General features: G+C 39.5%; 1 protein-coding gene across 2 annotated transcripts; it reads right to left on the bottom strand.

Annotated features, from left to right (window-relative positions):
- Nucleotides 1-36,828: 36,828 nt before the first annotated feature.
- On the bottom strand, nucleotides 36,829-120,725 carry GALNT1 (polypeptide N-acetylgalactosaminyltransferase 1). 2 transcript variants are annotated; one of them, XM_030492525.1, is made up of 13 exons: nucleotides 120,088-120,725; nucleotides 95,763-95,928; nucleotides 79,441-79,669; nucleotides 73,515-73,689; nucleotides 59,668-59,834; nucleotides 53,632-53,839; nucleotides 51,893-52,063; nucleotides 50,418-50,535; nucleotides 49,285-49,465; nucleotides 41,620-41,759; nucleotides 40,418-40,516; nucleotides 39,750-39,884; nucleotides 36,829-38,482 (listed from the first exon to the last, which is right to left on the bottom strand). In XM_030492525.1, the coding sequence occupies exons 3-13, from the start codon at nucleotides 79,577-79,579 to the stop codon at nucleotides 38,336-38,338; spliced, it is 1,680 nt and encodes a 559-aa protein (XP_030348385.1). In that variant the 5' UTR covers nucleotides 79,580-79,669; nucleotides 95,763-95,928; nucleotides 120,088-120,725; the 3' UTR covers nucleotides 36,829-38,335. The 2 variants fall into 2 exon arrangements, with proteins under 2 accessions (XP_030348385.1, XP_030348395.1); XM_030492535.1 differs by lacking the exon at nucleotides 95,763-95,928 and having other exon boundaries at nucleotides 120,088-120,704.
- Nucleotides 120,726-144,179: the final 23,454 nt, after the last annotated feature.

Raw genomic sequence — 144,179 nt, 5'->3', positions numbered from 1 at the left:
GCCACGCAGGCGCTTGGGGCATCTGCCAGGGTTGAGTGAGTCTGCAGGTCAAGTTCAGGCTCACTGAATGATTCCTCACATTATACCAGCCACCCTGGGAGTATCCCGGCATCTCCCAGGGCTGAACCGTCAGTGGGGGGGATACAGTGAGTATCCCCCCCAGCTTCCCCAAGTCAGTGGGGGGATACTCACTGTATTTCATCTACAGTTTCAAAGGCTGATAAAGCTGATGTAGTGCTCTCAAAAAACTGAGACCTTTGACCCCCAATTTTGGGCTGCCTGGTCCTGAAGGCTCACCAGTTTTAAGGACACTTGGAAGAACCTGGCTGGAATTTTGCAAGTGATATATGTCCAGGAACAAGGTGAGTTTCACCCGGTTACCTCACAAATGACTTTTTGTCACTTTGCTTTTAATCGGGGTTTAAATACACTGAGCTGGTGCCACTGAACATCAGAAAAAACTGATTTTTTCATCATGACTCTATACAGCAGCCTTCCCATTCCCATCAATAGCAACAAGAATGTATTTAAGAAGCCCATTTCAAAGAAGCATAACTCTCGAGATTCCTCTGACAAGAAAACCACCATGAAAGAAGTGTGTTGTCCATGAAAGACATGAGGAAAAATCTGCAGGAATCCACCTCCTTCCTGCACCTCCAGCCTCTCCAGGAAGAGGGAGGGACAAAGAGCTGGGGATTTTCATAGCTAGATGGAAAGGAATTTGGTGAACCCCTGGGTCATGGCAGGGGGGTTGGAACTAGGTGATCTTAAGGTCCTTTCCAACCCAAACCGTTCTATGACTCTGTGATATTTGCCCAGCCCAGCCTAGTCCTGTGCCAAAAGCAGAGCACCAGCAGTTTTAATACAAAGCACTAGATGGGAGTAAAACATCAAGCAAAGTCTGCTTGAGGAGCAGCAAGAAGGTTTTTCCAGACAGGGCAAGTGAGCAGAAGGTGCTGCTGCAAAGATGTGTGTTATTCTGATGCAGTTCCTGAGTAGTCTAAGTTAACTTAAAATAAATGTGTCTGGAAGTGCTGTAATAACGTTCAGTGTGCAGACAAATAAGCAGAACTTCCTTGATGTTATGCAGAGGGTTGGCCATCTGTCCAATACAGAGTTGCTATAATTGGGAGGAAATAGAGGGACTGCTTCATAGACTAAATACTTTCCTTCCTTAGGTAAGTGCCCAGGTGATCTCGGGTGGTGCTGGTTCTCAAATGTATGTGCTATCTATCATCTAGCTGGCAGCAGAAATTGCTGACCAGAAGTCACGCACCTGGGCCAAGAGGCTACAAACTCAGCAATTTGGAAATTCTGCAGGGTTTGCTTTAAAGGAATAAACAGCATTTACAAAGCAGAGAGATGTTTACACTCTTGTAGAATATTATCAATGCAGCCTCCTCTTCCTCCTCCTCTTAAGCCCATTGCCAGGAGACAGCGGTGCTTTCTCTACCTTTCAGAAAAGACTAAAGGAATTATTTTTTTTAATGAATCCTCTCAATTCGCATTTGTACAGAAGAGGATGAGCTCATCCCCTAGATATGTAAATCGTGTTTGCAACACCCCTCCTCTTTTTCCCCCCTTCCTTCAGGAGGAAGCTGTGTTTCCACACACACAGCCGTTCTGAGGATATGAGAGTGTGTCACATACCATATACATCACTACATTCAAAATCATGCACCTGGGCTGAACACAGCAAGTGCTGGCAGGGTAATGTTATTTCTGCTTTGATTTCCCCTCCCTCTTAAAAAAAAAAACAACCCACAATAAAACTTCAGGGCTGTTGATGTGACTTTAATGTTGATGAGAAACATTCAGGGCACAGACCTTTGACAAAAAAATCCCCCAAATCACAGTAACATTACACCTCTCTGCATGTAGGTGCTCTTAGTCATGCGCTGAAGCCAGTCAGGAATGAAATCCCAGAACTTATGCAGGTCCTGTACAGTTCATGACCCAGGGGGACAAGGCAAAATGTCCTGTGAGTATTTCAGCTTCCTCACCCTTTTTCCTCACCAGTTCAGTGCAGAAGGTGCAAGGTTAAGCAGGACTTCCTATTAACTCCCCAGAGGGACCAACCTCTGATGAAATGCTCCCAGGTCCCACTGGCACAATGTGCAGGGCTGTTTCATCGCTTTGGAAACAGCCAGCCCCACTGTCATTTCCAGAGAGGAAGCACAACAACCTTTCATTAATGACAGACCCAGGCTGGGTTGGGTATAAACGATCTCAGAGGAAAGGGAGAATCATCTCTCTGGCCCATCACTTGTATTTCAGATCCTCATGGGCAAAAAACAAGGCTAGCAATGAGAGGCATCTACAAAAAACAGACAGAAAAGGAGGCTGGGGGCAGAAAAGGAGTGTTGTGACCCCACCATGCACCAAGCCCTGCACAGGCCCAGTCTAGGACCTCTTGGGGACCACTATCAGCCCTTCCTTAGGAAGTCCCCAGCTTCAGGGGCAGTGAAGGGTGGTGCCCATCAGTGACCTAGTGAGGAAAAGGTTTTAGCAGGAATAAACTAAGGCACGACATCAGTGCCCTCATGAGCGGTTTGGAGCCGTTACTCAGTGTGAGCAGGGTGGAAGGAGGAAGCTCTCTGGTGACACCAAAACGCTGCCTATCTTCTGGCATGATGAAACACGTACTGAATGGCACCCTCCAGAAAGGGTACAGCAAAAAAGTTGCCTCCACATGTTCATCTCCAGGTGCCTGTTGGCACCCTGGGGTAATCCGTGCTGTTGGGAGTATAGAGGTCATGGAAGGATTATTCCTCCTTCCCTACCTACTGCCTTCACTGCTCATTGTTCCTCTCTCCTTCAGCACATTCCTATCCCTTCCTCTCCTTCTCTTTGCTGACATTTCTCTTTTTCTCTTGCACCTTGGCTCCTTTCCTATAGTTTATTCCATAAAGCATCAGCCTCAGGTTGGCCTCGTAGTGCCATCATCCCTGGAGAGGGCACCATGCTACTTTCAACCCAGAAGCCCAGCAAATCACTAGATCAACACTTGCCTGCAGCTCCATGCCTGCAGCACTAAAAGTGCTGTCTCCCTTTCCCACTGCTGAATAAAAAGCAAACTCTGTTTCAAGTGAAAGCAGCAGCTGCTGAACCAACAGTTCTTGTAGTAAGTGATAACAAAGACGACCTCCATCACCAGCTGAAGGACAGTTTTGCTGCAAAATTTTCCCTACTTTCGCAAGTAAGCAACAGGCACATCAAGCAGAGAACGGTATGTCATTGATAGGCAACACTAGACTAATGGGTGGGTGTGTGGGAGCAGTAACTCACAGGAGACAGAATTAAAAGCACCATAATTAAATCAGCCTTCTACATCAAAAAGACATACGTCAAACAGGGCCAGTATGGTTTTATTAAATCAGGGCCAGCCTTTCCCAAAGAGATGGGTCAGTAGGTAATTCATTCTACTTGTTTACTCAAAGTTCAATTGTGTTCCACCAGTATTAAATATTTATTTAATTTCTCTGTGCATAAATGATGGGACATACTAGCACTAAACAGTGACACTAAAAGCTACATCCATTAACTGATGCTTTGCAAAGAGAGGGAGAATGCTACCATGTATCTTGCATTATCATATAACATAGGAAGTAGAGAGGAAATGGCCTTTTCAATTCTCCAAAGCATGCAGTTTGACAATTCTCAGCAGCCTTATCTCATGCAGAGATTAGAACTAGGCAAATAAATTAAAGCAGTGTAATCAATGAATGCATTCCTTTTTCCTGTTTGTGAAGAAGGGAAGGGAAGCTGGGATAACATCAGGCAGTCAGGTTAATGAATGCGTTCATGGGCCAGAATTACCAAGAGTATCCGTGCACACACGCATAGGCTGAGCTATTGATTACACATAACCCTATTTGCAAAGAAAACTCCTTTGAATAGTTTGTAGTTTTGATTAGACATTGGACCTGTGAAGCTAACTGTAGGGACTGCAATTAAAAATACCTGTACCAGCCTATCTTACCAAGTTTATCGATTTAACTGCACCAGCACAAAAATCTCTCTGCTGCAGGGTACTGAATGTGTGCTACAGGTTAGCGCTTGTATCATTACATCAGGTCAGCTGAGCACAGACAGCATTGTCCTACCTGCGATCCACCTTCATGACTTGTCTTCATGGACCAATTGAGACCCTAGCTAAAACCATGAGAAGACCAGTCTCAGCTACAAGATTTAAACATTGTGATAAAAAAATCATAAAAACCCCCAAACCAACCAACCAAATAAACAACAACAACAACAACAACAAAAAACCCACAGAAGGGGAAAAAGCTAATAGTTGGAAATAGGTGTACAACCCAGGCAAATATCCTGGCTGAAGAGTTGCTGGCATGTTTGTGAATGAATTATATTTTGCAGCATTTGCACCATTGCTTTGGATTCCTTGATGAACAAGATGAATTGAGGTTAACATAAACTTGGCTTTAGTGCAAAGGTTCTTCAAAAAATAATCATTTCTAGATCAGAGATTCAGAGCTGCGACCCTAAAGTTTTCTGCGCTGCTCCAGGCCCCCTCAGGGGCAGAATTTTCTCCTCAGGAGCTGAGAGAAGCATGCAGAGCTGTCTCAGCTCCCAGGCACCCTGTAACTCCAGGGTCAGACCGCTCCAGCAGTCTGACAGTACCCATCCCAAAAACGCACACTTTAACCCAGATAGCTGGTAGAAATTTTATGCCATAGCTGAACTATCTGATCTGGCTAGTCTGTGTGCCTCCTCCCTGGGGAGCGCAGATTATCTCCTCTCTAATCTCCTCTCCTGTTTCCCTAACCTGCAGACTGCTACCTACAAACACTCACTGTTTGACCTAGCCTTAAGCTGTTAGCTATCTGCCTTAGGGCCCTACCTGTTATTTGCTCGCAAAGCCCTTGGCACATTTTGATATGACATAAATAAAGGGAGAGTCCATTCAATTTGCTTCTGCTTGTCGGCCTCAGCTTCCTCAGGTTACCTCTTTGTTTGGGGATAATGGCTCTTTTCATACCTCAGATAAATACAGTCAATTCTCTTCTAATATTTTCCCCTTGTCTGCATGTTCACTTCATCTGTTTGTCCTGGGACACTTCCAGCTATTCTCAGTGTCTTTCTATAGGTGTTCATAGGCACACTTTTGTGTCCTACAGCAAGGCGTAACTCAGAGCAATGTCCAACTGCACTGGTACTGGAAAGAGGCAGGTTTTCAGATCACCAGAATGAGCAGAGAGCAGGAGGAGACACCATAACACAACAACAGGCCAAATTCTTTCGTTCCTAAGGCCCTAGTACAGAACAGCCAAACTGCAAAAAGATTCCCCCTCCACCAATTGTTTTCAGGATTCCTTCTCCAAGACACCAGCTGAGCGAAGCCAAACAGATGTCAAACAACAGCCTGCCGCACCCACCATCGGCACTTTGCTGCTCCCCATCATCCCTGACCCCAGACCAGCATCCCTGCTCTCTCCAAAACAAGCTTCCCACCCTTCTCTACAGGTGAAACCTGTCACACGAGCCTCCCTCCACCACCACACCAGGTCTTCCAACAGCAATATGAAGTAGCTGAATCAATTACCAGGGCTGTGCAAAGCTTTAGTGCAGAAGCATGAACTCTGCTCTTTGGTTTGTAATAACATATGATATATTGCTAGAGGGAGACATTACAGTAGCACTTAAAACTGACCAGCTTCTGCCCCCAGCAGATACAAGTGCTACAAGAAGAAAGCCATCAGGAACAGTTCAGTCGTGCACCAATGATATTTTTTTCCCCACTTTGCATTGCAGTTAAACCTAACTGAAAACTACTTCATCCTAATACAAGCTTTTCCGAACATTATGGTGACATCAAGGGTTACCTGCTATTGTTTGCCTAGCCCTCAATCGTATTGCCATGCAGCCAGCTAAGAGCAAGTCACACTGAAAAGTAGTATTTGATGGTATAACTTTGAATAGTGTAACAAAAAAAAAACCCCCCTACAGCCCCACAGTGCTTTTCAAGTGAATTTCTCATGTTCTATAAAGTTTCTTGAGAGAAAAAAACGCAGGGATAAAGTAAAAAGGAAATCAGAAGCACACCACAGCATGCAAGCTCCTCCATTCAGTCACTCTGAAGCAGCAAGAACAGCTCATATTTATGTGAGTTGGAAAGTAAAGGCTGCCAAACCCTTTCCTAGGAAATTATTTCAGGGAATGCTACTGAATTCAGAATAGCAGTAGCACTGTTATTTAACTTAAATATGGAGCACATTATTTTAGTTTGATTTTGCCCTTTGCATCTCAGATCAGCCAAAAGGCAGCCATCCCTGTGAGGGAAAGTAGCAGTGCTTAGTGACACACTAGAGACCCCAGGGAAAACTTTGGTTATCCATTCACAGACACAGCTGTGCTCTGAGAAGAGCAACTTTAAAATACCTTTCCTAGAACAGGCAGCCTTTGATTAATAAGATCTCCTCCAAATGAATGTTAACTATTAGACCCATTAATAACAGAGACCAAAGATAAAAGCACAAATACACCCAGGGTCTGCCTTTCCATCTGGAGATAAGAGACGTGCTCCCGCTCAGACTCAAAAGCAACACTCATTCTCTGTAGCAGGTATAAGAATAGACCACAAGTCACCTGCATTGATTTGTGTTTCCCTCTGAATGGGAGAGAGAGCTTGGAGAAACAGGCAGATGCCAAAACCTTCTGCTAAGATGATGCACGAAGCTGGCTGTTAGTGCTGACCTGCCCCATTGCTTTCTTTTTGCAGTACCAGCTTCCCTGAATAAATTATGTCCCTGAGTCTTTTACATCTGATTTTATTCTTCAGCATCCTTTGACTGGGCTTCTCTCTTTGGGAGCAAAGTGCCCACAGCAATGATAGCACAAATCTCCTCCCAGCACCTCTCGACCCTCCCTCTGTGCTCAAGGGGCACACAGTGGGGTGCAGGGACCCCTGCCCAGCACCCCTCTGGCACAGCAGCTGGGAATTATTGCCTGGGTTCAACAAAGCAAAGAGCTCTACCAGCTTTGCTTTGAGGTTATAGAGACTGGCTGCTACGTAGACTAACACCAGCAACTGAGAACAGAGCTTGTGGTCCTATGCTTGCATGAGTATTTTATGGTAACTGTGCCCTGACACAACCTGATCCACCTGGTAGGGGGATGCCTTTAGAGATGTGGTCCGCTGATTAGAAACAGCACCAAAACAAAGAGTTAAAAATAAAAATATAAAAATAAAATAAAATACACATTCAAAGGCAGAATTAGGAGGTATCAGCCAGAAATTTTAAAATCTTACTATAGGACCTCATTCTCTAGAATTAGCAGAAAGACAGTGGATTTACTTTTTTTTCTTCTTTTAAAGCTGGCATCTCCTAGCTCTGTAGTGAAGACGTGAAGGTGAGGGAAAAACAAAAGAAGGCTTAGAGTTTTGTTGTTTAGTTGTGATACTCCAAGAGCAGGATTTTTCTTATGCTTACTATATATGAAGCATTATTTTAAGAAACAAGCTGGGACATTTCCATCAAAATCACTATAGTTTCTGGCTAGAAATCAGCATATCTGTTTCATCAGGCCTTTAAAACATGTTTGCCTGGAATCTTCCCTATAAAATCACCTAAACATGACACATGCATAACTATGTTTAGATCATTACCAAAATAGAATAGCTATTACTATTATATATACAATGTATGACATGCATAATATTATACTACATCAGAAATGTATCTATATATGTATATTTCTGAAAACTCACTGTTTTACTGTCATGTTTTGAGACACCTTTTCCTCCATATAGCCCCAGCAACTAACCCAAGCAAAACCAATCTTACCCTCTTTTTTAAGTTCCTGGTTGCAGCAGATCTGAGATAAGAAGGAGAACAGTGAGGCCACTGAGAAATTCTAATTGAAATCAGAGCACTTGTCTTTCTGGGTGATTTCTCCACAGAGCTGTCACCTTCCTCATGAGAAAGGAGGATTTTTTCACTCAGGTAAACCTCAAAGCAAATCTGGTCCTGGCCTTCCTCCTCTCCCGAAACAATGGGCTCGATGGCCTGCATAGTCCTTATGTTTCTACATGCAGCATATGGTTTCTCTGTGTTTCTAGATGAAGGCTTACACTAAATTAAAGTGATGGGGAACCTGTAGGTTGTCCAAAGGGCAATACTCCTGTGAGTGATGAGGAGAACATCAGGGGGACTAGTGGACCCAAGCTGGTGGTGAACTCTGGCTGTGAAAGGTAATGATGAGGGAGAAAAGACTGAGGAGGTGCTTTCAGGATGACTTATTTCCAGAGAAGGATGGCAGACAGGGAATTTGGAGGGAAAAGTGGGTATTAGTAAACAAGAGCAAAAACAGTGGTCAATAGTCCTGATGCTTTTAAATATAATTCATATTTTAGGAAAAAAACCCCAACATTTGAAATGTAAAATCATTATGGACAGCTGGAGAGATCAGTGATGTGGACAATCAAGTTTGCAGGTCACCAGAAGAAGAAATTCAAGCCTGCTTATGACCCCTGCCAGGACACAGAGGATGTTTCCCCATGCTGGCACAGCTGTTACTTTCCAAGGATGGGACCCAAGTCTCTGCACTCATTTCCTCAGCAGTTATTTTCTTGGAACTCAGTGGAGTATTTCTTCCCTTTTCTTCTCCCTGACAGAAAATCATGTGATGTTATTTAATGTGACAAGCCAGCTTTCCCATCATTTTAATTTCCTTCAAGGAGAAGCACCCCACACAGAAATACACAATGCCACACAACAGTGTGCCAAAGGGTCTAAGCGGGGAGCGGGAAACTCACTCAGAGTGTTTTTAAGAGGGTGACATGTAATGAAGGTTTTTTCATAATTTTCTTTTATTTCCCTCTCTTTGCCAGGCTTTCAGTCAAGTGACATTTTGTTTGATATTCACATCATTTCCCAATTACAGTTCTTCTAAAATTCTTGTGAAGAGCTGAATAATTCCTGCCGTGGCTTTGTTATAGCTCATTTCACTGCATTAGCTTCCACTGCCTCTCCTCTTCAGAGGCTGAACCTGGAGATGTAGTTTGAATCTCCCTCTCTCACTCCACTTTCACCGAAGCAGGTCTCTCATCTAACCTCCATTTTGCAACATGTCTATTACGACCTGCTTTAGTGTAATTCTGCCAACCTACAGTACCTAAAAGAAAGGCTAAAATGTGTCTTAATTATATAATTGTCCCAGCACATCAGCACTACTTACCTGGGCATTTCTGAGCAGGCAGAGCACCTACGAATGAGAAGGATTAGGAGCCATAACATGACTTTGCTATATTCAAGACTCTCCAGCACACTTTCACAGTCGAAGGAGAGCAGTGCATTAAGGGCAGGATATTCAGAAGCAATAAAAAAGGAGCAATCCATCTTTTATGCCTTGGAAAAGATGGATGCTCATCGAACATCTATCCTGCAAATATCTGTACTCACAGGCAACTTCACAGATATAATGCAGCACACTGAACGCCAGTGACAGTCCTCTCTCAGGTTAGACTCTTCACACGGGGAAAATTTCATCCCTCAGGCAGAGCAATATAGAGTTTGTTAGCTCAGAGACCATCCTAAATGGATGGTGCAGTCCTGGCCCTGCAGACCAAATGCTTATCAATCTGGCTTCTCTCCTTTACCTCCACCCCCCCAAATTAAAATAGCTGTGCAAAAGCAGAGTCACCCAGTCCCTGCTGTCAAACAAAAAGCAGTAACATGTGCATCAACAAGAGCAGAAACTGGAGTCCTAGTACAAAGAGTGCAGATAGAAGCTGGTTCCCCAGCCCACCTATGCACCTCGTGCTTGGTCCCCCTTCTTTGTGCAGCTGTATGAACTGATTGTGGATACATTCACCGAGAAGTGGAGAGAAGGGCAGGAGTTCACAGGCCGCTTCACTAAGCCAGGCTACAATGCCTGCACTTGGGTGAAATTGCAGATAGAGCTTTTGCTGCCACCTGGGCCCAGTAGAAAAGGCACCAGACAGGAGAGTCAGGAGCCTTCAGCTGCTGTCTTGGCTGCGCTGTTGATGCTATGCAATGATGAGCGTTGCAATGACCTTGTGCAAACAGGATCCTGCAGCTGCAAGCTGGTCTCAGCAGTGAGGTTGACACCAGTTTTTTCACCCTTCCCTCCCTCACTACAGTCAGGGAATGAATTCCTCCACCCAGAACACGTGTCCCAGCTCACACCTAAGCCCTAACCTTAACCAACACACTTGAGCTGGGAGGTTGAGATGTCCTTCCTTCCCCAGAACAAAAGCTGAACAAAGATTATTCTGAGGTCACCTTTGCAGCGAGCAGCATATTTCTGAGAACATTCCTGACCACAGAGTCCCCACCGTGCTTTGCTTCTGCCACACTGAGCCAAGAAGCGATAGATTTCCTGCTCTTAAAATACATTAACGTAATAAAAGTCAGAATTACACAGCCTGGTATTTGTGATTTACAGCCCTAGGCCAAACACAACAAGTAAGAAATAAGAACATCCTGTGGCAACTCAAACAATCCAAGTCTGTAATGCAGGGGGAGAGGATGGTGGTGTGTGTGAACTTTTTACCTGCAACAGAGAAGAGCTATTGTGTCCATTACAGCCAAACCAAAAGTGACAGAGAAACATCTGCAGTACATTTTTTTCTGGTTTTCAAGCAAATAGATCAACGTTACTAATGACTGGCCTCGGCAGCAGTCCTGTCTAATTACCAGCTGTGCTCGGACATTATCATCTAATATTAATACCACTGAAAACCTTTATTACATTCAGTTTATCATGATGTCATGTCTGGCTTCTTGTCTTTCTTCTCCAAGTCTGCATGGTTAGCCTAGACCAGTACCACTCCCTGCTTCTAGACTGAGCTGGAGTTTTCAGAGCCTCTTTGCTGAGGATGGTTTTAAAAAAGACATCACAGGGCAAGGACACTACAGACATTCAGTCTCTGCTCTACGATTAGCTTTGTTCTGTATCAGTATTTTATCTTTATGCATAAGCACAACCCCAGTGACCAGCTAATGAAGCTGAATTTTAGTTTTAATGTGTTTTGACCTGAAGAAAAGTGCTTTTACTGTCACTGTCTGAAAGACTTAGATGAACAACCAGCAGCACTTCAGTGCTGCGCCTGTAGCACCCAAGAGGAGCGACCCAGGCACAAGACCTTCGACTTTCAAGCCTATATATCAATGATAGTCATGCTTTCCTGTTAGCTTTAACAAACAAAATGGGAGAATTATTTGTATTTTAATTACTGAACTTAATGTTTCTGAAGGGAGACTGAGAAATCCAATTCAGGAGAAAACTTAGGCTAAGCATTATGTGGTACTATGTGTATGAGGTTCTGCAGTACCAAAATACCAGAAAAAGGTGCGAAGTCTACGTCCATGTACTCTCCTGAGGGCAACATAGGCTTTGAAGGTTACATTGAGACCACAGAAAATCAAAGTATTGTACTAATCTTTAGGTTAAACAAGTGGCAGACAATAGGAGCTTGTTTTTTCTTGCTAGCATGCTGCAGCAGCCAGATACCCAGAGGAACACACCTGCAGGAATGAGGAAGGGGATAGAACTTGCCTTTGAGGCTGAGACGTGTTTGGGCTTTACGTTGGTATCAGCTTCTAGGAAATGGGTGCTGTTTCCACAAATATGGATATGAACTAGGCATTTTCCATAAGCCAGTTGTCTTGTTGTCACTACTTAGGAGCTTTCTTTCCCAGTCCTGCCAGACCTCTGGGAAGATGAGTCCCACATCCCTTCAGTCTTGCCACTTCGGCCCCCCTCATCATGCTGGCAGCAGTTGCTGTGGCATCACTTCAGAAACCAGGTGCTTCTACCCCAGGGGTACAAACTGCATGACCCCATTCTGTATAAAAGGTCCTCATCAGTCATGGAAAGTGCTTCCAGGAAGGCTAATGGCAGGAAATGGACCCAGAGACTGATGCTCTGCATATTAAGTATCTCTGATTGCAAGGATCTTTAATTCTGTTCAATTAAATAATATTCAGAGGAAGTACTGGTAGCAAAACTTCTCCACCATCATCCTTAATAGCTGGTAAAACAGTTACTTTGACCCCTTGATGATGTTGCACAACCACAAAAGCAGTGGAAGAGTGGACACAGTCATCAGGCACAGTAAGCTGGAAATGACTGTGCACACAAGCTTGGTGTTTTTTCACGGACATCTGCTTTGAAGTCCTTTGCTCCCATGCACCCCCCAGCTGCTCTCCATTACAGTCATCTGCAAGAAAACCAGCAGTCATATCTAACCAGAACTATAAACCAAAACATGAAGCTGATAGCAGCTGGGAAGTTCAAACCACCAAGTAAGGGTCTGAGTAGGGTAACATTCAAATGGACTTCAAAAAGACAAAGCTGCTGGGTCTCTGGCCAGTGCATCGTAGTTGCCTGGAGCTCCACCATTGCCCTGTGTGTTGAACAGGGCACTTCCAACTCAGGCATTCCCATTTTCTGCCTTGATCCACTCACTTTCTCTTGCTGGTTGATGGTCTTCCATGCTTCTCTGAGAGGATATAAAAATGTTTGTAATGTTATCACCTGTCTAAGCAGCTTCAGGAGTTAAAATTAAATTATTTTGCCCCTTCCAACGAGTTATGGTTTTTCTTTCAGTTTCTGAGTTCAGGAGAGCAACTGTGCTGCATGGTGAGGAAGATAATTTCCTTTCTTGCAGAGCAAGCAAGAGCCCTAAACATCTCTGGAATTGCTTCAGGCCCCATCACTGGTGTTTTACATGAATTTCAGCCTGCCAGATTTTTCTCAGGTGAATATTCTTACTGCTGCTGGCTGCATTTTCTCAGGACTAGCAACCCACACCTTTGTGAGAAGCCTCACAGAACTGCAGCGCTCCCCAGCTGGCTTCTTGCTCCCTTGGGATGCATGTGTAAGAATCATGTCAACAAAGCTGTTCTCAGTCCACCTGTGAAGAGGAATTGTTATTTTCTCATTTGAATTTTGAAGCAATACCAGGTGAGAACAACAAAATATGCCAGATGGGGAGGTCAAGACAGCACAGTCTCATTTACAGGACTCCAAAGCGCATCAGTTTTTTGCCTCCTCTCAGCACACGAGTCCCAGCTGTGTCTCATTTGCTCATGACAGAGGATGCCAGCAATGAGAAGGGGAACATGATGCCAGGTGGGATAGACCAGCTCACCCCTCCTACCCAAGCCAGATCAGTCTGACCAAGGCCAAGGCTGCCCCAGCAGGTCTCAGGTGGTGAAGGAGAGCAGATCCCCTCTCTGAAGCCTGGGGCTCTCACTGACCTCTCTTCCTGGCCCCCCAAACCAGCGGGGTGAAAAAAATAGCTTCTCCCCACCCCCAGCATCGCAGGCATCTTTTTGGCTGCTGTTCACAGTGCCAGTCCCTCATGTTAGGCCACAACATGAAACAGCAAATGAGATCATGAAAAGCAGCAGTGTGCATGCAGCACAGCTAAAGGTCACCGCTGCATGTGAATTCACTTTTAAAAGTAATTAATTGAACAACAGCCTGACATTTACCCTGTAAAGGGATTTTTGAAAGTTTGCTTGCTGAAGCCTGATGTTCACAGGCTGCAGTGTTTACTGCTGGGGAGCAGAGGATCATTGTTATTCTAGAGCAAAGAAAAGAAAATGGATCAAATTCAACTCTGATTAAAGAAAAAAAACCCCAAACAAACCTATAGGCAAACCTTGCACTGGATTCTCTCATTTTTGTTCTTTCTCCCTGCTTTGTTTCATGGGACCAGTGAATATCATTACAGCTGAACAAATATTTCTAATGCAGAAAGTAATTTGCGTTTGCACATAGCATCTTTCCTCAGGGCTGAAGTTTCACACACCTTTTCCTGCCTCAGAAATATTTTTATTAATGTTATTTGCAGCAATGAGGCTCTGAATAATGGTCAGCTAGAGTTTTTTAAGATATAGAGGAAGAAAGAATAAAAGAAAGGAAATGGCGGTGGTCTCCTTACAGCTTCTTCTAACTGGTAACTCAGTTGCAAGTGTCTCGTCCCTCTGTTTCACAGATGGGCTGAGCTGGGTGGCCTGATCAGCATTAGCTCTGAGGTGCCAACAACCTAAACCCAATTCTTTTTACACACTTTGCTCCTGAGTGCCCACGGGTCATCAATTTCATTCTTTTTAAAGGGCTCCTGCATGCCCTTAAGCCCTGCTTAAGCCCTGGAAGGCACAGGCCACAGATCATTATCAATGACATTGAGCACAGTGGTTGCTCACCCAGAAGCCTATACCAAACAATGTTCTTTAAGTAAGTATTTTGTCTCACAAGGAAGCTAAAATGTGAATTTTTCATTGTGGACTTGGACCAGACTATTCAATTTTCAAAGCATCTGAAATGTGAATGGACTGTGTATCAGAGCATCTCACCCTCTACCCAGCTTCATGTCCATCAGAAAAATAATATAAAAATTTAAACAAGTCTTTCCTCCAGTCCCACAGCAATTTAGTTTCTTTAGTAACCTCTAGTGTGGACCCTTGCCTAATGCTGTTTGAAACTCCACATACATCGTCTCTCCTGGGCCCTCCTTATGCACATACTTAGTGACATCCTCATGCTAGTCTGGTAGGGTTTTGCATTAAAAAAGCATGTTGACTGCTTCCCATGGGCTGTGTTCATATCGACCTGCCCAGTGCTACTATCAGCTCTTTCACCTTACTGTTGCTAGGAGTCATATTCACTGCCCTGTGGTTCCCAGTATGCCCTCTAAAGCGTTATTTATAATGGGAGTTTATAATTAAGGATTTCAACTCTCCTTTAAAGAAACAAGCTCTTTATGTGCAATGATACTGATTTTAAGCGCTGGCAACAAAAATCTCAGTCTGGTGTTTGTATGTTCTTCTAGTCACAGCCAAGCCTGCAATTCTCAGCATTACAACTGCAAGCAAAAGCTTAATTCTTCTTTACATATCATGCAATCATCTGCTATTTGTTGAGTAACACACAGCTTAAAGGGAATCTCATACACTAGCACATTGTAGCACCTGGCATTAGAATGCATATGTAGAGACAACACATAATCTCCCAAATCCCAATACAAGCCAATCATTAAACAGTATACATTTTCTAACATATTTGTATAATCAGATTGTGTAGGTTTTATCACATAAATCACAATTACAATCTGCTTTCTGAATACACATCAATATACACAGCATCGCACTGCAGACCGTGCGGAATATAAAGATACCCAAGCCAGACTTTCCAGCTCTGTTATTGCATAGGTACTAGGAAAAGAAAGAAAGCTGGCTACTGTGTCAGGGTGGTCCCTGCAGTCACATGAGACCAAGTGGATAATTTACCTCATTAGTTTACAGCTAGCTCTGAAATTAATGGTGCAGCTCTAACAGGCCAAGCTTAAGAAGCAGGTAGATTTGCAGATTTATTGCAAGTGCATTTAGGTCAATTATTTTAAAAAATGATTTTAATTTCCTAAAAGGTACATTATGTAGCCAGTTAATCTGACGGCTGGCAGGGCAGATGTGGTCTGGGACCTTTTGTACATCTTGGCTTTGGATCCCAGCTCTCCTATCTAATGGCCAGAGTTATTTATGCTTGATGCCTGTGACAAATCTGGGTGCAGTACCCAGCCATCAGGGCTGGGGTCCTTTACAGGCTGCTTATTTCTCAACGGCACCTGATACACAGGCATACGTGGCATGTTTCTCAACGTTCAGTACTAACATTTTGCAATGCCTTTATCTACATACTTCATTGGCAGAGTTTCTCCTGTTTACAAACTCTGATCTTGATGCTGAGCTCTTTTTTGTATGTGTCGATGACAAAGAATTTCAGAAGGAGCTGAACAGAGCTAAGCAGGCAGAAAGATGGCAGGTAAGCTTGGAAATACACCTAGGGAAAAAGAGCCTACCTGTGCCTACATGATGTGAAGCTTGGAAGGTGCAGTTACAACAGAAAAGACATCTTGGAGTGATCAGTGACAGCTCTCGTCAATTTCCAACTCAGCCTACAGGAGCAAAAAGAAAGAAAACACCAGCATATGTTGGGCATCATCGGGAAAGGTAATGAGAACTAGACAGAAAGGAATATTTTTCCACCACATAAGTTGACAACCTACATCCTGAAAATGGTGTGTGGCTTGGGTCACTTCTGCATATCAAGGAGGACATAGGAAAATTGTAAGGGACTGGGACTCTTCAACTTGCAAAGGACAAAGCTGAGGGATATGCAATATCAATATAATAAAATCCCATTACAATGCAATTAAATGCAATATCAATACAATGTGATATCAATATAATGGCACAATATCAAAGCTGTTGAATACCAAACTGTTTTTCGCCAGATACTATACTTCAAGAACTAGAGGATGCTCAAGGAAACTGGCTGGAAACCAGGTAAAAAAAGCTAGAAAAGTAATTCCTTACATAGAAGGTAGTGAACTTCTGGGACTTGCTGCCACAGTAGACTGTGGATGTCAATAGTATCAGCCAGTTAAAAAAGGAATTAAACAAATTTACAGGCAATATATCAGTAATTTCTGACAGGACTAGGCAAAGCTGAATTCTGTATAATATTTCTGACGGTAATTGTGGATGATTGAGAACTACAAAGGGCAAGGACCAACAGAAACAGCAGGGTGTGCATAATCTCCTTAAACAGCCACTCCTGTTACCATTAACATCTATGAGAATTTTGCAATCATCTTCAAATGAGGCCAGTATACCACAGAACCAGCACAAGCTCCCATCTATCATCAATGGAACTTGTTGGTAACCCAGTAGCTAAAGGCTGTGATGGATTAAAATCTGCTTGGTAAGGAGGCTCGCTCTCAGGCTCAGAAACTTCAGAGGTCTTCTACAATTTTGACTGGATAATCCAGTTCCATCCTGGAATCCACATGGTGCAGAGTGGATCTCATCAGATCATAAGCAAAATCTGAATGCAAACATTACTACACATTGCTTACCAGAAATATGTTGTTAACACTCCACAGTGAACTTCATTGTAATTGAATACTGTGGAGCCACACATTTTCTGTCGACATCCTAAAGATACAGTGTCTTGGATTCCAAATTTTAGGACTGACAAAATAGCTCATCATTTGGGAAACAGCCATAAACACACTGGGATGCATTGGGCTGCATCAAGGTTTATCTGAGCTTTTTGTTTTCTTGATTTAGAGGATTGTTTGGGAGTGCACCATAAGGACACTCTCAAGAGCAATGTTCCCATTTATAAGTATCTGCAAAAATTCCCCTAACCTCCCTGCCTTTACATCACATGTTTTTAAACAGCAGGAAAGCCAGACTACAATAAAAAACCTGCATATTCAGCTCTTCCAGCAAAATGCCGAATCACATGATAGCTTATTCATATGGTTTGAGTTGAGCCTGTCACAGAGAATGAGCAAAGCTGAAAGAAGGGGGCATTCATGATGATTTACTAAATCTTTGCTATGCCAGTTTTCATTCGGAAGGGTAATACTAGTCACAGCAAAGAGCCTAAATCATGCCCTGTGTGTCAACTGATAGTGTGTTATCTTTGGCATAAGGGAAACATTGACCCTTGAAACTACTGATGAGACAGAAGTCCCAGGTTACTGATGGGAAAAAAGATGTCTGGCAGCAAGAGGACACTGAGAGACACCTCAGGTAAAACCCCTAAGAACTTCTTGGAAACCCCGTACTTAAAGGGCACAGTACATTAACTCTGCACACTAGGGTGCCTCAGTCTCAGACGCTTAGTATGCAAGTCTGAGTCTTCTCTAATTCAGGTAGGTTAACTGGAAACTGTCGGGTTTGGTTTTGCTATCCCAGAGCCTGTGAGGGTTGGAGGAATTTTCTGGGTCTAATGTATGTGTGCCAGCCTACAATTTGCCACCAACCTATGCTGATAGGAGATCTGAGATGAGGCTTGAAGGAATGCACATGAACATTATATGTCTAGAATCAGAGCTTAAATCTTATGCTTAATCCACTTACAAAGCCTGTTTGTCATTGCAACACAAGTAATCACCCCTGTGACTCTGCTAAATTGACTGGTGTGTCCCAGTTAACATCTTGCTTGACCAATTCTGTTTGAATTCTTACAGATTAACTTTAGTTTTGAGAGTTAGAGATAGCAATAGTTACTTCTCAGTTATCGTAAACACTAATCAAAGGTACTGGGTACATGTAAAATTGTATTGATATTTAGCTCCAGAAGCTGTAACCTTTTACCAAGACACAAAGACACCTTTGACTCCACGTGAACTTGCGACTTCTGGGAAAATAAAACCAAGTTGTTTGCTTCATGCCAACAATTTTTTTTGCATAAATTATTATTAATGATTGGCTACAAACCACCTCACCTCCTTACCACAATGATGCATTTGTGTGGGAGCAATACCATCATTCCTCTTTAAGGTTCAAATTACAAACTCCCCCTTTACTCAGCAGCCAAGATACTTTCTGAGGAATTTCTTAGGAGATGAATGAAGGAACGGGTCAAAACAGGCTGCTGCCCAATGCCATCCTAGATAAACCTTGGTGCACATACTTACTTAGAAACCTAGATAGAAAAGATCAGTTCATACCACTAAGGCTTTTTGATGTGGTTGTGTGTTACGGCATCCTGAACACTCACTCCCTATTTCAAAGCCTCAGAAGCAGCGAGGCTGAGCTGCAGCTTTCTACTCTTTTGATGGAAATTTGGATCCATGGGTTTTGTTGGGGGTGAGAGTGAATTGCTATATTAAAAAAGAGTTACATCTGTGGTACAGACATTTTCCATCCACAAGCCAAGAGTCTTTTCGTCGTTTTACTTCCTTGAACAGATTAGCTCTGATTAACAACTGGTTTTTAGAAGCCTGTGTTGTAACATCAATTCCTCCCAGCTCTTTGGTTATTCTTCTTCACTTCATTTACAAAGATATGACCTCATGTCTGGTGCCAGCTTCTAACCTCTCTTCTCTTCTTGCTCAGAAAAGAGATCCCGTATGCCCTCATGCTCTCAGAGGCACCCGGCTGAAGGTTAGCTCTGGAGCGCATCACATTCTTCCACCATGAATCTTTCTGTCTCTCCATCACACCGCACCAGGGCAGTTGGGTGTTATATATTCTCTTAATGTAATTTTGTCCATATGAACTCTGTGAGCCTCTGTTTTCGATAACTGTATTTCCACAGATACAGCCTACCCCTTCAAAACACTGCTTGCAAGATAAGAGCATGAATGAAGAAACACAGTGGATTAAAGGAAGAGACTCTAAGAGCTGAAGGAAGCTGCACATGCACAAGCCAACACTGCTCCTGACTTCAGGAGCTTTTTTGTTTTGGTTTGGATTTAGTAATAGTTAATCAGTAGAATAGAGACATGAAACGTGCATATGTCACTGCTGCTCTGATTTCCTGTGCTCTGACACAACTCACACCCCTCTGGAGAAATGGGATCCTTCCAAATCTGAACTACTTCAGCTGAAAAAAAGCCAGAATGCAGTAATCCCACCATGTATGACAATGGTCACTTTTATCCATAAATGAGTGCAGTGTTGGCTGGTAGAGATATCCAGGTGATATATGGATATTATATTATATTAGTGTGCTGCACAATAGCGGTTCAGAAGACATGAACTTAAAGTCTGTCCTGTTTAAACAAAACTGCACTCATACTATGGCACTATATCTGCTCCTTATATGTCTGTTGTTTTTTCTGTTCCTACAAGTGCATTTTCCAGTTTGTTAAGCTTTCTTTCCCCTTCCATGCCTCTTGTCCTGTGAAGGACTTGCCCAAATACTTGGCAGGCTACACCAACGTGCATTTCCAGTCAAGTGAAGGAACACTCGGGCAGGGTAAAGAATTTGCAAATTGTAGATTGCCTGAAAGAGGAGGTCAAAATGAAAAACAGGCAAAGAAATGACGTTTTCCCCTATAACTTACTGTTGCCAACACTCAAACAACAAAAATGAGATTCATGGAGGGTTTGGTTTTTTTTGGCGGGGGGGTGAGGGGAGGGAGGAATGAAAGGAAAGAAAATGTGGGGGATGCACATTAACTAAATAGAAATGCACATTGTTGGTCACTTCATACATGCAGTCTGCACAAAGCAGATGATGTGCATTTAGACAACCACCTGCTTCACCTGCTGACATGTATTGGCATGCATATACTCCTACTCATGGACCTTGCCTTGATAGAGCTAATGTAATCCAAACTGGGTGTTAATAATACAACTGCACTTTCAAAAGACTATTGATAACTTTGACAGTTATTCAAAACTGTTGCCATCTCTGGAGACTTTCATTTAATGTGAAACCAGAGCTGATTTCCATTCAGTTCATTCTCTTCGTGTGAGGTCAATATGCCTTATCAAGTTAAAAGAAGCTCTACCTCCAGGATTTGACATCTGATTTCATTAAGACTTCTGAAAGCATTTAATTAAGTATTCCTTCTCTTTCCACATTCCTGTGATCACAAAATATTGAAGACTCCAGGCGATACTCTCATTTTAATTTTGCCCCAGATAGCTTTCAAGAACTGCTCCTTGAGCTGGAAGCCTTTCTGCTGGGCCCTGGCAACAAGACCCTAATAATGGCAATGAGATCTACAACATGTGCGTTTGCCTCTGGCATATAACTGGAGAAGCAATTGCAGCTCCAGAGCTTTAGGGCACAATAAAGAGAAAAAGGCCATTCAGGCCCAGTGTCTTACTCCAGTAGACAGCATGGCTTCTGAGGTTGTGATATTGATGTTATCATTCAGGAAAGGCAGCAAAGGAAAGATTTTATTTCAGTTCAAACCAGTAAACATCTGAACTTAAACACGTAGACAAAGAGAACTAACACTGAGAAACTGATATCCAAACAAACTTGATTTAATGCAGGATTTTGCTTTTCTGATTTTTTTTAAGGACAGTTTATAATTCTGGCTAGGTTAAAACACCATGCCTGACTTGGCATTAGTTCCACAGAAACAGAGAAAACAAAGGCTTACAAGGTCCAAGACAAGCAAAGTGCTAAGCCTGTAGGCCACCCCTCTGCTTCGGTTCAGGGGTTTTTTGCTTGCTGGTGCCTTACAACCCACCTACAAATCAACTGCATGCTAGCAGCTGCAAACGCCAGTGCACGGAGAAGGAGAGCAAGGGCAGAGCGGAGGATATTGGAGCAAGGAGGCTCCTTGGGCTCTTTATTGATAGGGACTAAAAGGAAAGACTGCCAGGAGACCCATATTTACACCGTGGTAAGGCAATTAATTTACTGCAAGATGCACACAACCTAAAATGAAGTTCAGGGAACACCAATAGGACTCCAGTGCTGCAGATAGGGCTGTTCATCTATGAAATCCTCTGTGCCTGCTAGACCCCTGAGGACCTAATCAAGCTCCCTCACCGTTTTCCCCCCCCTTCAGAGTCTCTATGTAAAATACAGGAGCAGGTTTCCTCTCCAGTGATCATAGAATCATAGAATCGTAAGGGTTGGAAAGGACCTTAAGATCATCTAGTTCCAACCCCCCTGCCATGGGCAGGGACACCTTGCCCTAAACCATGTGGCTCAAGGCTCTGTCCAACCTGGCCTTGAACACCGCCAGGGATGGAGCATCCACAACCTCCCTGGGCAACCCATTCCAGTGCTTCACCACCCTTACTGTAAAGAACTTCTTCCTTATATCTAATCTAAACTTCCTCTGTTTAAGTTTGAACCCATTACCCCTTGTCCTACCACTACAGTCCCTAATGAAGAGTCCCTCCCCAGCATCCTTGTAGACCCCCTTCAGATACTGGAAGGCTGCTATGAGGTCACCACTCAGCCTTCTCTTCTCCAGGCTGAACAGCCCCAACTTTCTCAGCCTGTCTTCATATGGGAGGTGCTCCAGCCCTCTTATCATCCTCGTGGCCCTCCTCTGGACTCGCTCCAACAGCTCCATGTCCTTTTTATGTTGAGGACACCAGAACTGTACGCAGTACTCCAAGTGGGGTCTCACAAGAGCAGAGTAGAGGGGCAGGATCACCTCCTTTGACCTGCTGGTCACACTTCTTTTGATGCAGCCCAGGATACGGTTGGCTTTCTGGGCTGCAAGTGCACACTGCCGGCTCATGTTAAGCTTTTCGTCAACCAACACCCCCAAGTCCTTTTCTGCAGGGCTGCTCTGAATCTCTTCTCTGCCCAGCCTGTAGCAGTGCCTGGGGTTGCCCCGACCCAGGTGTAGGACCTTGCACTTGAGCTCACCACTGATACAACGCTCTCTTAATCCAAACTTTGAGAAATGAAGTTCCTGCCTTGTATTCCTCAGATACAATAAATCAAATCCTATTAATCCATCATCATATTGAAAAAATTCAGATCTATTTGAACAGCCAAAAAATACTGCCAGACTTAGCGGATAAATACACTCTAGAGATGAAGGTGTGTGATGGGTGAGTTTCAGCCACTGTCAGGTACACGTTGACTAGCGAAGCAGCCCAGCACCCAAAGCAGAGGGCTCTCTGCTCCCTGGCCTGGCTGCTGTGGTGGTACCCAGCAAGACTCTGCAGCACACAGCTGCTGGTTGCAGCAGGGCTAGTAAGCCACAGAGGACAGATGGCTCTTCAAAACAATGCACATCCCTTTGCCAAGGACATAAAATGTCACTGCTAAAATCTACAGATGAATTAACTACACACAGAACATTGATTAACAGTAAAATAGCCTGTTTGGATACATCTATGAAATGCCTATTTGGATATACTTCATTTTGCAGACCATTTATCTACATCCTTAAAATAACTTTACTTACCAGCATACAATTCTCATCAATAAATATGGACAGTGATTCAATTTTCTAAATGGAAAACATGGTCCATGTGAGCGTAATCCCTTTGTAAAATATCCCCACCAAAAATACCATATAGATACACATTAAAATATTTTCACTATTTTTATATGTGCATATGGGCATATTTAATTTGCACACAGGAGCTTATACTAAAAAAAAGTGTTCTCCAGCCATTTGCTTTGTGGTATAGTTATGGCATTCTCCAGACATAACTACTTGTTAGGCTTTATTGCACACAAAAATGGCTTTGGAACTTGCAAAATAAATGATGTTTCCACCATAGTCATAGAACAAACCAATTCCTGTCAGAAAGTAGCAGCTGAAGCCATGCACATGCAGTGGCCAGAAGGGAAGTGTGAGTCCATAAGCAGGTGGCTTAGGTCCTATAGGTCCAAACTGAGCAAAGAGACCCAGCAGGCAGAAACGCATTTTCTGGCACTTGGGTGCCCTGGGATGTGCTCGCTGGGTACAGAATGCATGTTTTCAAGCATCTTTTGCCCCATGCAGTTCTCAAACATCAGACCCTAAGAAGGACTGATGCGAAGAATAGTTTGGGTTCACACACACCTGGAAGAATGAAAGAGTTGAATGCCATGGTATTGAGTATACGGAGTCTCTCTGGAATAGAAATATTAAAGCAGCATTTCACCCCAAATGAAGTGAGAACTGGCCTAGCAACAGTGAAGATGCCTGCGTTTGGTAAAGTTATGCATATGGTATGTTTAGCAGCTTTCAGATGAGTCAGGCAGAGGAAGGTAATAAGAAACGTACATGATGACATGAGCAGTACACCACAGTTTTGAGTTTGTGACTGATCCAGGGCTGATCTTCACCAGCCTCCCTGACACTGTCAGGTCCTGAAAAGAAACCAGACTTCAGTGGGAACCCAAAGCAGCAGCCCTAGAGAGACTACCAGGGGATCTGTACATATCCCTGCATAACTCAATTCCACTTCTGCAGGTCTCATACAACCTAAAATGAAGCTCAGACTCTGATGCTGCCATTGGGACTGTCTGCCTCTAAAATCCTGTAACAGGAAGTCAGGCTGAGCTTCAAACCAGTCAAGCAAGCTGTGGCCAGCTCCACAGGTCAAGACAATATTACTATACGGAGGAGAGAAAAATAAAGGCATGCCATGGACTGCTTCATTTTTGGCAAACCTGCAGTGGACAGAAATGATCACCTCAAGCACAGCAAGCTAAAGGGAATTGACAATCTGTCCATAGCCTGCTGCAAAGCACTCTGAAAAGCAAATAAGATTATGAAGTGTCAGTTGGACACTTACGCAGTTCCAAGTCAGCTACCAGAAACAACAGTTTTAAACGGAAAAAGAAGTTCCAAGCATTGAAAATCTGCCATGAGTCCAGGGTTTACTGTGAGGAGTCCGCCCTGTAAGCGGAGAAAGGGAACTTGACATGCTTGTGAGTGAACCACCATCAATATTAATGAAGAAGAAAATATTTGTAGCAGTGCTTGGGAAAACAGTACCTTCCTTTACTGGGTAAAGGATGGGAATACTTGCTCATCGCCGCAGCACAGAAGCAAGATGCCAAGTGTTTATATATTTAAACCCTGAGGACCTGCTGAAGACAACTACAAAATTACATCCTACAAAGCTTCACCTCCAAATACTTTCCTCCTACAATGACCACTTGATTTGGTTAAAAATACCATGAAGTATAAACAGTGACAACTGGCATGTCAGGAGAGACCCAGAGCAAATGCAAACCAAGGCAAGCTTCATGTAACAGGAACTGTATTAAATGATGAAGCAGCAACTGATAATGGATGTTAGGCTAAACTATGTTCAGAACAGCTAAATTTAGAGCAGATTTACAACATAACACAAATTTCTGGTAAACGAGATGTTTTCATTTCAAGAAGGGGTTGGCTCTGATGCTGAAATCTGATGCCAGAGATGGGGTTTTATGGATATATGAGGTAGAAAAACCTTCATAAAAAGCTCTCTCATTTTTGAGTCTAGGTCCCACCTCCACTTTGTACAACACAAGCCCACATCTGCTGGGAACATCAGCGACTGCAGCCAGCAGGCATCACACCAGCCTGCCCATCCAGAGGAACGTACCTTGGGACGTAAGAGGTAATGCCACCCCCTGTGTCTGGGCAGAAGGACGCCAAGAGAAGGGGAGGACAGGACTCCTGTCCCCCTGCAAGGCCTCAGGCAATGACCAAAGCAGATTAATCAAGTGCCTCAGATCAGGCGGGTGCTACAATAAGGAGATAAGAATGTTTCAGTTGCAAGCCCAGGCAGCCACACGAAGCAGCTCACAACTTATGTGAACACTGGTAGTAAACCCAGACGCAAGCTCAGGATCTTGTGTTGTACTGCAGCAGCCTCTGACTTTGGGTTTAGCTGGGAAAAGATGGATGTGCTTTGGGGACCACTGTTCTCAGGAGCTTACCTACCCCTCCTTCAAAGCCCTGAGACAAGAATTTTGCTTACAGCTTACCTTTGTGTTGCACAGCATTTTCTTCCTTATAAGAAAACTCAGGATGTAGGGCAAGGAGGGTCAGCTAACACATCATTCCTATTAGAAGGAGACAATAGTGATATACTCCCCCACCAAAGCCCTCATGCAAAACCACCCACAGCCTGATGGAAACATTGCCTGACAGAGCTCAGGGGGCTCACAGGGAGCAAATTGCTGGTATCGGCACAATGCAAATAGGTGAAGGACAAGTTCACCGAAAGTGCTGCTCAAACAGATGAACAATAACGCAAGTTTATTCGGTAGCTGGTGGTCAGGATTTTACTGGGAGGTTAGCTACTCTGCGAGTGGCTCTTGAGACCGAAATACCAAAAATACTCCCATAACCCCTCTCATTTTCATTTTGGTAAGAACTAGATGTATAATATTAAAAGAATAACAGAAACGCATCCAAATAAGAACACAGCCACTGCAGTCCAGATTATTTCCATATGAAGCCTTAATTTCAAACAGATGATCATTATGTGAAGCAAACAAAAGTAAAAAATACTGAGTAACGGACTCTGAAAATGGAATTGTTTTAAACAACCTACTTTAATAACTAGCACACTAAACCCACACATTGGCATTTGAGAAAGCAGAGGCATGAAGACTGAAGACTCATGCTTCTTGACGCAGCATCAAAGGTGCTGGAGGCTTATGGCATGGCCATATGTGCTGCTCCTTCCCCCTTTGAACTCTGGTATCATCCAAACGTAGCTCAGGAACTTTCTGCAACAAAAGCTTGATCTAACTTTAAAGAAAAAAAGTCAAACTCGTGGTCTGAAACAGTTTCCCATCTTAACTCTTTGGCACACTGAGCAGTTGTCAGAGGATGACATTTACAGGCCAGAAAAGCTTCTCTGGTAGAGCCAGGCATCATCAAAGGAGTCCTATTGTATCTTTCTTAGTAGAAATCCATTGCTCTCTTCCAAGGCTGTTCTTTACTCTTAGTTTACAGGTTCAGAGCAGTATTACTATTTCTAAGGTAAAAGCAGTCCATGTTATTTTATTCAAATCCTCTCCTGCCCTCTCTCTCTCTTTTCAGCATTCTCAGCTTATTGAAAATAATCGAAAACTTACTTGCCTTCTTCAGCTGAATGATATGAAAAATCAAGTCAGTTCTAAGTCTCTTCTTGAGACACAGTAAACTGTAAGCACAGAAAGGAAAATTCCCAGGAATTTTCACCATTTCCATCCTGAAAAGCGGGGTGACAATCACATGAGATTCTGCAAATTTCTGATTTAGGTTTAGAACAAACAAGACCTCGGGTTAAAGTGCAATACTTGTACACACCCTGATCTTCAGGCCTGAAGTTCAGCCCTATGTAGCTAAGCCAAAAAGCAAAGGAGCAGATGACTAAATTCCCATGCAAGTTGTAGCTCTTGCATTCCTACTGTTCCCCCCAGTGATGAAGGGGGAAGGAAAAAAGGAAAAAGACAGACTATCCTGGGTACTTTGAATTTACTTACCCAGACAAGCACAGGAGAGACCATTTATCAACAATGCAAATTAATAACTGGAGCCACCTCTTCTCTTTACATGAGGGCACTTGCTGTCTGTCAAAGCAAAATCTGCAAACTAGATAGAAGTCTTTGATAACTGCCTTGAAAACTAGTTAACTCTGTGGATCAAATTGTGGTGCCAACAGCAGGTTGGTTTCACACGGCCAGCTGCAAACAGCTTCAGTGTCATCTAGAAAGCTTTTTGATACAAGCTTGAAAGCTTTGCTTTCTCATTCTTTGTATTCCTCCGCTTTTTGGAAAGGAACTGGAGCCGAGTACCTTTGGTGGGGGTAATTCCATGCCTATCCCTGCATTTTGAGCCAGCTATGACAAAGTTTGACAGGACAGCTGGTAATTACTGCTAACCCTACAAGACACTGAAATTTCAGATCACAGAACTTACAACATTATTAGGCACAGGAAAGAGGTTTTAATGTCTTACATATGATTTTACAGCTGTCTGTGGCCTTGCACAGTTGTGCTCATAGTAACTGGTGCTCCTCCTGGCTTTAACTACAAAAAAGGGGTGCCAAAAATGAGTCTAATAGAAACACTTCAAATGTGTTTAAAACAATTGTAAAATGGTTTTCTTGAAGATTTAATCACCTACTGCTATGCAATTATGATTTTGCTTGCAGTGCTTGGAAGTTTTCTGAAAGGCTTTCATTGCATAGAGGAAAAAGACTGCACATCTTGAGAGAAACTCCCAATACAGTTCACAAGCAAGGAGCTTGCTAAAGAAATAGACCTACTTCTGACTGGCCCACATAAGCTAGCTTTTCATAGGTACTACTAGCTGGGCAAAAACCATGCTGATGGCTAACAGCTATAGTAGAGATCAGTAGCACCCTTCATAGCACCAAACCAAAAGAGCACTTATCTTTTTTTCCCCTTTAAAACATTTGATTTAAAAATCAGAATGCTCAAAGGCACTTTATATGCCATCTGGAACCAAGGTTGGCATCAACCTATTCTGCCTTTGCCACCAGCTTTCAGCTGTCCCTTTGAGAAAGGCTGCATCGCACAGGTATGCCCAGCAGAAGCCATGTACACCAAGAGTCGCCAAGTGACCCAAGGCAAAGTGGGGTCCTTGTGGGACGTGGTGCGGATGGCCGGAGCTGGGCAGCCAGCGGCAGCCACAGCACCCCAGGGCCGGTGTGGAGCTGGTTTAGCTGCGTCTGCCACAGTGATTCAGCCAAAAAGGCAGTGGGATGAAACCATGGATACAGATCTTCCCTCTGAACAGAGCTCCAGCTTTAGGTATATGATACTTTTGCAATAGTGAGGGAAAGCAGAGGAGAGATAACGTCGGAAAGATAGACGCTGTGTAGGGAAGATTTTGAAACTTAATGGTGTCTTTGGTCCCTGGTTTGAGATCAGAAAGGGAAGGGTGGCGGTTGCTCTGATTTGGCGAGTAAAAAGCCACATGAAGCAACTGTAACAGCACAAACAGTGGGAGACAGAGCTGCAAGAATAATTACAATTGGAAAAAGCACAGAGCAATGCAAGAGCAGCAAGACACCACACCTGCTTGCCTCCTGCTCTGCCCAAAATTAAGCCTCTGAGGTAACCACTGAGTTGCATTTTTGGCATTCAAGACAAGGGGGAAGGGGAAAAAACACAAAAAGTGAAAAGAAGTGTTGCAATGCCAAGAAAAGGGGACTAGGCCTAAGAAGGAAAAAGTGAGCTCTTTTAGCTGTCATCATCTTCAAAATACTCTGCCAATTCTTTGCAAAGTAACATGTTGTGTGTTCATCTTTAATGGTAAACATTTCAAAATATTCAGCCATGGAACTGTTGGGTTTTTTCTGTTAAAAAATTGCTTTATGTATAACCTTTTTCTCCCCAAGAGCTAGACACTCATGCTGACAGCTGCAGAATCCTGCCTAGCTAGGCTTTCTCTGCAATTCAGTGGGGACATTTAAAACTAAACACAGTGTCTTAAGATTCTCTGCTTCCCCATACCTGCACCCTCCCTTCCCACAGAAAGGGAACCTATCCATTGTTTTTCCTTTGGCTGTTCAGTAAAGCTTCTTTTCTTTGAAAAATAACACATGAGAAGAAGGGAGAGAAAGAAGAGCACTATCTTTCCAATGAGAAAGATGGCTTTCGTGGGCTATCCCTTTTGCAAATGAAAATTGAACAGGGCATGGAGCAACCACAATGGCCATTCTGACACAACCACCACTGTTGTGCTTCAGAGGAAGTCCCTGTTACAGAAATTCCAGTCCTAGGGATGGTGCTGCTTTGACCCTTAGAAAGGCACTTCCACAGCTTCAGCATACCCACCTCTTCCAGGATACTACTTCCTATGAAGCAGATATGAGTGATGCCATGAGAGTGACAAGTCAAATCTTTAGAGGGATGCTTCTTCAGTTCGCAATGTTTCATTGTTGTTTCCAGTTGTCATCCTGTTTTAACTGACCTGTGACCTGTGCTCTTGTCTTTCAATAACCTGCCTCTGTGCAAGCCCCAACTCTCTGGAGCCCAGATCCTTGGGCTGTGCCCAGCAGCTGCAGCCCAAAGCAGAAGCTCCCTGCTCATCTCTGTGGTGGCAGCATGCAGAACTGGCCTTTCTCACTGAGCTGGTGGTTCGTCAGAGAGGTGACAGGCATGAGTTACCTGCCCGTAAGACGCATGTGAGCTCAGTCATGTTTTAGAGGAAGGATGGTAAAACAATAGGTTTAAGTTTAGCTAAAACTTGTGAAGACATCTCTTTTCCCACCAGTGATCCAGATACAACTTTTGGCTCCCCTAACTTTAAAGAACAATAATTTGTTTTTCTTATGACTCAGCTATATGTATTTACTGTAAATTATTTGAACCAGCAGAATGACTCCTGGGAAAACATAACTTGCCCCTGCACTGACCCTAAGCATTTCCCATTGAGAGTGGTTGCTTAGCACTATCTTGGACTTTAAAAGAAAAAAAAAAAAACCCTGCTTTCACTACGTAGAGAAGCATTAGAACTTAATCCTTGAGAAAATCAGAGAAGCAACATATTTGGTTGTTCATTGAGGTTTTTTACTATCCCCCTAACTGTGAGGAATTATTAAAACATAGTATGGCCACTAGCAGGGCTGGCTTTTTTTGGTACCTTTTTTTTCTGATGTGCCAGCAAGGAACAAATCTGTTCCAAGTCACGTTTACTCCATTACATTTTAATCCAAACGCCATCAGGTAGAAAATGAGGTCCTATTCCTTCTCTCTTTGATTATATACAGCTGTATGAAATCTATTTCTGCTAGTTAACATTCCTAGCCCAGGCACATCCTAAAAAAACCTAAGCCGAACTTTGCAGTCATCAAGCTACATCCACAGGATGTAGGACAATCACTTCATTAGCCTTTTGCAACAGCTTGGTTTTCAATAAACTTCATGCTCTGAACAATTGAGTGAGTCAGAAGGCACACTTCATTGGTTTTAAAAAATCATACACAAGTTTGCATAAAAGTGAGATTACCTCTAACTGGATTTATCCAAGTTGCAGTCTACTTGCATGTTTGCTTCTTGGTTGTCCATATACCATCATTCCTTATTCTAGTATCCATAGTGGGAAAAGTCACTCTTCCACTCTTCATATTTGGGGTACAGACGTGCCTAGCAGCATCTAGCCACTTGACTGGTAGTCACAAACTGTAAGGACTCTTATGGAGAGGGAAAGGAGGGAGGAACATGAGCATGCACGTATGAATTAATTTCAGTTGTGGGGTTTTAACTATTCTATTATCAAAAGATATATAGAGCCATAGTGTTAACATGAAGTGCCCAACACATCGATAACTACCTGTCAGAGGGTTTCTTCTCACAACCAGCAACTTCACAAAAACCTTACTGATGCCACATTGGCCCCAGGTGCCCAAATCATCTACTTGAGAAGTGACAGGAACACTTAATATAACCCCAGCTGTAGTGAAGTACTCTGCAAAGGAAGACACCATATACACGAGGTGACCATTCTCCCAGCTTTGTCAACTAACACTATAGACAACCTTTAGTGGGTTTGTCTAAAGAACCTCATACCATTGACAAAGGCAAAACTGACTGTGGTAATAGGATGAAGCACAGCTTTTGAGGTGAGCAGTTAATGAAAAAGCCAGGTACCTTTGTATCACAATTAAAGTGGACTTTAGATCACTACAGGAAGAAATTTAATCTGAACTACTGTATCTCTAAAAAGCTTGGGTAAAGGCTGGGGTAGGGGAGTTATTGTCCAGAAGTGCTTTTATCTTCTCTGTATTTCTGGCAGAATGTGTCCTTCTTGCAGACACCTTCACAGACAAGTTCCATCATGGAAGAAGTAGGATTCATCTAGCTATAATATGTAAACACAGCAAAGAATAGTAAACAAAAAAAACCCAACCCAAACCCACAAAATGGAACTAAATCCCCTTACAACATGAGGCTGGAACATCACTGATCCCATTGGAGTGAAGCATCAGAGAAACAAAGCACGTCTTAGGGGACTGATCCTGACACATTTGGGAGATCCAGTCTCTGGCAAGCCCTTAGCAAGAAAAAACCCCAGACATTTGTGGTCTGGTTTCTACAAAATCCATGACTCAAAAGAAGATGAAATTCCCTTCGGGAGGTGTTTCAGCATGGTTGTATGGGGCCAAAATGCACTTTTCAAGGCAAGAGTACAACACAGAAAAGTGGAAATGGCACGCGATGCCTCCTCGCAGTCCAGAAACATGAAAAGGAAGGAGAAAACTGAAGTGCACCAGGGACATGACTGAGCAGGCTTGAGATGGCACTGACTACATCATATGTACCAAACATGACAGGCAGGGCTAAGCATGCCTGCAACAGGAAATACAGAAGTCAAACAGCGTATACACTGCTGCTGTGGGGATGAACTTCAGTTGTAATTGGCTGAAGTGGTTTAATGTGTTTTGTCTAAACTACTTCACGTAAATACGCACACATGCACAATCTGTAATTAAATAATTCTTTGCTTTTTCTTTTAGCAATTCACATTCAAGATCACAAAAAACCCCAGGCCAGATCAGAAGAATGATTGGCTTTGACTACAAAGGGTAACTTTGAGAGCTACTACATTCAAGCAAGCCATAAATATGGGTAATACAGAGTTGGTTCCTGTGGTTTTCAGCATCTGGGAATGAGAGTGAGGATTTCGGGGTTTGAGATTTGTTTCTGGTACATTCACCATATTAGTACAGCGACATCTGAATGGAATTACATGTGCAACTTGATCTTACTGCCTCAGGGATACTTTTCTTTTTTCATTTCACACGCGGAGAGGTTCTTTACCCTGGTAGTGGAAATGCCACTTTCCACCCCCAGCACTTCCCTGACTTAAAAGGCTACAGGAGAAATTGACAGCAAAAGGTTCACTGGCATTCAACAAGCCATCACTTACCATATTATGGCAGTCACCTATAGTGACAGCTATTATATCCTGAGATACTAGAATACTTACCATCAGAACTGGTCATTTTTGCTGTGTTCATCTAACCGGCATAAATCTGAAACTACCACCTCGCTAATCTGGTTAGCTACCTGCAAACATTTTCAGACCGAAACGATTCACTAGAGACCCAGGTACCCTGATTAATCAATTCACATACATCAAAACCATGACAGAAAACAGTAGCTAAAAATTCTTCCTGTTTTCACTGAACTTGAAACAAGGTCTCTGCTCTGAAACAACCCAGATCTCTTCGTTATGCAGCCAAGGCAACTACAGGACTTATCCTCTAATTCTTTGGTCTGAGTATTTCCAATGCTGAAGCCGCCGCAGCAATGAAGGCTGGGCTCCTTTCCCACTTCCTGTGGACTGGACACAGATCCAACAGTTTTTCTTGGACCACTTAACAGGATAGGTACCTCCCTTTGCCAAAGTTAAGTTTGTAGGAAAGGCATATTTCTAGAATTTAGAGGAAGCAGAGGCGAATTCTCTTAAAACACTGGTTTAACCTCCCTTCTATTAGCAGTTCACTTTCAGTACATAAACTATTCATGACCATCTGTTTAACAGTCCCAGAAACAGGGAAGTGACACAGCAGACAGAGTATCTGAACAGTAAAGATTTATGATCAACTTTGAAATGCACAGGGAAAGGATGAGAGGCAGCAGACAAGCTGCAGGAAAGGAAATTCCAATTAGGTACTGGGTGGGGGGCAGGGGGAATCGTCACCATGAGGGTGTCAAACACAACAAGATTGGGCAGAAGATTGTATTTTTCGAGGTGCTGAGAACTTGAGTGGACAAGGCCCTGAGCAACCTGATCTAATTTTGAAGTCAGCCCTGCTTTTGCATGGGTTTGGCCAGATGACCTGCAGAGGTCTGTTCCAACCCAGGAGAAAAGCAGAAGTGGGAATGTCAGAAACTTGTGACTGAACCAGTATCATTAAGTACCAAGAAAGAAGTCCAAATTATTTAAGACAGCAAAATAACCAAAGCTAGGTGATTAACGGCATACACTGAAAGCAAAAAAAAAAAAAAATCTATAAATTCAACTATGCAAAATGGAACAAAGCATTACTTCTATAGTCCTGTGTTATAAGCTAATGTTCAGAGCATTAAAATGCCACTGAGGATCACTTCAGGAAAACATTTACTTAATGCACTACTAGAATGCATAATGGATCACACAGAAATAATGCACATCTCTAATGGCAATATATGAACTCATCAGCACCTTAAACACCATAATCCAATCTTTGAAAGAATAAAAAAAACCAAACCAGAAGACTCTGAGAAAGGTGATAAAAATGAGACAGAGCTCCACAAGAGGTGAGACCAAAAAGCTTTTTCAAAGAGTACAAAGCATGAATAATATCAAGGCTATTAGAGAACTCCTACAGACATCCATCTATTGAATGAAAGATGATGCATTTAAAACTGAAGGAAAGAAAATTCTTCGTGTCTTACTAGTTGCTTCAGAGGCAGAGGTGAAGAAACCAGTAATGATGAGTTCAGAAGCAGGTTAAAATCTATGCCCTGAACTGGTGCTATGGCAATTACTTGGTTTATTGTCAGAAGCAGCAGTTTACTTTCATCTTGTTTTGACATGGAGTAGCATCACCTGGCTGAATGGCTCAGCGTGGTAAGGATCAGTTGACACTGCATGAAATGCAAGCTGAATGCTGCAAATTCATTCTCCAAGATCCAAAAAGAAAAGAACTGAACAATATTGTTAGTTTTCATCTCAATGTAGTAATTTCTCGTCTCTAGATAACCTGTTAGCTATGTGCCAATTTTGCTTTCCATGTTTAAAAAGCTTTTATTATGTAAAAAGTGCTATTTTGTTATTCAACATACTGTACACTGTGTGCATCACCTTCGCGTATCATCACAACTATGTTTAGCTAAACAATTCTCAACTAGTAGTGTTTAGAGTAAGACACGAACTTGGGAACTATTTGCTTTAAGGTGATTGTAAGAAATGTTCTCACAGACCTGAGAGCAAACAGTACTCTGACATTGTGCAAGTTTGATAATTTTGACATATTCCTGCCTTACCCTAAATCTCTAGTATTACAATTAAATTCAAAAAAGATGCATGGCTCCTAAAGCTATTAAAATCTATTCTGTACCACTTCAGACTTCCCCCAGTTCTTCATCTGAAAGCATGGAGGAATTGTTAATACAGTGAAGGAAAGCTTTGAGGACCTATTTCTCAGTCAATCTTCTGAAGCATACTTACATCTCCTTACTCACCTTGAAGAGGAAATATGGCAGAACAAATCTGCCAAGATTCTGCTTATCTCAAAAGCACCTACCTGAACAAATAGAGCAACTAAGCAGCATTCTGAAGAGTAAGAATTAGAAAGATTATCTTACTTTTGCTGCTAACTTGTAACATAGAGATCCTCTCTTTTGCTTACTGTACATATCTCAGATTAGGACCATTGCACAAGCACATGAGATGGAGAACAGAACACTCTTTAGAGCATGCATAAGAAATTTATGTTAAACACACTGAGCACAGGGCAGAAGAAGGACAAAAACAGAATTTACCAGTTCTCTTCAAAATATAACTACTGATTTTCCCCCCCCCTACTTATCCTGCGTGTATTTACTATCAAGAGAAGTGGCTTGTGTTTTTTTTCCTCTCCTATATGTGATCTGAACAAAGCAGCTATAAATGCAAAGGCACTGGAGAGCAGAGCTGGATTTCTATTAGAAATTATTCATATGCGTACTAAGAGAGGTATGGTACATAGAAAAAGCACAATATGTTTTTGGGGCTTGTTTTTGTTTTTGTTTTTTATCAGAACAGGTTAAATAAAAATAATTACAGAGGTTCTAAAAATTCCATCTGAAAACTTCAGTATGAGAAGACAGATTATCACAGAATTGTAGAATGGTTAGAGCGGGAAGGGACCTTAAAGATCATCTAGTTCCAAGGGGCATGAACACCTTCCAGTAGACCAGGTTGCTTAAAGCCTGTCCAACCTGGCCTTAAACACTTCCAGGAATGGGGCATATTAGATAGAAAGGAATTAAGTATGCCTGTAACTCTACTGTTCCTATTCAAAGCTGAGACATAGAAATATACCATGCTTGTAAGTGGAGGACCACCCCGGGAGACTATAGCTGAACAGTCACTGAGGAAGCTCCCTTTTCGCAGGGAACTCTGACGACAACCACCACATCTATGGTAAGAGAAGCTAGAAGAGAACTATTTGGGGGAAGCCATTCTGTGGCCATGTCTGAAAGTTAATACATCAGAGTATTTGAAATGCACACCACCAGAGGCACAGGGAATCTTTGCAGAAGTCCTGTGCTGTCCACCAACACGGTACAACTGCTGAGCATGTGCCGTGGTGAGATGAGCAGGCTAAGGACTGACCACTGCTAGACAAACAGCACCAGTCATCCCACCAGGAGCCTGGCTGAGCTAAGGTGTTTAGAGCCAAACACCTAGAGGATGCAGACACTCTCCTGCTGCTGCTTCCCTTCCCCATATTCAGTGGTTAGGGGTCAGTAAGGTATAGGCTGGAAATCAGACTGCTGCTTCAGATTTCTGAAGTTGACAACTTGATGTGTGATGACTTTTCCCGCAGTTTTATGTGACCCACGTATAAAATGACTTGTGGAATTAACAAGGGTAAAGTCATAGTAACTCCAAGGCCTAAATAGGAGGACTAAATCTACAGGTTTAGTCACATTAAAAGCCATGGCACTTAAGTCTGGTTAACAGGATATCACAGCAGTAATCATAACAATTATAAAGTGAAAACGTATTTGTGTGTTCAGTGATGTGCCATATACTTACAAAAACTAAACCACTAAATTAAAAAATCTTGAAAACTTACAGGACTTTTACACTGCACTTCTGATGCTCCTGCTTCTCACTCCACGAAAGGTTACCTACCTCTGATTCAGAGCCTCTTTGCTGGCAATGTTTTTAAAGGGATGTATTCTGAGTTTGGGAAACTGTTTCTGAACTAATATATAAACTCATTTTTACACACCAAAACCTCCCCTGCCCTGAAAAGTGCTAGTTTGCTAAGATAAACTGACATAAATTCCAAAACATGACCCAAAACATCATTCCCTGGTACACAGCAGAAAACTGAAAACAGTATTTTGCTGGCTAATACGCAGTATCAGACAGATGCAAACTCTACTTGAGAAACAGCATAAAAGCAGGAGGCATGACAGAGCATCTAAGGAGCAAGAAAATATATCAATTACAAATGATGACACCATCACCCATCCCATCCTCTTAACTATCAATATACCAAAGGAGTAAGTCTTCTCACATAACCACTATGACTTTTTTTTTTTTAAGCCATCTTGGCACATTTCAGTATCTTTCTGGTAAATGTACCATACCATTACTTCCATAAATCCATGTCGACCTCATAAGATTTGCAGGGCTATCCAAAAACAGGGGTCAGTGAAAGACAGGTAGATACTTAGATGCTTTATCTGACATTAATCCCACAACGTCTCATTATGTTGCTAAAGTATCAACACAATACTGCAATTTGTTAGCATTCTCCCTGCTTTGTATACAAAAACTCTTGCATACTGCTGCAGAAATAAGAGAGATAACACTGACTAATGCAACTTGGAATAGAAAATCTAAAATGGTCGTAACAGCCAAATACAATTCCACACAAATTTTGCATGAGTCTAGGTTTAATTTGCTTTACAGGACAGTTGGCCAAACAATGACATTTATCATAAAAATATCCTCTCCATTAAGCAAATCTCATTTTTCTTTCCAAAAGAAAATTCAATGTATACTCTGAGTGTTCGGTGGCTCATTTTCAAGATCAGCCCACACAGATTTTTCTTAACAAAACAAAACAATTCAGTTAAAAAATGCAGACCAATGTAATGACATAGTCATATTGCTTTTGGCTATGTTAACTTTAAAAACCATGCCAATTGAGCTATTTTTCTTTAGGTTTTATTAGAAAAAAGTAGCAGATCAACATTACAATTCAGAGTCTAATCTAAATATGCACTTGACAATGAAGCACATCTGAAAATGAAGTGAAAAAGGATCCCAGAAAACCTTCAGTTTGGCAATCCCCTGCTAACCAATTCATCTCTCTTTTCTTCTGGCTTTCTGTTGACTGAAATCAAACAAGGAACAAAAGATTTATTGCTATGAAAATAAAACCGTAGCACAGTAGTATGAGTCCTGGGCGCTAAGTGTGTTCCATCAAGTTAACTTAATTTCAAAGTGTACTTAAATCTTTTGTTTGGCCATGAAAGTCCATAAGCTGACTGACCCAAGTATAAACTGAAACGGTAGGTTTAGACAAAAAGAAGTTAGACAGCATGTTAAACCTCCAGTTTTCAGACAGTAATAAAATGATACAATTCCAACAGCCAACATATTAAAATAAAAAAGAAAAATGTTGATCTGACATTCAAGAGCTAAGTTTACTCTTATGCTCCTCTTGTTTGCGCCCAAAAGAATTTTAGACTAGCCAGAAAGAAAAGAAAAAATTGTATTTATGGACTATCACACAATTGAAAAAGAGAAACAATTGCCTTTTGACATGGTTATTTTCCCCCACTGAGGTATAAAATCTACATATAAATTTGATACTTCACTATAACAAATTGTACTTTCCATAGTTCTGATTTAGTTTCCATTAAACCCTGTTTACTTTTTGTTTTTAAACCACAGAATTCTTAATTCATGTTACTGAATCTGGTTTCCAGCTGTCTTTGATTTATTTGTGTATCTATATTTAGTAGTCTGGTTACCACTGCTAACCAGGAAAAAAATATTCTTGGAACTTTCTTCATTACAACAGCACTTTCAGCAGAGGTTACTGATGTGCAAGCAAACTACAACCATATGCAGCTCTTCAGAGAAACTATTTCATTGATTATGTTTCCACTGTCCAAACGTTCTCTAAATTATTTGCTGGAAGAAACTCTTTCGATCTTGTAAACATCAGTGGGTGCAGTTTCACTAGTATGTGTGGAAGTTTCACATCCTTATACAGGAAGGCTGGTTCACAGCTACTTGAGAAGCTGCAGGAGTTCTAACAGCTGACAAACTGCAGATTCTGCCAAGCAGAAGTTTCTTCTGTTGCTACTTAACAGTGTAGTCAAAGTATCAGCCGAGGTAGCCCAGTCAATCTTTGCTTTTCTTTAGAACCTCTCAGAATATTTCTGGAAGGGTGACATTGCGAAGCAGCCACTGCTGGGAGCGGCTGCCGTTGCAGTCTCTGATGCTGGGTACCTGGCTGTCTTCTTCGGTGGCTTTGTCCAGGCACTGGTTACTGTTCACGTGCAACAGGGTTAATTTCTTGAAGACAAAACAAAAAGAAATTAGTTTTACAAAAATCACCAGGCATAAGCTAACCAAAAGTTTCTAGTGGCAATTAAAATTCTTCCACAGGTAAGTAGGAACTAGACAAGACCCCATGGTCACTGACTCCAGATGCAAACCCTCAAAAACACTTAAATACGCTATTTGATGTTGTAGATAATGAAAGCTTTGCTCTATTAAAACCAGAAAAGCCTGAACTTGTAAATTATGTTCTTTATCAAGCAATATCTACCGTTCTTTAAGTAGGATTATTCTGGTAAGATACACAACAGTTATCAGTTATAATAGTAGTTTTGATCAGATTAGAATGAAAACATTGAATATGTATTTGAAAGTATGCTTTATTCTCAGTTAGGGACACAAAACTGACCTTACACTATGCTCTTTCAGTACTATGGGGTTGGTTTTTTTTTTTAATATTTTCTTTTTTAAACAACAAAAAAGCATGTGTACAAATTCACATATATATACATCTTTTCCAATACCTACTAATCTTACTTACACAATCATGTTTCGTAACTGCCTTTTGCAATAACTGATTCTGAATTAACAAGCCTGAGAACTATTTTTTCTAACTGCCAGAGTTCTTGACTGCACTACTCAATAACAAAATTGGTTTTAGGGCTTGCAAATCAAATTAATGATAAATGGATCAACAGTCAATGACTTCTAGATCTGGCAGTTCAGCATAGGAACTTCAAAGTAAATTTGAACATTATGTACAAGAAAGAATGATTAAAATAAAGCTGGTTTAAGCATCTTTACCTTAAACACATCACAATTAGGAATGTAAGATTTTCTTTATAATTTTGGGATAATTTTTTTATATATAAAAAAAATCTGACTTTTTAAATTAGAACAGTTATTTCCTTTCAACCTTGTGCAAGATAAGACACCACGTGCTGAATTTGTCACAAGATTGTTAGCATTATCTGTTACTGGTCCAGTAGATACCTGGAATACTCTTCCAGTGTTGATCTCAACACTACACTAGCATACTATCTTTCTCCAGTTAGAAAATATTCTTCTAAAAGCTCCCCCAAAACCTACCAGCTAATTATATCAATATAGATGCCCACTGAGCAGCTACATGATAAAACAGTAACAGAAGGAACATAATCCTGACTTTGCTTCCTGTTTTGACTGTCAAATAGTGGTCCCATGCTGGAATATGTTGCTTTGTAGGCTCATGTGAAAACCCAGGTTGTCTCATTCTAATGTTACACGTCATTAGAAGACTTACCACTGGATCATATTCCCAAAGCTGATTTCCTTTTAGATGGTGGCACTTGAGCATCGTTACTGGGCCATTAAGTTTGGATACATCTAAACACAAATCATCTGTTCGAATTTCTTTATTGGCAGTATATGAGAAAACCTAGACAGAAAAAGAATGAGAGGAACTGAAAAAAAGAAACAGGAGGATCCCCAGTGTAGATAATCTCTGTATATTGGAAAACAATTCAAGACTTCTTCACAAAAGTACAACAACAGAGAGATGTACTGACACCCAAGAAAAATGTATTAAAACCAGCAATTTGGGTACAGGCATTTTGTTTTAAAGTATTGATAACCAATAGGAGGTCTAACCAGAAGACAATTCCAGAGAACCTACAGGAGGTGAAGTCTAGCTTATAGCAGTCTCCTCTTCCTCTCATTTCTTTTTTGACATGACAGTTGGTCTAAAACCTATTGCAATCAGGCTTCAAAAAAGGACAAATCACCAACAAATCTCTTCATGCTTTTCCTCTTACAGGCATCTTCTTCGATTAGGGTTTCCTAAACTTTACAACTTAAGCATATTCTAAAGATAACTATTGAAAGAATCAAGCAATTGTCCTGATGAGAAGTAGTGTTCCAAATAATTCAATACATTAAGATATTTAAAAAAAGAAATAATATAATTATCACCTGATTGCCACCCATTCCATGGCAGTTAAAGATTCCAACTTTCTCATTTTCTTTTCTTGCCATGTTATCCAGACATTGATTTGTCTCTACATTTCTTATCTAGAAGTGAAAAGAGCACACCACCAAAGGTTGTTACTTTTAGAAGAGAACTAGGTCTGTATCAAAACAGCTCTCTCAGCTATACACCACAGGTTATGTGAATGAAATATAAAATACAGGAACCATGCTACAATGAGAGACCACTGTCCAAAACTCCAAAGCAAATTTTCAAGCTACCAGGTTACAGAACCATGTTTGTTTCTTTGCTTTCTTTTGGGGATCTTTCCATGCTGGGGACTCTTTTTGCTCAAAGACCCAGCTACAACAGAATGGACACAATTAAGTCTCCAGCTCAAAACTTTCAGAAGTTTTAAAGCACTCTCCTAGGCATGGTGGGTTTAATTCCCTTTGAAAGCAAGGGTGACTGGGTTCAATTTCCTCACTTCTTGAGTTACAGCCTTAATCCCTGTATTACTATATAGTAGGTAGGCACGAATACCAAGTCTCCTGACAGTCATGCAGCAACATGAATGTCTGCTCCATTTTTTAAAAGCATTTCTTTTAAAAACAAACATACAAAATCACCCTACAACAGGCTCAATATTTCACTCAATATAACTTGAAGGTGAGAGTAGGTGCCTACTTATTTAGGAGAGCATTATCTGTACTACCTCTACACTTAAGAAACTTTAAAGAAAGAAACAGAGAAATGCCCAGCAAGGCTTACGGATCGCATGAAGTTGCTGGTCACTGATGAGGGTTTTTGGGATAAAACTCAGAGCAGTTTTTAGGCAAAGCCCTGGCTTGACCTGGTCTAGTTTTTTTAAGCAAAACTCTCTTCATACTATGCAGAGAATGTTATACAGAATGTTCTCCATAACAATACATTTCTGAAGGAATATTTCTAAAGCCCTTTTATGTGACACTAAGTACTGTAGTAAAAAAAGGGAAAGCATTCAAATTCCAGGACTGTATACCAAAGTTCAGTTTTCTGCCCCACTGAGAAGCCACATGTGCCATTTTGCAGACCACAGGAGCCCAGGTGCAAGATACTTGAACTTTGCTGGAGATAATTTGTTTGCACTACTCAGTTCAGAATACAAACAACTTACTGTGCCATGTACTTTACCCAGGGTAGATAAATACACAGGATAAAATCTTACCTCTCCAAGAGAAAAGTAATGGCGTGGAATTTGGGAATCAGGATAAACATTCTCCAGGTACCAGGAGAAAGGCTTGCACTGGAGTTTGCGCCTCAGTCCAAGTCGTGATGATATGTCCCCATAATCAACTTTAGTAACGCCTGTAGAAACAAAGAAAGTTTTATTCAATGGCTGCTAACAAACATTCTATAATTCCACTTAATACAAAAATCATGAGTATAATTCACCATTTGCATGAAAGACTTTCTCTTTAGAAAGTCATCCAAACACAAAGGAATGATTTTATTTATTTTAAATATAGCATTATGCTGTTTATATTCTCAGAGAGGACATGTCAGTCACTGCCTGTGACTTCTTTTTCCACATAATTATTCAAAAGATGGAATCACTACATCTGTGCTCACATGACAATTTCTTACCTGTGGTTTCTGGAACAAATTGAATGCAGTTGCTTACTAAGCTATAAGAAGAGAAAGGCTGAAATTGTTATAGTCACTAATGCCATTTTATCCCGTCTGGCAAATAGGGTGCATATCTATGCAGCATAACATAGCAGACTCCCTCTGTGGAGCAAGGAGAATTTCATTTTAATTCTGTAAGCCAGGTACCACCTGCTGGACCCTTCATCTATCTAACTGCACAAAGAGAAAGACAGAACTTCATACAGGGAACTAAGCCTTTAATAATTCAATTTGTTCAATAGAACTGCAGCATTTGCAGGAAGCATGTTCACCATTAGGACTGTTATCTTTTTTTTTTTTTTGGTGGTATTTTGCTTGCCTTTTTTCTGCTTTACTCATTTATCAAAGTGCTCATTCTTCCTGTATCTTCCCACTCCTTTATGGTTATTTTAATTCCTTCTGAAAATTATGTTGTGCAAGTCCATCTGCATACGGGGTGAGGAAGGCATGCATGATCAGTACACACTTTTACCTCACCAGAATTAAGTACTATTGTCATCAATATTCTAATAACATTAATTAATTAAGGGTAAGATATTGTTAGTTTTCAGGCATCATGTTCTTTCTGTATTTTCCACACTATACTCCATACCACACAGGCCAAAATTAATACACTACCAGAAAACCCAAACAAAGGAAAAAGAACAAAACCAAGTCCTAGCAATCTGAAGTCCCCTCACAGACCACAAACACGGCTCAACTGGCCACCACACTATAGACTTCCAGCCGCATACATTTTTCAGGAATCCTTCCACTTAGAGGACTGTGAATTACCTCTACAATTTTTGACCTTTGAAACTGAGTGTGAGCCATTTCTAAGTCGGCACACTGTTATTAAATCGACCTGCCAGCAGATGGTGTATTTCTACTCAATTAGGAGAGAGAATGGAATCATTTCAGCTAAATGTTTGTAAATATCGATAAAAACATTACTATTTTTAATATTCCGGGGGAAAAAAAAAAGTTAGCCAGGCTTTCATTTTTTTTAAGCCCTAAAGCAACAACAACAACAACAACAAAAAACCCTAAAAAAACCCCAACAAAAACAATCCCCAAACACCCCAAACCCTGAAGACTTTTTTAAAAAGATGCCAGATTAAAGGAAAGCTTGTTTTTTAATGAAATTTTTAATAGTGCGAATGAAATCTCTCTTGGAACAGAATCCCAGGAAGTTTCAGTCTGGGCTTTTCAGTCACAAAATAAATCCTCAAGCCAAAAACACAAGACAAACAAACCACCCCCCAAAACACTGCCCTATCTTCACCAAAGCAAATATTTGCTCTACACCAAAAGGAGCACTCTCTCAAAAAGTAATGAAGTAAGAAGAGAAAGGCTGTACCAACCAAACACAGCTAAGTATGGAGTTCTTCATTTTTCAGTGACCAAAAAGCAGCTGATGGATGAAGCAGTTATGCCATCCTCACAACAACTTTACGATATTCAGAACTCATTCATCAGTTTGCTACTGACCTTCAGAAAACAACACTGTTAAGGCTTTGCCACTTCACTGTATAGCAGTAAGAATTAAAGTCACACTCACAAGCAACTAAATGCAAAGTGATACTTCATAGCATACAAGCATACTGTTTCTTAAAGTAGTTTTAAATGTCACTGCCTAGAAAGAAAAGTGCCCGCTGCTTTTCCCTCCATTACAATTAAATAAAAGGTGTGTATTATACTCCATTTAATCATTTTTATACAAAAAGATTTAAAAAAAAGTCCTCTATGAAGTTAGATCTGCACCAAACCATATACGTGCATATAGACTACAGTTAGCATGAAGTTAGCAGATGGACTGAGTAGCAAAACCAGTATAGTTGCTGTAGGGGTGTCCTCTAACGAGGCTGAGTCATTCTATTTCCTAAGTTTCTATGTATATTACCTTATGTGTATTACTCAAAACTAGATTGAGTGTTCCTATACATCTGCACTATACATACAGCAGCAGTTATGGGTAACAGTTCTGTCTGGGGACAAAAACCCCAACCCAAACACAATCAAACTAGGAAAACTGCAAAGTATAAACCATAAAAATAAGTACATGACTAAATCATTATTCCATCCACAAGCCCTTCAAATTTACATACACAGACAGTGACACGTACCTTCCAGTGGTTTTGTATGTTTTTAAAGGCTGAGAGAAAACAAACAATCCAACCAAAACACCCAAAACAAACAAACAAAAAAGTCCCCAACAAACCACAGAACAAGAATGAGATCAAATCTTCCTCCCAAGAGACATTTATGCCAGACTCTACAAGTATGTGCATCATGAGGAGGAACCATGGCCACTGGCTGTTCTTTCAAATACTCGGGTTTGGTTCATTTAAAAAAAAAATAAAAAAATAAAAAAAAAAAATCAGAAATGGTATTTAACAGTACTTGCTACTGTTGTCTTTAACCATACAACGTTGGGTTTTTTCCCCCATCTCCCTCTCCTGCCCCAAACCCTAATTACATTAACAGCCTGGACCTCAATGATTATTCTATTTGTCTCACAATTTGCTATTTGCTGTGGGAAAATTTTATGCCTTTTCTTCCCACACATATGCTTAAAGATGCACTCAGAAATATATACTGATAATGTAAAAAACCCCACATCAAACTACCAAATCACATCATTAGCAGTTCTTTTGTGTAAATGTAAGATCTATCTCAGCACTTGCTTGTGCTGTCACTATTCTTGACGTTTGGTATGCAGTATTAGACTACTCTGACTAGTAATATATAATGGTCTTTCCTTATAACTTTACAAACGACGTACATCTAATGCTGTCTCATGAGTACTCCTTCAGTTTCATTTTCTTTGCCACCTTATATTTAAGCCTCCTACCAGCCATGTTGCAACAGCTCTGCCACCCTCAAAATTTCAAAAGAGCTGAAGATTTTCTTGCCAAGTTTAATATGTGGCAATATATTTATGCTAAACTGATTTGGGGAAAAAAAATAAAAAAGGAAGCATGATGTTTTCATCATGATTATAAATTGCTCAATCATGTTCAAAAACACAGTAGGAAAACTGTTTCACCTAAAGCTAGTCTCCTGTAAAAATCATAGAATCTGTTTTTATTTAGTATTATGAAACTCAATAAGCAATAACTTTAAATCAATTCAAATGCCTACATTTGCATTCCCAATTAACGCTAATAGGGAATACTAGTGGAAAACAAGAACACATCGAATCATTTAGTAAGTATTTTGAACATAGGCTTAGCTACACTGCAAGACGTGGTCTCACTCCCTTCTCTGTCCTTCCTATCAACCATAAATAAAGACATTATCCATTTCCAGTCTGTCTACATTGAATTTTGACTTACCATGCTTGGCTAGAGACAAGTGCATGCAGCATTAGAAGCTAGGCATACTGATCTAGTTTTTGGGATAACACATCTGTGTCTCTGTCTAGATAGCTCTTGCTCAGGTCATTCTGCAATGCTGTTTCCTCAGGCCATCGGCTGTCCACTTAGCCCCAGTGCAATGGAAGATAACTTCTGGTCAACAGTAAAATTAATTTCCCCACAAGCTAAAAAGGCTCTACCCAGGCTCACCAGCTGGGATGTGAGAGGCTGCTGAATGAAAGGATGCATGCTGAACAAGGAGCAGGGGGGTGCACATAGGAGCTGGAACGCAGACTCACACACAGCATGGGGAAGCCACACAGCCTGAAAGTATCCTCACTTCACCTTTGGATTAAGGATACCAGCAAATTCTACAACTGTCAGTTTATCATTAATTAGTAGTCAGAAGGTCAGGGGGAGGTAGCTGTGGTGAGCCAGCCTAATGCTTTGCAGCTGCTGCTGCAGAAAGGTGCAGCTTTCTCCTTCTCAGCCTCAGACTCTTGTGCAGCACACAGGTGCTAAAATAACCAGCAGAGTGCCCAGCTCACAGATCAAGCAATCCTGACAAGTTCAAGTCGAAGCAGTTGACACAGATGAACAATCAACGAGGAAAGGGAGGTGAATCCCTGTCGCCCGCTGTGAAAAGCAAGGCACTCTCCCCTCACAGCAAGCTGTTAGACTGACATCGTCATCTCATGAAGCCTCACCATGGACAATCTAGTCCTAGTATTTCAGACTGGAGAAAGTGGTGAAGGGCCAGCACCAGAAATAATGAAGCGGCAGAGTCCACTGAACAGGACGACTGGAGACAGGAATCAGACTATTCACCTGCGTGTGCTGGATCTGTCTTCTGAAAGCCTAAGAGGAAACGGTCTGGGAAACAGCTCCCTGCTGTAACGCATGACTGTGAGGAAAGCTGTTGCCTAATGAGAAAAGCCTACAGCTAGTGCCATTACTGCCGTGGAGATTAGCTGTTTCGTGCAATGAGATAGACTTCATTTTGGCTGAGCAACAGCTGCTGCAACACTTTCCTGCCCAACCTCCATCTGTAGCTAACCACTTTAAGCAGAGAGATGGCTTCTAAAATGCATGAAAGCTTAAAACAGACAAGTAACAATTTCTACTAGGCTGTACTTACTAAAGAAAAAAGGATTACAGGCTTACTTTTCAAAAGGGCAGCTTTCCATTTAACTACATTACATCAATAGTAAAAAGTCTCTTGAGTTCCTATCATTCAAGCAGTAAGCCGTTTGTTTTTTTCTTTCCCCACACACAAAACACAGATTACATGAAGTTGGAAAGCTACCTGCGAACCTTAAGTTTGCTTTTCTGGACCAATCTCTCTGTGATTCAGTCTTAGGGGAGCAGAGAGAAAGGATATAAAGGAGGAAGAAAACTTCTTGTTAGCTACGCTCAATGATGCCTGTCAGTATATTACCTCCTACAAAATCCAATTTTCTCATCCATGTCAACTAACAAGAAAAAACCTGGGTACACAGAGGATTGGCTGTTTTCCTTGTTCATCTGCACCCATTCTTGCAAAAAAGCATCAGCTTAAAATCCTCACCTTGCTCCTTGCAAGAACTCGTGACACTGTCACAGTAATACTGAAAGTACACATTGTTTTTTTACAGATCGCACACTGTACTCTGCCAGAGGGTCACCACACCATCCTTCTGCAAGAACTAAACATTTACATTTTTATATTAGAAGGATACCTGGAAAAGCAGAGTATGGCTATATGAGCCACTGTAGCAGAGATTCACTGAGTTCCTATTGGCCAGAAAGACTGAAATTTACACTGACCTTATTTTGCTGTCAACAGGTTAAGATCAGGGTCTGCAAGGCTCTGGTAAGATTGGAGATACTAGAATAGCAATAGCAAGGTGTCTGTGAACTTCCCAAAATAGTAGTCCTTTCTAGTTAATACCTACTGGCTCTCATAATTTATGTGGATTTGGGGAGAGGCATAAGCAGCATTGAGTACATTTATCTGTTCATTCTCCAACCAACAGGTATTATATCATCACAAAGAGTGATCCACAGTACTTATCACGCTCTTCACAGCCCAGGTAATAAACCAACTTCAGAATAACCCAACTTATTCAGGTACTATATGATCCTATGCTTGAAACACTTGGAAATTCTAGTATCAAACTTCATTGCAGTGTCAATATGGATATGGGTACACAAATGAGATTGTGCGCCAGCCGGCAGGCACAGATGCTCTGAGAGGAGCTTGGCAAGAACACATCCCTATCCAACACTCATTCAGGCTATTAGCATACAAACTATGCAGACAAGCATCTTTTGAAAGAAAAGAAAATATACAGCGCAGTTATAGATAACTGCTGAAGTTACTTTCGCCATTTCAAAAATCTTACCACATTCTATTTTAAATAAATTCTTTCACTCATTTTCTCCAACAAGAGAACCCATATGTATACCACAATACTGCAAAGCTGCGAAATAAAGTCCTATCAAACTAACAATCCTACAGAATTCAAACAGTGTAACTTCTTCTGTAGCTTACACTTACCACATGAAACGGAAAGACTATACAGATTATATATGAAGTAATAAAGCCTTATCATAGTGTTCAATAATTTGTTTTTAAGAATTATTTTTATAGTTAGGTGTTCCAGCTACTCAGTACATTTTAGAATCTAGCTTGACGTGGATGCCTAAAACCAATCTTATCCAAGAATGACTGCATCTATTTATATACAACTTTCCTGAACATCTGTGTCATGCTTGAATTTATAATGCTTCATTAATAACAACAGAGCAGTAATCATAAGCTGTTAGCTTCTGATTTCACCTACAAGGCTTTGAGTAGTAGCAAGATTGCATTTTCTTTTTTATTAAAAAAACAAACCCAAAACTTACAGTCTTGAGTAATGCATTCTCCTGAGACAAAAAACCCCACCATAAATCCACACAGTCACTTGTTCTCGTAAGTATTCTTACAATCTGCAATCTGAAATTTGACACTGTTCAGACTCATACTGTATTGCATTACAGCTTTTAAATTTCAATACTAATGCAGGTTTAATAGGCTCGTCATAAGGAAATACTAGCTTTAAAGATTTCTTTGGAAAAGCAGATGTGGCATATAGAACTACCACTTGGTATTTAAGGTTAAATGTCTCTAATGTCTCAAGTATTTAGAAAGGATGTCTGATGCCACCCAAAGTTTGTCTCTCTCTGTCTTTTTAAACAACAAAAACATCCTGTAGTAAAAAGTAATAATTCAGTATTCCCCAGGCTTCTTTTCTCTTCCTGATTTTTTTTTCTCCCAGAAAGTTTGAGTTTATAGGAAATTTGGTCGCATATTTTACATCCTGTTATTTAGTTAACACCAATTTTAAGAAACATTATAAATACCACCATAGTCAAGTATATTGACAACTTGCCCCTATACTCTGGATAGTTAAATGCAAACTCCACCAAGCCAGATGATGTTAACTTCTGCTACTCCTGCTACAGCATTTCACTTCTGATCTATTCAACCCGAAATGCCTACAACACAGAGGTCAGAGGTCAAACTCCAGCACATTATGAAACATATTAGGATGGCTAGTTTTTAGCACTATGGTTGAGCTCTTTGATGTTCCACTTAGCTTTAATTCTATTGCATAGGAAGCTCATTCATAAATTATGTGCATGTTAAAAAACAAAGACTACTTCAGGGCATATTTTCTGGCTAACAAAATTATTTTTCAATTAAGACCTTCCTTTTTGTACATCTTACTTGAGTTTTGTCTGACAAACTTCAAAGCAATAACATTTACTCATGTTCCTTCCCAGCAGTAATAACATCTCAACTCTTAATAGGTATTTCTCATAACCAAAGACCTGCTCACCTGGGGAAATGATGTAAAAAAAGTTTTTGAACTCATCCATCCATACTTCTGCAAGCCTCCTGTTATTTTTGTTGATTATCTGCCCTGTACCTCCTGGAAAAGTGTACGGTGTTGCTTTTCTGAACACATGCCCAACGTGTGAACAAGTTACAATTTCCAAAGTGCCACCACACTGCCAGATCTGAAAGTGACAAAACAATTATTGCATAGCTTGAAGTCATTAAAAAAAAAGTTTTAAAACGTTAATCACTTGCTGCTATTCAAGTTGGAGAAACAAAGTTAGTTGAGGTCTAGAACAAATACATACTGCATGGAAGAGAAACGTACGCCTGCTTCCTGCTCAAGAGATAAAGACGCTCATAAGCCTGAGTAAGGTCACATAAGAAAGAGTACGTCAGGCCTCACAGCAATAATGCAACAGCAAGAGACTACTTTAGAGAACCAGGCAAGGTGACAGCGAAGGAAAATGCTCACATGAATCACAGGAAGTAACAGGTGGTTACTGTTTCTGTCCAGAAACATTCATTATAAAATAGAATTTCCATGTAAAAACACATATACTTCCCAAGCAGTTTCTGAAAGTAATTTCAATTTTATTTTGGACCTCTGAACACGACAGATTCAGAAAGCTGAACTACTTCAGAAGTATCCACCTACACACTCTGAACTGATAAGTAAAACAAAAGGAAATAGGAAATTTGGTAGGAACAAAAGTGAGAACAACTCTGGCTAAGTCCACATCCAAATGAACACATGCAATCATTAAGTTAGAAAACAGCAAGGAGAGTTAGTACAGAGGTACACATTTCACTGACATATTAAACCATGCACTGATGGTATCACCCTTAACTTATGCTCCCCAATTAGCTTTTTTAACAACTCCTTTTAACGCACACACACACATTCATTCTTCAGAATGAGCACCCCAATCTTTTGATCACAAAGCTCTGCCAACTATTCACCATGCACTTTTTGCTGACAAATAGAGTCTTTGTGTATCACCACAGGAGGAACTTGACAGGAAGTGAAGTGCTAACTGCAACAGGAGAAGACACTGATGCAGGCAGCAGATAAGGTTTTGCAGAATTCAAGGTGCACTGTCCTGAGTAACAAAACACTGAAGATTCACGTACCCTGAAAGAAATTTCCAAGTTTTCTCCACCCCAAATATCCATTCCAGCATCATATGTTCCAATTTCCTGAAAGTAATCTCTGTCTATTGAAAAAAGACCTCCTGCCATTGTAGGCGTCCTGGGGTGGGGGAAAAGAAGACAAAGAAGTAAGTGTCAGTCGCTAAAAACATAAATACATTTCACACTTAAAATGACAAAATAGCTTGTCATTTCCCAAGTTCCGAACACGTTCCTTCTCACTGGCTTCCACCCAAATTCAGTTACCATGAATGTACTTCCTAGCTCAAAATTTTCCAGAGATGGAACTAGTTAGTGACAGTTCTTCTTATTTTCTCACTTTAAATTGTAGTCCACATAGAAAAACAGCCCATAGAAAGCTGCTGCTATTCCTGAGAAAGACTTCTGCCTTCAATGCTGGTAGCTCACAAAAAAGAAACCAGTTTCTTACAAGAAATCTCTACTTCTGGCAACTGCTCGTGAAAGTTATGGGAGGCCATGAAGTGGCCTGCTTGCTTTCACTATTATTGCTTTGTACAAAAAAATTATACGGTCAGGGTTACATCGAGATTTTCTTTACAAAATCCTTAGTGGTATGAAAAATAAAACTGTGCTGGTTTCCCCTGTGCTGGGTTTCTCCCAGATTTCCTTTATTTTTTTTTTTTTTAAGTCAACAATTACACAATAGGTAAATTATATATTAGGCTAACAATACAACTCTGTAGTTCAAGTATACAAGTTATTTACACTTTCAGCATAAATTATTTTCTACTACTAGTAATTTTCCTGAAACACTTTGGGCTTTTTCCAAAAGACACATAAAATACAAGCTAGGTCACAACCTAACTAAAAATATATGCGGCTTTCTTCCCATAAGAAAGAAATTGGGGTGGGGGGTGTGTCACAATTTGCCATATTGTAAGAAGACCTCTTGATTTCTTAAATGAAAATCAAACAAAACCCAGTAAAGGCCATAGACTCAACTTCATTGTAAGTAAAGTTTGCCCACTTTTCAGAAGTGTCCAGTAAGGCCAGAAAATACAACTTTGCAATTTTTAAAAAGTACATGACACACAAATTCTCTGTCTTTCTTATTACCTTTGTCATAACATCCAAGCATAAATTCACCTCCCACCCATGCACTTTGAAGATGTTAAGTTTATATATGTACGCACACACACAAATACACAAGCATGCCATAAATGGATGCATCTTTTCAAAATATTGTTTACTTTGTTAGAAAAGAAACTTCAATAAAAACCCATGCATCAGTATAACCAAAACTACTTAAAAGATAGTAATTCATTGCTACCAAAAGTTACCACAACCAATCCACGTAAAAGAACTTTTATGCTATTCCTTCGATCAGTCAAAAATGATGCTACAACACAATTCTTTCAGTACTTAAAGATTAACCTAGAAAGACTATGAGCAAACATTAGGAGAACATTGCAACCCATTTAATAATTTCTTGTTACCTAACAGGAAGAGTTCGGTCTCCTTTCCGTCGATCCATCTCTCTCTGAGGAACAGGATACCAACGAAAATTCAACTTCCAGTTGAATCCACCATAGGTCATGTCAGAACCTGCCATATATTCGAAGGTGTCATCGCTAATTACGTCAATGATCGGACACACTACTGTCCTCCTAGAAAAAGGAAAGAACCAAAACCTATTTGCTAAAGTGTCCAAGAAGGTGGGGCTTTTGTTGCTTTGGTTTGTTTGGTTTTTAACAGTTTAAATTTTTATAATGCCATCTCTTAACAACAGTACTCAATAGATTATTGCCATGAAACATACTCTAATTCTGTCTTTCTAATTAGAGTTAATTAATCTAAAGGAAAATGTGCTTTTCTAATAAAATTTTGGCAATACTAGCTCTTTTTTTAAATAGCATTTGCATTATTACCTTAAATAAATATTCATCCCTTTGCAGATGGAAAAATTGATCACAGCTCTCTCAGTGCCACACAGTGATTGTATAGAAAAAGGAGATTTTTGTTTCTAGTTAAGTAGTCAAAGTAACTTGCATGTTTTAAAATTAAAACTTGGTCACTAGCTCTGGGAAAGTATTCTTATGTACTCTCAGGTCCAAGAAACGATAGTCATTGCTAACAAAGGTTAGCAATCTGCATCAAGGTTTACAGAAAGAGGCTTCCTTGTCCACTGTCCTGATGTTACTAAGACACAAACTCACAGAAACTAATTCTAATCGTCTTAAAGACTCTTAAGTAACCACCCTCAAGCAGGCTTCCTCTCATGGAAAGCTCTGTAAAATGATTCAGGGGTTGCAACTAAATTTAAAGGACTTATTTAGTTGAGACATTTGCACAAGTTGTAGCAATTTACATATTGTAGTTTCAAAGAAAATGTATTAATGGTAACTTAAAGGTTAGTATTATGTCTCAGCACAATGCTGGACAAAGATTCTTTACTACTTGCAGTGTTTTCATTGTGTAATGCTGTATTTTGTAATGTTTCATTTTAAAGTGATTTTTATCTACAACCATAAGAACAAAATGGAGATCTGTAACGCCACACTTAATATCTAGTCTATTTAATATGCCGTTTACTAACAGATTAGTGTGCAACTACAGGGTTACTGCTCAGATATATGAATGTTTTATAAAGCAGACCGTTCTTTCACTTTCTTTTTTCCCCCTCGACACAATTTCCATCACACTATCATGGATATAAGATGTGAGTATTGACTTACAATAGAAATCTAAAGCTATGTTACTGCAGTAGATCAGTATGATTCTAGTAAGTAGACACAGACACAGCAGAGATTTCCGCAATACAAATACATTACAAAATAATCAAATAAGAATCTGAAAACAGTAAACTTGACAGTTCTTGCCAACAGTGTTAGTGTTACACGAGATCAGCATTTCTTCCTCAATAATATCTTCCCAAATTCATGAAGAAATGAGCCAGGCTGCAGACAGTAGACCTCAAATGCCACTGCTTTCTCAACTCCATTCATGCTTAGGTCTTCTGCTATGCAACACATTATCCCATGCATTCTAATCTAAGCTTCACTTTAAACCGAACTTTACTTTTTAAAAGTGTTCCGAATTAGCCTTTTATCCTTACACCAGTGAGAATTTACCCAGCTGTTCAGAAAGTAGATATTGCTTGTAGGCTGTATTGTAATCCTTGGAACATTTCTTAATAACCGAGAAAACCAACATGGACCAAGAAGTGGATAATTACCTGTCAGCTTTGATCCTTGCCAGCAGAGGTTCAAGCCAGCCTACTGTACATTCACAATGAGCATCTAAGAAGGTGATGACCTGGCCTTTAGAAGCAGCAGCCCCCTTTAATCTGGCTCTAATCAATCCAGAACGCTGTTCCATTCGAATCACATGAACAGGTACTTTTAATTTTTTCACATAATTCTCCAGTGGTCTTTTCAAGAAGTCTGCAAAGAATGATCAAAACCATGGAAACTGTCAGTCACACAGTTCAGCTTTTATTTTTTTTTTTCCTTCCTTTTTTTTTTTTATTTTAAATAAGAAGAGACTTGAATTAAGAGACATTTCCTTATTTCTTTTCTACCCTTTTCCTACTTTCTTACTTTCTCAGCTAGTATCTTCTGATGCTTATTCTACACTCCACAATATGCCCCTCCACATCTCCATGTGTTTCACTTGCTAGAGCTGGAAGTTCTTCCTCTTCATTTCTTCATTATGGAAAACACAAAAATGAAGGGAGTGTAGGATGTTTACACAGAAATCAGATGGAATAGGCAAGTTTTTATTATAGAGTAGACGTGACTCTTACTTTCAAAGACACATGCATAAGTGCTCTTGGACATAACACTTCTCTACTATGAAAATGCAGAAAATGATCCAACTAGCTGAACATAACAAATTACCTCCCTCCGGAATGTAACATACAGGTAATTTCTTCACAAGCAGTTTAAAACATGATAAAATTAATTTTTCAGTTGTGCTTTCTCTAGATTTTTCTAGCTAATACTTTTTCTATTAAATTATCACTCTAACACCTTAAAACATAAATAAGGACAAAAATCAGCTATACATAAATGACTAACACCAACAAAGCTTAGCTGAAGAACAAATTATTCCAAATAGAACACCCATAACCAACTACCATATGCCTAGAGACTCAAAATTACTTGCATTACAAAGAACTATTAGACTATGATGGATGATGCCAAAGGAAGAATGAAGAATTGAGGGAGAATGTAGCTGACAGTCACAGAAACAAAATTCTGCAATAACTTGCAGATTTCAAGTCTGTAAAAGGCAAAATAGTCTTATAACACATCTACAGAATATATTAGATTATACACTCCAAGCACATGGGAGTTGTACTACAACAGCGCAAAGCCTGTAGCAGGATTTAGCATAAGATAGTAAGAACTCATAAAAGAATAAACCAGGCAGGGGGAGAACAAAGGGCGGGGAGGGGAAGGGGAAGAAGCAGCACCACATGAACTCTTAATGGCTGTTTTGTAAATCTCAAGAAGCAGACCTGACCTGAGGGTGATTACCATTCCTTAGCACTGCTCCAGATGAATGAGTTCTAATTGCCTCCTCATTTCTTCTTCTGTGCATTTTTGGACTGTCACTAAACCCCACAGAAATAAGTTCTGACACATCTTGAAAGCTGAACTGTGTTAAAAGAGCCTAAGTGGTTGATAGATCTCACATATTTGTCTCCAGAGAAACTCAAAGCAAGTAAATTCTTATTTTGCATATTAACAGAGACTCCAATGAATAAATGTTTGTTAGTACAAACCAAGTGTACATGTCTGAACATTTTGTAGGCCTTTTGAGGTTGAGCACAGAGATTATTTGGCTGACTGAGTCTGTAGCAAATATAATCTCATCTCTTTACAGGGTGGCTTTCCAAAGCCACTAATTCAAAGGAACTAGTATTATGGTAATTTTTATAGTTTTAATGTATATGGCTTCCGTGATATATGCAAATTGAATAAAACAGTGAAGCATCCCTCTCTGTGCTAACCATCTCATGAGCAAGTCACACAAATCAGCATGTTTCTCTGCACATTCCAGGTGTAGTACTGACTAGCTTTTAAAGTAGTTTTAACCACTTAAAGCTGAATGAATATGGGCTGGGACATCGGTTCTTGAATGCACAGATAATGGTAAAATTCTGCTGGGAGGAAAAAAGAAAGGGAGATCTCAATAATACAACTGCAACCAGTCAAGAACTAGTATAAAGCAAAAAGTTACATTTTTTTCAGCAAAATAAGCAAAAAGGTAAAGTCTGATACCTCATCCCTACAAAAGTATGGAAAGTAACACAGGCATCAAGATTTCTGGTGTTCCTCTGCTACCAGCAGTTAGGATTAAATGCTCAAATCTAAGCAGCATATTTTTCCTCCAGAGTGCTGTCTCTTAGAGCAACACACATCCCTCAAAAACTGCTACCTTAGTTCAAGTAGCCACAGTCTAGACTGGACTAGTCATACATCTAGGAACTAGTAATAGGTTCTTCTAAGGTGAGACTTGTCTTTTCTTTAAAAGAGAGCATGCAATATGTTTTGGCCTATGAGTAATGTCAGAATCAAGCTGCGGAGATGATTTTCTATACAAACCTATTGGTCATGTGTATACTAAATCCTGTATTAAAAATGTAAATGAAAAGTTTTATGTATTACAGAGTCAGCTGTTTACGAGTGACCAAGGATGACAGCTGAGTAAATTTTTAGCATTGCCTCATACACTTCAAACAGAGTAAGCTTTGATAGCATTTAACAAAAAAACCACCACAAACACAAAAACTCACCCCCCCCAAACAAAAAAAAAAACCAACACCAACCCCCCCACACAAATGTTGCAACTTGGTAGCAATAATAATTCATGTATTTCCAGAGGTAGAACTTTTGTTTCATTTAACTCCTTCTCCTGGATATTCCTTTCAAACTTTTTCTGTATCAAAAGGGGGCATAGTTTTACCTAGGACTATGGACAGTTTAAAGAGCATCCTCTGTGGCAGCAGCAGAACTAAGAAAGCCAAAAAAGCAAATGTGTTCAGTCTAAGTCAAGTAAGTGCTTAAGTTGAAAAATACTTCGCCAATTCTGAGTCACATTTATATGAATATAAATGAAAAATTAAGTTTCAAACAATGCTTTTTTATGAAACTACAATAAAACACAGATTTATCACATAAGCATACAAACACAGTTTTAAGAAGTATGAGTATTTTATAAGACATTATGGGCAGGAATTTAGTTTTGGTTACATTGCCTTGATCTGTATCTATGCAACTAACTTCTGTGAGTGTATTCTACCCTGATGTAATCTGCCTACCATGCTTGGCCATTCAGTGCTGACCTAGTTTTAAAGTACTGACTAATCCTGATTTCTCCTGTTACATTTTTTTTTTTTTAAATAGTTACCAAAGATCAATACTTAAAAACATACAATTCTGATCAGCAACTAGAGAACAAGCTGGGTCTTGTTTCCGCAAAGTTTTTCTTTTCAGTGTAAATAATTGGGTGATATTATGCAAATTCATTCTTCTAAGAGCATGACACTAGCAGGTACAAAGTGCGCTTCAGGCAAACTGAACGCTTACTTTATTCCAATTAATTTGCCTCTGATGCTAGAATTCAAAATACACTATCCAGACTTAACATTTTCTTTTTCTGGAAAAGTCTGCTGGTTTACTTCAACACAAACAGAATGCTGAAGTAGCATATGCTAAACCCTTCAAATTTTGAGGCATCATACCCTTCCGTTTTATTTAATACAAAGGCATGCTTGCTGGAACTGTAAGTTTGTGGAAAACAAAACAAAACAAACCCTTTCAGTAATTGTTGAAAATAACTACCAATAAAAGAAGCCTGAGTGATCTGAAATGAAGATCACAGATTTCAAAACTCTATGTTGGAACAGGTTCAATGACAACACAGAAAAAAGCCTGAAATATTGTATCTTTCAGCCTGGAATTAAGTTCCCCTGCTTTTATTACCCAGCCCAAACCCAGAAAAGTTATCTAGAGAAAGCCACAGGCTTTTTTAACTGGACTATAATTTTATGATTCATAAGGACAACTTAGCTACTGCTATGTTACAATTGATTTTTTCTAAAACAGAAATCGAGAGGCAAAGACATAAATAATATCATGTCTACATTAATATCAGTTTGCTCTATTTATAGGTCATATTGAAAACTGACCTGTCACAATTAATCATTAGTACTGATCCGAATTAGTTCCAATGACTGTTTTGACAAATGAAACAGAGCATACTTGCAAAAACCTTTGTTTTCCTAGCAAAAGTCTGGACACGAAATGTGCTCTCTCTTTTCCATTAAGGAAGCATATACCTGCGCAATAACCTAGTATATGCATTCAGAATCCAAATACCAGCATCTGTTAAGAGGATTGTTCCCTGGGAACAACTCCAAGAGAGGTGAGCAGTTTCACACACATTAGAACCAAAGAAATGTGGATTTTTTACATAAAGGTTGAAAAAGGACAAGAAGTTGAGGGGTGTCATTAAAACTTCCCCTCAAGTGAAAACAATGAAAATTTGATCTTGTGCCTTTCTAAAAGCAAAAGTTAATCACACCTCTTTCATCTAATCTGGAACATGTTTATGTAGTAGCCTTTTGCACAGGCATTCCTCCTCTGCTGCCAGAGCATAATTGCATTTAAGGCCTCTGTCTCTTCTTCCAAATTGCATTGAAATTGGCTGAAGCAGTTAATGTCAGGTAACAAAGAAAAAGCAAGCGAGGGTGTCTGAGAGAGGAAAGGAACACAGACCCATAGGAGAGCAAACACAACCCAAGTGCATGAGCTATGCTTCCTTAGGAAAACAGGTTGGTCAGAGCACCATTAGTTGATACGACCTTTCTTTAGTCCACTCAGCTACTCCCCAGCCAGCTATACTCTACACCTACATATTTTGTAATAGGTAACTTAATATAATAAGGGATCATATACACAAACAACCTGAAGAAACTCATTATACTAACATGTTAGACATGAAGTGCAAAAATCCACTCCTAAAGTTCTTCAACTACAAATATTGTAATGCTTACTAACTACAATAAAACCTCCTGTTAACCATTGCAATCCATGTATCAGAATGCTACTTAGACGATACGGTCTGAAATGTAGTGTGTCTCTTCATATATAGATCTTGTCTGGAGAGATCTTGTTGTTTCAACAACAGTCAGCCATCTTGCGCTGAAGTTGGAATTACCATAAGCAGCAGAACACAGATTTTGCATCACTGCAATCAGAAGCACCAGCCAGATGTGTCCGCATGCTGGGTGTAAAACCCTTCCATGACTAAACCATGGAAATTCCTACTGATACAGATAACAGCCTACAATGGTGGCTGCCAAGACTTTTTTCTAGTGGCCTAGTAGCTATTAATCCTAGTGGAAAACTTTCAATGTAGAAATACAGAAAAAAAAAGAGTGATTCAATATAAAAAGATAGAAATGTTTTAGATGAAAAAGACATAATACCCTCTCATCTCCATTTAAAACACAAGAAAAAAAAAAAAATCCCTCAATTTATATTTTATAACTCATACCACTGACAAAGATTAAGCCAGGAACAAATTGAATATCAACTATTAACCAAAATGAAATATCATGTATTGTCCAGAATATTATTTTTATTTCTACTATAAATTACTATTGTAATTTACAAAAAATATGAAAAAAGTAAAATCTGAATAAAGTTATTTTAAGAAAAAATCAGCTTCAAGTTTCGCCTGTTAATTTCATTATACATGAAAAGTTTCATTCTGCAGCATGGAGTTTTCATTCAGAATGGAAGCTCTTCCAGCATAGAAACTGAATTTCAGCTTCCCATGAACTGAGTAACCAAAATTTATCCCTCTGAAGACCAAGCTTAATGGTGGTAGTGATAGTAAATTTGGATGCTTGTGAGTAAGAGTCACCTTTGCTACTATTCACCAGGTGACTGAAGTATTAAATACCCTCAAGCTTTAGCAATGTGTTAAAATTCTAAATGCAAAATATAAAGCCTGTAACAGGGTAAAGCCTCTAGCAAACACAAACTCTACACTGTCAACAGAAAAGTAAGCAGACAAATTTACACCAGTTTTCAGCAGAGAATGACCCATCTGTATTTCACAATGGGCACTGCTCACTCTACATTCCCCTGCCCCAGCTACTGTATTTTGCCGAGAAGAGCTAAGCCTGTAGAAAGTCAGTCTCAATTTTTGAAGTAAAAAGAGCAGCAAGCTAAGGCATCTGCATCATCATTACCTCTTTCACTGGCATCATCGACGAGGACGATCTCTTCCAGCATGTGTCGTGGTGACCGGTTTATCACACTATGAACAGTTCGCAGAAGTGTGCTCCAAGCCTCATTGTGAAAAACAATGACGACGCTTGTTGTGGGAAGGTTGTCCGCGTACACCTTCGTTTTACACCTACGAACAAGAATAAGACATATATTTGTAAAGGTCAAGCCTTCAGCCAGAACTGCGATTTTGAGGTTTATTTCTGAGTATCAATATTAACATTCATGATACATCAGCTGTATGCAAACTATGACAAAGGAGCAAATGGTGCCCAGATTTGTAGTTTTACCTAAAACACACCGTTATGTACACTTATGTATACATCTATGTATTCCATCATACCACTAAGAAAGGAGAACCTTGATTTAAAAACCAATACTAGAAGAGACATCCGTACTGCTAAGATACAGAGATAACATTATTTGTCTCCAGGACCCCTGTTTTGTGAAGAGTAGCATGTCCAGATAGATTAATCCAAGCGCCTAATTTAGGCTTGCATTCTGCTAGAGGGCAAGGGGGAAATCCTAGTACTGCAATGGGTACAGAGGAAGAATGGAGAGAGAGACACAAGAAATGGCAAACAAACTAGGAAGTAAATTCATTAAGTAGTCTATAATAAACAAAACCAAACAGTAAGAGAAGTAAAGAATCCTGGACACAGCTGATGTTTGGAAAAAGCCAAGACCTGTAATACTAGTGAGTTAAGTGTATTTCATAATTTAATGTGTTTGTATTACACAAAGAGGGTTTTTTTCCTACTCACTGTATACATGTTGGAAGTACTATATAAAGGCTCAACAAGTTAAAAGAGAATTACATTCACATTCCAAAGATAGCACAGAAGACCATAGGTTTAGCTTTCCTAACAGCAGATGTATGATATACACTCCAAGGAACCCCACATGCAGCCAACATTTTACACTCCACAATACTATTTTAAAACAAGTGATATTTTCAGTATCTCCTAAAAAAAAAAAAAAAAAAAAAAAAAAAAAAAAAAAAAAAAAATCAATATGCTGTACATAAAGTACTCTTAACAATTCTGAAAATACAATTCTACTCTAAAAAAATAACCCTGCAAATTGAAGTGTTCTCTGCACAGATCTGTTCCTCCTGCACATTCGAAATCACATGGAGACTTACATAAGATTCAATGGTACTAAATCCTTTAAGAATCAAAGGTAGAGAGATACATGGAGATCGCAAACACAAGGAAAAGACTGAAGAGGAAAAAGAAATACATTCAATGGAGCTTCACCAAAAAAAGTGCTTTTATTAGATCCCAAATTATTGAGTTGATTCACTGTAATGTAACCTGATCTAAATGCTATTAAAATACATTAACAAATATTCATGACTATCACCTTAACAGGAGTGCTGTCTGAGGGTTTAAGAAGTACATAGTATGTATCCTCTACCCTAAACATATAAAACCAATACTGAAGGAACAGCCTGCTAATACAGGATTATGGTGTCAGCAGCTAATCCCATCCCAACTAGGAACGTCAGCCAAAACTGGGCTCCCAATACGAATATTTTATTTGCTGGATAACTTGGTTAGCCAGAGTTCTTTGAAGTAAGAGTAGCTGTCATAGCACAGTCATTTCAGCTCTGAGGTGGAGACAAAAACTCAGTGTGCACAGAGATCCCAGAAAAGATCAGTAAATCCAGATACAACTGAAGAAATATCTGGAAGAGCTTCTGTGGCATCATTTTTCGTTTCTGAGAATCAAAGCAGTAGGATCAGGCACTACCTGTCTTCAATATTATACTTAATTATTATACGGTTATGGCCAAATATAATTATTCGCCACACTGAAGTGAACATCACAAAATCTTTAGGGAATATCATAAAATCTTTAGTGAAAGCAGCCATATATATTATGTTTTCCAATTTAATTCACATGTAAGAAAAATTCCAAAGCATGCCAACCGATGAAGTTATTTCTGTGGTATCACTTGAAAAATAAAATAGCCTTTTAAAAAGATACTATGAATTTCAGATGAAATATTAAATCATAAGCCAAATAATCTTTCCCCCGTATTTGTCACTTGTTCAGCCTATTTTGCTACTTTAAAACCAGATTTTTAATGTTTTATTCCTTCTGCTGCACTGCTCCCTAGACTAGAAAGTAAGTGTCTGATTGTAGACCTTCAGCTACAGTAGTAATACAGATCCACCAATTGCTCCTCTACTTTTTGGCAGAATATTTGTAAAAAAATTGAGAGAAGCCTGTTAGCAGTTCTCTGAAAAGCAATAACAATGTGTCATTCACCAAGAATATCTTGCTGAGGCTGCCACAGGATCTACTATTGTAATATAAAATCTCTCGTCTCCAGCCTTGCCTTTTTTTCCAAGGTCTTACAGAAGATTTTATTTGACTGAGCCCAAATCAATGAACTGGTATAATAAAAGCCAGCCAAGTGATCAGGGACTACCATGTTTATAAACCATTACACTGTCCTCAGTATAAATATATCAAAACATTTAAGACCCATCTTTGAAGGGGAACTTTTTAGTACTAAGAGGCAGGCTTAGAGGAATCTTTTGGGACACCAAAATGGCATTCCCACTGCCCTGTCCTGCAAAAGGTGAACATTCTCCTTTCCATAAGAAGACTTGCCCATCCTCATTCCCAGAGATCAGCCTTTTCTGGGGTAACAATTCCAGAGCAATCCTAGACTGGCTTGTTTACCAACATGTAAAAGGCTGCCATGCGTAACACAAGGGTATTCCATAACAAAACTGGCCTGAAATTTTTGAATGTTGTACTTAAGAAAGGGTTTGGTGTGAAGTTATTCTGGAAAGATTCATTGATGCAGGCAGAACAAAGGAAAGAATAGTATGATACCCAATTTTTCCTATTCCTTTCACCTGCCTTTCTATAAATACCTTTTCGCTATATACTCCGTTTTTAATTTTGAAAACACTGACATACACTCCTTCCCCCCAAGAATATATTGCTGCAGAATATCAGACAAATAAAAAAAGAACAGTTGATGCCTGTAATTAGAGTATTAACGTTCTATGTAAACCTTGTGTTTTATCCTTACTAATACATAAATTAAGAATCCTTTTTGTCTTTCGTTTGAAAACACATCACCCCAGAAAGGGATTACTATAGAATTTAAAATAAAGTATTAGTTTCAACTGTTATGCAACATTAGTAGCAGAATATAACCGTGAGTGGTATGACACATAGTGTATGAATTAAGGACAATTTGAATTTTAATTAACAACTAATATATTATGTTTCCTTTGTTGGATCCTGCCTCAAACAGTTTTAAAATTGAGTGCATAATATTAGGAAGGCATACCATCTCCAGGAATTTAATGAAGACTCCAAACAGCAGCTGAGAATGTCTACTTCACGTGGAATGCATCATCCTTTCCTTAATCTACAGCATTCACCATGCAAACTCTTGGCTAATGTGACTCCATATATTATTTAAATTGTGGAAACTCCCCAGAAATGTCAGACATTTTAAATGCAAGCAGAGACTTACTGCCCTGTTACCTACAGGCACAGGAAACTAATATGCCAGATTGTTAAAATATGATCAAGACAAAAAGCCTAATTAGTCTACATTTCTTCGTGTACACATTCCAATGCTCAAAACAGTAATGTTCTTTTTTTACAGCAAGTCTCCATCTCATGCACTGAAATCCCCACCTTCAGCTGCATTAGCCTGGTATTCTTCCCTAATTTTTGATTTCTTGCCTTCATCTAATTAGGAAATAAAATGGAAAATTAATTAGGAAATGAAGTTATCCAAATCTTTAATGCCCCATCAAAATCAGATTTCAGAAAAAGAAGTTTAGAAGGTAGACTTTTAGAAGTTGCTTTACTAAGGACTCACAGAACTAAACGACATAACTCTGCTCTGACCTCTCTAAAACACTCCTACACATTCTTCACAGAATTTCACCTTTTTGCAGTTGTGCATCATGTATTAAGAATACTTTAGCCTCAGTTCTTTAGAACTAGTTACTCTCAGGTCCATATCTCCTGAGATATGCACAAGGCAGTGTAAGATGTCCAAATCCTTCATAAATTAAATTCAAGTTTAATGGACTAAAAGCAAAGGAAGGAGAACAGATCCTAGCATATATAACATTGCTAAAGAACAGTGACAGCAGAATAAGCATAAGCTGTCCCTAACACTCTGTAGCCTGATTTCAAGGTTTTAAATCCACAAAAGTTTTTAAAATGGAAGTCCAAAATCAACTATGAGTTGTGCTATACTTCTCTGTTATCCTGATTTTTTAATGAAGGTGTTAATGGAATCTTAAATAGAAGCTCTGCACGTTTAGGTAGGGAGATATTCAGAAAAAAAAAAATCTCAAAAGAACTGTATTCAGTGGGTTACACACAGCCACTTGGAAAGTACCTGATGCTACTTCAAATGCACCTGAAAAGCCTCTGAATAAACTGCTTTCCTACTTTCTCTTTCAGCCCAGGGTACAAATAGTCCACAGGAGACATCACAAAAATAACCAGAAGAGACAACAAGTAATGCAATTCTGTCCAAATAAAATTAAGCCATTAATCTCAGAGTTTAATTGCCGCTTCAGCACAATCTTGCACGGAAGGAAGACAATTCTTCATTTTGCACTTCCTGCACCACCACAACCACATAATCTCAACCCCTCTCCACATCTGGCAGAACTAGAAGCCTTTCTCTCCTCTGATGCCAGTGAAGGAATGAGAAAAATGTGCTTCACCACTACAGGGACAGAAGAAATCTACCAGGTGATCTTACGAGATCCTTTATTTGAATTCCTCAGAAGGTGAAATTCTTCTGATACCTATCTGCTCTGCTCAGAGCCTGACTGGAACATCGACAAGGCTTATCCACTCTAGCCATCGGCACCCCAGACACAGAGACGCCAGGAACTCGGGACACCACCCTTCACTATCCTAATGCCACCTCTTCCAGTTTACTGTTGGAACTTTCACAAGCACTCCAAATTCACCTTAAAAAAATGCAACTGTGCAGCCATCTGAATACAGAATAGTACTTGGCATGCTATCAATACTATGAAATTGCATTCATGGATCAATTTACTTAGAAATTATTCCTAAAACCAAAGATTTAATGCTACACCTGTAATAGTCTCAAATCTCAAAGGACAAAATATTTACAATGTTAGCACTGATCTGTCTGCACACCCTTCAAATTCGCACTAAATAAATTCTGAAAGTAACGTAATAAAAATGGGATTTAATATCCCAACAGCTATTAAATAGTTTTGTTTCACAGGCTAAAAGAACCACACACACCTCCCTCCCCCCCCAGAAAAACCTAAACAGGGTAGAGGTCTTGTAGGAAATTAATTATACACTGCCATAATGTTTATGCAGTGTGATGCAGTGAGGAAAACCTCAATCACTGGGGCAAAACATGGGGGGAGAAAAGAAAAAAAAAAAAAGGAGAAGTAATTTTTAGAAAGATTATGTTATAATTATATTCTGCACTAGAAATAAGCACTAAATTTCTAAATCTTACAGGGCAGATCTCTACCTCTTCTGATGCTGCCAACAGGTTATTCTCCACAGAGGAACAACAAGAACAAGTTTATATTGGAACATTATTTTTTTGTTTTTAAACATAGTTTTCAAAACAAAGCCACTTATGCTTACCCTAATCACAAAAAATAATAGACTCAGGCACTACATGAGCCATCATTTGCTATACATGATACCAACTTTATTCCCAGATTCCACCAGCCTTTCATAGGAACAAGGCATGACCAATAATTTACAGGGACTCAAAAACATTCGCAGCAGTAAACCACATATGCAATCCTTGTTTAATAGCCCAGTGCATGCAGCCCTGAGCACTGTGATAGAGGACAGAGATTGAACACAAGCAAAAGTGTCTTCCGTGCGCTAAGCAGCTCAGTTGGGAAATCCCAGTGGAGCTCAGACCCGACCTCATATGTGCAGTATGATAATGCAGTGCTGGTGTATTTTTGAAAGCTGTACTAGTGACAGATTGGGGCAGGGAGGGAAGCATATTTAGCCATTTTACAAATTTAGTACAACCTTTTATCTTGCGTACTACAAACAACAGTTATAAATAAAGGCCGAAGTCATAAATAAACTGCATCCCAGAATGTAACTTTGACAAAGGAATAATCCATGTCTAGCTGAAAATCAGGTTAGAGCCGAAATTTTCAGGAAATACTATGCAGTACAGCCCCTGTAATAAATCTGTTTAATATCACTGATGCAGTACAAACAGCATACTCTTGAGTATTCAAATATATTGGAGTCTCCAGGAAGCAAGCATCAGTATCCTTAGATCTTGAAAATACACATTTATTTTCTACTGAGGTTACCAAAGTTAATGCCAGATCGATAGAGAAGAAAATCAGAAAATCTGAACTCCACTCAGGCTTTAATTACCGATATCTGATGAATAGCGCTGCAGCACCATAAAATGTCAGTAATCCATTGTTTACCTGTCCATTTACTGTAAATTACAGCCTGCAATAAAGTTAATGTAACAAAGCTGGGGCACAGCTATGCCCAACGCAAAAACTCCTCTCTACTTAAGTCATGGATGAAAACAGTTCAGAAATAAGACTCCTTAAGCTGTGGAGACTGACCTATATTTCCTTCAGAGGATAACGCCCTGTAGCAGGGGTGGCAGAGAAAGTGTCAAAACACTACAGCAAGAACACCAGCGCTCAAGTCAAGTGGTGTGTTTCTGGTAAACACTGACTTAAATTTTTCCTGTTTATAAGCAGCAGCCTCATGATATCATTATGAACAAGAGTGACAATAAATCTGCTCCCAACATAAAATTTAAGACTACCCCAAGCTCCCAAATTGAAGACAATCAAGCTGGATAAAGATCTCATTTTCACACAGAAGCAACACAGCTAGAAGGGCTAAAAGTAATGCTTCTGAGAAGGATGGAATCGCTGACTGTCATAACATGCCAAACCACTTCTCACTACACAGACTTTGCATGCAACCACAGTTTTAACTTGTGGCCGCACAAAGAGAAAGCACTGCAGATAAGGTTACAACAAAACTTCATGCTACCCCTGAAGCTGCTTCTTCCAATCAAATCAGAACAATTTGGCTTACAAAGAGGTCTTCATTCCTATAATTCATATCACAACTCCAATTAATCTTTCTGAACAGGTGACTTGAATGCAGGCAAATCCCTTAATCTTACTTAAGCATTTCCATCCAGCCTGCTCAATGTCTGCCTTGAACAGTATTACGTAATTTACCTGACATCAAGAGTATGAAATTTTCCTTTCTTCTGATCTCAAACATTTGGATATAAGAAAGGTCGCATTATCTCATGAGTCAAGTAGAAATCTTCTTTAGACCCTGGAAACAAAATCCAAAATGGTCCTTAAAACCATTGTGGTTACAGAATTCAAGCAGAATTTCACAAAAATAATTAGCTGCAATTACTATTTTCCTTCTCCTGAAAGCGATCACAGGAAAGCATGTCTTGACAGAAGCAAACACAATTCTGTCTTCAAAGACTTAAATTGACCCCTAAGTTCCCTAGCTAAATTATTTTGCATACTTGACCTATCAATTGGAATAAAGTTCAGGATATGGCTGCTCATGCAAAATAGAAGACACTCATAACTAAGAAAGAGATTGCTAAGTGTTTGTGTATACATGCACATACATGTATATATGTATGCATATACAGGTGTGTATATATACATATATATATAAAAGGAAGCAAGCTAAATTTTTATAGTAACATCCCCCCCCCCTCTAAATTTTCCAGGAAAAAGATTTATAGGTAATTTCTTCCAGCTAACTCAAGTCAACATGAACAAGAACATTTCCAAATGCTGATTCTACAGTGGGCCAGTAACAAGCTATAAGCACCACAAAAACCAGATGAAAAAATACTCCTGGTTGAAAGAAATGTAGTCTTTAATACCTCACATGCTTTCAGATTTCCAGCATGACATTGCTGTAACTTACAATACTGGTCATCAGATCAGCAGATTTCCTTTAGAGATGCCAGGTTAATGAACAGCCAGGATTTCTAACTTGTAACAAAACACTGAATAAACTTCTGAAGTCTTCCACCACCTATGTTGACAACTTCACTCTTTTTTGTTACCTCTTACATCAGCATGACCTGACTTACATGGATACCAAAAGTTCACAAAGCATATCACAATTCATGGAGCTATTTAAATCCCCACGACGTTATGGGGAATTCAATACATGCTTTCTGTAAGTGTGTACACTCTGTAAGAGTGTACACATTTTTAATACACACTTTCCTGTAAGAAAGTGTCATGTTGTCCCTCCCCTCCAAGTTCCATCTGATTTGGTGGAACTGTGGGCTGCTGCTAAACACAATAATCCCACTTTCCACTCTTACAGTTTTGTCCCATCCCCTTTTCTGCAGCACATCTGGTAATCATACAGCTGCTGGGTGTGTTGCTTCAGTTTGCTGATTTGACAAAATATACTTCTTTCCCCTTTTTGGTGTGCAATCCTCCATCCCATCAGTGAATGTCAAGCCCAGACAATCATAATAAGATCAGTATCAACAGAAGCAGTGAGAAGACTTCTTTTAGCTGAAGTCCACATTTACACCAGATTATATATGTAAGAGTATGCAAGAGTACCTCCTTTGCTATTCTCCTGGATTAAAATAATTAAAAGCAAAGAAAGCACATCTTCACTAGCCTTACATAGAAGCAAATACTTCATGTCCTGCCATTTAAAACCCCAGAGTCACACATTTGAGTTCCAAGAGCACGCTCTTGCATGTGTGCCTTTACTGTTTTACTATAAATACGTTTACTCAAACTGTTTTCCTCACACAGGGATTATGTAAATTTTATGAATGCATCATACTACAATTCGACTGTAATATCTTAGAGTATACAGTACATCGATTTGTTCTGAGAAGTTAAGAATACCAATTCCGGTGTATTCTTATATGTATATTTCAGGGTTAAAATCAACAATGCGTTTTTAAAGCACATGTATGAGAGCCACATTGCAGTCCCATAACTGAAAAGCATTATATTGTGTCATATAATTATAGTGCCTAAATCTAAATACGGTTCTTTGAAAGCAAAGAGATGACAGAATTAGTCATATGAAGAACCTTCTCAGAAAGGAGACCAGCAAAACTGCAATAAATTCCACAACCTTCATGTAAGTTAGACTTAGAAAAATGGCTTTTAACCCCAGAAAAATATTTGTCTACTTCCTCCTGATTGTGAAAGCAAGCTTGGCAACAGGAACTGAGCACGGTAGTTTGAGTCAGCAAAAAAGCCTTCATCAGTAACTTAAACTGAGCTCATTAACGTACTAGTGAAATATTAAGGTCTCAGATATCTGCATCTTATTTTTCTATTAAGTAGCTGAAGTAACAGTTTGTATGAATTTAGACCCAGTTCACTCAAATATGTAGGGCCATCTGGCTAAAAGCTTTGATTATACCCTATCACTATCTATATACCTCTCAATTCTGGCAAAATTATACCAACTAAGGAACAAAATTGAAAGGAAGATTTTTATGCTCTAGATTTTTAAGTTCTAGAGAACCTGCAGCCTTGGAAAACAGGTTACTAAGGTATCCCCAAAGCTATCCACACTGGTCCTTGCTGCAGGTGTGTTTGGGGAAGCCAATCCCTTTCCAAGAAACCTCAATCTGCAAAATATGACACTCTCCTAGCACTGCAGCATGAGCTCCAGTGAGGACCCAAACTGACATGAAATACATTGTTCTGTCCCAGCTATGACTCTCTTATTTCCAGCCTTGACCACTTGTGCCTGGAAGAGAAGAGCGTTTTAAGATGCTCTTTTCTAATGTAAAAAAGTCAGAATTAGGTTTAAACTCTCACACCAGGGACCCAAATGTCTCCTTAAATGTTTTATATATTCCACAAATTATTAAATGATGAATACAGCCTGGAAAGCTCAGCCTTAGAACACAGTACTCATTCTTCATTTTGCAAAGCAGCTTCCACCTCACCTCAAACAGCATTAGAACAAAACCAAGTCCTATGACACATAAAAAAATCCATGCATTTAACAAACGACTTTCTGGCCTGAATACTGGCCTAAGACACACAGGCACAGCTGAACACCTATTTTAGTCATTGACACCTATTTTGTTCATTGCCTCCCTCATCTCCAGCAAAAATCAAGGCAACACTCTAGTGCTCCCAATCACCCATCTTTTACTCTTTGCTGTCATGTCAAGCCCACAGCTGCATATTTTCCTGGCAACTGTGATTCAACTCCCACTCTGATGACTGATTCACAAACCAGAATAAGACATGCTTACAAGAATTATTCTACTAACAACTTTAAAACCAACCTGTTATCCACAGCTGCTTGCTCCTACGCAAAGGCATCCCTCCAGAGGTTGTGGCCCTGTCAGTTATTAGTTACACTAACATGCCCCAGTCCAGATTCAGAGAAATACCCAAGCTAAAAATATTACTTCTGCTGTAGCTTTTTCTGTTGAGTAAATCATTCAATTGAGATAAAGAGAAGAATAAATAGAATAATATTCCTCCTTACAGACACAAAATGACTAGCGATTCAGGCATATGTCAATGATTTTAAAGGCATCTATGTGCCTCAGTAATTTTGTGCCAAATAATAAAAATAAATATAAACCTGTTAATACCACTAGGGCACGGCTCAGCAGAACGCAGATTTCAGCTTCTGTAGAAGTCTTGTACTGAGAAGTTCCCTGAGCTGGAGAAGTGCCTAGAAGTTATTAAAACAGCTCACATTTTTGCTCTTCTAGTAAGGAAACAAAATTTCTTGGCTAAAACATAAACATGATGCCTGGAGTGGGTCATCTATAGAGATTAACCAATGAGTGAGCACTCGAGGACCAAGCAGGTGCTTGCCTTGGCACAGGTGACAGGGGGGGTTGACAGACCTAGAAATTAATGCAAAGGATAATGTAGACTACTTCAAAATCTGATCTCCAGCTGACAGGGTATGCCATCCCCATTAAATACATATGGCAAATTGGTCCTGGTACACCTAATTCCACCAGCTTTTCAACAATTAACCATCAGACAAAGCTTTTACAGACTTCTGTATTTCAGAAGAACTGACATGCCAGAGAATTATAGGACTTGAAATCTTCCCCCCCACACCACATTAAAGGAAGCAACCCACAAAACCTGTGAAGAAAATAATTACATGGTTGAACAGCTAAGCGTGCCTTTGAACATATCCCGCTTTTTCAAAACCATGACTGAAAGTGCTACTGGCAGCTGTGCTGTAAGCACAGAAATGTGGTAAGGAATGATTAGAAACTACCCATTCTCCTTCTCCACAAACTCCTTCCATATTAGCACGAATATTAGCATAGATAGAACAGGTTATAACAGAAGCAACTCCATTAACACAGCAGAAAGTGTTTCTGACCATGTGAGTATTTTGGTTAATGAGATAAATACTTCCGTAAGTTATACATACAACACTGGAGTATATTTATAGTTTTCACAATTCTGAAAATGGCTACTGCATTCTTGAAAAGTAAAAGGAGCATTAATCCACACATACAGATTAAGATACCCTTACATTTTAAACACAGTACTGTTCTCAAATTTGCCGGGGAAATGTTAACACACTCCCCAACTTCTTCATTAGTGTGACCTTATAGGGTACATACTGAAAAGATGGAAAAAGGAGGATCTTTTTGGAGACCATTTCTCTCTCAAAATCTACTAAAAACGTACACAGCAACTAAACGTTAAAATTCTTGACAGCTATTTAGAAAAACAGGAAATCCAACTCTGCCCTGTGATGTCACCTAAAATTCTAGTCTAAGATTCACATTCATGCACATAGTATAGTGACAGTATTTGTGTCCATACAAATGGAAGAGAAAAAAACCGTAACATTACTAAACTTATCATGCCTCTCTCACTGTGAAACACAGTAACTGCAGAGCATAGCCAAGTGTGCAATACAAAAGATTACAATTTTAAGCCAACACGGAGCTATAGTAATTTCATTTGTCTGCAAAAGCTTGAGTGATGCTTAGGTAATAATTTCTAATAGTTCATAACAATTTCTCTTTCCATTTTTTTATTATTTTGAAGTCTAGACTTCACAAAGCTCATGATTAATTCAGCTTTTTAGATCCACAAATTTACTTTCTTATGTTTGTAGTTACACTATAAAAATGGTGAATATGTACATAAAAGTCTTCCAATATGAATACTGATGAACAGGTGATGCTATTTAGTTTCTTCCATACTTGAGGGTCATAAAAAAAAAAAAAAAATTACTCATGTTTACCTGTCAAATAACCAACCGTTGTAACTATTATTTCCCCAAAGTTTTGTTTATTTCTTCCATTCAGCTCTTCCAGAAAAAACAACAGAAATGACCCCAATTAGCATCCCAGCTTTGACAAAAAATCTTCAATGAAATTTGTAATTTTCTTCACAGCTAAAGCAAGTTGAGAATGCTAACTACAAATTCTTAACCAGTGGAAGTTACCACTTTACCATGAGGCAATTTCTTATCCTATAGAGAGTGTGACAAAGGGCGCAGACACTGCATATGAATCTGCAAGAATGCTAAGAAATTCCATTGGCAAGTTACAACCATGATCAGAACAATAACATGAGAGAGAAAAGGATATAAACACCCCCCTCCCCAGTTACATCTGTTAGTTTAGAAAGAAAAACCTGTAAATTCATGATTTGCATTCTTCCATTATACTGAGAAATAGGCAAGTAGTGACTATAAAATCTGACTAATAATACATCTGAAAATCAACTGAAAAGTTACACTAATTCAAACTTATAAGATCACATTTTGAAAAATATATGGCTCAATTATCAAAAACATCAGCACTACCAGGAACCTGCACACTACATAGAAACACATTCATTACAATAAATGAAGGTACCTACAAAACCAGCTCTTTATCACTCATTAGAAATGAAAAGCGGTCAGAGCTTCATCTTACTCTGCTAATACTATCTTCTGAGATAGGAGATGAAAACAGATTAATCCAGAAGCTAAGTCTTGTGTATACAGAAGCAACAGCAGAGCTATTAAAGAAGTGGAGTTTCCATAACATCCGATTCTTGCAAGAGAATGCAGATAATTGATTGGGAAAATCTTGTTTCATGAGCTTTATTTAACTTGAGAGTCCCTTTCATAAACAAGAGGGACTGGGGATGGAGGGACTCATCAGCTACCCTGCCAGAGTAGCCCCAGGAGAGTAAAGCAATCTTAGTTTTATTTAAAACTAGGCTACAATTTTCTTTCTAATTACTTATGACTCAAATCGCTCTGAAAGGATCAATATTTCAGAGGCAAGATCAAAAACAAACCAGATGGGTATTAGAAAACATTATAATGCAATCTAAATGAGGCTTTGCACATTTCATCAAGTAAGACATTTTTTAAGTATTTCTCTCATCATCAAATCTTTTCTATTTCGTATAATGCAGAATTTTACTCTGCCTCATTCAAGCAGTGCATGAATTTTTCAAGTAAGTAATTTCTTCCTGAAATGCCAAGTCTTAAGTTAACTTTATTTTTCTTCAACCAAACTAATTTCTGTTCCCCGAACAGGCTTCATACTTGTAATCATATTCAAAGTTAAATAACACTGAAGAAGACTGGTTTCTGCTGTTCGATCTTATTTTTGAAGTAAGTACCATATATACAGGAAATCCTCCTACTTTTTACTTCAACAGTAATATCTTACAGAACTGAACTTTTGTTTTGGATCACTCTTTGCACACTCTTCATTTAAGTAGAGTACATTTTTAACACAAGGTAAAGCACTTACCCTTCTAACCTGACATCAGGTAAAGATCTGTTGAGTGCAATCATTTCACTTGCCATTAAATTAAACTGATTTATTTTAAACATTTCTTTCATTTTTTCTTGCTCCTCTTTCGGAATGACCACAGGCTTCCCCATCTCTCCAGGTCCTTCATGTGGTTTTTGTATGGGTTCTGGAACTAAGAATAAACAAGATGTTGGTGACCACTTTCATGCTTGCTTTTGTTTGTTTATAGTTTATTTTACACTGTAGGAGTGTTCCTGTTTAAAACAGAGTTCTAAATCCACAAGGTTTTGGAAGTGAAAACAGATCTTCATACTGGAGTTTAATAGAAGTAGTTAACTGCTACTCTTGGACACAGCAATTCATCTGAAAAAACAGTAAGGGTTTATACCTATCCATCATCCCGTCCTAACTGACTTTACTGTTAAAGTTCTGGAAAAACAGACATTTATATCCCAGATTGCTCTTGTACACAATAAGCTTTCTAGGAAAAGTAAAATTTTCCTTTACAGGGATTTTAATCTTCTGCCAAAAGCAAACAGATATGTAGAGAACGAAAACAAAATTAAAGGAAAAAAGAAAAAAAAAAAAACCCCAAGCCTTCCATACTTGCTGAAACACCAAGACTTAAAATATATACTTACTAATAACTGAAACATTTTTCTAGTTTGCATTTAGGGTTAATCTGTTAGAAACACAATGTGTTCCTTGAGAAACTTTCATTTTCAAGTACCTGATGCAATTGTTTCATTTGCATTAATGCTGTAACATTTAGCAGAGAAAATCCTCCCACCACAGAGATACTTTCTTTTTTACCAAACTCCCCTTGACTGCCAGCAGAACTATACAATTCTAGAAGTTGCCAGCCAGCCACTCATACACTAAAAACTGATAGAATAAATATGTCCAAGCAGATCCTGAGCAGATTGGCTTGGGCGCTTGTTTTAATCATGGGCTACAGTGAGCAAGCAGTTTTGCTTTGCATCTTTGCCTCCTAAAAAAGTACTTTTTTTCTGAACTTGCATCAAAACTTGCTAATTTGCAATTGCATAAGCTTTTAACTAGAATATGTGCCTTTTGGGGATAATTAACATAAAATTATGGTATACAATAAGGCAATTATTTGGGCTTAATTTTATACATTCAGCTTGGGTTTATTACGTGGGCTTATAACTATTTTTATTAAGTGTATAGCAATTACTACATAGGCTCAGTTGGACAGAAAATGATTAAGTGATGAGTGTTCAATGCACCTAAAATGAATAAAGAAAAGCTAACAGAATATAGTTGTATCCACCATGTTTTTCAGCATTCTGAAGAGTGGATGTCTTACCTTACCATATTTGCTATTTAGAAGAAAAGATAATTTCGTGTTTCATTTACACTTCCAGTTGTTTGTTAATTTTGACTAAACCAAATAGCTAAAATATCTGAAATCTTTCGTATTTGCAGATCTTGCTGTTACATGCTAGTTTAGCACACCAGTGAGTTGGATCCAGGTGTACAAATTCATCAGTTGAATTTTTAAATTTCATCAGCAAATACACATACTACTTGATTACACGTTTTACCTAAATAAAGTGCTAACTTCTCCTGCAGAAAAATCCAGCAACAGCTAATTAGACTCACAGATATTTTACGCAACTCAGTAAATGCAAAGCCAGGCAAGCTTGGTGTGCAGGGAGAGATGACTTCCAAGAAAAATTAACCATCTTTTCTCAGGTTTCTGTGTTTATGGCAATCTGTTTTCCCACAAAAGCATGCAGTTTGCACATAAACACCAACCAAAAACATTCTCCCAAAATGACTAATACACATTGTTAAAAATTCAAACCGCAGTGCTCTTTTGTCAGTTAATTCTGAAAAAAATATTTCCTTTAGAGGACTGTAGACATGTACTGATGACATACTTCTAACAAACAGAAATCAAATTTACTGCTACAAGTTTCAGAGCTAAATGAATGACTTAATCATAACCTGATCCAAAGGGAAATCTAGTAATGTTTTTCCAGACATTTCTGATTTGTACCAGTAAATCATTAGTTTCCAAAGAGGCTTGATTTCTCCCAGATCTTTGTTAAAAATCAGTAACTCTTTACGTCGATGGGCTACAAATTTCTTTTTACCAGGCAATATGCTTGATGAAAACCAGATACTTCAAAACCTAAGACCATCTAAGCCAGAAAAATGGATGGATTCTTCTTTGACATGTCTTTAGGGGCCACAACAATGGCAAACTGACCAAAACAAAGTGATTTTTAGAGGAGCCACCATAATTACAAGAAAGCTGTTTGGACAGGTAAAAATTCAGAGAGGTTTTGTCTCTGATGATGCTTACTAATGTTCAGTGATTTTCTTTCCAACTCGTAAGAACCTTAAAACTTACAGCAACAGCCTTCCATCAACAATTACTCTCTGAATTTGACTGATGAGCCATCAGGAATTACAGAAAGGGAATGCCACCTAGAAGATGTGCCAACAGAAAGAACACCTGCAGCCATTGGGGCAAGAGGTGCACACTCTGGATAGCTCAGAATAGGCGACAGACAACCTTAGAGCTGAGCACAGGAGAGAGCTACGCCTGACCTCTGGAGTAGTCATGGTGGGGAGAAGAGCAGCAATATTGGCCAGGACAAGGACAGGTTCCCTCCCAGCTCCCACAGATTGATGTTGGAATCCACACTGCTCTGTGTTCTGATCCCACTTCCCCAGGCTTCTCTGGCCATGGTGGAGGGGCATGAGCAAAGGCTTAAGCCTACAGCCAAATCATCCCACACAACTACAGTCACTAGATTCCAGTTATCCTTCCTCTGGTATCACTCTAGTTCCCCAGTCCGGTACCACCCAGACCTCATGCCCCACTTTTCCTACATAATCTCCATCTCAGTTCTTACTCACAGCCTAGTAAGTACCTCTCCCTTTTCCACATCACCTTTTGTCCCCCATCTCCAGTCTCGCATCATTTCAACTACCAACTCTTAATCTTTATGAGAGCTAACACAAAGACATTTATTCCACTCATCTTACAGTTCCCCAAACTATGTACATAGAGTTTTCTGTAGATTTACATTCTCATTCCTTTACTATTTCTTATTTTGTAACATATAACAGCAGTATACATACAACCCAATATTAAATACATAAGCTGAAGCTCATGATTTAAGATGCTAGTATCTTATGCCATCGATACCAAGGAGAGATTCTTCTCAAAGGCAATTTAGACCACAGCTCTCTTATTCTGGAACAGAAACTTTCTCTGTTTTCTGTATTAAAAAAACCTAAGGAGAGCATCCTTCTAACTTCATTAAAAGTCTGAACTGTCCAAAATTATCCTCAAAATCCTTTGCTCCTGCTGAAATATCTGAAGACTAATTTTTCCAATTAGGCAAGCACAGCCTAAAATAAACTTACAAACTCTTCAGAAAAACTTACTTGTATGTCAAATAGGTTCATTAAATGCTATGGAATTTTTCCATGAATTGCAAAAAAGCTATATGCCAGAATGACATGGACAGGAGACTATTAAATTCAGAACACTTACATAATTTATGCTGAATCAAGAAAACTAAATCAATTATGGAAATGAATAGGGGGGAAAAGTGACATGAAAAAGCAGATTTTGATAAAAGTTTCACAGAAAAAATAGCTGCAATGTTATCTAAGGAGATTCTAGACATTCTGAGTGGGAATAAATGCACTACGGACTCCAAGTCAGTAAGCAACTGGAACAAGTAAGAGTACCCAAATTCAGGTGCACAACTAAGTTGCAAGGAAGCATCACAGTGTCAACTACAACCATGGTTTCTAGCCGATATTTCTGCCCATACCTTACCTCAAGTCAGCTGTTTATAAAAACCAGGAAAAATACACAGAACTATAGACAAAGTTTTGTGTGGCTGGTTGGTTTAGGGTTTTACTGGGGTTTATTTGTTTACAAACCAACTATAAGATATTAAAAAGATATCGAGGATTTCAACACACACGTTAGGGAAAGGCCAGAATAAAAACATTAAGTAAAACTAATGTTGCATAGGGAAAATCTTAATGCTAATCTCTAAAATCTGCAGATTTTCCCCCCACCTGAGGGATCCCTCAATGACTTTGTGTAAAGTCATCTGAACTTTCAACATCATCAATGTATCAAATGAAGTTTGACTTCAGCTGCTGTTTGCCAAAAGCAAAAAAAAAACCAAACAAAAATCCTTTAAAGAAGCCTGGTGTAAGTTATCAGCTTAGCATCGTGTAAAAAATTTGTGGGAATCCAAAAAGTGGATCCATTCCTTAACATCACAATATCAGTCATCATCTTATCCTTGGGAAAATTTCTCAACTTCTAAAAGAGACAAGAAAAAAGAAAGGAAAAAAAAAAAAAAAAAAAAAAAAAAAAGAAAATCCTCATACTTTCTACATAACCCTAATTCATTTTCTCATCAATGGAAAATTCTTTTCCATTTATTGAAAAAGAAACCCAAAAGATGAGATGTAAGTGACTGAAGATTTAAGTCCCTTCTGTGAAACTCAGGTGAACTGGAGCCTCTCCAAAATGTTTGCATCCAGTTGTGGAAACAATAATTCAGAAGTACTAAGCACAGAAATTCTACATTCCTACGTGCTGCTGTTCTCTGAGGAGATTTATCAGTCTGCTTCCATCATGAGGAATACAAAACAAAACTAGCACTTCCTAAACATCTCCCCTGTGTTATTCTGTAACAGAGCAACATTGTTCTTAGAACATTTCTGAAAATTTCCCAGGGACACCAAAATAGACCATACCAGATCTCAACAGGTGAGAAAGGTTTTTTTGTGATGAAAAGCACATTGAGTGTCACTGAAGCATAAGTTTCCTATAGCAGCAGTGAAACATACAGACACAGCCTTTCCAGTGGGAGAGACACCACACTACAAAATTCAGTGCTTCACAAATGAACTGGAGGCAGCAGCTGCCTGCAGTTTTAAATACCTGTGCTGAGATACTGCAGGGATGAGAATTCTCCCTGCACCAATCCTTTCTCCCACAGGATCAACTATGATGACTTTCCTAAAACAAAGTTGGCAACATGAATGGTACTGGCTTCAAAAAAACCCCCAAAACAACTCTACACTCAGCTTATGTAACTGGCAGCCAAAACTGAGATGGCAATAACAAACCTGAAAGTTTATCTGAAGACATTTAGTATTGAATAATACAGCTCTCACTTAAAAGCTACATACATATGCATGCGTGTGTGTATATTTACACACCCTTCATATTTATGACTTCTATATTCAAGCTTATTGTAGTTATTTTCATAAACTTTTTTTCCACACAACATTCACTATCCCTTATTGATATAGTTACTAGTCAAATTTTGGACTTTTTTTTTTTTTTGCTTTGTTTTGGGGGTTTGTTCTTTTGGATTTTTTGTTGGTGCTAGTGGTGGGATTTTTTGGGTTTTGTTGGGGTTTTCTTTGGTTTTTTGTGGTTTTCTGGTTTTGGGTTTTTTTTTTTTTTGTTAGTTTGTTGTTTTATTTGTTTGGGGAGAGGTGTTTCACATTTTTTGTGGGGGCAGGGACAAGTAAGCTTCTTCATTACTTTGGTTTGTTTTACTACCAAGTCCAGTGAAATTAATGGTGGCTTTGCTTCCTCACTGCTTTAGATTATATTAACATAGCTTACATTCCTGAACTGCTTGTTCTGTAGTTTCATTATTTTTCCATATACATTAGTGCTTAAAATTCTTCATCTAAAGCATTTAAGTGTGTAACATACATCTCAGGCAACATGCTTATTCCCTAGTCATCCAAAGAAACATTGAACATTCTGCAACACCTAAATGCTGATGCAATATTATACCTGGGAGGAGGAAGAGAGGGGGTGTCAAACATTTAAAAGCAGCACAATTTTAAATGAGCATAATTCAAAGATTACTCGTGGAAAAAAACTTACCATCTCCAGCAGGCAAGCCTCGTTCTTTTTTCTCATCACATTTGTTGCATTCACTGAAGTACAGCAATAGAAACATATCCAGAAGGACCCAAACCAAAGAGGTGGCAAGGACCACCTTGCAATATGCAAATTTTTTCATGGCACTTTAAGTCAAATACAAAAATAAAAAAGTATAAATAAAAATATCAACAGGTTGCTTTAATCCAGTTTGAGACACCACGTTCTATACCTAGGGAAAAAAAAAGGAAAGAAAAATGTCACAAAAAGTTACCTGAGGACAGCAGCTAAAAGCAGAAATTTTAACTACTTTTTAAAGGTAACAATTACTAAATGCTGTATGTATCAAAATGAATGCTCTATGCACTCTAATGAGATTAAGGGAACAGGGTCAATTAAAGCAGTATTACTGCAGTCATTTCCTGTGTTAACATTCATCACCTGAAACATTAAAATGAGTGACCAAAACAGAGCACTTTGCTGAGCCACTGGAGAAGAGAGCACGCACATCTAATTAAATTAAAAGGAACTCTTTTGGTCCTCTGGAAATCAGAACGAGCTAATTGAATTAAAACCAGGAACACATCAAGAAGCAGTGTATCCATTTGTGCTGTGTGAAACCCATGGTTAATATTCCTCATGCTCCTCCTATGTAGTACATGCTGACTTTCTGGGTCCATCACTAGGAATACTAGTCTGCAAACGTCTGTATTTTACATGAAGTCAAATGTCACATTACCTCTTTGTCACAAAGATAGATCTTTGCTTTCAGCAAATCAAAACCAAACATCCCTTTTGGTCGAGTTAAACAGTAGGCAAAGTGAATAAAGTAATCACAAGACACTGTGATCAGTTACTAGACATTCAAAGCTCAAGGTATCAACTAATAATTTTAATGCTTAAAGTAACTTTAATAGTTTAATCATAAGCCACGATTATATGAAAGTATCACCAAAAAACTATATAATTAAGACTACCTTCCCTTTAGTATTTCTCTGTCATAATTTGATTCCTGCCCTCCTTCCCTCTCTCCCCCACCATCCTGCATAGGATGCCAGATGTTTTGTTTGGGATAATCTCGGTTTGCATCTACATAGTTTTGGTACACAGGGATAACTATACAAAATTAGGAATTGCAAAAGTATCTGTAATTAACAACTTGATGAGAAAATAACAGATGAAATTACCACAACAAACATTAAGTGAGGTATGTCAAGAAAAAATCCTATGGGTTGCCTGGGTTTTTTGGTTGTATGCTGTTTTGCTTTCTTAAAATAGACACAAGGATGGGCCTGAACTCTGGATCTTGGAGTTGCACTATAAAGCTCTATAAAACCATCAGTCTGGTTATCAGCACCAGTGAAAGAAAAATAATTTGTTACAGGCTACTAGAAGAAGAACAGAAACCAAACCATCACTATGCCATTACACATTATCTGCTTTCTTGAGTGCTGTACGAATATCCAGTCTTGTCATTTCAAAAAGGATATAGAAGGATTAGAGTGGCCAAGTGAAAAGGGCAAAAGGATGAAGACAACAAGGAATAGCTTCATTATAAGATGTAAGTGAAAAGAGCAGCATTCTTCCTGGCTGGGAAAGATGTAACCTAAATCAAGTGCCAGGTCTACAGCTGCATGGAGATGGTAAATAGGTGACAACTGTTGCTTGTTACTCCTACTTCTTGTATCGGCAGAAATCAAGTGAATTTAGCAGCAAAGGTTAAAAAAACCAAACCAAAGGAAGGTATTCCCCACAATATGTAGTTATGCAGGGGAACTGCCTGTCACAGTACACTGCCAGTGCTGAAAGTCTGTTCATTGGCTACTAAATACCAAGTCCTCACCCCTACCTCAGGCAGTCCCTGACTGTGACTCTCAAGTCACTGCATGCAGGAGAGTACAGTGAGGAAGCATCATTACAGTTTCCCCTATCCTCTTCCCTAGAAATACACTATCAACCCCCGGCAGAAACAAATAGTGTACACAGATGAAATATACCTGATATGGTACCACTGTACTTAAACTAGCCATACAAAGGTTTCTTCTTTTGTTCTAATTCAGGACACCACAGAAATGATCTTGCAAAGAATCAAGTCACACCATCACCCGGCTTGTACTTAAACACCACAAATTGTAATTCAAAATAAGATGTTTTAAAAGAAAACGAAATAAATTCTTATAATCTCAGACTTCTTGAAGTTCAGACTTGCAAGATATTAGGCTGTAAAAGAAAGTGTAAAACAGACAGGAGCACAGTGCTTAGGGGTCCTAAAATTAGCAAGACAGCAGGAGAACTGTAATCCAGACTTCTGACCATAAAACCACCAACTATATTACGTGTTTTAAAATGCATAGGCTGGTGCTATATCTGCCCCTAATGCAAGAAAATTCCTTTGAGAGTTCAGTGAAATGTCAGAGACACTTTGTGAACCTTTTGCACCCTTTGAGGGCTCAGAGAAGTGGTTGTGAGACAGCAATGTAATAGTTCAACACACACTGGTTACCATTGACATGGCCATCCTTGTACCATTAGACAAAAGCTCTTGCTCCCTTGGGTAGTTTATCATCTCATGAATTACACTATGTCTTTACCTTTGATTTTATGACAGCACTTTTGCTGTTGGCTTACCAGCAGAATTCAGGGAGCACAGCAGTGAAGAAGAGGAGCCCAGAAACTCTGCTGAAGCAACTGCTCTTACCATACCAAAGCCTTGGCCCAGACAGAGCGCCAGAAAGAGAACTCCTCCATCCAGGGCTGAGGCTTGACCACCAGGCTCTGTGGGTTTCGACCAGCAGTACAAAGTCCAGCTGACACACATTTATCAGTGGCGTCCTTCAGAGGTCAAATCTGGAGCTCATACTGCTTAGTGTCTTTAATGAGAACCTGGGGAACAGAACTGAATGCACACTCAGCAAGGCTGCTGGTGGCACCCAGTGGGGGTGGAGCATGCAGACTGTACCCTGAAACAGTACCTTGGGATGGCCCTGAGTAGACAATCCAGGGGACATCCAAGGGCTAGAAAGACAGGCAGCATGAACACCTCAAGAAGATAAAACGAAGTCCTGTTTCCAGTCCTGCTCTCGGTCCATTCTCTGCCCAGCCTGTATTTGTGCTTGGGATTGCCCCAACCCAGGTGTAGGACCTTGTACTTGGCCTGGTTAAATGTCACAAGGTTTGCACTGGCCCCCCTCACAAGTGCGTCAAGGTCCCACTGAATGGCATCCCTTCCCTCAAGTGTGTTGACCGCACCACTCAGCTTAGGGTCATCGGCAAACCTGCTGAGGGTGCACTCAATCCCCACCGTCCATGTTGCTGACAAAGATGTTAAACAGTGCCAGCCCCAATACCAACCCCTGAGGAACACCATTCATCAATGATCTCCACTTGGACATTGAGTGCAGCCATCCATAATGCATCCATAGTGCAGCATAAATTCTTTATCCACCGGGTGGTCTATCCATCAAATCTGTCTCTCTTCAATTAGAGTGCCAAATGCCCTGCACAAATCCAGGTAGATGACATCAGTTGTTCTTCCCTTATCCACCAACACTGTAAACCTGTCACAGAAGGCCACCCAATCTGTCAGGCACAATCTGCCCTTAGTGAAACCATGTTGTCTGTCATCAATCACTTTCTTATTGTCCACGTGCCTTAGTATAGTTCCCAGGAGGATCTGCTCCATGATCTTGCTGAGCACAGAGGTGAGACCGACCAGCTTGTAATTCTCTCTGTTTGCCTTTTTTCCCCTTTTAAAAATGGGCGTTATGTTTCCCCTTTTCCAGTCAGAGGGGACTTCACCAGGCTGCCAGTTCCCACAAGGCCCACAGATTCATCTCACCAGGTCCCATGGACTTGTGCACTTTCTAGTTCCTTAGATGGTCTCGAACCCGATCTTCTCCTGTAGTCGACAGTTCTTCATTCTTCTAGTCCCTGCCTTTGACTTCTGCAACTTGGGCAGTGTGGCTAGAGCACTTGCTGATGAAGACCAAGGCAAAAGTCATTCAGTACCTCAACCTTCTCCATGTCCTGGATAACCAAGTCTCCTGTTTCCTTCCGGAGAGGGCCTACACTCTCGCACACAGGCTGGGTGTCAAAAGGCTAGGAAGCTACTCTGCAGAAAGAAACCTTTGGAGCCTGATAGCAACTTCAACATGAATCAGCAATGTGTCTTTATAGCAAGCAAAGTCAACTGCACATATAAACAAGTCCAGTAACCACAGCAATAATCCTCAAATGTGTAAGTTTAATAATTATTTTGTTACTGAGTAATGTAATAAAACTGAAGATTTGTAAAACCAGGTATTTTTCCTCCCTTCAACATACTGCATAATAGATAACATAACCCTTACACCACGGAAGTAAAAGAAGTATTAAAAACACCTTAGAAACAGTAGAAACAGAGGCTGTAACTTACCAAGAATAAAGTGAAAGGAGGAAAAATGGTTATGTTCAAGTCTTGTTACATCTGAAGGTCAAGCGATTTATTCCCCCTACCACCACCCCCCAAAGAATACATTATATATTTGACACTAAGGAAGAAGGTAATCTTTAAAACTACTGCTCATAAAAAGTACATTGTTTTACTTTACCACCTCTTTTACCAACACAGTTGGCAAGAGAAAGCATGTTTATTCTTTTCAGTATGACACGACTATTCTGTCATTTTTATCTTTGGACCAACTTCATCTTTGTTTATACTAGTGATCAGTCTTCAATATGGCTTTCTAACAGACTTCACAAAGGACTTCATTGCCATTACTCAACTAAATCAGGATTCTACACTGAATGTGGTACGTAAACAGACAAAGCTGACAAAGTTTGTTTTCCAAACTTTCAGATATGAATAAACAGAAGTTGGCACAAGTAAGGGCTCACCAAAATCTTGACACAACATTTGCTATTTCTAAGTTATTCACATAAATTTAAAAAAAATGGAAAGTAATTAACTAAACAGCATCTAAGATAAGATTGACGGCCTACATGAAACTAATTATTCAGCTTCTCCGTCTGTATAGTAATGGTGAAGAAAAGACTGGCATGCTCTAAAGTACCATATTAGGCATTTGAATGGATTTTGGAGCAAACTTCTAAAAATTGTAGCAAATGTAAGTTGCCATATGAGCACTGTCTAAAACTTCATATATCTGAACTATTAATGAGGCCTGTCCAGTTGAATATGTCTATATCTGAAAACAGAAGTGATGCCGACACTAGAATCATGTTTCAAAACTACTTTGCTACTGTGATGATGTTTTGTTTTGGTTGGGGTTTTTTTGGTTGTTTTGTTCTATTGGGGTTTTTCTGGGGGGTTGTTTGTGGGGGGTTTTTTGTTTGGGTTTGGCAGTTTTGGATTGGGTTTGTTTTTTGGTTGGTGGGCTCTGTTAAATTGTTTTTAGTGCTTGTTTGCACAAAGCTCATTACCATCAGCTCATCAATAAATAGGTCTGAGGAGAAACAAAGCATTACCTAGTTCAACGCTATAAAAGCAATTGTAAAAAAAAAAAACCAAAAAAAACAAACCACCAAACAAAAAAAAAACAAAACCAAAAAACCCATTCAAATTAGAAGGTCAACCCATCACCTGTGGAAAACAGGTACATTTTGTATCATCTTCACAGAAACATGAACACATCTGGTAAATTTCATCAGACAGAGAAACTATTCATGAGCTTGAGGATGCCGGTACTCTCTTCTGCTCAGAAGTTAATGCAAGAGAAATACTCTTCATTGGGCTACACTGGTTTGATGGATTTTGAAAGGTTTTAGTATTCAGAAGTCACCTATTCAGTATAATTCAGCAAGTTCTTCAGTAAGTTCTGAAGAAATGATGAGAGAAAACAGATCATACTAGTCTGAGCAGTATGAGAACAATTCATTAAAGGCAAGCCTACTCTTCAGAAAAATTTGAGAAATGTAGGTCAGTAAAATTAATTTCTATTCTTCTTGCTCTGTGTAGGAAGAATATACTTTTAATTCATCAGAAATCAATTTTCAATTCAGAAGTCAATTTTTTAAATCGACCATTTGGAAAGAAAAAAAAAAAAGCCCTATCAATTTTGTTTCTAAAACTGATAGGCCTCGGAATGAAGCAAGAATAAAACAGAAACATAGAAGTAGCTGACTACATTTGAAAACCAAGGATGAACTTCCTACATAAAGGCAGAAGTTACTGGTTCATAAAGGTTTTCCTCCAGATAAATACGCTTATAAAACTAGAAGCTCTTGTGAAATGAAAATCCAGCCCATCACATAGAAAAGCAATGCCAAAAACTGAACAACAGGTACGCACTTCATCCACAGTTTCGTCAGACTGTTTATAATCAAATGGAACTAAGTCACTGTGCACTTGAACCTCTGGTTCTTCTGATTTAGAATCATAGAATAGTTTGGGTTGGAAAGGACCTTCTCATCTAAGTAGTTTTCAATAAATCTCTAAACTTTCATGGTTAACTAACTACTACAGACACACAGTAAGGAGATAACATTTTTAAATAGAGTAGAAACAATTTCAAAAACAAGCTCTTTCAGTTACTGCAAGAAAATTGAAGACATTGCTATTTTGCTACCCATACTTTTCAGAAAACATTTTAACCACTATCATTTAGCTTCTGAAAACAGTTTATCATTTTGCAAATTAGTGCTTAACAATTTCTCACACAAGTTTGTAGGCAGTATGTACTATCTTGATTAAATCTCCTTAAATTTTTCCAAGAAAATAAGCGAGCATTTGGTCAATGCTTTCAAGTAGTTCCCACTATCACACAGTCCTTCCTGATTCTCTTCCTAACCAGCACTACTCAAATAAAAACTCTAATTTGCAGATTAATAACGACCTAGTATGGGTCAAATATTAATTATACTATTTAATAAAGATGAAATATGTGAAAATTAATTGCAACAGGGACAAGGACATAGAAATAATTAAACCCAAGATGAAGTAAAACCAGCTGAGATCACCTAGTCTGGTAAAACCAGGATGGCTTGTCTAATCCCTTCTATAGGGCCCAGAAAGAACTGCCATGTGACATTTTAAAGTGTGATAGAAGTCTGGAAATTTACTACACATACTACCTGAAAAAGGCATAAATGCAAGGATATTCAGAAAGACAGCAAGTTGTCCGGACATATATGGTTAGCTTAATATAATAAAGTATATTAATACTGTTTTAACATAGCATACATTAATGTAGTAATTAATATAGTATATAAATACTGCAGATGTTTCTAGAATAGACTGAGTGAATGGTCAGGGATATAATTAGATCAGAGGTTGAAAAAAAAGCAACGCAATTTTGATTCAATTAGAACAGCATAAATTTCATTCAATCTATAACCAACTTCAAAGCTACTGCTGTCAGGTAGTGCAAAATGTTTTAAATACAGCTCCCAGAAGGAAAGTTGTTATTTAAAGTGAGGAAGATCAGGATGAATACAAAAAATAACATGCATAAATAAGATTATTATAAGAAAGACTGTAAAGGCTTATAAAAAAACCTTAGCAGGCAAACAAGAACGCACCTTTGATAATCTGGCAACTATTTTCTTTAGTAATCTTGGTGCTAGATCTAGATGACTAATCTTAAGACCTATTGCTGTAAAAAGGAACAAGTGATAAGGTAGGAAGCAAGACAGCTTTGTAGACAAGAATAACAGAATCAAGGTGACATTTAATAAAATATGTTCAAACAGCATGCATTGGAGTATGTAACTCTGCTATCAGCTGAAGAGTTTCAATAAAGCAAAGGCTCATAAGGGTGACACAGTGAGCTGCCACTGTCACCCAGTCATGTATAAAAGGCCAATGACATTTCTGAATGCATCACTTAAGTGCTCTCCTTAAACATAAAATCAGAAACCACTGTACAGTGCACCAGCATTTCACAAGGGGAGGGCAGAGGGAGAGCTATGTATTCAGCAAAGATGGTGTTTCAAAGCAGAGCCTTGTGTGGATTTATAAGAGACCACTGCCGGGGACTGGTCACAGTGATGGAGGCAGTCCTTCCTACTCCTGCTCCTCCAGCCCAGAATTCACAGAAGAGTAATGAATACAAATGAAAAGGCCTAAACTAATCGCTTCCAGAAGCAAATGCAGATGCCAGATCTTTGTCATAAAACAACTCCATACCAGCTCAGTGTTTGGGGAAGAGAGGAAGCTGGGGCGGGGAGGGGGGGAGAAGGGAAGAGAAAAGGTGTCAAGTTTTGGTTTTAAGTTGGTCTTTTAGAAGGAAAAACCCCCCAAAACTCACCCAAACCAAATACGCACACTCATGGATTCCCCTAATGCCAAATTCTCCCAAAGTACTGTTTTTGAGAATAAAAGATTATTTACAGAACTCCTCAAATGAAAGTCTCTGAAAGGCTTTCTTGGGTTACTTTTTATCCCAGCTGTAGACAATACTTTTTAGACTGACTTTAAGAAAGCCCTATCTTGTTTTCAGGAAAAAACTGCAATGGGCAAGGTTTCAAAGGACCAGATGAACAATATTTTAATCAAATAAAAGTTCAAAACCAATTTAATCAACAGATTTTGGATTTACATTCATTTTTATGACCATTTTTTCTATACAAGAAAAAGAATAAATTGATCCAGGAGGGAGACAAAATATTCCCTATCAGAATATCACTGTGAATATTACAAAGGACTCCAGAGGATAGCTAAAATTTGGAAACCAAGAATACAACAAAAGTACAAAGACTACTGCTGTCATATAAACAGGTGAGATTCACTAGACACCTATTCCATGACTTTAAAGTAGCTTTCAAATGACTGAGGCAACAATTTCATTTTTCTGTCTGCTCTTCAGGTTGAATGAAAATTATCTAAAAATAGATAGACTTCTTCATGGATCCTTCAGACATTTCCATTCTCTCAACTGCTTTGAGATTTAAGATATGCTCCTATTATGCTCAGTAAACAATCAGTATATATTACCTAATATTACCCATTCCATACAAAAAACCTGTATACATCTTTTTACAGTACTGCTTCAAATATTAAGAGTACATCTTTAGTCAAATTTAATTACAATATATAATAAAACTAATATATATATAAAATACCTTGAAGCCAACAGCAATAAGTTTTTGCCCAGGCATTATTATTGGGTATTACAGTACTGGCAGGTAAGTTCAAGCCACCATTATTCAAATTTTTTCCTTCTTACATTGAACAGCAGATATTGCCTCTCCTGACAGCTACAGAACAGGCAATCCTTTTAGGAAAGCAGATTTATAAGATGGTAGACAGTTATTTCTTTTCCTGAAACAACTGCAGTCTTAAATTGGGCTACTGACACCTCAGATGCTGAAAGAGGGCAAACATTCTTCTTCAGAGCCATAGCTACTTCACATACACACTCTGGGAGGGCTCCCGAGTGTGCTTGACTTTGAGTAACAGCTAGCTAGCAGACAGAGACAGTATTTTCATCAGTGAGTATCACAGGCAGCAGGAAGACAATGAGCAATTCACAAGTGAAAAGCTTTTGTTATTAACAGCAGCAAGACAGGATTTTAATGTCACTGCTAGCAATGCACTAAGTTCACAAATCCCCAACATACCATAACTAATGGCTGAAATGCATCAGTAAGACCTATTCGAGCCTTCTGCCACCCTTTACAGAGGCCCAGGAGGCTGAGGTGAAATTTTCTTTGTTTTTTCTTTTTGGAAGATTCATGGTTGGTGTCCCAGCACTTACCTTTTTCAGTACAGAAACACTCCTGCCAATCAGCATCCCAGAGCTATAAACTGACTCCAGTCTTCAATAAATCACTGACGAGCTGTGCTAGCTGGTCTTCCAACCCCGACACTACAAGACTAGATGAGTAAAATTCAGGTGTTCTAGGTACAGATCTCCCCTTTCCTCAAGAAAAACACTACTCAGAAGAAAGGTTATTTAAAACTAAGCTTCCCTATCAGAGCTAAATGCCAGTTCCAAGGCTCTTTTAGTAAATAAAAGGCTGAACTACCCAAAATCTCTGTTACAATGCGATAGCACCAAAGTAGTAGAGATTAGGCTATTAGTATACTATTTGCTGTCTGCAACAAAACCTGTAAACACCTCCACATATTTTAGATGCTCAGGCTTGTGACATGATGCAACACAGCATGAAGGCTTCTAGCCAAAAGCATCATCACTTGGCCTTACAAAGCATATGTTCACTAAGACCAAATGCATACAAGCAGTCAAGAATTTCTAATTATCAAAAAGTCACACATTCCAAAGACTATTTTAAATCATCTGGCAGGTGCAAGATGAGCTATAAGTAGAACAGACTAGATGACAGGACTTGTTTTAAAGTTAAAATTCCTGCTGAAAAAATATTAATTTACTATTGCGAGCAATCTCCTTTAAGAAATCATATGCACTAGATAAGGCTATATGAAAGTAAAAACACAGTAAGCTGTTCCATATTCAAGGCTCATATTTTCCATCTTCCTTTATAATGTTTCTGCTTAGTCCAGAAAAATCAAATTTAGTTTCAAATTTATTTTTTTTTTTAAAGTTCCACATTACAGTGTCAAACCGCAAACTTGGTTTTTACCAGCTGAGACTGAACTAAAATGAATACTATCCTTACTGATAGATCACTCTTCATACAGATGTGTCAAATACTCAATAGAATTTTTTGCAGGTGATACTTTCTTCAGTTTGCACACGTCAAAACTTACAAATGTCAGGTAGCATTTGCTTTTTAAGTATTTTGAGGAAATAAGGAGATTCTTCCTGGAAACACTGATGAACACAGAAAGGGGTAGGAATTTACTCTCTATTGCTGATATTAGGATAGAAGTTAGAAGAGAACTAGCAACTCAGGTGTCAGTTGGACAGGGCTTTGACCAACCTGGTCAGAGTGGAGGGTGTCCCTGTCCATGTCAGGGTCCCTTCCAACCTTAACCATTCTATGAGTAAAGAATCACAGATTTCAAGGAGAAATCTTTGACTACTTAAAGGTCAGAAGAATTCACTATCACCAAGCTAGTTACACATTTTTCATAGATAAAGACCTACGACTGTGAACAACCAAGTGAATAAATCTTTTACAAGACATTCTTGAAACCTTCCTCATATGTTAGGAGAAATTGTTAAATCTTTCAAGCTAAGTCTCAAATGTTCTAAAATACCCAGTCTCCATAAAGCTTCTGATTATTTTTTAGATATGTATCAGAGCCAAAAGCTAGAGTAGAATAAAATTGTTCATTAATTCTTCAAACACTTTTAAAGACAGCAGAAAATTACACAGTCAAAAGTCATCATTAAAGATGAATCACTAATGGGCAAGAATTTGAATTAAAGAAAAGCAGAGTCAGCTAATTAGAAAAAAGATTATAAAGGAGATTTCTGGAAACAGTAAATTGCAGTGAACAGATTCAACCATCCTTATGTGAGTAACTGCAGAAACCTTGAATACTGAAAACTTTCTATTGTAGATTAAAAAAAATCCCCAAAAAAACAGAAAGGGAAGCTAAAGAAACACCAAATACATTCAAAGAACACTTTTTCTCTGCCTTCAATATATGTGGACAATACTCAAAAAATTCTAAGTGTTCTAGAAGAAAAGCTTCGAAAACAATACAGGTACAGAAAAATTGATGTTACATATTGGGACCATATTGGGTGTTTGTCCTAAAGAAGCTTGCTAAATTCTGCCTCAAGGAACTACAGAACTTGCTGACAAATCAAATGCAGGCAGATACCAAGTTAAAAACTGCTGAGTAAGATAATACATGTGACTAAACATGAAGACTTAAAGAATTAGTAAATATAATTTGACAAAATAAGGGTGACAATTATTTAACATATGGCGAGTTATTATCTCAAGTAAAATGAATAATGGTAAAGAATTCAAGGGTTCTGTTAACAATTTTTACTTCCTATCCCTTTAGCAGTGATGCTGCAGATAGTTCTTTTAAAAAAATTAAGAATCTCACACACAGCCCACCACATGTAGGGAAACACCAAAATTCTAACCAAAAGTAGCTCAGCAGTTTTGCAGGGTGAAACATTTTTTGAAATATAGAGAAAACATCAGATCTCCATCCAAAAAACCTAGTATGGGAAAAAACCAAAAATTCAGAACATATGCTTGTTTCTGCTTCTCTAGAAAGAAAAGCCTGATCAGATATGGATTAAAAAAGAAAAGCTAGCATGGTCCAATTTTGTGATACATTCATGACATTATTGCAATGTTTCTCACAAAAACTTGTGCCCCTTTGCTGTATCCATATGCAAATATAAATTCTACACAGAAAGCAAATGGCTATATTTATACAGACTAGCCATATAGCTCTTAAGCATATATTAACACACGAAGACCCTTTTCAAATCGCAAAGCTGTCTGCTCAGCAGGTAACTTCTGCTGCTAACAACTGTTTAGTACTTAATTAACACGCACAGTATTGCACTAAGGGTAAAGATTCTTCACATCCATCCTTCACTTTCCCTCTTACTCATACTCACTTGCTTTAGATTGAGTTTTTCTTAATTCTGTCTTCCCAGCAATCTCTGACAACATAAGCTTGAGAAATACAATGCTTTTAAGTTCTTTGTTTCCATTGTCAATCCATGCGAATGTACACATAGCATAAAAAGAACAGCTATGAGATTTTCTTCAAGGACCCATAAATTCGTCCATGTAAAGTCTATTTCTAAAGTAGGCAATGTTTGCATTTTGGGTTTTACTCTGATTAGGTAAATAAGAAGAAAAAAAACCCCAAAACCTGACAGATAAAAAGCTAAATAGGCAGAATAATAAAACAGAGTTCCAGAAATCCTTTAGAACTTGGGGTGATTTGCAAGACTGGACAGGAGAGAAAAAACTGAAAAGAAGTTGCTAAAACAGTCTGCCATCAGCCCAATACAGCAATGGCTTTTCTTCATGACTAGAGTCCTGACTACTTCCTTCGTCCCCATGGCATCTTGGTCTTCAGCTCTGGTACTGATATTTCCACAGGACCAGAGCTTAAACTCTGGAATTCAGACTGAGCTGAGCTGCAGGGGTTTATATGCTGAAGAACCTGCAAGACCAGACAGTACAAAAGAATTTACAGATGTATCAGTACTGTCCATTTTGAACTGTTGCAAAGGCTAGTTTCACATTGAGGGACATTTTCACAACACAGGTCTACTCCTTCTTTCCTTTTAACTGCATTTTTCCCTCTGATAGTGAAACAAGAAAACTCCTTAACTCTCAGGCAGACAGAAGCTCTGACCACAGAACGGAAGTAGATGCACTCTCCTTCCCCCATTGCTCTTACATCCACATCTCCTAAGTTGCTACCATACAAACAAAAATTAAGATAGCAAGTAAAGTAGAGACAGGATGAAAAAGTAATCTTCTGTTGCTACTGGAATCAAGACTATATAACAAAAAGAGGAGGAAGGATGAGGAGAAGTTAAGACCCCACTGTCTAAGAAATATACATCTGCCCATATGCTTAACAAGTATTCACAGTATTCACCTATTCGCTGAATGTCCTTCTGTAACTGTAAAATTAAACAATTATAAATGACGGACCTAAGCACAGAAATTGTAACTGACCATAGATGTACACCTAGCTGATTATACACTATCAGCAGGCAGAGCTTCCGTATTTCATTAACTGTACAGGAGAGAGCTCAGTTTGATCCACCCAGGTCATAAGCCAGTCCTAATGCAAATAAATTAAACCATTTTTATATTAGCGGTCTCTTCAAACACGAATACATGAAAGAGCTAGATTAGTAGACAAACAAAACAAAAAGCCCAACTGAATAGCCATGAAAGATTAACACAAGTTTGATGGCAAAAAAGGAGAATGTAAGGCCAGCCAGCAGAATGAAAATCTGTTTTAATTACAGAATACTGACACCAAAGACTAAAAAGGACAAGAAACCCAGTATATTAACTTCACCGTGAACAGCCTTGTCTTCTTCCCCCCTGCCCCAAACCAGACTATTAAATAGCCTTATAAAACATATTTAGAAACCAAGACTGTATTCGCCAGTATATCCAAATTAAACATTGGCTATACTAAGACTTTTCTTAGACTCATCTCTGATACTACAGTAAACATTTTAAATCTCTTCATGTTCACTGAAGTAGTACTTCCAAACACTTCAGCAAGGAAAAAAAATTCTGCTACTTAAACTTGGTTTGCTGAAACTTGCTGAACATGGAAACCAAGAACATATTGCATTTAAATCCAGCCAAGTATGACAAAAAACATCTTGGTTTTTTATAGTTTTTCTTCTGCATTCTGGACATACCACTATAAAAAACATTCCGTTATCAATGAAAGAAAACAGAATGAGAAAGAAAAAGTTCTACATCAAACAGGAGGATATAATTTTAAAGAAGCTCTTGGGTAGCCATATCAAGTCACTGTAATCACAGCCTTTGTGCCAGGATCAGATGCACAGTTTGGATTTCCAAAGGTTAAACTGAGCACTCTTCCCAACTTTCAACTTCAATGAAAAATAAAATTAAAAAAGATATTCAAGTTCACATTCAATCAAAAACCATAGTAAGGAAACTATTGTAAGTTGATTTCTACAACAAAACAGGATTGCTGTTTTGTTAACAGCTGCAAAAATCTCAACTTTTTTTAAACAAACCTATTACATTTTGAGCTCATTTGTAAAAGAAAATGTCAAGAAAAAAAAAGTCAATAAAACTACAAAAAAAAAAAAAAAAAAAACACCCAAAACCAAAAACAAAAAAACATTTAGTTTTCACTTAGATCATGGGAAGTATTTAAATAAAGTAATTTTCATAAGGAAATGCTACATTTTCAGCATTCTGTAATATATGCTTTTCAATGTTGCTGGATTTTATTTGGTAACACTCTAGAAGAAAAATGGCAGATTCACTCATGTCAAATTTCAAGATTATACTCTTACAGGCAATGATTCCAAAAAAGGTTTTCCATCTGGCTTAACTTGTAAGTTTTCATTGTAACGTGGAAAAGGTTTGGCAAATTTAAATCAAATAGCCATACCAAGATACAGACATTGCATTAGTGAGAGAAAAAAGTACATAAAATTCAGAATTTACTTGTTGCACTGTGCAACAGTCCAGAGAAACCTGAAAAGTGTGATATGTAATTTAAGGTAGAAAAATTACTTCTTGAAAGAATTCACTTTTTTCCCCCTGGTTACCTATAAGACTGATACTAGCAATTTTCTGCATAGTTGCATAGAGAAAACAATCAGTAGAACATTAGGTATGGCAGAGATATATTAGACTTCAGTAAATTAAGTTTCTTCAAATACTTAGGTGCTTATTACTTTGCCAATTTCTTCCAGAAGTTGTCAGGCATCTTGTAAAAACCAGCTAATGTATTTAATTTGACACATCATTTTTGAAGGTAGCAACTTAAGCTTTTTTACAATTCAAAATTCATACCTGACTAGAAGCCAAGAGAGAAACAGGTCACCATAAAAAAAAGGTTAATCTGTCAGAAAACATTTTAAAAGGGAATGTGATGGAACTGTTTTGCAAATTCAGCTATACATTAATTAGAGACTGCAGCATTTGACTAATACAATCACTTTTTAAATTTAAATTAAATCAGATACTTTTTAAAGCCTCTTTCAGAAGTCTGTGCTCCAATGCATTTAAAATTACTTTCCTGAAAGATTTTCAACTTCTCTGAAAATAATAGAATCTTTACAACAAGAGAGAGTAGACATGCCTGAGAAGCCGTACCACAAGGTTAGACCATGATTAAAGATTCACTAACAGACTACTGTGTAAGTAGTTGCTACTCCATCTTCTCTCTCATTCCAACATGCCGGCGTTCTGCTTTGCATGGTCTTCAGGTGGATATCTGCTCCACTGTGGACCAACATGTGCTGCAGGGGCACAGCCTGTCCCACCATGGTCTGCACCACAGGCTGCAAGGGAATCTCTGCTCCAGCACCTGGAGCACCTCCTGCCCTCCTGCTGCACTGACCTTGGTATCTGCAGGGCTGCTTCTCCCATACAGTCTCACTCCTCTCTCTGGCTGCAGTTGTTGCTGCACACTAACTTTTTCCCCTTCTTAACTATGTCATCCCATAGGTGCTACCACCGTTGCTGACAGGCTCAGCCTTGGCCAGCAGTGGGTCCATCTTGGAGTCGGCTGGCATTGGCTCTACTGAACATAGGGGAAACTTCCAGCAGCTTCTCACAGAAACCATGCCTGTAACCTTCCAACTACCAAAACCTTGCCACGCAAAACCAACGCAGTGATAAAGTAGTATCACACATGAAATCTCTAAATGCTCCCTTTGCTCTAAGGTACATCCAAAGCAAACAGACCTGACCAAAATGTCAAAAACTCCTGGATCACATTTGGTACTAACCTCTTCTGCAGGTTTATAGCCATCTGGATGGTCCACTAGCACTGGTATCAAAAACCCAACACATTGCTGTAGAGTGCCTGTGCTAGGAACCCCAGAGCAACAGACTGTCCTACGCCATTCTGAAGAAGCAAAAGAGGTCTTCCATCCACAAGGTCTTAAGGCTGCCCTAGAAGAAAAACAGAAATTCGAATAAGTTCTAGACTCAGTTCTGGCAGAGCCTGAGGTGGAAATGAAGGGGAGGAAAGTTTCCCAGCATTTAAGACTTCAAAATCCAAAATCCTGTGCAAGAGAGAAGGAGCCAAAAGACTGCTTCTAAAAAGAGGCAGTGAACTAAGTCTGTGAGGAAAACAACATATGCAGGGTAGAGCGGAGAGGTGGAACAAGTCATCAAAATTTTTTAGCCTTTCAGATGATATGATTCAAGTGGGAGGACTGCCTGTCCTCCCGAGTAAGCAGTTATCTATTTTTGAGTTCTATATATGTCGCTCTCTATCCAATCATCAACACTTAGCACAACAAACTATGAATTGTTTTGGATAAGGCTAGAAAACAACCTCCTCAATGGCACACATTCACATGAGCAGCTCCCCAGATGATCATTCTTTCCATTCTTTCAGACCAAATCTTCCCCGTATATATATATTCTAGTTTATAGAAGTACAAGTTTGTTACATTCTTTCATCTCTTGCCCACAAGTTAAACATTAGCATTTATAATGTCAACTTTTGAGGGGCAAAAAAAAAGGGTGTTATTAAACTAACACAGACGTGATGCTTAAGTAATATATTTTTCACTTCTAAAAAAAAAGTGTCACCTGAAAATGATGCCTGAGCCTTTCCAAGTGTTATCTGTTAAACTGTTAGCAATATTGAATGAATTCCTTCAAAGCTTTCTTCATCCAGTTTATACAGCAATAACTGACAGAAATTCTAAGCAGCTTTAAAGTAAACAAAATACCTGAACAGAAAAGAAAGCAGATTTTTTCCATTTTTAATGCAATTGTAACTTGACTACAGTGAAGTAATATTTGCCATATATTAAGAGCTTGTGTGTTGTATTTGCCATATTATACATGAGCCTACCGAGTTTTTCAAGTTTATTGCTCTACCTGTTAGTTTTATGTATTGCCTGTCCAGATGAAAAATTATATACGAGGAAGATGCTGACACTGTGATAACATGACAGTATGGAGGAAATACATGGTATGGAAAGCTAAGACTGGCAGTAACAGGAAAGATGTTTGTCAACTGCTGATTCTGAAACAAAATATTACCCCAGCACCAAGGCAGGTGAAGTATTGAAACTTGTAGAAACTTGGCAGTTTCACCTTTTTTTTTTTTTTTGCATATCAAAGAGGAAAGAGAAAATATCTCAATTCCTAGTTTTGTTCTCCATTAGAGGATATATTACCAAACTACTGATAAAGCATACTGATAGAATAGGAATAGTAAGCAGTTTTATACCCACAGAAGTGGCTTACAGTCTGAATTTTAAAAGAACTGGCTAAGGATCTCCCAGAAATAACAGCGATTTTTACCAAATCTTGGCAGAAAAAAAATAAAAAGGATGTTTCAAAGGGCCAGAAAAATATGGATTCACACAATGATCCAAGACATACCCAGCACAACACCTAACATAAATCATTGTTACCTTTCTGAAAGTGTTGAATATTAAGAGATCACAATATAATTCTGAAGAGACCCAACTGCCTTTACCAAAGCAAATTAGTCCCAGCCCTCAAAAAAGTTAAACACAGACTTCTAGGACATATCCTACGAGGCTCTACATATTGCACTGTAACATGCAATACACACAGAGAAAATAAAATCAGTGTTGCTTATGTTAAATTAGCTTTTTTTAGTATCACTTTCCTCAGTAAAACTCACGAGCTTTACAGAGGTGGGGAACATGATCCATTTTTTCAGATGAGGAATCTAGTTCATTACTGGCTAAGTGGTTGGCAAATCTGAGAGCAAGTTTTCTTCCATCTGCTCAGGAGTTTTAACTGAAGTATCTATATACACATCCCTCTGGTTAGATGAAATCCATACTTTAGTGATTTTGCTAATTTATAGATTTCTTCAAAGAATCCTAAAACCAGACAGGGGACAGAAATAGCTCTTATAAAACACAAAAAGTGAACAATGAGAGCAGGACACACAGAGAATGGTCCATGTTGCCATTAGGAAGCAAGGCACACCTACCAAGGGCAGATGTTCACTTTTTTGTAGTGAACTCCTACACACTTAAAAGCTTATAATTTCCCTTGATCTTTCCTTGGGTTACAAAAATACTAATCCAATCATTCCTTCTGCACATACCATCTTTTCTAAATCACCAGTCATTACTATTATTCTCCTGAGGCAAATTAACTGTGTCTACATCTTTCTTGAAATACAATGGCCAAACTGATACAGTACTTTAACCTTACAACACAGAACAGAGCAGGAGATTCAACTCTGTATGTCCTTCAGATTATACCACCATTTATTCATGCCAATACATACACACAACTCTCTGAACAATGCTGCATTGTTAACTCTCATTTTATAATCCATGGCTTGTCCTAGATCAGAAATGGGGTGGCAGGAGCAATTTAAACACTTTTTCTCTATTTTTTTCTTTATATGCTAAATATAAAGCATTTCACTTACTCTTCTAAATCATATCCTATTCTTTCAGGCCATCTTTCCAACAGTCAAGATTCTTCTGCACTGCCATCACAGCTTTGTGTACCTGCATCTATTCCCAAACACATCTCATCTTCAGATTCCGGAACTATATGTTAATCCAATACCCAGTTCGTGAACAAGAACAGTAAGCTGAAACAACTGCACAAAATCCCATACAAGTATGTTTTCTCTTGCTGAAAGTGAACTACTGAAAAATAAAACTGTCTTCTGTTAACCTAATGATTTTACACATACCCTAAAACAGCTTTTTTTATCTAGGCCATGTTTCCTTAGCTTGCTCTGTAAAAGTGTCACATGTGGCTTTCTCCAGTCCACAAGCTTCCCGTTGTAGAGGATGTTAGATCGGCTTGATTATGCATTTCTGATCTTCACAATAAAGCTTCCAAATCTGCTTCCCTAAATCCCATGTTTAAAAAGAGAGGACTGTCTTACCTGTAACTACATCTCTTTACAATATTTCTACTCTGCTAGATTTTCCACTATATCCTGTCAAGAACAAAAATTAAGGCATAGTATGCACACAGAACTAGCTGGTGACTTTCTCAGGGTTCCAAATCAAAACAAAAGCTATCTGAGCTAGAAACAAGCAAAAGAAACCAAGGTCAAGAAGATGCACTGTGCCCTTTCATTTTCTCAATATAAATCCAAAGTAACCCAGAAAAAAAGCAATAACCTACACACACTGCTGATGTGGACAGGCAAATGGGTTAGGAGACCTGGACACCGATAACAAAATACGTAGGTGAAAAAAAACCAAGAAAGCATCTCCTGCAATAGCAGTCATGAACACTGAGATTAAAGCTACCAGTAGCCATTAGCTTTCAATGCTCACACTACTATACAATTTAGACTGAAGACTACTTCAGCTTTAAACCATGCATACAAATAGCCTACTGACTTCAAATGAAGTTGTTGGAGCTGGGATTCTGGAATTTGGAATCCAAGCAGCTTCTGTTAAGAAGTTCTCACATTGACTCCAAGTATTTCACAGGATGAAAGTTAGATGAGGATAATCTAGGCAGAGATCTCCACTGTCAATAATTTTTACTGTCCTTTTTTATACTCCATTACCACCATTCTGTCATCACAAGCACCAGACCCTCTGCTAAGGCAGTGGGTGCCTTAGCTTTGTATAAGTGGCACCTAACAACAAAGAATGGTTTCTTTGAAAACTGACTTTTCAGGAGAATCAAATACTCTGAGCCTTTATTTTAACATAAACAAATTTTAGCCAGCTACTCTGACATACTGACCGATTCACAGCCACGTTTTTGTAGAGTGCAAAATATAATTGTCTTGTATTCAAGCACCTCAATATTTGAACAGTCTCAATATTTGCACTCCCATTATTCAGAGACCTTCCTTCTGACACATTTAATATTAATAACAACAACAATCATGCAGAGCTATCTATACACAATGCCATATCTATTCCTAATTGCCACTCTTTATCCCACTTACCACTATCACCTCTTCCTAAATGTCATATGGATTGACTTTCTGATTTTTCAGTCATGCGTTATCTTCCCAGCCTGTACAGTCAATTTCTGTTTATTCAGTGACACACCTCCCCACAGACACAAAATCATACAGCTGCCAGAAAGTATGTAGCCAACTCCATTTCTTCAGCTTATTTTAGTACCAGCTCAGTCCAGGGGTATGTTCCTGCAAATGGTCAGAAATATCAGTGAGGAGGAAAGCATGACAAGGACAGAAGATTATTAGCTTGCTATGAAACTCCAGAGAAAACAGATATGTAACTGAGAAAACCACATCTTCTACCTGTTGGTCCTGAGGTGACCAACAATATGTAAAAAAATCCAAAGCATGCAACAAAACCACCACAGTTTTATTCCATAAGCCTCCAAGGCTTTATCTTATATAGCAAGACAGCAAGGGAAATAATAACTTGAATAAATCTTTCTTAATGGAGGCAATCCAAAGATGTTTTTCCTGCATGCAATTTGTCAGAGGGGGGAATAAAAAAAAGTCTCATAGGCATCATTTTAATGCAATTAGCAAAACCATAAACACAGGTATATGTTTAACAGATGTAAAATACACACTGCTATCATACTATTCCCCCAAAACTTATAAAAAAAGTCGTCAAGATAACAGTTATTTCAGTGAGACTGACATCTAAAGTGTATGCCTTTCCTTTTCTTGGCCTTCACCAATAGGTTGTTCACCAATCAATCAATGATTCTGGCAAGTACAGCCATGCAAACAACTCAACAGTGCCTCTGTCTCACAGGCCGCCTGCCTCCTGTCTTCTGGGGACACTGACTCAAAGCAGTACAAGCCAACACTAGCAGTATATGAAAGAGACCGAAAGTAATTGAACCTTTTTTTAAGTAAATATTATTTTTAGAATTCAGCTGTAAAATGCACCCTCCCACCACCAAATCAAGACTGCAGCAAAGCTCATTTTCACTTTGCTTACGAGTACTACACTGCTGAAAAGCACAAGAAAAAAAAAAAAATACAAGGCAATCTACTGCTCTCAACAGTAAAGTGTCTACTATCATAATCAGCACCATTACTGTATTTCTTTGGACTGTATGAAATACCTTTTTCATAATTCAAACAGTACCTACACAGCATTGCACAACTCAAACAAGAAAGCCATCTTTTGTACCTTCACAACTGCTCTGCACAAAGACAAAAAACCAAATTATTTGCAAATCAGGAGTAGCACTACAGGCCTGTAAAGACAACAGAAGTGCTTCTTAATTATCATGATTCAAAAACATTAGTAAAGCAATCAGCAAAAGCAGTTTCTTTTGATAGCATTAACGTTCATCAGCCTTAAGTATGAGCATGGAGCATCAATGGTCCGGGCATGCTTGCCTTCAGTGGGACTATCAACAAAGAGCGTGTTGACTGCTGCGAGCTGGCAGACACCCTCTGCACCTTCTCTTCAACCACCAGGAAACACTACCCTCACTGTTTTGCAAGTATGCAAAGCAACCAGCATGGATTCGTATGGAGGATGTGAGACACAGAGCAAAATGCATTAGACACCTCTCAGCTCCTTCAGTTGACAAAGCGTTCACTATGAAGGAACGCAGAAGTCAAAAAATAAGATTTAGGGTCAACCACAAGTTTTCTGTTTGTTTTGTTTGTTTATAAAGAGTGGGTAATTTAGTTTTCCAGTAATATTTCTATTGTAACGGGCTATTGAAGGACTGAGCCGTACTTCCTTCTCAAAATCTCCACCTTTCTATCCTATTCGGCTACAGTTTCAACTCCAGTCTTGTCTTCTCTCCCCCTGCTCACAAGAGCTCAGGTGAGACCAACAGCAGATGCACACCCCTGACATTACAGAGAATGCATTTCCTGTATACAAAGTACTGTCTTGGACCTCACTGACAACTCTTCACCGCAAGTCACATGAGGCTCAGGAGACATCAGACAACTACTGCTTATGGTAACAGCTCAAGTAGTCATCTTCCTCAAAAAATGTGAGTATGGTAACAGCCTTAAACCAGGCAGCAGCAATTAGGCAGAATCAGCAACCCCTTCCAGTATGCCAGCTGGCATTAACCCCAGCTACCTATACAGCTGTGTGGATGTGTACACGCACAAAGGTACACACACAAAGTGGATTTCTTAATTTAATTTTTATGAATGTGGCTCAACTTCCACTTCCAGAATACTGTCCTTTGCTAGAAAAAGCATACGTGACATTAACACTGGCAAACAAATATAGGATCCCTTCAACTGAGAAGGGCAACACTTTCTGTTTAACCTTTTCTAGTCTTCCCTGACTCAATGGAAAAGAGTAAAAGTCCCCAGACCTACTGAGGAAAAAAATCCTATTCAATTGTGAGTACAAAACGTTTAAAATAAATAACTGCATTAAAATCAGTTGCCCCATAAATGCTCAGTAAAACTGCATGCCCTATGATGATCAATGTTTTCTTTAACAGTGAGCAGAGAGCTTCGGGAAAGCTGCCTGCTACACTCTCAGGTATAATACTCAACTGAATAATCTGTAACCTCTCGATTTTTGATCTGTTACAAAAAGCTCAAATAGTAAGAAAGCTTACAGTGGGAAAGTGTGGGACAACAGAGTCTAGAGAAGAAAAACCCAACAACATACCCGAGTTATTGTCATACCAAGCTTCTATATTTCTCCTGATAATTTTTAATGGAAATACAGAGAGTGAGGCACCTATAAATACTTCTCATTACCTCGGAGATGACCAGAGGGATACAAAATTACAGACATTCAAACATGCTGCTTTAACGATGCTTAGAGGATCACAACCTCAGCCTTCCAGAAGCCAAGAAATCATTTTGCAAGTGGCAACAGGAAACTGCGGGACAATAAAATTGCAGCAACTCTATCCTATACAAATACAAAGGGAACTACAAAATTATTCTACTTTTAATGAAAGCCTTAGCTTTTTTGGAGATCACACACATACAGTATCATAGTGTGCAGTGGGGGGGTGGGGGGGTAGGCAGAGCAAGCAGCTGTGTGGTACGGTGCTTAAATCACAACATATTACTTAAAGTGAAAAAAAGGGGGGGAAGGGTATCTAAGCAAGATCTTAAGACTTGCCATTCACAACAGGCAGTACTTGAAATAAATCAACTGGTAAATTTGCAATAGCAAATGTCAAATTTACACAATGCTTCTCAACATTTACAAAGGATCTCAGTGATACAGTATATTCTTGTGATGATAGTAAACAAAGCGCTAAGTGGTAGAAAATCCCCGAAGTAAAACCACTGCTCCATGCATCTAATTATGTCTCTTTAGACACTGAGAAATCATTTCTTTCAGCACCCTGGCATAAGTGAGAGTCTAGTGTCTATTCAGCTCTATACCTTCATTACAAAAGATGTATTAGACTCCTTACTCCAAACCAAATAATTTATGACTGTATACAGAGCTAAATAAGGCTGTTTATATATTTACTAACTTAGGAACCAAATGTAACCATAAAAAACTCTCACAAAACAAATAGGAAGTATTCTCTTCCAACATGTAATTAGCACTTGTTAATCAGAGAGGAAAATGAGAAAATTCTATTCTTGTCCACAAGCTTTTACGAAGCCCTATATTATCACACATTACAACATTAATCCCCCAGTGAGTAATGAAAATACTAGAGGCAGCTGTTTAAAAGGTGAACAAGCATATCATAACTCCAAAGTCCAAAATTACACACTGCTTATTAGGAGGACTTTAACTCAGGGAACAGTAAGTTTACAGCACGTCAAAGTAAACCTTTAGAAAAACTTAGCCTAGAGCACAGCAGTAATATGTAGAACCTCCCCTAGGAAAAAAGCATGGCCTGGGGACTCAGTTCTTCAAAAATATGCTTAATTTAAAACAAAAATTTTGTGGTAACGGAAATAAACTAAAGAGGGAATTGTTTGCTGCCTTCTGCCAGATTTAAAGCATTTCGGTAAGACTGTCTGTCAGTGTCAATGGGAGAATAGATACCCTAAAACAACAAACTGCTTGACTGAGTATATGTCTTCATACACAAACACTAACCCTCCCACAGAAATCCTCGTTTCGGATATCTTCATCTGCCTCCAGGCAAAGCTCTGCTGCTTGCAACAGTATCTGAAATTTGGCTGAGCTGACAAATGACTATCATTTCTCATTTGCAAGAGTAGGAAGATCCCTAAACAAAAAATTCTTCCATTCTTCTAAGCAGGCAAACATTTTCTGGCTTCAGGTGAGATAATGGTCCCTATTTCAGGAAGCTCTGTTTACCACGAAGGAACACAGGAAACATTACGTTATCAAGTTTCCAAAACAATGGATTCAGTTTGTAATGCGGATCCTAACTTCTTTCTTGTCCCTTTTTGTAAAATCAGTAACAGTTAGTTGAAACAGAATACTGAGAGCTATTAACACTGTCATAACAAGGATGAGGAAACTGCAACAATAAACCAATGAATTAGCTTTTCTAAAAAAAGCACTGCTGTTTTAATGCAGCCTTTGGCAGTGCAGCAATCCAGCACAGTTTCCCAAATCATGCTGCAAACCTTAAGACTTCTTCCTAGAAATACCCCTTTTCACTCAGTTTACCGATTGCTGAGTCAGTCAGCTGTTAGCAGTGCCTTTCTTTTTCCAAGCTCAAACTCAGAAGACAGTTCCGTATGCAGGGAACAAGGTAAGCAGTTTACATAAACATCATGCCTAAAATCAAGTAGCAAAAAAATCAAGAATATTGAAAATCAGCACTGCAGCGCAAGGAAGGCATGAAAACATCCCCTACTCCCTAAGCATTTGCTTTTATCCCCACACTCCTTTCTGACAACATTACATTTGAGTACAGGTTAGAGCTAATTTAGCATGTGCTGCAATCCAAAAAATTTTGCAATCTATTTCACAATACATGCCTAAGGAAGGGAAAGAATAGCCAGGAAAAGACTGTTTACACAGCAGGCTGGCATGCTCATGAAACTAACAACCTAATTCTTACATTTTGAGACTTGGTGGTGTTGTTACACTAAATCTCAACAGGCCTGTTATGTGGTAATTATGTCTTCTATTTTCTCTAATTGCTTTTTGGGGTTTGGCTTTGGTTGGGTTTTGGTTGTTGGGTGGTTTTTTTCCCCCCCAATTATTACGTATCTGTTTTCTGTCTCAATTTATAAACACCTCTTTAGCAGCTGGACCAGGAATATTGTGAATTACACCATAACATCATGAGGGAAGGATTATTAATCCGATACCTGGCAGAATGTTTCAGGATATGAGAAACTTTCACTATGGAAATCTCTAATAGCTATTAAAATATAAATTCAACCATTTACCATTTTCAGTAACTGCAAAGACATCAATTGTACAAACTCTTGCTGCCCAAAAACACCTGTCTGGTTCAGGATTAAGGAATAACTCTTATTTGAATGTTCTAAAAAGGAATGAAACAGAAATTTTCCATACAGAAGCTCATCCTAGGGTACATCAAAAGTTAGGTGGCAACAGGAAAACATTCTGAATGTTTAAATTTCTAACCAACCCCTAAACCCGAAGTTACTAAAAATAAAACAGTGTAACAAGTAGGCTAGGTATTTGCTACATTGAAAGGAAGGTCAGGATATAGAAAGAACTATGACATTTTATCTGATAGCAGGTATGTTATGAACACTTCAGCAAGCACCAAAGTGAAAGAACGCACCTTTTAAAAACACAGTTAAATAAAAAGCAATAAAAATATCAATGTACTACTTCTGTTCAGTCAACACAGAACTATTCTTATTCCTTTAGACAGATGGGAAAAAAAAAAATCTTTGGAAGTACTATACTATCTTAAACAACTTATCCCAGAATGTTTAACTCGACATCAAGTAAAACAAGCAGGAAGCTCTCAACACTTTTGCACACCTCATGATAGGCCAAAACAAAGCTTTCCAACTCATTCTCCTTTCAGCTAAACTGTTTGACAAAGTTATACCCTTCGCAAACCACTTCTTAACATTGGCTCACATGGAAAGTATCAACTAACTTTTTTGTATACATTAGGAAATGTACTATGTTTTTTAAAGACTCAACTCCAATTCATCATTAGTAACTAAACTAGAGGAGCAGTGCCAGCTGAAAAAGCAACCTTCCTCTGCAACTGAAAACTGGAGGCTTGTAATTACCTCCCTGTGGGGCTCCCACCAAAACAGAAGATCAGCCATTTGTCAGGATACCGAAGCTGGATTTCCGTAGTATGATACATGAACAGTTAGCTTCAAATTACTTTGATATAAAATTAATAAGAACCAACTTATAAGTAGCAGCTCAAGTACTTCATCAGCTTCAAAAGAATAGCAAATGCTGAGAACAGTTATTTGCTTTGCAAGCTGAAGTGTTCTACAGACCAAGTATGCACAAACCACTGATTTGTCAGCACTGCTTAGATCTGCACCAAAAAGCATTCCACACTTCCAGAAACTAGGTTCTAAATAAAAAGATGATGACTTAAATATTACCCTTTCAACAAAAGCCTTATCAACTTTCATATTCATGGAAAAATTATATACAGAATGGAAAATTCAATTTGATTTTCCATACCATAACAACAACATTCTGCTTACTCATCAAGAATGAATATGGCAAAAAAGTCTGTAATAGGCTTAAAGTTCAGTGCTACCTCCAACACACATATATGAAAGAAAACTACAAGAATTTAGAGAGCAGTTTATACAAGACATTAAATTTACCTACCTTGCCAGTCTGGTTTGGACTACCACGTAATTTTTTGCTCAAGAGACATCATATCTTATCCAAGTACGTCAACTGTCCTGTCTACCTCCTCAACAATTATTCCAACATGCCCCAGGGCTATAACAGTGTGCCCCATGCTGTAAATGGAGATGTTATGCTTATTTTACATTTTAATGGAGTATATAAATCCCTCCCATTTCTTGCAGAGATCCCACAGCTATTTTCCTGCTAATCATAGCTTGTCCTCATTTGCTTGAATTATATCAACACCTTTAGCTTTTAAAACTTTTATTATTATTATTTTTATGTTTCCATTTCCAGAAAGCACAAACAAGCACAAAAGGGAAACTAAGTCCTATGTCAAAAGTAAATTTTACTCTTGTGAGAGCCAAGAGGGGCGGGAACGAAAAAGGTCAAACTGATTTTTTTCCTGCCTGAAATTGGCTAGACAGGCTAATGATGCTAGTTAAACCTTTTGCCTGCCAATGGGCAGATCCTCCCAGTCAACCCTTCTTCATTCTCTTAATAGTTCTGGATTTGCAAACTCTTTTAATAATTAGCTTGCTACACAACCATAACTGTTACTATTTGCCAAAAGAAATAGTGAGATACTATTTAGCAATTTAAGTATTTTGTTATCTTCCGCCAGTGAAATACACTTACATTTTTTTCTCTCTTGTCCCCTTCCTCTACCAGTTTTCTGCTGCCCATTCATTTCCTGTGTGCCTATACTTGGAGCTCCCAATGCATGCCTGTAGGCAAAGCACTTACTAGGAGATTCTCCAGCATTGCTCATAGCTGCAGTAAATTAAGAAGTTGAGAAGAGGAATGTCATTACTTCCTTCGCATTGCTCAGTGCAGTTGTCCAGGGGAGGCTGGTGATCAAAGCTTTAATCTCATCAACAGGACCTTGTACTACAGTTCTCATTTCAAAGCTGTTCAGATGCTACCAAAGGCTTTAATTCTGACACACCTTCCAATCACTTTTAATCACTAAAATATGCTTGGTAACATCACTTATGCACCCAGTCCCAATTTTCCTCAGTCCCAAACATTTGCTTTTTGAGGAAATGTTCTTTTGAAACAGCCTTCAACAAAGCAATGTCTCATTATGAGATTTTATTTTTTTAAGCAGAGCTCTAGTCTTTGACCATTTACAGCTTACATACTGAAATAATTACAAGCTGAGTAGCCAACAGTACAGTATTTCAATATTGTGACCCAGTGATTTACTTATAATGTTTTGAATGTCAATGACCCATGAATATTACCAGAATGAAGGGAAGTTTGAGTGCAACAGAATGTATTACATGTAATCTGCAAATTTTCGTTAATATATTAAAAGAGAAAAAAAAGAAAAAAGAGACAACTCTGCCACCAAGCAGACCAACAAACATGTAATTCAAACACCATTAGCAACAAAGGAAAAAATTGATACAATACACCTTAAGACAACCTATGCTTTTTCTTAGAATTCCAAGGCTTGAAGCAAACAACTCTTCTGATTATTATCCCTTTTTCATAAAAAGAAAGTTGTTATATTGTTACATATTGCATGTAGAAAAAGCAGACAACTCGGATAAATACTGGACTAAAAGTATAGATGACAACAATGTTAAAGATTTGTCCACTCTTAACACTTCATTTCTTAGAAACAGTCAAATCCTTAAAATAATATCATTTAGTAGCATTCATTCGGGAAAGTGAAAGAATATTATAAATTATTATACTATTTCTCATAGTATAAGAAGTCTTTCCTAATAGTTTCTGTGACATCACAGCGTAGAACACGTCCAAAGAAACTAGTTCATAACTAAATATTCAACAATTGAATTGGAAGGAAGTCTGAGCAGACAGTTGCTTTATTATTTTTCTCACACCACCTTTCTGTTACAGTTAAGAAAAAAGGTTCAGTTTTCCCAATGCAGTAAGGTGTCCAGTTTTAGTCTATAAAATATCAGCACAGAGGCAGTGAATTGAAGTTCTTTCATTCCTTTTCCTCATGGTATTCAGAAAGTAAATAAACTAGGTTATCGCTCTCCCTAATTACACCAGCTTACGTATTTGACGTGTATGAACAATGCATTAATCTTCTCCTCATCTTGTCTGAAATCTGCTTTCCTGTTCTCTGTTTCTTCAAGAGAAGAACAGGAGACAGAATACTTACCAAATAACCACTTTATAAGCTAATTATCTTTGCTATGAGTTGATTTCAAACCATGCCCATTTAAAAAAAAAAAAAAAAAAGGCAGAAGAAGAAAAACATTTAGTAAATTCAGATTGAAAAGCTCTTAAGTGAACTGTGGAAACTTTGTGCCAGGGAGAAGAAACATGACCAACTACTCATTAATACAAGCAAAGTAGTTTAACTTTTACCACTATGTTCTTCTAAAATACTATCCCACAGCAGCAGCTGACTACACATTTATAATTTAAAATGACCAGGTGCAGAGCAGGAGCAGCATCACACTGAAAAATATCTGATGGAATGCTGATGCTTAGAAATAAATTACAGCCTATCTGTAAGAAACCCTTGCTTGTTAGCCCGCGAGTTATCCCGTCTTGTGGAAAGCAGAACTTGTGGCCTGATCTCCCACAGCAAACAGCAATAATCTCAGCATCTTGCTGCTGCTGCCCCTTACAAGTTCTCCTTTATGCCTCCACCCTCAAAACAGCCATTCCCCACACATTATATCTTCCCTATGTTTCTTGACTACCAAAGCAAGAAGAGGTATTGCATGCTAGGGTTTGTTCCAAGGTTTAGGTATGCCATCTGATCAGTTAAACCATGGCTCTTTGGTGAACTGGCAAGCTAGGAAAAGAACAGGCAACTGCTGAGCTGTTCTTTTTTCTTCCTCAGAATCAATTTTCTCCAAGCTTGTGCCAATTCACTATTTTGGGGATTTTTACCCATCAAGTATGACTAAAAGCAGCCTACAAACTGGCGGTTTCTTCCTATATGTATAGAGACTTCCCTAGTCTATACACAGCTGATTTCAGGGGCTTGGAGGTTTTCCAGTAATGTTCCTCCATAAGCATTCAAGCTTTTATAAATGAATACCTCCTGCTCCCTCCCTCCCCCCATCTGAAACAAATCCCTTTTGGAAGAGGAAGATAATTCTTCAACAAGTGTTTGCATAAAACTGGCTAAACTTTCTCCTTCTTGTGCCTGAAAGTGACTGCTCAGCCCATAACAAGTTTTGCGATGCCAAAGCAGTAGCAGTCCCAGCCACCACCAAAGAGCCAAACTAATCCTCTTTCCTCCAAACCGCAAGACTCAGATCTGGAAATCTTTAAACATAGCATTTGTCACTTGGGTCACTGTGTTCACTTCCTCTTCAATATGCCCAGCCATAACCAGACTTCAGTTTGCTGCAAAGACGCCAGTCATCATTCTTCTCTTAAAGAGACCTTGTGTCTCTCTCCTGACACATCCTAGTTTATCGAGAAACCCAAATTACTAGCCATTTCTATTATTTTGACTCCTTTCAGACCCATTTCTCCACTCCCATTCTTGAATCCTTATCATATCCTTCTGAATAAAAATTAATGATACACCTGACCACATGGAAAAAATGGAGAAATCACAAATCATGGGAAGCTGTTAAGCTGATATGCTACAACAGTAATGGATAAGAGCTGTTTTAAACTAACAATTAGCCAACATTCGACAAGTGACAGATACAGAAGCAAACACTGTCTCTTAGAATAACAAGAAGTTGTTCTTGTTTCTGCTCCATAGAAATAGACTGTACAGCTCATCCCCGCAGACGGAAGCAGTAGTGAATCATAATTTCATTAGCTTCCACAACAAAAGATGGTTTGATTTTAAGAAAGTTGGTATCAAATGTTTTTACAGGCTCACAGTTGAAAATGTAGCTACAAGGATCCCAAGGTCAAACATTTGCTTTGGAAATCAGTGTCTGACTTGCATGCTATTTAACTCTGGGCACTTCTGCATAGAAGCTGCTGATTTTAAAATACATTCCATTGTGGATTCTTTGTTTAAAAATGCTAGGGACCCAAACTAGTGGATTAGTGCAAACTAGCAACTGCAACTCAGTGCTATTCAACCCCACTGCAAATAATATGAGGTATGAGATAGAAAAAAATAAAAGGCATTGTTTTCCTGGCAGAAGCCAAGATGTTTTATGAAGTTTTCAACAAAGGCAAATGTGGTTAAAATGAGTCCTTAGATGTTTTTCAAATATACATAACACTCACGAAATATAGAGAAACCATTGTTTCAGCTTTAACAAGCTCCAACTTTGTTTGGGAAAGAACAGTTTTGGGGAAAAAAGGAATAGTCATGATAATCTAAAACTGCCTAAGAAAGCTTTGATATAATCCAAAGGAAGAAAATTACATATTATTGTACTTCTTCGAATCAGATCACAGCTGAGATAGGGACAATTGATTTTTTGCACACAGCAGATTTCCAGCATTTACTGGTTGCAGAAGAGTGATTAGTTTTCTTGGACACGGAAAGACAAAATAAAAGATGTGATTTGACAACTCCCCAAAGGAGGCAAGGAGGCAAACAACTTTCAGAAACGTGGAGCTTGGTCTTCTGGGGGTTTTATAGGGTTTCTTTTTTAAATATTTAACAAATTCAGTATATAAGACTACTTGGTTTCTTTTGGGCATTGGTTACCTTGCATTTTTTAAAATTAACTACTGCAGACAAAGTTTTTATGATTTAGAACTGCGATGCAGAATTAGATATATAGGCTGACGAGCATATTTTGATAGAGAAAAGTTTTGTGCTGGGTCTGCATACACAAGGTGCACATTGCTTTAAAATGTTTGAACCAGTTCTGGTTACTCACTAGACTCCTAGAATTGTTCATAGCTTTTCAACACCCTTTTTCATTTGATAGGATGACACCATAGCAGAATAATATTATGAAATAGTACTTGCAGTTGGAATACCAAAAACATCCACCCACGTCCAACTTTAACAACTGCACTATACGACTTTTGAATATATAAGTTAAGATTTTTCCAGCTGCTTATGTCAGAGTAACTCAGATTCTGCTGTACAGCATTTAGGTATCTTTCTTCCAGCTACACTTTTAGAAGAGTCCATGAATTGTTTAATACTTTCTTCAGGAGTCTGTTAGCATTACTGGCAGTCACGGTACTGAATTTTGCCTCATTCTTTAACATTTTGTACAACAAAGTAGTATTTCAACTACAAACATACAAATTATTTTAGACTTGATCAAATATTAATGCAGCTCCTAGCAATTCAATGAACGCATTCACAGCTGAACATCAAATACAGATTTTAGAGCATGTAAAACTTATAATGAATACTTTTTTTTCCTAAAGCTATACCACCAATATTTTTTAAGCTTTCAGCACAGAGTTACTTTGAAGGCTAGATTATCGACCATTTACTTCTGGAACTCTGCACGGCTGAAGCAGTCAGTCCTTAAGGCTGAAATGTTGATCTATACACTTAGAAAATATTTTAGTCCAATGTTCATAAAACCTGTGATGCCCCAGGTTAAAACCAATTTGAAGCTGAAGAGGAAAAAGAACGCAAACACAAACCAAACCAAACATTTTTGATGAGTATGCCATCTAACATATCAGCAGTTGCCCCATTCTGTTCTGCTTTAACAGGGAATTTGAGCTTTTACAAAGAATAAAGAATTCCTGTGTATCCTTCCTGCCACATTATTCTCCCTATTCACTTCAGTGCCCAAGTAAACCACAGCAGAAGTTGAAGAAAAGGGACTGCTGAGCAGTGTGGAGTTGTTTTCCCACAGCTATCTAGCCCACATTTCCAAAAGGTTACCAGTCTGTTCTTTAAAGAGGCCAGATCCTTAAGATTAAAGGTAAGTCTCAAGCAAATCCAAGTTCAACTTACTGGACTTCCCCATGTTACCTGTAACCTTTTATAGACACATACAGCATTTGAACGAGGAGTAAGTCACGGTAAGAATCTAAAGGCCTCTCAAAGTTTGTGAGAAGACACAAAGAACGTACAATTTTTAATCATCTTCAAGGCTCCTGAAGGTGGTACTGTGCTTTCCTACTCCCTAAAGTTACTGAATGACTTTGGATTTCTCATGCTGTCTGGGGCTTTCAGTTCAGGAAAATAAACCACAAAATTAAATATTTACAGATGTCAGCCTGAAAAAGAACTTCAATTTTACAACCTCTCTTTGCAGGCAGAGGGCCTTAAGGGACAAGTTTCATTTTTCTTGAAATATGCATTTCAAATAAGCATATTTAAATTTTAGTACCTCTGCTGCACTTTAGGAAGCTTAATAATTGCAGTATAAGGTGTCAATATCTGCACTATAGCCAGAATTTGAAAACTGAAAACAAACGGTTTACTAAACTCTTACTAATTTAAGTACCTATATTTCTTAAACTTCTGATCAGTGAGCCTTGAAGAAAAAGAAACTTAGGAGTATCATGGAAAAAGTGGTGAATGAAATCACACCCTGCTTGCAGGGGTGGCTTTTCTTTTTCTTTTTTTCTTCTTCCTCCTCTATTCTAAGTATACCTGTTATTCCAAGTACCTCTGTGGAACAGGACTACTCTGGTACGCTGTCTTCAACCATTTTTCAAAGATAAGGATAGCAGATATTCGTTTCATTCACATGATACTTACTACAGGCAGCAGAGCTCAAAACCACAAAGTAGTCTTAAAAAACAACAACAAAGTTCTGTGGAAATGTGTCCTTAACTGCTTTACAACAGTCACTAACTCATAAACTGGACACTCGAAGTAGTATTCCAATCAGCAGAAATTGAAGTAATTTCTTACAGAAGTACTGTCTGGAGACAATAGTCAAAGCCGATTTTTGCATCTAGAATTAGGATTCAGCTGCTGTGTTTGAAAAGTGTATCAATCCTAATTACCCTGAGTACACAATGAACTGAAAATTAAATAAATCCATTAGTTTAATTTTAACTTCAATGAGTCCTTAAAGATACTTTAAAAAATGCCCCATCAGTAAACGCTGAAGAGATCTTTAAAGTATTTAATGCAGACACATCATGAACAGGATATGCACATAAGAGCCCAGATTTTTCTTAATGCTAAATTATTCATACTGATAATTGAACTGGTGAACGTCACCCAGAGTGAAAACGACTCTCACCAATCCTATTTTTTCACCTACAACTAATTTGCACTTGGACCACTTGAAGATTCAGAAGCCTGCTGTACTTGTGAGGGTTTTTGATTGTTGGTTTGTTTTGTTGGGTTTTCTAAGCATCACCTAGCAAAATTAAGAACTGAGCACATGAAATTACATCCTCTCGTCACCCACTTTTGGCTGGGGTGAGACACAGCTTTATGCTTAACCTTAGCCCCTGCCCATCCTGGCCACTCTAGTTAAACTCATTTTAGAACACTGTTGTGGAGACATCTGATTAAGACCAGTACTAGATACCTCTTTCTCTTTAAGAGGTCTACAGTCATTTCATTGATTTTTCATTCTGCTTTTTAGTCAGCTTCTTCATTCAGATATGTAATGAGCTCTTCTAAATCTCTCTCTACACATGGACACTTGATTAAAAACCCATTACCAATATTCCTATCCCCTGGTTTGCTCCTTACAGAACCTTAATGGTAAAAAAAAAAACACCAAACCCCCCCCCCCCAAAAAAAAACCAAAACAAAAAACCAAAAAAAAAACCAAAAAATCACCACACACAACACACCCAACCCAAAATTTGTTTCCCTGTCCATGGAAGAATCCTGGCATTATCACTTCCCTTTTAATTTTCAGTACAATTCTGGTTATCATTCACAATTCACATTAAAGCATTGCTAGCACACAGAGTGCAGGCTTAAATGGCATGGAAAAAGATAAGATATTGATGACCCATAGCTACAGAAAAGCAAACAGGTTCAGATTCAAGTTTTTCAGGCTCTGCTGGCCTTCCTCATGTTGTGCCTGTAAAATGCGGCTACTATTCCTGTCTCCCGTACAACTACTTAATGTGAGACATCTATGCACTGTGATATTATCATAATTCCTGTGGCTGACAGGAAGCACCAGCTGAAGTTCTGGAGTCTATTCTGATGCACTGCAAAAAAAGAAAAGTCAAAGAACACAACATACCCTCTCACTTGCCCGTGACAAGTTTTCACAGGCAACTTGGTTGTTGAATATCATTCCGATTCAATTGTTCCACATAACTGGGATGACAAATTTTGTCATATGACTTCACTTACATGTCAGGAATTCCCTTATATTAAGAAATACTGGAGCTTAACATGAAAAAAGTACCACACCCCATTACAAAGAAATACTATTACAAAAAAATGATAAGAGTTTCTCTACAGTAAGAAATCTCACCAAGAGCAAAAAAAAAAAAATCCTAGAGATTCTATCATTTGCATATCTTAACCAATATTAGCACTAGTGAAAATAAAGTAGTCTTCCCAAAACATTTACAATATTACACTGGCTTGCAATTTACAGGACAACGTTTTAAAAAGCAAGATGAGCATTATGGAACAAATAGCAGTTCACATGTTCTGCCTCCAAAGGATGCTAATGCTCTTTCAGCTAGACAGCAGAACACTGAACTGGCTTATCTTCTGGGTAAGTTTTCTAACAGAGCAAAGTTTCTGAAAGTTGATACCAGCATGGCATAAGAGAGAAAAAAAAAAAAAATCAGCATGAAACACTTCCCTCCTTAACTAGGAATGAATTTCACAGCAGCTGTACATCAGCTTGTCCCACAGTCTGAACCTCCACAGCAGCAAACTGCTGCTGCTTTATAACATTATTCTCCAGCAGTAACTTCTCACAGAACACACAAAATGTCTTGGAAACCATCAGATTATGCAGAATAGCAGCCTACAACACAAACAGTGTTCAATATCCCTACCTGTATATCTTTCAAATGCTAGAAAAGATCTGATAATAAAGGAAAAATACACGAGCTGAAACTATCAATGAGAGTTGCTGTAGTTATTAAACACTGGTTCCAGTGAAAAGACATCATTACAAAGCTGTGACTATTGAGAGTAACTTTTTAATTCCACAGAAATGAAGCTGACCAACACCAAAACCAAATATCTTGGGGAAAAAAAAAAACAAACCCCAACCTAAAGTTATGAAACCACTTCACAATCAAGTTCCATATCATAGTTATCTACCACTTAAAGGGTTTTTTTACTGATTGAAAATAAAACCCTGGATCACAGAAGCAAGGGTGGTATGAGATAGCAAAGGCAATCTAGGGAGACCACCTTGCCAAGTGTAACTTTTCTTAACTGACCAGGTACCAAGCACATTCGCTTTCACTGACTGCCAAGGTTATCAGCTAAGCACACCTTTTTATGTCGATTTCTGTTCCACTCGTCCTTCAAACAAAAACAGGAGGAATCAAAGTCATGTATCCTACAAGAAACTACAAACCGCGACTCAGTAACCTGCATAGTCCAGGGCTTTAGAATTCAAGTTAATTCTCTTCGGTGGATTATAACAAGAGACCTTTATGTGAACCTGACGGTAAGAACGCCTCAATCAGCTGGGAGTTACTACAACAGTACATGCACAAGATATTTATGCAGTGCTCAAAGTCACAAGCTTCTAATTTAGCCAAAAGTAAACGTCCCTTAAGAACCTTCATATTTCATAGTGCAAAACCATATTTAAGTAATCAAAAAGTGAATAATAGAGCAGTTAGCCAGCTCTTTAATACATTAGCTAAAAGTATATCAATTCCATTGATTTTTATGATGGGCTGATTTCACATAATGGATTAAGCTCACTAGAAGGACTGTAAAGGGGAAAAAATGCTTTGCCAGAATTAGTGGAAGATGGTGTCAAAATGCTTTTATGACAAGCCTACTGTTAAAACATTTTATTCAGGGATGCTAAGTTTAGAATACTACTGTCAAGAATAGATTTGGCACTAAAACTTGAGTAAAAGCCACAATTACACCTCTGCAGATGTATCTCACAGATTTCCAGTTGTATTTTGCTTTAAAGATTTTGTTTTATTCCTATCTAAGAAACAGGAAGCTTGGACTATGAATACATAGTCAAGCTTCGACACGGCAAAAGGTTAACAGCAGGATGCTCCAAGGATTCATAAAGCAAGCAACATTTAAGGGCACTAATTAATGATCTGGAAAGGAAAGTAGAAAAGTTAACAGTTATATAGGTTAGTCAAGTACAGAAGACCAAAAATGTAACCAGCTGGGAGCTAATCAACTATGATGTACAGGTGTAACAGTGGCAGATAAAATTCAGCATTAATAAAGGCAGAAGAAGTGTCACTGAGAGTTAAAGGCAGAATTCTTACCATGGTCAGCAACCTTCTAAATTAATCAGACCTAGTATAAACAACAGGATTACAAGCATCCCTGTGGAACTCAAGGAAGATCTCTTCAGTATGAGAACATAGCTGCTGAAAATTAAAAGTATCAGGATTCAAAAGCAGCAGTGGCAAGCACTAGCAAAACTGTATCTTCATAATAAAACTAGAGCTTCATTCTCAATCATTACCTGCAAAAGGCTACTGGAGTATTAGATTAAGTGGAGAATTAGAAATTAATAATGTCAATACAAAGAATCACAAAACAAAACGTGAAGAAATACACAGTTATAGACTAAACAATGTAAACAGAAGGGAAATAGTTTACACTCAAAAATTAAGATGCTGCTCAGTGGCAGGGGGAATAACACAGTTTAGAGGCACACTCTTTTGATGCAATGCATATGCAAGTTAATCTCTAGTGCATCTTTGTAATAAAGACTCTGCCAACAGCCAAAGGAGTACAGAAAACTGGACTGGGACGAGGAACATCACATTTAAGGATCCAGGCCCACTTCTATTAAGTATTCGTGCAATTGGTGCAAGACCCATACCATGTCAGAAGTATTCAACATTGGCCTCCTGTAATACTTATATCTGCCACAATTTCAATGCTAAAATCACCATGATGGTCCTGGCAGGGAGGGAGGAGGAGGGGGGAGAAGGGAGAGGGGAGAGGAGGAGAAGAAGGGGGCCCAAAACCACCTCCTTCCAAATAAAAGTTAAAAATCAAGATGCAGAAGAGCAACACTGGCACAAAAAACCTACACTATAACTAAAAGACAGCACTACAAACTTCCAGACTTTGGTTAATAATTTAAGACAACTAAAAGAACTCTGAAACTCTTGATAAAGCAATTGGTTTATAAGTATGAAACAGCACCATTCTCAAAAGCCCCACTCCAACTGCTAAAAAAGAAGCTATATTTCAACTTGTGGGTTGGTCCTTTTCCTTGTAAGCACTGAAGGCCTCCAATACAGGTCAACCTGCATCTAGAGATGGTTCCTGCACTTCCACATCAAAGACCCTTAAAGAAACAGACTGAGGATGACTGCAGAGACAAAGACCCTCTCATTTTGGTCCTGTGAATCAAACTTTTGTGCCAGGTGGATCATCTGAGACTTAGTATGTGCACTAAAAAAAAATAAATCACTAAAAATGTAAAATGCAAAATCTGTCAAGAAGCTCTTGTCTCTTGAGCTAAACATAATGTAAATTGCATTCAAATGATTTAAGTATTTGGAAGTACCCTATTTTTAGATGAGTGTTCCTGGAGCTACTTTTTGCTCTCATCCCAAAGACAAACATCACACCCTTTCTGCAACAGCAGAAAGAAAAACATTTAACAAGTTTACACCTAATGCACAGCTTATCAACATATATGCAACCAAGAAAGGGCAGCAGGATACCATTTCATTAAAGCAGCAATTTGGCACTGAAATCTATTCTAAATTACCTCTATTCTTTCTCTGTATAGCTTATTCCTGAACTCGTTTGAACAAATCCAGCCTGAGATGATGAGTGGGAAGGAAGAAATTGTATAAAAGTGAAACAGTACCACCTCACCACTAGGCTAGGCAATGACTGTCACATGGCATTTTTAAACCATTTCCATGACTTTCATTAGTGTCTTTGAATTGCTCTGTTCCCACAGGAACGAGGTACATGAGGAGTAAGATATCCTCATTCATGCAGCTTACAATTCTGAAAAGCCAGGCAGCATCCAATAATAGCCTGAGTGTTATCATTACCACCTTGATCTCAAGGGTGGCTTATACGTGGCGTCCTTGCCAGGCACCATTCGTACCATTTCTGAGATGACCATGCTGCCACAATCTCCCTATCATCGCCAATGATCTGAGGAATAGTTCTCTCTGATGTGCGTTCACGCTCTACAGATAAATTAAGCCTGACAAAAAGTGCTGGCAATACCACTTAAAAAAGGCCAACATCACAGAAGGACACAGCCAAAATTCCAAGTCACAGCAAACGACGAAGCTGGCACTAGGAAGTGAAATGCTTTCTCCGATATAAGCAGTCCTTTGTATTTAGGAGAAAAACGAGTTCTGTGGTGTTCCAAGTGTTCGGAGCAGCATGATCTTCACTGCCTTTGCAAAGGAGTGAAGTTGAGAGTAGCAGTGTATAAAAATACATGGTTAGTTACATAGTTTTGGTTTGCACAGCTGTTGGCTATGTTCATTTACAGTTCATGTAGTGCCAACATCATTTATATAAACAACAGAGGCTGGTTCGCTCCTGCTCATCGCCATAAAAGTTATTTCTCTCAGCAGCTGCTGCACAAAAATCAGTTTCTATTTCAGTATCGCACACTGTAAGTTTACAAAGCGGCGGGTTCTGGAGACCGCTGAAAACAAGCAGGACCTAAAAAAACTTGGCCGTACTTAATAACAAAGGGGAGGGAGGGGGGACGGACGACACACACTTCTGCTTTCTCGGAGTGGAAGGAGGTAGTAACCCTCTGTTAACACGGGTAAAGTCACATGAAAACTAAGTTCCCTTAGGCAACTACTTGGAAAGAGAGCCTTAGTTTCCCCGACCCTCTCCGGCTTTATGAATTAAAAGGAAATATAATAAGGATTATCCGGATTCTGGCAGATAAGAGAAAGTCTAAAATATTAAGTGACATGTTATGTAATAAACATTAACCGATCGAACTCGATGGGACAGCGGTGCAGAGAGAGATAGAGCCGCGGATGCCGCCCCGGTACTCCCCCCTGCACACACACACACTCCGAGGCAGGCTCCCGGAGGCTGCTGCTGACACAGAGCCGCTCCCGACCCCTGGAAGCAGCAACAGGACGTCCTCAAACCGCCGCGCACCCTTCAGCCCGGCGAGGATCGCCCCGGGAGCGCTGGAAGGCAGCGCGCCGGCTGTGCGCGCCCGTCCCCCCGCCCTGCTGCGCGGCCGGAGGAGCAGGCACCGCGGCGCGGCCGCCCCGCTTCCCCGGCCACCCGGCGGCGAGGAAGCGGCGACCGGCCGAGGCGGCGGCTCCCCCGGCGGCGGTGGGCGCGGGGAGAAGCCGGGCGCCGCCGCCTGAACTTGGCGCTTCCCCTTCCCCGAGCTCCGGCGCGGGGCGGCGGGAAGCGGAACCCGCGGCGCCCGGAGCCCGCACTCACCTCGGCCCTCTCTGTCGCTGCGGGGCGGCCGGACGGCCGTTGTGTGTGTATGGTGGGGGAGGCAACGTGCCCCGCCGCGGCTGCGCCTGTCACCGGGCGCCCGGGGAGGAGAGTCCCGCAGGGTAAATCCTCCGGGCGGCGGCGGGGACGGGGACCAGCCGCGCACCGCCCGCTCGTCGCGGCGGCCGCTGCCTCGCACCAAGTTGAGGCGCGGCCGCCGTTGCCGCTGCGCGGCGGGGCTGCCGGCGGCGGCCGCTACAGCCGCGGGGAACCGGCGCCTCCTCTCGCCGCCTCGCTCCGCGGCCGGGGAAGGAGCGCTGCTGCACCGCCGCCACCGCCGCCTCGGCCCCGCTCTTCCTGCGGCTGCCGGGAGCCGCGCTCCGGGAGCAGCGGCGCGGTCACAGCGAGCCCCGCGGGGGAGCCTCTTTCGCCGCCGCCGCCGCCGCCGCCGCCGCCTCCTCCTCCCTCAGCGCCCGAGAGCCGTCCGCTGCAGCCCCGCGGCGGCGCCCGCTCCGCATGCCCCGCTCTCCGCGCGCCGCTGCTGCCGCCGGCGGCGCCCCCGCCCGAGCCCTCCTCAGCGCCTCGCCTCCATCACCGGCGCGGGGGCGGCGGCGGGCGCAGGGAGAGGGGCGGCGACTGCCCGCCCCGGCGCGCGCGGGCACGTCCCCCGCCCCGCCCCGCCGCTACCCCGGATGTGTGTGTGTGGGGTGTGCGGAGGAGGGGGGGGGTCCGTACCGCGGGGTCCCCCGGCACAGCAGCACTGGCCCTCGCCTGTCCCCTGTGGCTGGGGGCCAAGGGGGGGCTGCTCGTTGTGGCCGGTCCCGGTCAAACACGCGGGTGGAAGCGGCCGTGCCTGCGCCGCCCTCGCACGCACACAGCCCTGTGGCAAGGGTGGGGAGCGCGGTGCTCGGGCTGCCGGGGCTGCCGGGACTGCGGTACGCGGGCTGCGGGCATTGGGCAGGTGCGGTGTGCTCCTGTGTCATCCCGGCTCCGCCGGCACCCGCCCCATCCGCGCCCTAAAAGGAGGTCTGGCCTAGGAGGGCGTGAGGAGCTGCGCGGCTGGATCGACCTTGTTGCGCCTTTCAATGGGGGCCACCAGCATCAGCCGCTCCCAGCTCCTTGCTGGGCCACGGGTGGCTTTGGCGGAGCTTGTGTGCTGCGCACCAGGGTGGAAAGAAACGTTGTGTTGGGTTATTGGGCTGTAGCAAGCCTCCTATTAGCAGTGGACCCCCAGCAACGTAGTGGGGTGTGAGTATGGAGCCCACTGCAGCATCAAAATGTGAGACGTGGACAGAGCCTTGGGGGACATAGCCTAGCATGAGTAGTCCCTGCCCATGGCAGGGGGCTTGGAACTAGATGATCTTAATGTCCTTTCCAGCCCACACCGTTCTATGCTTCTACGTGCCCTATAACCATGCTCGTGTTCTAAGATCATTTAGGACAGTTAGAAGACCACTTTGTCCCCACCCCCGAAATATATTTTGACACTTGAATGCTGGGAACTGTTTTATCTTTCCCTACTCCTATATTCAGCTTTTTAAAGTTTACAGATCAAAGTTTATATTCCCTCTTTAAAAAGTCTAACTAGCAAAGTTTCAGTGAAGAAAACACTGCGTTTCCTTGACAAGTGAATCTCAAGTCTCTGAAATGATGTGTAACTTTAAAGAGGTATTTGTTTACAGAACCCAAAAACCATGCTGTGCTCATTATAAACATACTTAACACATTCCTTGGCAGAAAACCTATATTCCAAAAGGAATTTAAACAGGGAAATGAGAAAAATAGAAAAAGAAGATGTACAGACAAAGTTGGGTGAGTGCTGAATGCTGTCATGCTGACACCCCACAATTTTGCTGGTGCTTCCATCTATTTCTCTCTTTAAAGATCTTTCTGTTCAGACACTGACTGGTTCTAGTCCTTTACCCACCATACACTCGCAGCTGCCACTAGCCCTGTGGTATTTTTGTCTAACCATAAGACTGATTTTTCTCTCTCTTTGCCACACACATAGGTGCCATTTGCTCTTGCCTCCCTCAGAAGTAACTTAGACCTTTTTTAAAGGCACTTAGGTTTCCCAACCATTCATTTGGGATACTTCAGACAAAATCAGTGAGCTCAGAATCCCTGCGTGCCCCCACAGACCAGTTGAGGATGAGTACTTAGTTTTCTAAGCAGACAGCATACAGAATCCTGTTTCTCCATATATTTTTATGTATGCAAAGTCTGACAGCCCTGTACTTGCCTACGTTTTGCAAGCATTAAAGAAGCTGTTTCACGCCCAGCATCTTCAGGCAGGAGAGTGCAGGCAGCAGCATGGTGCTTGTGCTTGGACTCCATCTACCTGTTGTCCCCTTGCTGGGAAGAGTCAAAAGTGCAGGATGGATTCCTGAGGAGAGGAGGCATCTAGCCAGGGTAAGCTGAGGCTTAGACTAAAAGTGGCTTTGACTAACGTTGACTGAAATAGTTGGAATAAAAAACAGTTTGAAAAATGCTTAAAATTGTAGTCAGGTGACAGAGTAAACACACATGTAAAAATACCAAAGTAGCCAATGCATAAACAGTAGGACAAGGAGGCATTCTTCGCCCGGTACAGGACTCACGCATACGTTCACCTCCAACGAGCTGAATGGGATTCCTTGTGTGCTTAAACATCTTAAATGTTTGAGCTTCACTGTGTTGCTCAGCTGATACATGCACCAGGGACTGTGTACTATGACAGGCAGCTTCCCCCTGAGAGGTAATACACACCACTGCAAGAACTGCAGAGCTGCCTTCATTTACCATTTATAGGCTGGGGATTGAATATGTGTTTGTGTTTATACACAGGCAAATAATATGAGAAGTATTAGGCTTTCCTATGCCAAAAATGACTGTTTTCAATTTACGCTAAAAAGTTTTAGCAAGAATGATCTATTGTTTGCAAGCAGTTTACCATACGCAAGCAGCTTAAAACTTGTTCCGTTATGATTGATGATGCTGTAGAATATATCCCAAACCCCTCTGGTGGAATGTCTTTATGACACCTCGATTATCTATTCTATTGCATTGCAACTGAGTCCAGGAAACTCACTTAGCAAAAATGTTATCCTTTTCATGAAAAGAAGAAGTCAGCATGAGACATCCAGATACAGCCAAAGACACTTTCAGAAGTGATATGAATTCACTAAACCATGTAGAAAAAGTAATTTTGGAGTAAGTGTACATTCAAAAATGTAGTCTATAATTTAAGGACCGAGTTTATGGCATTTGTATTAGGAGAAGTACATTGAGATTCAGGTTTATGGCTTGTGGAGCACTACTAAGCCAAATTTATAAAATTAGTATTATAGGGATCTTTTAAAATATGTGCATCTCCAAGTCATGACAACAAATAAATAGATTTTTAAAGTCTTTGGGTGGTTTATAATTACGGTCAGTGCTATCCTTCTGATTGTCCTGGAGGGGAGAAAGGAAAAAGAAGGATTTTTCTTGCTTTGGTTACACGTTTGTCCAAGCTGTGCCACCCCTCTGATGTGCCCAGAACCCTGCAAAATGCCAGCTCAGGGGAAAACAGTTAGTACCTGGAGAGGGGAACCCCCTGTGTAATTTTTACTGTAGCAGGCACTCATGGGTGCAGTCTCCGTCCTACACCAGCGGCCCACCTATAGCTGCAGGGACATGAGCTGGTCAAGACAAATGCCAAAGCTGCCAGGCTTTGAAGTTCAGGCTACCTGCAAGGTAAACAGAGGCGTTAGGGGCCACATCCCACAGACAGGGTATGTGTCACCATCATTCATGTCGGCAACATGGCTTAGGGCTGTGAGGACAACAGCCAGCAGCAGCCTTGCCAAAGAATCCTCACAGAACCGGGATTAAAACATTCCCCAGCTGAAGCAGGTCACTGTGTCAGGATTTGGCAGTTTGCTGCATCAGAATGTGAAGCAGCAGCCCATCTGAACTGAATGCAAAAAAGCAGTACCTTGGTGGAGGTCATTTTGCACTCAGTATTTAAATGGTGTTTTTAGAAGAAAACCTCAGAAATAAAAAGTATACTTACACGCCAGATACAATCCGCTTTGTAAAAAGAAAGAAATATGTAAATATTGTCTTCATGTCAACTTTGGGGAAGTGCCTGTCCCACCAGAGCTAATTGCCAATGAAGAAATTGGCCTTTATGGTTGAGGTTGTTACAAAAGGCGTCATAAACTAACTTTATTACAGCAAATGTTGAGCTGTATTTGCATTTTTTTCCATCGCATTGTCTTTGTTTTACAAGCTGTCTGCAATAGTTGTTCTTGGAAGGTCTCCAACAAAGCATTCTCTTTGGGGCAACTAACTGCAAATGAGATTAAAGCTTAATATGTCTGGTAATCAGTTTTCTATTAAAGAGCACAATTTGATTTCTTATGGTCAGCTGGGATCCCACATATCCTCATCTCTTCTGTTTTTCAACTTGTTGCTCTCAATAACCCAGAAAGGCAATTTGCCAACAGATGTCCTTTCACCACTTTTCCTGAATTGGAGTGTCATCTGAGAGGTAGTCATACACGACTTCTACTCCAGAATCCAAGACTTCACTCTATTAAATGCAGCTTTTTTTTCCCTCCAGCTTGGGCAAGAACAAAGCACTTTATGCCCTCCATTTGTTCTGGTGACATGCAATGAATAAAGATGGGTAAAGCTCGTTTGCTCAAACTGAGCAAACAGGAGCAGGTAGTCTCTGTAACTCCTCACTGTACCACTGTTTTGATCCAAGAGAGCTGCAGCTGTATTTTTCTTAATAGCAATAAAAATACTCTTTGAGGAAATAGCAAGTAAGAGAGTACCACAAGAGCTTGACTGTCTTTCATGAACCCGATCCCACCCCCCAGCTGATCTGATCTCACCTCACTTGTAAGGGTGGGAGAAGGAAACAGCTGCACTCTCTGCTGGTACCCTGGAGGGAAGGGTAGAGCACCTTCTCATCTCCCAGGGTACAAGGGTTCCAGCACACTCACTTCCCATGGATGCTCCCTGAGCCCATGAGTGCACAGCTCTTTTCTGCTTTGCTCCTTTGCTGGAGAGCAGTAACAGGGAGAACAGCCCTCCTTCCCCCCATTCCTTGCCCTGTATTGGACTGGAACTAGGACACTGTCCTGTATCTAAGGAGAAAGTTAAGGACAGAGAAACAGTGAGACTGGACTAATAAAACTGGACTGGGTAAGCCTAACCCTACAGATACCATGTAAATTTGTCAAACAAATAGTTATTGGATCATTTAGTACCATATTCAAGCTGTAATCGCAGCCACACTGTACTACTGCTATCTATGCTGCACTATTGTACTATAGAAGAGTCAGGAGCAGCAGGAGACCACAAATCATTAAAGAAAGGGTTTGGTAAAAGGGAATGCCGTTGGCGCTTTTACACTTCCTTTTTTTCAATATTCCTAAAATGCATCTTGACTGATAACTATACTTATCCTATTGGGCATATGGAGCAAACCACCGGAGGCTTCCTCATCAGAAGCTAGTTTCTTAAATCCCAGTCCTTAATTTTAACTTCTGTTAACTCTCCTATTGAAAACAAGCTTTAGGACAACATCAGAGGATATAGATATTCGTCAGTTTGGTTGTCAGAGGTCCAAGATGATTTAAACCCAGTTTGCCAAGGAAGGAGGTTGCTTCTAGATATAAACATTTCAAAGAATGTAAACACCAGTTTTCAGAATGTTGGTAAAAGGTTTTGGCAGGTATGAAAGTGCTTCTATTCCCATCTACATTAAACCTGGAACATATTCATCATTCTTACACAGCCTGTTGTTATTCCATATGTCATAATTTGTCATAATTTGTTTTGATACTTATTCTAAGTTCTGTTACAGGAAAAAAGAAGAGTGCCGTGTTCCTAGGATACTTCTGTCACAGCAATGACATGGTTCAATATATGACAAATCAATATATTACAAAATACTTAACTCACAACTACAAAATGTGGATGCTTAAATCGCAAGAGAAAAATAACTATTACACTTCAGTCAAATAGACGTGTGACTGAAAGGACTGAGGATTTATCACAAATGGCTCTAGCCTTTACAGCGTGAAAGTGAGTGGTCTTATTCTGGAGGAAATATGGATGAGCTTTCTCCCAAGAAAAACAGAAGCGGCCTGAGGGCAACATAAAGGTGCAGTAAACCTCTGAAAGATGAAGCCTCTGTTTTATTTTTACCAGAGTAGCTTTATGTTATGGATAAGCAAAGACAAGATATAATTTTATGTAGCCATTTGAAAGTTCATAAGCCTAGTTAAAGCAACTTTTCTCAAGCAGCCTTAAAAACAACAGTAAAACTAGCAACTAGTATGTTTGCCTGATATACTGTCACGTCTACATGATAGTAAGGTCTGTCTAACACCATTCGTTCTCCCTGCAGATGGGATCCCAGTGTTCTTACTTCAGCAGGATGTTTTTGTCACTGATTTAAAAACAATAAGCTATTAAAGTGAGAGCAGATACTAAATGTTTTCACATAAAAGCCTGCCACAGATTTCTCACCCAAATGCTTCCATCTATCCTTCACTATTTACCATTGCTGTTAACGCACTGGGTCAGCAATATAATTTTTTGCCAAATGTGAAACAAGGCAATTTTGTATGAGGTGTCAGAGGCCACTTGGAAACCAATTGCTTGGAGGAGAAAGTACCTTCTGAAAAGGGACTGTAAAAATGGCATCCGAGGGTTTCAACTTTGAACCTGTAAGGCTTCTTTAATAAATAGGCTCTGTTTATCATACACAGAAGAGCAAAGGAGAGGAAGAGGGCTTCCCACAGACAGGTCTGCAAAACAAAGGTACCTTCTGCTCCACACATCATAGAGTAACCAGAGTAAAAAGGCTGAATTCATCAGTGTAGAGATATGCTGCATCATTAAATTATGCCTTCAGTGACAACCGAATAGCCCATTTGCCTCCAGCAGGTTTCTAATGGAGGCGATGGTTGGAACTTAATAAACAGTTGTGTTAGAACAGCACTATTTGTTATATGCATGGCTTGTGAAGAATAAGCAGCAGAAGAAAGCAGGAACATTTCTTTTTAGTTACAAGCATCCGAAGAAATTACTGGCAGGTAAAGGAAGTGGACTGATGTGATGAAAATACACTACTTACCACTCACTTTTCAGGTAGAACAAGCCTTTCCCATTAGTCTCCTGTCCCTACCATAACATGTGTGTTGATTAGCATTCCCACATATTATTTCCAGTCAGAGGACTCCACCCATAATCTAGATTCCAGTTTTATTGCCCAATTAAGGTTTTAAAATGGCCAACACAAGCTGCAATTCAATGATGTAATTACATCTACGGTTTACCTCAATGACACTGCAAACAAGCCATGCCTGCATGAAGGGATGGTGTGGGTCAGACCAAAGGTCTGTCTAGCTTCATATCCTCTCTCTGACACCTGCCAAAGTGGGTACCCAGGGAAAGATTACAAGGCCCACTACAAACACATGATGGCACCTCCCCAGCTTCCAGCTGAACTCAGGTCAATTTCTCTTTTCAGTATAAAGGTGATTTGCAGTTCACTTATTTTCTACAATTTGCAGAAGTCTGAAGAGGCAATAGTCCCGAAGGTCATCTTCAGCTAGGTCTCCCTGTGCTTAATTGAAATGTACTGGCAGTATGTAACTGCTGCAGGTGAGCTTCGTAGACATGCGAGCTGCTGGCAAAAGCAACAGGCAAGTATCACTTCTATGTCTTAATTCAGTTTCTCCCATACGATCTGGCACAGACCATAGGAATTCACATACTTTCCCCAAGGGTTTTGATTTCTGGAGCCAGTGGACAACATGGAGGGGGGGTGTGTGTGTGTCAAATAATTTATCTAAAGTATAAAGAGGCTTTCTGTAAAATCAAGGAATAATCCATCACTCAGACGTCTGTCTTTGTTAACAATTTTCAAGCATTAGGAAATTGTCTAACCTTCTTACAGTTCCTTTCTTATTCGTAAATCCTTCTACCCAACAATCTCGAAGTATATGCAAATATAAAATGCTTCACCCAGGATACATTTGAGTAATTGCGGCATTCTAACAAGTTTTCTTCTGTCTTGCTGTGTAGCAGTGATTTTAGATATTAGTACATTCACTGCCTTTCTTCCAGGGTTGCACTGATTTTAGACAAGGTGGATAAAAATCTCTGTCTGGAGCTGTTTTAATGCTTACTGCCCAATTCCTAAATCCTGCACCATAACCAAGTACGCTGTGGCTGAGCAGGAGCCCAGCATGGAGGGATTAGAGGACAAAAAATCCAGCACCTCCAGGTAGTACTTGGCAGCTACTGTTTCAGCCCTAGAGCTACAGCAGCTGCCACAGCCAAAGCAGCTCTGCTTGGAACAGACAGAATATGCAAGATCTGCCTGTACTGTTGATCTACTTCTCTTTCCCACCTCACAGTTTGCCTGCATTTTTTAATTCTTCCTTTATGCAGTGCAAACAGTTCTACTTGGAGAGTAAGCTTGTGGATCCAGGAGAAGGATTATGTTTTCATCCCTATTACACAGTGCAGCCACAGAAACCTCCCCTCCCTTTCTCCCAGCTCCACCCAAATATTATGTTGTTAAATTAAAAACAAGCCACACTATTTTTTGGATACATGCTCAGAAATCCTAGCACAGGTGGATAGTACGGAAAGATTATTTCATCAAATGTAACAAGCATGGCGACTGTGCAAGCAGTGAGCTATACACTTAGGAGGAGATGAGAAAAAGAGGGAGCATATAGTCTAGAACCAGCACAGCATTATCAAATTTGTGTATTTAATTTTGCATTAGTCTATTTTCATACCTTTCTTTTCCTCCAGTCCTTTCTAAAAAAAGAGGTTTAACTCTCCAGAGTGCCATTTCTGAGATGGTTTCCCATGATGCAAAAGGGAAAAGTCTACCAGTTTTCCAGTGCAAGCGAGCAGCAGACGTGTGTGAGCAGAGCTCAGTAAGGAGGTATTTCCAGAGACCTTAGATAAAGCACTTAATACAATGCCCAAATACCACAAGTTCCAGGGGGATCTTGAAGCTTGCTATGGAAAAGAGACAATGGAAGAATGTCAAAGACAGGGCAAGAATGTGACGTTTCCTTTTAAAACGTTCAAAGTCCAATAACGTTTGTGTGAACCTGTTAGTCTGACAAAGTCATCTGCAAGACACAGTGTGCGGCAGTGGGTGTGGAAGGTAATATAGTACCTGCTTGGGGTTATAAACTGCATTCCAGTTACCTGGTACCAGTCCTGGGGCTAATCAATTCCATCAGAGTCAAGCATAAGCACAATATCATCATTTCCAAAATGCTGATTTACATTTGCACCTTTACATCTAAACAAAGTCTTGCTTTTGTCTACTCATTTGCAGGTACATAAGATCTGAGTAGTATTAAACATTGGGAACACTGGCACTGTGGTCAGTGCAAGTTTAGGTGAGTAAACATGCTGTACATCTACCACACTCTTAACCTGAGGTTCTCAGAGCTTTTGCTGATACAACTATCTTGGTCCCATTTTTGTTAGACAAACAGCTTCACTTACACCAAGGCCAAGAGACACCACACCATATCCTAACTAAACTTCATGTGACCCTGTAATGTAAGTAAGTAAGGTTACCGCTGCTTTTTGAGAGGCAGACTGGGGTCTTGCCTCAGGCTGCAATACAAGTTGATGACATAGTGCTAAAAGGATTCAAGGTCTTACCTCCCCTCCCATTCCTGTGCTTGATTATTAAGTTGTGCTCCTATTTTGTTACGTGTCTCACTTTTCACTAGAGCACATCACTGTTTAGCACAGTTTTTAACAGTAAAACTTGCTTTATGATTTGAAATATCCTTCTTTGGATAAAAAGGCAGCTTTGGATAAAAAGTGTTTTCTTCAAAGACACACTCCTGTCTTGCAAAGCAAGTGTTAAGTCTCTCTAGCTGAAAGACTATTTGTGGTTTGCATAGTTATTCTTTCAGGGTATGACATCATCCTCAGCACATGCATATCCCAGAACACTAAATTATTCTCCCTGAAAATTCCTTTCATTACTCTCAGATTGTTAAACATCACCTAGTGGCAAATTGGTAACTGATGTCTGTGGTTTGAAATGGATTTGCATGCTTAGTTCTTTTGTTACACACTGGGGTCTCTTACCTTTTGTGTCTACAGTAGAATTAATGATGTAAACATTTTAGAATGCAAGTAATAAATTATGCTAGCCTATTTGCCTTTTTCTAAACCTGTATTTATTTACTTTTTAAAAACAGCTTTTTGAACTACAAACAATACACATTCACACAGTTACACGTCCTCTGGTATTATCTGAGCTGCAAAATACAATTTTCTACCCAACCTTTGATGTGGGACTCCAGCCCATAGCCACTCTCTCTGACTTTGCAAAGTAGTGACCTTTTGAAGTTAACACTATTTTATTCATTCAGTATCAGTACTCCAACTAGTTGAACAGTTATCAGTATGATCTGAGGCCTCTGAAAGCAAAAGGTTTAATCAGAGCCCCTTATTGAGTCTTTGGGAGTATTCTTTGGAAAGACAATACAGGCTTAAAATTGGTTTCTTGCAGGACCTCTGGGCGGCTGCTGTAAAGAATAAGGAGACGGCATTGATCCGAGTCCCATGAGGGGAATCACTTTAACCTGAAGAATGCTGGAGTTCCCAAAAGCTGAATGGTGATGAAAGCAATTACCTGAAAGCACAGGCAATGTTTTGATGGTTTTGCCGTTGCCTTTTCTTCCTGGCTTTTGGAGCTGTTTTTCTCTTCGTTCCAGCGGTAAAGCCAGCATCTGCAGCTTGCTGCTGTCTGCTCAGCTAAGCAAGTGGCAAGTATTACACTTTGTTATAGTGGATCAGGCCCTTAAACTGAACAGTACTGTCTGTCATGAATCAAATAATCTCCAAGACATTTCTCCTCTATATGACACAGTTATTTACTTCCATATAAATCATGCGTTTAGGCACAAAGTGCTCCACCGCTTCTAACACCCAAAGAGTGATGAACTCTTCGTCACATACTCAAACTGAAGAGGAAACGCCCCCCTTCCTAAATTTCTTCTGTGCTGTCAACCAACCACAGTTCATATTTCTATTAAACAGGCAGGTTTTCCTTTCCTCTTGTGTCCAACATATTTTTTTTGTTTGGGCTCTCATAGTTGCTCACCTTGCTAAACCCCAAACAACAGACCCTGATGTTCTGAATGGTACTTTTATTAGGATTGTTGTTCTAGAAGCACTTCCCTGGAAATCTGATTGAATTTTTAGACGAATACAGATACAGAGGTGAAGAAAGGAAATGTACAAAACTTATTATTTTTGTATTTGAAAACTAGTTTTCCTGCTGTTCTAGGCAGATGGAGAGGAAAAAGATGATACTTAATGAGGTGGGACATATTGTACTTCTTGACAGCACTGCTGAGTCAGAATACCATTTTCTAACATGAAAACCAATGCAGTAGCTAATGTGCCTTTCAAACATGGTTTTAAAGTGAAAACCAATATACAAATCAACTTGTCTCACCTAATTTTCTCATAGCAGTGATAGAATAGTTTGGATTTATTGCCTACATTTGTATTTATTACTGCTCCCTCTTCCTCCCATTTCCTACCCCTCTTTTTTTTCCTCAAAGAGAAAATTAATAGATGCTAGCAGAGTAGCCTCTCAAGATAAAAATACCTAAGAAACCATACACGATTTTCCATTAATTTTTTCTAAGCATGCTGCTAAAGGAATACGGTCATGCACTGTAAGCCTCATACTGAGCTCTGGTCAGCGTGGGACATTGTTTTACACCACCAGAATAGAAATGTTGTTCTAACAAAATCAGAAAGCTTACAAAGTTTATAAACTTATAAAACCTAGAAATTCTCTGCTGGCAAGGTTAAATTATCCTCTGCTCTGAAACTAAAGACTGAAACCATCTGGGAAGAAAAAAATGATGTGTCAATTATCTAAAATGAGCTTGTGCTTTACATGTAACATTCATAAATATATAGTCAGACCACATTAATTCTACTGAGCAAATCCAGCCTCCAGGAAGCTTATTTTAGGCATGTGATTTGGGAAGCATGCAGAAGAGGAGGCTCATCCAGAGCTGGTGCAGTCATTTGGAAAAATGCTGTTAAGTGGAATGGATTCTGGAAGGACCCCAATGGGTCAGATACCGTCAGATACCTTTGGCTGTCAGCATCGGAGTTAACCAAACCTGTGGTTTTCTACACTTACTCCCAGCCACATAGAAGCCAGAGTTACCTTGACTATCAGCATTCATCTGCAGGTTGGTGTGTTTACTATCTGAAGTCTACAATCCTTCCCCTCTCAAAAATCCCAATGGCTCTAAGAGTCTTTTTCCAATTATGGGCAAATCAGACAACCCCTGCAGCAGCACTCAGAAATGCAGCTTCTGAAATTTCACAAAGCCAATTCAGATACTTCAAATGTAATTTTGGAATAATTCTAATTTAATTGTTGTCTTTTGCCTCAGAGTTTTTGTGCCTATGTGTTTAAATTAGCATTTTCAAGCCAAAAACTAAAAGCATTTTGCTGTAAGTAACAGTAGATGTTAATGTAAGAGCTAATGGAGATTGTGCTTACCACTGAATAAGGCACAAAGGAAAATAAGAGCCCCAAAGAATTTACCATCTAAGGGCTCATTAAATTCAGTGGGACTACTTCCAAGATTAAATGAACACTTCTGGGCTAAGTATTTGTGAGATCAGTTTCATTTTGCAGACATAAGATATAAAATTGCCCCTTGAGACTGGGAGAATAATTCTGCATAACAGGAGGCATGCACTCACTCTTACTATACAGCAAAACTTTAATGACAGTAGCAAAGCCCTCTGAAGTGCTTTTTACATACACTCACACACACACTACTATGTATGTATACAGAAGTTTTATCTTTTTTTATATGTATGTATGTGTCTGTGTATGACTTCCACTTGCATAAATAAAGATTAAAATCTATGTTCATATATATTAAAATCCAATCTACCAGAGCTGTACAGCACATGAGAATACGTAAGCTAACAAAGCAAGGGGGTGGTTAGAAAGCAGAAAGGCTTTCATATAGGTTGGAACTTCATTCTCATAAGACATTAGAGGTCCCAATTCTAATTTCAGAGTCACATAATTTTCTTGAGTATATGAAGTAACTCCTCTTTCTGGAGAAATTCTAGCTTTCGCTATGGTCAATGGAGAGTTTTCCTCTGCTTTCAAGAGGAATCAGCCCAGGCCTTGCTTCATCCAAACAGAAATCGTTCAGACAAGACTATAGTGTCACTGCTGATGCAGAAGTTGGGTCTTGTAGTTACATATTTTAAGGCACTGGATAATTCATAATCACTAATAAAGGAAAGCAAAAAAGAAACCAAACCAAAAACAAAACTAAAAACAACCAAGCAAACAAAAACCCCACCCAACAAAACCTATTTCTTATATAGATTGTTTCAGATGTAGCAAAATTCCCTCTTTCCAACCTATGGTACAATTTTAAACAATCAGTTAAGAGCTGTATGAAAGTGGGAAAGTGGATATTGACCACTGCTTTGGGATTAGGTGGGTTAACAGCCTGGCAAGATAGAATTAAACCTAAAAATTACAAGGGATTCTGGTCTGCAGGAAAACCCCTACATCTCACCGTGCTGTTCAAAGTAGTTCCTGGTATTAATACTGAGCTCCTACCAGGTTGGTTTTTTCACTAGTTTTAATACTAAATTGGGATTTATGCAAACATTCCTGAAAAAGGATGAACTTATTATATCTTTCTAAGTAGGAGATTGAAAAGTGCCTACCCGCCTACAAAATCATCATTGCTCCATCAGTTAAAATTACATCCCATATTGCTCTCATTTAATCAAAAGCCAATCTTCTTATGTTATTAAAAAGAACTGGCTTCTTGACATTAGCTAATACCACCATTAAACAAAAAAAACAAACAAAAAAATTAATAGCTCATCCAAAAATTAAGGCAAGCGTGAAAAGGAAAACATATTTTAGGAGAATTGGAGTAGCCTCGTTTCTCCAAGAAATAAAGAGCAAATATTGGCAATTTTCAATGAGCATTGGCAGAGCGCACATTGAGAAAATCATTTAAGATTTCATCATGGTAAAAGTATGATAGCATCAATATTTTAGTTTTTGCAACATCTGTTTACAGTCATGATTTTTCTTCTGAAGTACTATAAATTGGCAATTGTTTATCTACAGGAACGGACTCAATTACTGCTACCCCAGATTATGCAGTGAGCATATTCAGTAACTGAGATAATTAAGAGATAAACATATACTTTGAGCTACAGCAAAGCTTTGCCAGCATTAATTCTGCCAAATTAGAAGACACACATTGCAATGTCACTTACTTGCACTTCATTTTTCAATACTTTGTCCTTCACTGTTCACTTCTGTAATGCTCATGTAACCACTGCTTTGAAAATAATTAGAATTATGGTCTGACCACATACAGTTTGAAGAAATTAGCGCGTGACCTTCAACACTACACAGAAACATATACATGCCAGATGATAACAGGGTTATGCAGCATTAGAGAAACCACTACATGCAAACTTACACGTATTAGAAACATCAGTGCACTAAGCAAAATTTTGATAGATTCTGATGGCACAAAGATGTGTACTCTATATTGCTTAGGCTTACATTGCAGAAATAGAATATTTTTACAAGTCTCCCTCAAAACCTCAATTTAACCACTATCATTTCTCTCCAGCCTTTAAATGTCAGGAACATTCTTTATTTCCATTAATTTTTTTTCAATTTTATTTTTTGTAGGACAAATACTTAAGTTGCTGATGGTTACCTTTGAAGGCCTGAACCTTCTTAACTTTACTAAATCCATTGGACCAAAAAAAAATGCTTCATACCGTCAAACTTGCGTTACCTGACATCTCTTAGAGCTTGCTAATTGGGAGAGACAAAATGTCACTGCAGATTAATGCACCTTCTTTCACTTTGAGCACCTGAGTTGAATCTAATCTGCACAAAAGTGACTAAAAATCAATCTAATCTGACAGTGGTGAAATGATTAGGTATAATTATATGCATTCTCAGATCCTTAGCTGGAGAAGATGGATTCCTTGGAACCTTTCAAGAGAGGAATTTAAATGATACTTGTAGGGTTGTTTTCTTAAATTAAAATCTTGCAGAAAACATTTGCTTTCAATCATGGGAGATGAAAGGCGATCAAGCCAATATCTCCTGTTCATATCAGCCTTTAATATTTGCTACAGGAAACAACACACCCCCACGGCAGACGTGCATTGCAGGAAGGAAGGAATTGGGGGAAGGGAAAAACTTTGAAAAGTACTCAGATGCACCATTTTTAATTACCCCAAAACGTGCAATACATTCTTAATGATGGGCTCCTCTCCATTAAAGGAGCAGAGATCTTAGCTTGCTTATACAATGAAGTAATTAGTAAAATTCCTCATTTGCAAAGGGCTGTCTATATCCACCTAATGCAAGCAAGTAAACTCAGCCCTTCTGCCAAGCTCAGACATGACCAGGAGAGCATAACCCCAACTTAAAGATGATACTTTTTCTTTCTCCTCTCTTTCAAGTTTGCAGAGCCATATTCAACTACAGAGTAGGAAATAAAAGACACTACAACAGGCTGCCACACCTATTTTTTGTCAATAATCTCAGCAATAACACAAACCAGTGCTGAAATAAAAAAGATCTAGTTTGCTTAAATACTAATCATGCCTATTGAAAATATTCAAATGAATATGCACATCTTTTACTGTATAACATGACATCCTCAGCAGCATACAGTTAACAATGTTCTTCCTAAAAATCTTTCTTCAAGCGGTAAAATACATCCATTTATGATTCCAGTATTCAAAATGAAGACACAGATGATGAAATCATTGTATTCTATAGTCATTGTATTCTTGCACAGCAAATCTATGCCTCAGAACTAGGAACTTAATACTGCGATTAAACTAACAAATTTGTATTTGGTGAAAAGAACAGTTTCTCCTGTAAAAGAGAATCACATTGTTTGCTACTACTGTTGTATTTTTATGCCCACAAGCACATGGACAGCGAAAATCCAGTTGATACAACCTATCCAGAAAACTTAAGGAAGCTAAGTACCTACCAAAAATAATTAATGTTCTTACACAGATAGAGAACTTGTCAAAAAATTGAATATAACCACCTAAAAGAGTTATGGAAGTAAACAGTCCTCATAGAGATCTGTCCTGGGACTCATGCTGGTCATTGTATTTATAAGCAAGCTAGAAAAGGGGTGTAGCAAGGTGGAAAAAGTTGCTGATGCTACTTCGTTATTTATGGTAGTGAAGGCAAGGGCTCATAATGAAGAACTATATACAGACCTTATGTGACTTAGCAATTAGGCAATAAACCAGCACAGGAAATTCAATATAGGTAAACGTAAAAAGATACACAGGAGAATAAAGCTGTCCAAATTTCAAATACACAATGAGTCAACCAGTATTACTCAGGAAGAGAGACCTTGAGGTTAGGACAGAAAGATTATGGAAACATAAGCTTAGTGCTCAACAATAGTCAGAAAATCACTTATTCAAAAAGGAATTGAGAATAAAAGAGAACATCTCTTTGCTACCTACAGAGTGACTGCATTTTAAATCCTGCATGCAGTTTGTTCCCTCCATTCGAAAGGATGTCGAGCTGAAAATGTTCCAAACAGGGAAACAAAGAGAATCCAAGCATCACCTTCCATACAAGAAACAGGTAAGTAAGCTAGAAGTCTTGAGTCTAGAAACAGGGATTTTTAAGACTGAATAAGGTAAAGGCCTATAAAGTATTTAGTGGCAATGGAGAAGATGTGTCTTTATTGTCTCTCCAAAAAACAAGAGCCAAAAAGCAACAAATGAAGTTAGAAGTGAATCGGGTTCAAAACAGAGAAAGGTGGGTCTTCACGCAGGTGATTCAGCTGCAGGAACTTCTGTTTGTGGGATACCATGAACACCAACAGCTCAGACTTGTTCAAGCAGCACTGGACAAATTCTGGAATCTACGAAAAGCAACTAAATACATACACAGAAACCATCTACAGGACAAGTATCGTCCTGCGTAGTTGCCCTGTTTGTAGAGTCTTCCCCACACTTTCAGGTCCCACTCAGGATGATGTGTTGGGTTAAACCATCCGACCCCATACAGCCAGCCTCACATTCTCACTTCTCTGCGTGAAGGCACATGCCTTTCACAAATAACAATGGAATTGATACAATCACAGAAAACAGAACTGGAAAAATTCTTGAGAGGTCATCTCATCTACTCTTCCTGTCTCTTGGTAGAATCAGTTGCGTGTGACCTTCTGTGGCAGATGTCTAACCTGTTTTTCAGAACCTTCAAAAGCAAGCTATTCTAGTGAGAAGCTGGCTTTCTCTGAAAAAAAGCTCTTTGTAATACAACCTGAATCGTCCTTGCTGCAAAGTTAATCCTTTTATTTCTTCATCGTTACAGACACGGAGAGAGATGGTCCCTCCCCCCTTGCAGTGGCCTTTCATGTCCTTGGACTTATCTACCAAAACCTAGAAACAAAACCTAAGCCCTCCCAATTTGTAGTCAATCATTGAAAGAAAAACCCCAAATATCACCACTACCACCACCCTCCAAATACCAAAAGTCCTCTACATATTACCCACTTGAGTGCAGCGCAGAAAATAACAAAACTGATTCTTCTAGTAGGGTCATTACTAGTAGAAAAATAAGGATAAAAAAGTGTGGAGTATGGTTAGTGCATAAAGAATGGCCTCTACTGCTCAGTAAATTGAGTTCCCCTACAATGAGAACAGACAACAGTTCTTCCTTTTCTGCACGAATCTCCTCCAGCTCCCTTCTCCTTATGCCACACATGTAACCCAAATTCTCAATCACTCCTCACAGATCACACTTCCTAGACCTCAGAGCATCCTCTTATTCTCCTTGAGAAAGACAGGAAAGGTTTGGAGAGAGTCCAGAAGTGTAATGCCCAAAGCTTGACATAGCACTCAAATTGAGCCTAACCAAAGCTTTGACAAGTGAAGGGATTACAGCATGTGCCTTGCAGGCTTCCTGCTCGTGTGACGCCTGTTCCACAGCACTGCAATAGCACTGATTCATACTCAGCTCATAATTTACCCAGGTTCTGCAATGCCTTCTACTGCAACTGTTATCCACTCATTTTTACTCCAGCCCATGACTTACATAGTTCCAATTATTTTCTGGGTTTTTTTTCTTGTAGACAGACACTTTTTACTGAAAAAGAGATGATCTTTTTTAGGAATGTCACAAAAATTACACTGATGCTAAGCACTATGGATTTGCTTCTTTTGGTCACCTCACATGGACTCTAGGGATTTCCCAGGATCAACAGACAAGATTCTTAAAAATCACTGGCTGTAGAAATAAACTATGAATTTGTGCTTGACTGTGCTGGTGTGTATATATATATGTATTTTACAAAACCCAAACAAACCCCAACTTTTCTCTAAATTCTAATCTTGTGCTCTAACTACAGTCTCTGCTTGGATTCAGAGCATCTTCAAATTCAGTTAGGGTGGTTGTCACCTATTCCATCTCAGCAGAGCAGAGACCTTGGCTAAGACACTGTGGTTTACCCTGCACTTGAATTCCTAGTTTGCATTTGGAAAAAACCAACCAACCGAAAAAAAGGTGAAACTGACAAATTACCAGCTAAGTCAAGATGTCATCAAGCAGGTATCACATACTGGTTGTGCTCTGCATCCTCATCTATGGGGGGGGGGGGGGGTTGCATCGAGAAAACAGTAGTGAGCAAACATTCACAGATGGCCCACTAGTGCAGATACCATTGACAGTATTAACTTACTCAAATTTATATCCTAATCACAGTAAAAATATCACAGCCTTAATCTGCAGGCAAATGCAGAATTACTATAGAACTAAAAGTGCTGAAGACTTGTTCTAACAAGCAAAGATGCATGAGCGAATCCCTGTGAGCAGTTTATTAAGTGACTTCAACCCCTGTTCTGTTAAGTAATTCAATGGGACACTTTTATTTCTGTGAATTTATTCTTTATTTAAAATTATTAATAATTTAATTATATGACCAAGCTCAGTCTCCAGATTGCTGGCAAACTATTTGCCATTCCACAGAGCACTTATGTTCATAAATCAGATTACTTACTCAGCTAATCCACATTTTTTGCAGTCTACAAACCTACAGTGTTTTCAAGGTGGTTACTGCATTAAAGATTATGCAAATGAGTATCATGGCATTTTTATCTTTCTCAGCTGAGCATTTCAGAAATCAAGAACTTGTTCACATGAATAACTGCGGAAAACATTCATCAGAATCTGAATGCAAAGTAAATAGGGAAATTCTTAACCCATTTTCACTTTCAAAAAGATAAGATTAAATCGGGTATGATAAATTAATTCATAAATCTTTTGAGACAGTGGGTAAATATGTTAAATATTGCATAATAAATAATTATCCAGAATATAGAGAATACAGGGTTCCATTAACTGCACAATGACCAGTTTCTTCCTCTCACAGTATACGCAACAGAGTAACGTTTCAAAGTCAAAGTCAAACACTGCATGTCAGTTGTTTGCCAATGTAGAACTCATAGTTCACCATAGCAAGATCTGTATTTAACCTAACATCTTGTGTTAGATTTCTCTTGCCTACACACTATTTTGGTTAAACTTGCCAGACACAGCATGCATTTTGGTCAGAAGTCCACACTTCATGTAACAACACTGGTAAGTGGCAAGTGTGCTGCCAGCCTAACTTTACTATTAGTAGCAAAAAAATTCAAATTAAGTACAACTAAACTGCAAACAGAACAGCACTTTGACTCCTATCTTACTGCTCATTTCTGATGTGTCAAATTCATCACATTTTAAAATAAACTTAGAGGAGAGGCTACTAGGAAAATGGCACAAAAGGCATTTCTAAAGACCTGCTTCTCTTTTTGTGTTACTAAGAATACAGAAATGTCTTTTTCAAAACTTCTAACAGGAAGACTGCATTGAAAATTAGATATTTGATGTGTGCAGTAAAAAGGCCTTTAATTTTACAAAAGTAGTCTCCTTAATTCAAAGTTCAAATACCTATTTTAAAGGCATTTGCCATTATATTTAAACAAAGCTAGTGCAGCGCCTGCAGCTGCAAATTGCAGGGAACAAATGCAAATCACAAGAGTTCACGCTGCAGGCTCTGAAAAGTCATCAAAGCCTCCAAGTACTTTTAAAGAATAATGTACAAAATGCCACCAGACCTCACAAGCTACCCTGCAGGAATCCACTGCTTTTTACCTGATAGAGCAGCGAAGCTAAGAACTTCAATCCTTTCTTTTTCCAGAGCCTCCATAAAAATGCAAATGACACCTGATAGACACAAACACAACTTAAAAAAGTTCTTATTTTTTAAAATAAAACCTAAGTCTTTAAAAAGAGTTAAAACCTTACAAATTATAACACAAATCGTGTCTGTGCAATGCTGCTAAAGATGGCTGAATTAATAGAAAAGTTGCCGGTCAATTGTAATGGTACAAATCACTATGTAACCATCACTAGGCAATGTATCTCAACTGCCGCAACTTCCTACATTGAGCTCAACCTACCATCTAGTAAAAAGTTATCCCCACTTTGTAGATACCAAAAGAAATGCAGAAAGAGGTTATGTGAGAAATGTAAAGCCTTCAATTTAATTCAGTGGTATACAGAGGGATTATGTATATGCTCTCGCACCATTTTGGATACCAAATCACCTTATAAACTGCAATATGGCCAATGAGTGAAGCCACAGACAGTTTAATTTTTAACCCCATTTTTCTGGTAGTACAGAAGTAAAAATAGTAGGAATGTTGAAAGCTTAACAGGCAGGTGGGGTGTAAATTAGGTACTGAGACAGATTTAATTGCAAAGCTTGGAGCAGAATAAATTCACAGTTGTGGAGACTGGCTTTTCTTTTTGATGGAGCAGAAGAGTACCAATGCCTTTCGTCCAAAAGCATCCAAGGCATTTGGTGCCACACAGCCCAAATGTGGCAGTCAGAAGGTGTCTCTCTGCAAATAGCCACTCCTGGGCCAGTTCACAACACGGGTAGGAAGGGAGCTGGTGCGGCTCTCTACTCACTATGAAGCTGCTCCTGGGGCTGGGGCAGGGAGCTGCTCTGATGAGGTGTGTGCTGCCCCAACCATTTCAGCCTATGGACCTTCACCAGATGCCACTGCACGTCTAGGTACACATTAGTGATGTTCTTAACAGCAGCATCCTCTTCCATTTCAGGTCAGTCCTTGCTGATGTGGTGCCTCTCAGCCCACAGCAGAGCCCTTCCACAACCCCCTTAGCTCACAGACACAGCCTGCGCAGGGGCAGTGTGGCTGCCAGGGGCCTTGCTCTCTCTGCAGTGCCTTATCCTATTCATGATAAAGATCCTTCTGCTGGTTTTCCAAACATTTTCTGCTCTCATCACTTTCTTCCTCCATTAAGAAAAAAAAAATAAAAATCTTAAATTATCCTAATCATGAGGCACCCACCAGCCTTCAAATGCCTCAACAGCTTCACAGTAATCCCCTCTGTGTGATGAGAAAACTATTGTTTGTGGTCACTTCTGATCCAGCCAAAGGGAAAAAACCCCACATGCAACAAAATCAAACCCCACCTCACAATCCTGGGATAGGAGCCTGAGATCTTCTTCCCTAATTCAGGAGACTCCTGCATTTTTCCTCACTTATTTTCGAGAAAGGTCCAAGGAGCCTTTCCAGTTCACTGATACTATTACTAACAGGCAGTTGGGTGACTGCTCACATCAAAAAGCTTGCAGGATTATTGCTGAGCTGTATTTAATTTTCTTATTAGCCAGGCAGCATATAGAAAACAGACACTGCAGTACTAGTGAGGGAAAGGGTGTTCATCTCAAGCCAGGTTTAGAATAAGCAGCAGGAAAAGCCATGTCACACCAAGGCAGACCAGCAATTGCAATTTGCACTTCTTCAGGCAAGCCCTCGCCCGTATGGCAAAGCGACTGCCCATTTATGTGTGTAACAGGAACCTAGCAAGATACGTCCTGCGCTTACTCACCAGAACACCACCTCTCAATGTTCAGCAGGGCTGGGTGTGGGCAGCCACTCAAGGAGCAGTGAGATGGCTGCCTTGCAACTCCACAGCCCTTCCCACATCCCTAATTCCATTACTCATCCCCTGCAGACACTCTCACCATTTACATTGCCACTAATGCTACCTTCCAATGAGTTGTAGGCCTCCTGGGATTGTGAAGCATTTGGTACCACGTAAAAGTGCACTGGATTTAATATTGCTGCAATACACATGGGCCTTGTGATCTTGTTTTGAGTCAACTGATTGATAAAAATGGGTACAGATAAGAAAATGCCTGGGTAAGTGCTATTTAAAAACTTTCACTGATGCAGCACGTTCATTCCCTGCATGATTTACATGCAACATCTACTCTGCAGCGGCACTAAAGTTGCTCCTCTCAGTAAAAGCATTCCTATGATAAGGTACTCTTTCTTTTTCAATCGGGCATGCCTGGGAGCTGAGCACACAGCGTGTACGTGGGAAAGGGATGGGACCCAGCCCTGGGAATGAAAAAGGGCTGACTAAGATGAATGCTTTGAGCACACAGCACAGCACATTTGGCTTTGTCAGGGGACACGACTCCCCTGCAATTCCCAGCGCTCCTGCTAATTCCAAACTCAGGTCACCATGTTGGGCATGCGACAGGAGGCTGTCACCTGAAACACATACTGCATCGCATACAACAGCCGAAAACAATCACTGAGGGCAAACACAATCGTGTTTACTAGTTGGCTTTGCAGTGCTGTTGGCAGCCCAGACACTCAGACACAAAGACAACAACTACCATTGGGGACAAGAAGATGGGACTTGGATGTTTGTACAAGGCCTTGCTTACGCCCCTGGAAAGCAAATCTCGTCCTGCTTTTCTGCTACATACACAGGTGCCTGGAACACAGCCTGGAAGCCCAGGCTTTTGTCTCCGTCTCTCTTTCGGGCCACCTTCAAAGCTTTTGTTTTACACAGCACTGCCTGGCACCCCTACTGTGACCAAGCTCAGCCCTCATTACAGCACCATCTATAAACATGACCTAATTTTTATGCCTGAACATCAACTTGTTGGACCTCTGCCTCCCCACAATGCACACGCTGGGGCAGGATCTCATACAGCTGCAGCTAGAAACCTGTTAGTGAGGCATTGTACAGAGGTGCCTCAAACAAATACAGTAATAAGTTGACCAGTATGTTGAATACAGGTGTATGCAAGCATAAAGAAGCTAAAACCAGTTTTATCGGCCATCAAGCAGCTCGAGAACTGTCTGCAACTCCATATTGCCAACAAGTAGTTCTCTGGGGTAGGGTATGAAACAGCACAGACAGCATGGGGACTGCAAAAAAACTCTGGAGCTCAGCCTAAATCGACACAAATTTATTCTGGCATGTTGCTCCAGTGCAAAATTACTTCAGATTCCAACAAGAGGAAAAAAATTGCTGGACTAGGTCAATAGCCATGCCAAAACAGCATGGAAGCAAACAAATCTGTAACAGTAGGAAGACATTCACTATCAGCTCTCTGTAGTCATATTTTCAAGTTTTTAATGACAACTGTAATTAATTGCAACTTGTATTTTAAAAGGTGGTACAGTTTAAGTGTGGATAACCATACAGAACACTTATGGGTAGGCTTCTCTGAGCTCATGATCTCACAACTGAGGGACGCGATTAAAACCAGATGCAGGTTTTATCAAGGCAACTGGAAAAAGCTGACACATTTTGGACCCACAGACCCTTCTTGTGGTCTGAAAGTGGTTTGCATAAACTACCTCACTTTGGGGAGGCTTAAGACAGCGCCTGCCTGCAAACACAGCACTGTACTCCAGTGCTCATGCTGTGCATGGGCTAGGTCCCACATTTCCCAAGCTACAGATTGCACTCATTCAGCCCAATCTTACACAGCTTTTTAGTTTGCACTTCCCAAGTGACTGCACAGTGCAGAACTGAAAAGCCTCTGTGCTGCATGGGGCTCGGTAAGAGCACCCTTTCCAGCCTTGCACACTTAACACCTCCAATGGTTAGCAAACCCCAAGCTCAC

Source organism: Strigops habroptila, chromosome 1, assembly GCF_004027225.2.
Source record: "Strigops habroptila isolate Jane chromosome 1, bStrHab1.2.pri, whole genome shotgun sequence".
Classification (NCBI taxonomy): domain Eukaryota; kingdom Metazoa; phylum Chordata; class Aves; order Psittaciformes; family Psittacidae; genus Strigops; species Strigops habroptila.
This window is presented reverse-complemented; position numbering and strand designations above follow the sequence as displayed.

Bases quoted from the DNA above. Each gene is read 5' to 3' on its own strand.
- GALNT1 (XM_030492525.1), bottom strand. From the start codon at position 79,579: ATGAAAAAATTTGCATATTGCAAGGTGGTCCTTGCCACCTCTTTGGTT. The intron at 73,690-79,440 runs GTAAGTTTTTTT...GTTTATTCTTAG, and splicing joins AGGCTTGCCTGCTGGAGATG to TTCCAGAACCCATACAAAAA. The intron at 59,835-73,514 runs GTAAGTGCTTTA...TCTTGTTCGTAG, and splicing joins CCTGATGTCAGGTTAGAAGG to GTGTAAAACGAAGGTGTACG.